At 45.4% G+C, this 144,179-nt stretch overlaps 2 pseudogenes; one reads left to right on the top strand and one right to left on the bottom strand.

The window, feature by feature from the left end:
- Window positions 1–44,638: 44,638 nt before the first annotated feature.
- On the top strand, window positions 44,639–111,486 carry LOC106594897 (proline-rich protein 5-like; annotated as a pseudogene).
- Window positions 111,487–117,946: 6,460 nt separating this feature from the next.
- Window positions 117,947–144,179, bottom strand: part of LOC106596506 (protein PHTF2-like) — a 34,171-nt pseudogene continuing 7,938 nt past the window's right edge.

The following is a 144,179-nucleotide window of genomic DNA, read 5'->3' as shown; positions in this document are numbered from 1 at the left end:
TTATACTACTTGATTGGAGTCCACCTGTGTTAAATTCAATTGATTGGACATGATTTGGAAAGGCACACACCTGTCTATATAAAGGTCCCAAAGTTGAAAGCGCATGTCATAGCAAAAACCAAGCCATGAGGCTGAAGGAGTTGTCCGTAGAGCTCCGAGACAGGATTGTGTCGAGGCACAGATCTGGGGAAGGGTACCAAAAAATTTCTGCAGCATTTAAGGTCCCCAAGAACACAGTGGCCTCCATCATTCTTAAATGGAAGAAGTTTGGAACCACCAAGACTGTTCCTAGAGCTGGCTGCCCAGCCAAACTGAGCAATCGGGGAGAAGGGCCTTGGTCAAGGAGGTGACCAAGAACCCAATGGTCAGTCTGACAGAGCTCTAGAGTGCCTGTGGAGATTGGAGAACCTTCCAGAAGGACAACCATCTCTGCAGCAATTCACCAATCAGGCCTTTATGGTAGAGTGGCCAGATGGAAGCCACTCCTCAGTAAAAGGCACGACAGCCCTCTTGGAGTTTGTCAAAAGGCACCTAAAGGTCTCAGACCATGAGAAACAAGATTCTCTGGTCTGATGAAACCAAGGTTGAACTCTTTGGCCTGAATGCTAAGCATCACGTCTGGAGCGACGCTCCCCATCCAACCTGAAAGAGCTTGAGAGGATCTGCAGAGAAGAATGGGAGAAACTCCCCAAATACTGGTGTGCCAAGCTTGAAGTGTCACCCAATATGACTCAAGGCTGTAAATCGCTGCCAAAGGTCCTTCAACAAAGTACTGAGTAAAGGGTCTGAATACTTACGTAAATGTGAGTTTTTTTATTTTGAATAAATTTGAAAAAAGAAACTGTTCTTTGTCGTTATGTGGTATTGTATGTAGATTGAGGGAAAACTATTTAATTAATTTTAGAATAAGGCTGTAACGTCACAAATTGTGGAAAAAGTCAAGGTCTGAATACTTTCCGAATGCACTGTAGTTCTCCCAGGCTTAAGAGAAAAACTCAGAGTAGACTTATGCATCTCATATTCTCTCTCTCTCTCTCTCTCTCTCTCTCTCTCTCTCTCTCTCTCTCTCTCTCTCTCTCTCTCTCTCTCTCTCTCTCTCTCATATATACACACTGCTCAAAAAAATAAAGGGAACACTTAAACAACACAATGTAACTCCAAGTCAATCACACTTCTGTGAAATCAAACTGTCCACTTAGGAAGCAACACTGATTGACAATAAATTTCACATGCTGTTGTGCAAATGGAATAGACAACAGGTGGAAATTATAGGCAATTAGCAAGACACCCCCAGTAAAGGAGTGCTTCTGCAGGTGGTGACCACAGACCACTTCTCAGTTCCTATGCTTCCTGGCTGATGTTTTGGTCACTTTTGAATGCTGGCGGTGCTTTCACTCTAGTGGTAGCATGAGACGGAGTCTACAACCCACACAAGTGGTTCAGGTAGTGCAGCTCATCCAGGATGGCACATCCATGCGAGCTGTGACAAGAAGGTTTGCTGTGTCTGTCAGCGTAGTGTCCAGAGCATGGAGGCGCTACCAGGAGACAGGCCAGTACATCAGGAGACGTGGAGGAGGCCGTAGGAGGGCAACCACCCAGCAGCAGGACCGCTACCTCCACCTTTGTGCAAGGAGGAGCAGGAGGAGCACTGCCAGAGCCCTGCAAAATGACCTCCAGCAGGCCACAAATGTGCATGTGTCTGCTCAAACAGTCAGAAACAGACTCCATGAGGGTGGTATGAGGGCCCGACGTCCACAGGTGGGGGTTGTGCTTACAGCCCAACACCGTGCAGGACGTTTGGCATTTGCCAGAGAACACCAAGATTGGCAAATTCGCCACTGGCGCCCTGTGCTCTTCACAGATGAAAGCAGGTTCACACTGAGCACATGTGACAGACGTGACAGAGTCTGGAGACGCCGTGGAGAACGTTCTGCTGCCTGCAACATCCTCCAGCATGACCGGTTTGGCGGTGGGTCAGTCATGGTGTGGGGTTGCATTTCTCTGGGGGCCGCACAGCCCTCCATGTGCTCGCCAGAGGTAGCCTGACTGCCATTAGGTACCGAGATGAGATCCTCAGACCCCTTGTGAGACCATATGCTGGTGCGGTTGGCCCTGGGTTCATTTACATTTTACATTTACATTTAAGTCATTTAGCAGACGCTCTTATCCAGAGCGACTTACAAATTGGTGCATTCACCTTATGATATCCAGTGGAACAACCACTTTACAATACTGCATCTAAATCTTTTTTGGGGGGGTTAGAAGGATTACTTTATCCTATCCTAGGTATTCCTAAAAGAGGTGGGCTTTCAGGTGTCTCCGGAAGGTGGTGATTGACTCCGCTGTCCTGGCGTCGTGAGGGAGCTTGTTCCACCATTGGGGTGCCAGAGCAGCGAACAGTTTTGACTGGGCTGAGCGGGAACTGTGCTTCCTCAGAGGTAGGGAGGCGAGCAGGCCAGAGGTGGATGAACGCAGTGCCCTTGTTTGGGTGTAGGGCCTGATCAGAGCCTGAAGGTACGGAGGTGCCGTTCCCCTCACAGCTCCGTAGGCAAGCACCATGGTCTTGTAGCGGATGCGAGCTTCAACTGGAAGCCAGTGGAGAGAGCGGAGGAGCGGGGTGACGTGAGAGAACTTGGGAAGGTTGAACACCAGACGGGCTGCGGCGTTCTGGATGAGTTGTAGGGGTTTAATGGCACAGGCAGGGAGCCCAGCCAACAGCGAGTTGCAGTAATCCAGACGGGAGATGACAAGTGCCTGGATTAGGACCTGCGCCGCTTCCTGTGTGAGGCAGGGTCGTACTCTGCGAATGTTGTAGAGCATGAACCTACAGGATCGGGTCACCGCCTTGATGTTAGTGGAGAACGACAGGGTGTTGTCCAGGGTCACACCAAGGTTCTTAGTACTCTGGGAGGAGGACACAAGGGAGTTGTCAACCGTGATGGCGAGATCATGGAACGGGCAGTCCTTCCCCGGGAGGAAGAGCAGCTCCGTCTTGCTGAGGTTCAGCTTGAGGTGGTGATCCGTCATCCACACTGATATGTCTGCCAGACATGCAGAGATGCGATTCGCCACCTGGTTATCAGAAGGGGGAAAGGAGAAGATTAATTGTGTGTCGTCTGCATAGCAATGATAGGAGAGACCATGTGAGGATATGACAGAGCCAAGTGACTTGGTGAGAATAGGAGAGGGCCTAGAACAGAGCCCTGGGGGACACCAGTGGTGAGAGCACGTGGTGCGGAGACAAATTCTCGCCACGCCACCTGGTAGGAGCGACCTGTCAGGTAGGACGCAATCCAAGCGTGGGCCGCGCCGGAGATGCTGGTTCACAGTATCAAAGGCAGCAGATAGGTCTAGAAGGATGAGAGCAGAGGAGAGAGAGTTAGCTTTAGCAGTGCGTAGAGCCTCCGTGACACAGAGAAGAGCAGTCTCAGTTGAATGACCAGTCTTGAAACCTGACTGATTTGGATCAAGAAGGTCATTCTGAGAGAGATGGCAGGAGAACTGGCCAAGGACGGCACGTTCAAGAGTTTTGGAGAGAAAAGAAAGAAGGGATACTGGTCTGTAGTTGTTGACATCGGAGGGATCGAGTGTAGGTTTTTTCAGAAGGGGTGCAACTCTCGCTCTCTTGAAGACGGAAGGGACGTAGCCAGCGGTCAAGGATGAGTTGATGAGCAAGGTGAGGTAAGGGAGAGGTCTCCGGAAATGGTCTGGAGAAGAGAGGAGGGGATAGGGTCAAGCGGGCAGGTTGTTGGGCGGCCGGCCGTCACAAGACGCGAGATTTCATCTGGAGAGAGAGGGGAGAAAGAGGTCAAAGCACAGGGTAGGGCAGTGTGAGCAGGACCAGCGGTGTCGTTTGACTTAGCAAACGAGGATCGGATGTCATCGACCTTCTTTTCAAAATGGTTGACGAAGTCATCCGCAGAGAGGGAGGGGGAGGATTCAGGAGGGAGGAGAAGGTGGCAAAGAGCTTCCTAGGGTTAGAGGCAGATGCTTGGAATTTAGAGTGGTAGAAAGTGGTTTTAGCAGCAGAGACAGAAGAGGAAAATGTAGAGAGGAGGGAGTGAAAGGATGCCAGGTCCGCAGGGGAGGCGAGTTTTCCTCCATTTCCGCTCGGCTGCCCGGAGCCCTGTTCTGTGAGCTCGCAGTGAGTCGTCGAGCCACGGAGCAGGAGGGGAGGACCGAGCCGGCCTGGAGGATAGGGGGACATAGAGAATCAAAGGATGCAGAAAGGGAGGAGAGGAGGGTTGAGGAGGCAGAATCAGGAGATAGGTTGGAGAAGGTTTAAGCAGAGGGAAGAGATGATAGGATGGAAGAGGGGAGAGTAGCAGGAGAGAGAGCGAAGGTTGGGACGGCGCAATACCATCCGAGTAGGGGCAGAGTGAGAAGTGTTGGATGAGAGCGAGAGGGAAAAGGATACAAGGTAGTGGTCGGAGACTTGGAGGGGAGTTGCAATGAGATTAGTGGAAGAACAGCATCTAGTAAAGATGAGGTCAAGCGTATTGCCTGCCTTGTGAGTAGGGGGGGGAAGGTGAGAGGGTGAGGTCAAAAGAGGAGAGGAGTGGAAAGAAGGAGGCAGAGAGGAATGAGTCAAAGGTAGACGTGGGGAGGTTAAAGTCACCCAGAACTGTGAGAGGTGAGCCATCCTCAGGAAAGGAACTTATCAAGGCGTCAAGCTTATTGATGAACTCTCCAAGGGAACCTGGAGGGCGATAAATGATAAGGATGTTAAGCTTGAAAGGGCTGGTAACTGTGACAGCATGGAATTCAAATGAGGAGATAGACAGATGGGTCAGGGGAGAAAGAGAGAATGTCCACTTGGGAGAGATGAGGATTCCAGTGCCACCACCCCGCTGGCCAGATGCTCTCGGGGTATGCGAGAACACGTGGGCAGACGAGGAGAGAGCAGTAGGAGTAGCAGTGTTATCTGTGGTAATCCATGTTTCCGTCAGCGCCAAGAAGTCGAGGGACTGGAGGGTAGCATAGGCTGAGATGAACTCTGCCTTGTTGGCCGCAGACCGGCAGTTCCAGAGGCTGCCGGAGACCTGGAACTCCACGTGGGTCGTGCGTGCTGGGACCACCAGGTTAGAGTGGCAGCGGCCACGCGGTGTGAAGCGTTTGTATGGCCTGTGCAGAGGGGAGAGAACAGGGATAGACAGACACATAGTTGACAGGCTACAGAAGAGGCTACGCTAATGCAAAGGAGATTGGAATGACAAGTGGACTACATGTCTCGAATGTTCAAAAAGTTAAGCTTACGTTGCAAAAATCTTATTGACTAAAATGACGAAAATGATACAGTACTGCTGGCTGGTGGAGTAGGCTAGCTAGCAGTGGCTGCGTTGTTGACTTTGTTTGAACGTGTAGCTGGTTAGGTAACCTCGATAGTTTCAGTACTACACCTTATCATGATACAAAAGCAACTATGTAGCTGGCTAACATAGCACTAATCAAGACGTTCCTTTGTAATGTATTTAGTTTCTACAATGCTGCTCGTCAGTAATAGTTGGCTAGGTTTGGAAAAATGGCGTCGCGGGGGACGAAAATAGCTGGCTAGCTAACCTCGATAATTACTCTAAACTACACAATTATCAAACTATGACAAAGACAACTATGTAGATAGCTAACACTGCAATAGTCAAATCGTTCCGTTGTAATGTATTAGTTTCTACAGTGCTGCTAGTCGGTAAAGGTTGGCTAGCTAGCAGTGGGTTTGATGATGACTAGGTGTGTTGACTAAGTCTGGAGTCTGGACAACGGCGTCGCGTCGCGGCTGGCTAGCTAACCTCGATAATTACTCTAAACTACACAATTATCTTAGATACAAAGACAGCAAAGACAACTATGTACTAGCTAACACTACACTAATCAAGTTGTTCCATTGTAATGTTGTAATGTAATAGTTTCTACAGTGCTGCTAGTCGGTAGAAGTTGGCTAATTGGCTAGCTAGCAGTGTTGACTACGTTAGGAGGACGAAAATAGCTGGCTAGCTAACCTCGATAATTACTCTAATTACTCTAAACTACACAATTATCTTTGATACAAAGACGGCTATGTAGCTTGCTAAGAAAAATTGCTCAGATCAAACAAATCAAACCGTTGTAATGTAATGAAATGTAATATTACCTGTGGAGCGGAGCGAAGTGCGACTACTCGCTCCAAACCCGGGTTCCTCCTAATGCAAGACAATGCTAGACCTCATGTGGCTGGAGTGTGTCAGCAGTTCCTGCAAGAGGAAGGCATTGATGCTATGGACTGGCCCGCCCGTTCCCCAGACCTGAATCCAATTGAGCACATCTGGGACATCATGTCTCGCTCCATCCACCAACGCCACGTTGCACCACAGACTGTCCAGGAGTTGGCGGATGCTTTAGTCCAGGTCTGGGAGGAGATCCCTCAGGAGACCATCCGCCACCTCATCAGGAGCATGCCCAGGCTTTATAGGGAGGCCACACACGCTACTGAGCTTCATTTTGACTTGTTTTAAGGACATTACATCAAAGTTGGATCAGCCTGTAGTGTGGTTTTCCACTTTAATTTTGAGTGTGACTCCAAATCCAGACCTCCATGGGTTGATAAATTGGATTTCCATTGATTATTTTTGTGTGATTTTGTTGTCAGCACATTCAACTATGTAAAGAAAAAGTATTTTAATTCATTCAGATCTAGGATGTGTTATTTTAGTGTTCCCTTAATTTTTTTGAGCGGTGTGTGTGTATGTATGTATATATATATATTCAGCAAAAAAGTAACATCCCTTTTTCAGGACCCTGTCTTTCAAAGATAATTTGTAAAAATCCAAATAACTTCACAGATCTTCATTGTAAAGGGTTTCAACACTGTTTCCCATGCTTGTTCGATGAACCATAAACAATTAATGAACATGCACTTGTGGAACGGTCATTAGGACACTAACAGCTTACAGACAGTAGGCAATTAAGGTCACCGTTCAGAAAACTTAGGACACTAAAGAGGCCTTTCTACTGACTCTGGAAAAACACCAAAAGAAAGATGCTCAGGGTCCCTGCTCATCGGCGTGAATGTGCCTTAGACATTCTGCAAGGAGGCATGAGGACTGCAGATGTGGCCAGGGGAAATAAATTGCAATGTCCGTCCTGTGAGACGCCTAAGATAGAGCTACAGGACAGACAGCTGATCGTCCTCTCAAAGGCAGACCACGTGTAACAACACCTGCACAGGATCAGTACAGCCGAACATCACACCTGCGGGACAGGTACAGGATGGCAACAACAACTGCCCGAGTTACACCAGGAACGCACAATCCCTCCATCAGTGCTCAGACTGTCCGCAATAGGCTGAGAGAGGCTGGACTGAGGGCTTTTAGGCCTGTTGTAAGGCAGGTCCTCACCAGACATCACCGGCAACAACGTCGCCTACGGGCACAAACCCACCGGCGCTGGACCAGACAGGACTGGCAAAAAGTGCTCTTCGCTGACGAGTCGCGGTTTTGTCTCACCAGGGGTGATGGTCGGATTCGCGTTTATCGACAAAGGAATGAGTGTTACACCGAGGCCTGTACTCTGGAGCGGGATCGATTTGGAGGTGGAGGGTCCGTCATGGTCTGGGGCGGTGTGTCACAGCATCATCGGACTGAGCTTGTTGTCATTGCAGGCAATCTCAACGCTGTGCGTTACAGGGAAGACCTCCTCCCTCATGTGGTACCCTTCCTGCAGGCTCATCCTGACATGACCCTCCAGCATGACAATGCCACCAGCCATACTGCTCGTTCTGTTTGTGATTTCCTGCAAGACAGGAATGTCAGTGTTCTGCCATGGCCAGCAAAGAGCCCGGATCTCAATCCCATTGAGCACGTCTGGGACCTGTTTGATCGGAGGGTAAGGGTTAGGGCCATTCCCCCCAGAAATGTCCGGGAACTTGCAGGTGCCTTGGTGGAAGAGTAGGGTAACATCTCACAGCAAGAACTGGCAAATCTGCTGCAGTCCATGAGGAGATGCACTGCAGTACTTAATGCAGCTGGTGGCCACAACAGATACTGACTGTTACTTTTCATTTTGACCCCCCACTTTGTTTAGGGACACATTATTCCATTTCTGTTAGTCACATGTCTGTGGAACTTATTCAGTTTATGTCTCAGTTGTTGAATCTTGTTACGTTCATACAAATATTTACACGTTAAGTTTGCTGAAAATAAACGCAGTTGACAGTGAGAGCATGTTCCTTTTTTGCTGAGTTTATATACAGTTGAAGTCGTAAGTTTACATACACTTAGGATGGAGTCATTTAAAACTTGTTTTTCAACCACTCCACAAATTTCTTGTTAACAAACTATAGTTTTGGCAAGTTGGTTAGGACATCTACTTTGTGCATGACAGAAGTAATTTTTCCAACTATTGTTTACAGACAGATTATTTCACTTATAATTCACTGTATCACAATTCCAGTGGGTCAGAAGTTTACATACACTAAGTTGACTGTGCCTTTAAACAGCTTGGAAAATTCCAGAAAATGATGTCATGGCTTTAGAAGCTTCTGATAGGCTTATTGACATCATTTGAGTCAATTGGAGGTGTACCTGTGGATGTATTTCTAGGCCTAACTTCAAACTCAATGCCTCTTTGCGAGACATCATGGGAAAATCAAAAAAGTCAGCCAATTGTGTAGAAAAAAAATTGTAGACCTCAACAAGTCTGGTTCATCCTTGTGAGCAAGTTCCAAACACCTGAAGGCACCACGTTCATCTGTACAAACAATAGTACGCAAGTATAAACACCAGACATCATACCGCTCAGGAAGGAGACGCGTTCTGTCTCCTAGAGATGAACGTACTTTGGTGACAAAAGTGCAAATAAATCCCAGAACAACAGCAAAGGACCTTGTGAAGATACTGGAGGAAACAGGCACAAAAGTATCTATATCCACAGTTAAACAAGTCCTTATATCGACATAACCTGAAAGGCCGCTCAGCAAGGAAGAAGTCACTGCTCCAAAACCGCCATAAAAAAAAGACAGACTACGGTTTGCAACTGCACATGGGGACAAAGATCGTACTTTTTGCAGAAATGTCCTCTGGTCTGATGAAACAAAAATATAACTGTTTGGCCATAATGACCATCGTTATGTTTGGAGGAAAAAGGGGGACGCTTGTAAGCCGAAGAACACCATCCCAACCGTGAAGCAAGGGAGTGGCAGCATCATGTTGTGGGGTGCTTTGCTGCAGGAGGGACTGGTGCACTTCACAAAATAGATGTCAGTATGTGGAAGGAAAATTATGTGGATATATTGAAGCAACATCTCAAGACATCAGTCAGGAAGTTAAATCTTGGTCGCAAATGGGTCTTCCAAATGGACAATGACCCCAAGCATACTTCCAAAGTTGTGGCAAAATGGCTTAAGGACAACAACGTCAAGGTATTGGAGTGGCCATCACAAAGCCCTGACCTCAATCCCATAGAACATTTGTGGGCAGAACTGAGAAAGTGTGTGTGAGCAAGTTGACCTACAAACCTGACTCAGTTACACCAGCTCTGTCAGGAGGAATGGGACAAAATTTACCCAACTTATTGTGGGAAGCTTGTGGAAGGCTACCCGAAACGTTTGACCCAAGTTAAACAATCTAAAGGCAATGCTACCAAATACTAATTGAGTGTATGTAAACGTCTGACCCACTGGGAATGTGATGAAAGAAATAAAAGCTGAAATGAATTATTCTCTCTACTATTATTCTGACATTTCACATTCTTAAAATAAAGTGGTGATCCAAACTGACCTAAGACAGGGAATTTTTACTAGGATTAAATGTCAGGAATTGTGATAAACTGAGTTGGCTAAGGTGTATGTAAACTTCCGACTTCAACTGTATAAAGGTATCTCATATATAACTGATTTGGGATCAGTTTAGCTGTTTAGATCACAATATATAACATTAAATGGACAGAAGGGACCTGATCCTAGATCAGCACATTTGCCCTGAGACGCTTTATACTGGACATAAGACCTCTGGTCTCTCTGTTTCTATAAACTGTTGGCTGGGCAGTACTGAAACATACTATCTGATAGTGTTACAGGTTGCACAATACATTATTATAGACAGACTGAATGACTTACGCTTGTGACTGAGAGCCAATTGGGAAGCAGGCTGATGGGATGCTGGGAAACTGGTGTTTGTCAGTAGTCATGGATTCTGTGGAAATAATGAAGTCAATGGGAAGCAGGGAAGGAAAAGGGAATTACGTTAGGAACAATATTCCACAACAGGGCTGCACTACCCTGATATAAATCACAGAGGAATAAGGCTCCCTCCCAAATGGCACACCATTCTTTATGTAGTGCACTACTTTTAATCAGGTCCATGTACAAAAGTAGTGCACTACGTAGGGAATAGGGTGCCATTTGGGACACAATCACGAGCTTCTCTCCATTCACTCACCACTAGTGGCTAATCAAGTAACCATTCACGTCTAAGACAAATAGAAAGCCGTCAAGTGAAGGAAATGCATTGTTTCTTCAGGTGATTGAGTGTTTTTATTCGTCATTAAAATAATTTGTGATTGTATGAAATCAGGGTGGCCATCTTAACAGTACCTCCTTATCTGATGAAAATGAAAAATGGATTTGCTTAATTTATTTTCTTATCCAGAAATGTCCTACAAGAACACACACTGCATAGGACTCCGTGTGTGTGTGTGTGTGTGTGTGTGTGTGTGTGTGTGTGTGTGCCGCCTCAGCTCAACTGATTGACACAGTCATGTCTGTCCCATGTTTGCTGAAGTAGGCAATGGGCATTCCTCTGATTCTCTTGTGTTTGTGCTGAGTAGACGCTCCCCAGCCCCCCTACCATAGGAAGGGGGAACTTGGCAGTCCTCCCCCTGTTTCATGACAGACAGCATTTGCCCCTCGCTGTGCTTTTGTTGCCAAATGATGAACCGTGTTGGGCTGGACTGAGATCCTGTAGAGGCTGGCACCCTCATCACACCAGATAGGTGCAGTGAAATGTGTTGTTTTACAGGGTCAGCCATAGTAGTATGGCTCCCCTGGAGCAAGTTAGGGTGAAGTGCTTTGCTCAAGGGCACATCGGCAGATTTGTTTTACCTTGTCGGCTTGGGGATTCAAACCTTCTCAGTTACTTGCTAAACTCGATCCTCTAGGCAACCTGCCCCCAAGGGTAGGAGTGCTGTTCTGGGATCAGGTTCACCCCGATTCATACAATCATATTCACGAGGATATAGAAGACATCCTAGATCATCACTCTGAGATGTTGAGTCCCTCATCAGTCCAGACCTGAGGAAAGAACCAACCTGTGGTGGAAAAAGCTCTCTGAGAATCACCAGGTAGACCGTCACTTCCTGCTAACTGACGGAAATGTAAAATGTTGACTTATGTTCTCTCCTTCAATCTGTAGAGGTTTGTTACACCTGGTGGGATGATACAAGGAGGTCTCCTGTCACCTCTAGGTTTCAATCTGCCGTTAGAACCTTAGGCGTCAGTCTTTATAAAGACCTTTTAACGACATCTTCCTGTTTCATGATATTTGCACGGGAACGTTATCCCAGTGAGTATTTTATATGGACAAACTCACTGCCCTCATTCTGGGTAAAGCAGAGGGCTTTCTTTCTTGTCGTGAGGCTTGGGAGATGGTACGGGGCAAGCCGAGCACCTCTGACCCCTATATGAAGAACCAGGGCACAAATATAGACTAGACTAGATTGTACTCAAACGTCCATTTGAGGAATTGAGAAAATGTTCTAGCCATCTCCTAAAAATAAATAGCTGTCGAAGTAAATTAAGCCTCATTATTCTAAAGACGAAAATGACCCTGCTTCAAAACAATAGCCGAACAGTAGGGTGTCAAATCAAAAACGCAGATTTTTACCAATACTGTAGGTCAAATATGTTAATTGCGTAGATACTTCGCTAAGAAAAGCAACGGTCCAAACCTCATGTCTCTATCATAATCTGTTCAGAAGTTATTGGAGTTGTTACCGTTGTAGGATGATGGCCAGAGTTAGGGGGACTAAATCAATGGAGGCCAGATGGAAAAGTTGCATCAGGGCTAGGCAGGATTCTGTGTGAGAATGAAGGCTACTGGCTTCCTGACAGGATCACTGTCCCGTTGATCTTGTCAGCTTTCTACTCGAATCCCCAGGACATAAAACAATATTACAGGTGAGATGGATATAGAGTTTTCCATATTTTTAATAAGCTTTTCATATTAATTTGACATTTCTGTTCTTCCCTTTTCACCAAAACAAGTGTATCTCTGTGAAATGTCAATGGAGCGCTGAGCAAGTAACTGTTACCCAGCTGTTTATTCTCAGAGCTTTTTACATTTCATTCAGCTGGTGTCAGGCTCATTTAGCTTCCTGCCACCCACTGAAACAACTTTGAAGACGATGACCACAACATGTAAAATCCTCAAAAGTTATTAGGAAAAACCTGCCCCACTCTGTCAACAGAGCTCTGTGTTTATTATGGGATGTAATGGGTTAGGAGAAACCTGGACCACTCTGTCAACAGAGCTCTGTGTTTATTATGGGATGTAATAGGTTAGGAGAAACCTGCCCCACTCTGTCAACAGAGCTCTGTGTTTATTATGGGATGTAATGGGTTAGGAGAAACCTGGACCACTCTGTCAACAGAGCTCTGTGTTTATTATGGGATGTAATGGGTTAGGAGAAACCTGCCCCACTCTGTCAACAGAGCTCTGTGTTTATTATGGGATGTAATGGGTTAGGAGAAACCTGGACCACTCTGTCAACAGAGCTCTGTGTTTATTATGGGATGTAATGGGTTAGGAGAAACCTGGACCACTCTGTCAACAGAGCTCTGTGTTTATTATGGGATGTAATGGGTTAGGAGAAACCTGGACCACTCTGTCAACAGAGCTCTGTGTTTATTATGGGATGTAATGGGTTAGGAGAAACCTGGACCACTCTGTCAACAGAGCTCTGTGTTTATTATGGGATGTAATGGGTTAGGAGAAACCTGCCCCACTCTGTCAACAGAGCTCTGTGTTTATTATGGGATGTAATAGGTTAGGAGAAACCTGGACCACTCTGTCAACAGAGCTCTGTGTTTATTATGGGATGTAATGGGTTAGGAGAAACCTGGACCACTCTGTCAACAGAGCTCTGTGTTTATTATGGGATGTAATAGGTTAGGAGAAACCTGGACCACTCTGTCAACAGAGCTCTGTGTTTATTATGGGATGTAATGGGTTAGGAGAAACCTGGACCACTCTGTCAACAGAGCTCTGTGTTTATTATGGGATGTAATGGGTTAGGAGAAACCTGGACCACTCTGTCAACAGAGCTCTGTGTTTATTATGGGATGTAATAGGTTAGGAGAAACCTGGACCACTCTGTCAACAGAGCTCTGTGTTTATTATGGGATGTAATGGGTTAGGAGAAACCTGGACCACTCTGTCAACAGAGCTCTGTGTTTATTATGGGATGTAATAGGTTAGGAGAAACCTGGACCACTCTGTCAACAGAGCTCTGTGTTTATTATGGGATGTAATGGGTTAGGAGAAACCTGGACCACTCTGTCAACAGAGCTCTGTGTTTATTATGGGATGTAATGGGTTAGGAGAAACCTGGACCACTCTGTCAACAGAGCTCTGTGTTTATTATGGGATGTAATAGGTTAGGAGAAACCTGGACCACTCTGTCAACAGAGCTCTGTGTTTATTATGGGATGTAATGGGTTAGGAGAAACCTGCCCCACTCTGTCAACAGAGCTCTGTGTTTATTATGGGATGTAATAGGTTAGGAGAAACCTGGACCACTCTGTCAACAGAGCTCTGTGTTTATTATGGGATGTAATGGGTTAGGAGAAACCTGGACCACTCTGTCAACAGAGCTCTGTGTTTATTATGGGATGTAATGGGTTAGGAGAAACCTGGACCACTCTGTCAACAGAGCTCTGTGTTTATTATGGGATGTAATAGGTTAGGAGAAACCTGCCCCACTCTGTCAACAGAGCTCTGTGTTTATTATGGGATGTAATGGGTTAGGAGAAACCTGGACCACTCTGTCAACAGAGCTCTGTGTTTATTATGGGATGTAATGGGTTAGGAGAAACCTGGACCACTCTGTCAACAGAGCTCTGTGTTTATTATGGGATGTAATGGGTTAGGAGAAACCTGCCCCACTCTGTCAACAGAGCTCTGTGTTTATTATGGGATGTAATGGGTTAGGAGAAACCTGGACCACTCTGTCAACAGAGCTCTGTGTTTATTATGGGATGTAATGGGTTAGGAGAAACCTGGACCACTCTGTCAACAGAGCTCTGTGTTTATTATGGGATGTAATGGGTTAGGAGAAACCTGGACCACTCTGTCAACAGAGCTCTGTGTTTATTATGGGATGTAATGGGTTAGGAGAAACCTGCCCCACTCTGTCAACAGAGCTCTGTGTTTATTATGGGATGTAATGGGTTAGGAGAAACCTGGACCACTCTGTCAACAGAGCTCTGTGTTTATTATGGGATGTAATGGGTTAGGAGAAACCTGGACCACTCTGTCAACAGAGCTCTGTGTTTATTATGGGATGTAATAGGTTAGGAGAAACCTGGACCACTCTGTCAACAGAGCTCTGTGTTTATTATGGGATGTAATGGGTTAGGAGAAACCTGCCCCACTCTGTCAACAGAGCTCTGTGTTTATTATGGGATGTAATAGGTTAGGAGAAACCTGCCCCACTCTGTCAACAGAGCTCTGTGTTTATTATGGGATGTAATGGGTTAGGAGAAACCTGGACCACTCTGTCAACAGAGCTCTGTGTTTATTATGGGATGTAATAGGTTAGGAGAAACCTGCCCCACTCTGTCAACAGAGCTCTGTGTTTATTATGGGATGTAATGGGTTAGGAGAAACCTGGACCACTCTGTCAACAGAGCTCTGTGTTTATTATGGGATGTAATAGGTTAGGAGAAACCTGGACCACTCTGTCAACAGAGCTCTGTGTTTATTATGGGATGTAATAGGTTAGGAGAAACCTGGACCACTCTGTCAACAGAGCTCTGTGTTTATTATGGGATGTAATGGGTTAGGAGAAACCTGGACCACTCTGTCAACAGAGCTCTGTGTTTATTATGGGATGTAATGGGTTAGGAGAAACCTGGACCACTCTGTCAACAGAGCTCTGTGTTTATTATGGGATGTAATAGGTTAGGAGAAACCTGGACCACTCTGTCAACAGAGCTCTGTGTTTATTATGGGATGTAATAGGTTAGGAGAAACCTGCCCCACTCTGTCAACAGAGCTCTGTGTTTATTATGGGATGTAATGGGTTAGGAGAAACCTGCCCCACTCTGTCAACAGAGCTCTGTGTTTATTATGGGATGTAATGGGTTAGGAGAAACCTGCCCCACTCTGTCAACAGAGCTCTGTGTTTATTATGGGATGTAATGGGTTAGGAGAAACCTGGACCACTCTGTCAACAGAGCTCTGTGTTTATTATGGGATGTAATGGGTTAGGAGAAACCTGCCCCACTCTGTCAACAGAGCTCTGTGTTTATTATGGGATGTAATGGGTTAGGAGAAACCTGCCCCACTCTGTCAACAGAGCTCTGTGTTTATTATGGGATGTATAAAGGGAAAGGTACTGTTAATGAGATGTTAGAGAAAGACCCCAATGAAGGATTCAGAACATGAATAATGATATTTATCTTGGTAAAATGTATCTTCTAATAACATAAGGAAGTGAAATGTAATCACCAAAGCACCATACAAACAGGGACTTTGTGTGGGCTCTCTGTCTCTGTCTCGCTCTGTCTCTGTTCGTGAACAATTAGCTGTGTTAAATGGAGGTGTCCTTTTCACTGACAGGCTGACTGGCTTGTCTTCTCTCTCTCTCCTCTTCTCTCTGCTGATGAGACAGAGAGCTGATCAGGTAAACAACAGCCCACTCAACCATGTCCTGTTGTCATGGGAACCTCCTACTAATCTGACCTTGTACAATACAATGCTGTGACAATAGTAGTGGCTAGTTCATCAGCATTGTATTCTGATGCTAAGCCCGTTGCTTACTTTTAACAGCTGTAAATAGTCTTCATAACACCCACATAAACATGAACTCTCACGACTGGAAATGTTAGGCGATGATTTGGGGGTTGTTTTTGAGAGTAAAACATGAGTCACTACAAGCGTTCCTACTTTACTTCAACCCCCCCTGTGGAGACCTACTGTTCCCCTCCCTGTGGAGACCTACTGTTCCCCTCCCTGTGGAGACCTACTGTTCCCCTCCCTGTTCCCCTCCCTGTGGAGACCTACTGTTCCCCTCCCTGTGGAGACCTACTGTTCCCCTCCCTGTTCCCCTCCCTGTGGAGACCTACTGTTCCCCTCCCTGTGGAGACCTACTGTTCTCCTCCCTGTGGAGACATACTGTTCCCCTCCCTGTGGAGACATACTGTTCCCCTCCCTGTTCCCCTCCCTGTGGAGACCTACTGTTTCCCTCCCTGTGGAGACATACTGTTCCCCTCCCTGTTCCCCTCCCTGTGGAGACCTACTGTTCCCCTCCCCTGTGGAGACCTACTGTTCCCCTCCCTGTGGAGACCTACTGTTCCCCTCCCTGTGGAGACCTCCTGTTCCCCTCCCTGTGGAGACCTACTGTTCCCCTCCCTGTGGAGACCTACTGTTCCCCTCCCTGTGGAGACCTACTGTCCCCCTCCCTGTGGAGACCTACTGTTCCCCTCCCTGTGGAGACCTACTGTTCCCCTCCCTGTCACCCCATCCCCTCCCTGTGGAGACCTCCTGTTCCCCTCTCTGTGGAGACCTACTGTTCCCCTCCCTGTGGAGACCTCCTGTTCCCCTCCCTGTGGAGACCTCCTGTTCCCCTCCCTGTGGAGACATACTGTTCCCCTCCCTGTGGAGACCTACTGTTCCCCTCCCCTGTGGAGACCTACTGTTCCCCTCCCTGTGGAGACCTACTGTTCCCCTCCCTGTGGAGACATACTGTTCCCCTCCCTGTGGAGACCTACTGTTCCCCTCCCTGTGGAGACATACTGTTCCCCTCCCTGTGGAGACCTACTGTTCCCCTCCCTGTGGAGACCTACTGTTCCCCTCCCTGTGGAGACCTACTGTTCCCCTCCCTGTCACCCCATCCCCCTCCCCTGTGGAGACCTCCTGTTCCCCTCCCTGTGGAGACCTACTGTTCCCCTCCCTGTGGAGACCTCCTGTTCCCCTCCCTGTGGAGACCTCCTGTTCCCCTCCCTGTGGAGACCTCCTGTTCCCCTCCCTGTGGAGACATACTGTTCCCCTTCCTGTGGAGACCTACTGTTCCCCTCCCTGTGGAGACCTACTGTTCCCCTCCCTGTGGAGACCTACTGTTCCCCTCCCTGTGGAGACATACTGTTCCCCTCCCTGTGGAGACCAACTGTTCCCCTCCCTGTGGAGACATACTGTTCCCCTCCCTGTGGAGACCTACTGTTCCCCTCCCTGTGGAGACATACTGTTCCCCTCCCTGTTCCCCTCTCTGTCACCCCATCCCCCTCCCTGTGGAGACATACTGTTCCCCTCCCTGTGGAGACCTACTGTTCCCCTCCCTGTGGAGACATACTGTTCCCCTCCCTGTTCCCCTCTCTGTCACCCCATCCCCCTCCCTGTGGAGACCTACTGTTCCCCTCCCTGTTCCCCTCCCTGTGGAGACCTACTGTTCCCCTCCCTGTGGAGACATACTGTTCCCCTCCCTGTGGAGACCTACTGTTCCCCTCCCTGTGGAGACCTACTGTTCCCCTCCCTGTGGAGACATACTGTTCCCCTCCCTGTGGAGACCTACTGTTCCCCTCCCTGTGGAGACCTACTGTTCCCCTCCCTGTTCCCCTCCCTGTGGAGACCTACTGTTCCCCTCCCTGTGGAGACATACTGTTCCCCTCCCTGTGGAGACCTACTGTTCCCCTCCCTGTGGAGACCTACTGTTCCCCTCCCTGTGGAGACATACTGTTCCCCTCCCTGTGGAGACCTACTGTTCCCCTCCCTGTGGAGACCTACTGTTCCCCTCCCCTGTGGAGACATACTGTTCCCCTCCCTGTTCCCCTCTCTGTCACCCCATCCCCCTCCCTGTGGAGACCTACTGTTCCCCTCCCTGTTCCCCTCCCTGTGGAGACCTACTGTTCCCCTCCCTGTGGAGACCTACTGTTCCCCTCCCTGTGGAGACCTACTGTTCCCCTCCCTGTGGAGACCTACTGTTCCCCTCCCTGTGGAGACCTACTGTTCCCCTCCCTGTGGAGACCTACTGTTCCCCTCCCTGTGGAGACCTACTGTTCCCCTCCCTGTTCCCCTCCCCTGTGGAGACCTACTGTTCCCCTCCCTGTGGAGACATACTGTTCCCCTCCCTGTGGAGACCTACTGTTCCCCTCCCTGTGGAGACCTACTGTTCCCCTCCCTGTGGAGACATACTGTTCCCCTCCCTGTGGAGACCTACTGTTCCCCTCCCTGTGGAGACCTACTGTTCCCCTCCCTGTGGAGACCTCCTGTTCTCCTCCCTGTCACTCCATTCCCCCTCTCTGTCACTCCATTCCCCCTCTCTGTCACTCCATTCCCCCTCTCTGTCACTCCATTCCCCCTCTCTGTCACTCCATCCCCTCCTCTTTCCCTAACAAGCTTCTATTGGATCCTCCCTACATGCTCCTGGGCCAAACTGACAGGGCTGCCCTCTCACCCTGCCTGCTGAAAAATGGACGTGCTGTGAGCTCACAGCTACCACTCACACTCCCTGCCAGCCTCCGACTAACCCTCTGAACTCTTTCTCACGCTTCTCCAATCCCACCATGAAGCTTGTCTTTTGAAAGAGGATCTCCTGGAATGGAATCAGCACACCATGTGTTGTTGCCTCTGAACAAAGAAACATGGTTTTGGAAGAAACAACGGGGCAAGTAGAAGTTGGAGCAGAGGGCTCCCTTCGTCAAAGCCCTCGGTTAGACATTGTGGTCTGTGAAAATATGCAACACTCTCTTTCTCACTGGTAGAGGAAGGTGACTGGATTTAGTTAAGCAGCCAGTTCAAAGCCAGTTTAAAACCAGTTGAAAGCCAGTGTGAGGCTGTGGGAAAGTGGTTTGTGGGAGAGAGAGTTTAGCTAAGGACAACATGAGACTGCGAGACAGCTGTCCACACGACTTCAGTCACTGTTAAGAACACACACATACAGTACACGCACACACAGTCTTTTCTCTCTCTCACACACACACACTCCGACACACTGAGGTAGAGTGTGTTTTATAGTGCATGAAGAACCACGTATGATTTTCCCCTCACTAGGGGACTAAGGAAACTTTTGTCAAGGTGACACCACCAGGGTCATCCTCCCTCCAGCCACTCTCCTTACCTGTTCATTCTGCCCCAGTAGCAGTGAAGGTTATCAGGCAGGAAGAGGCTGTTACTGACCCTGCTGTGGATGGGGGTTGTTTAGGTTTGTTTTGTATACAGAGAAAAGTCAGTCACCCTAACAGAGGACACTGTCCCGTACACCTACTGATGTACAAGAGATTAGACTGGGAATCTGCCTGTACCATCTGCCTAAGCTTTACCATCTCTCTAAGTCTTACCATCTCTCTAAGCCTTACCATCTCTCTAAGTTACACCGTCTCTCTAAGTTACACCATCTCTCTAAGCCTTACCATCTCTCTAAGTTACACCATCTCTCTAAGTTACACCATCTCTCTAAGTTACACCATCTCTCTAAGTTACACCATCTCTCTAAGTCTTACCATCTCTCTAAGCCTTACCATCTCTCTAAGCCTTACCATCTCTCTAAGTCTTACCATCTCTCTAAGTTACACCATCTCTCTAAGCCTTACCATCTCTCTAAGCCTTACCATCTCTCTAAGCCTTACCATCTCTCTAAGTTACACCATCTCTCTAAGCCTTACCATCTCTCTAAGCCTTACCATCTCTCTAAGCCTTACCATCTCTCTAAGCCTTACCATCTCTCTAAGCCTTACCATCTCTCTAAGCCTTACCATCTCTCTAAGTCTTACCATCTCTCTAAGCCTTACCATCTCTCTAAGTTACACCATCTCTCTAAGCCTTACCATCTCTCTAAGCCTTACCATCTCTCTAAGTTACACCATCTCTCTAAGCCTTACCATCTCTCTAAGCCTTACCATCTCTCTAAGTTACATCATCTCTCTAAGCCTTACCATCTCTCTAAGCCTTACCATCTCTCTAAGCCTTACCATCTCTCTAAGCCTTACCATCTCTCTAAGTCTTACCATCTCTCTAAGTTACACCATCTCTCTAAGTTACACCATCTCTCTAAGTTACACCATCTCTCTAAGCCTTACCGTCTCTCTAAGCCTTACCATCTCTCTAAGCCTTACCATCTCTCTAAGCCTTACCATCTCTCTGAGTTACACCATCTCTCTAAGCCTTACCGTCTCTCTAAGCCTTACCATCTCTCTAAGCCTTACCATCTCTCTAAGCCTTACCAACTCTCTAAGCCTTACCATCTCTCTAAGCCTTACCATCTCTCTAAGTCTTACCATCTCTCTAAGCCTTACCATCTCTCTAAGTTACACCATCTCTCTAAGCCTTACCGTCTCTCTAAGCCTTACCATCTCTCTAAGTTACATCATCTCTCTAAGTTACATCATCTCTCTAAGCCTTACCATCTCTCTAAGCCTTACCATCTCTCTAAGCCTTACCATCTCTCTGAGTTACACCATCTCTCTGAGTTACACCATCTCTCTGAGTTACACCATCTCTCTAAGCCTTACCATCTCTCTAAGCTTGCTGTACGTACATCTCTCTTTCTCTGTCTCTCACACACCCTGAAGGTGTCGGTTAAGTCAAAAACTTGACCAGGGTTTCCTACCCCTGATCTAATGATAGAGCATCCAGGACCAGGGTTTCCTATCTCTGATCTAATGATAGAGCATCCAGGACCAGGGTTTCCTACCCCTGATCTAATGATAGAGCATCCAGGACCAGGGTTTCCTATCCCTGATCTAATGATAGAGCATCCAGGACCAGGGTTTCCTACCCCTGATCTAATAATAGAGCATCCAGGACCAGGGTTTCCTATCTCTGATCTAATAATAGAGCATCCAGGACCAGGGTTTCCTATCCCTGATCTAATAATAGAGCATCCAGGACCAGGGTTTCCTATCCCTGATCTAATGATAGAGCATCCAGGACCAGGGTTTCCTATCGCTGATCTAATCATAGAGCATCCAGGACCAGGGTTTCCTACCGCTGATCTAATAATAGAGCATCCAGGACCAGGGTTTCCTATCCCTGATCTAATGATAGAGCATCCAGGACCAGGGTTTCCTATCCCTGATCTAATGATAGAGCATCCAGGACCAGGGTTTCCTACCCCTGATCTAATAATAGAGCATCCAGGACCAGGGTTTCCTACCCCTGATCTAATGATAGAGCATCCAGGACCAGGGTTTCCTACCCCTGATCTAATGATAGAGCATCCAGGACCAGGGTTTCCTACCCCTGATCTAACGATAGAGCATCCAGGACCAGGGTTTCCCTACCCCTGATCTAATGATAGAGCATCCAGGACCAGGGTTTCCTATCCCTGATCTAATGATAGAGCATCCAGGACCAGGGTTTCCTACCCTGATCTAATGATAGAGCATCCAGGACCAGGGTTTCCTACCCCTGATCTAACGATAGAGCATCCAGTACCAGGGTTTCCTACCCCTGATCTAATGATAGAGCATCCAGGACCAGGGTTTCCTATCTCTGATCTAATGATAGAGCATCCAGGACCAGGGTTTCCTACCCCTGATCTAATGATAGAGCATCCAGGACCAGGGTTTCCTATCCCTGATCTAATGATAGAGCATCCAGGACCAGGGTTTCCTACCCCTGATCTAATAATAGAGCATCCAGGACCAGGGTTTCCTATCTCTGATCTAATAATAGAGCATCCAGGACCAGGGTTTCCTATCCCTGATCTAATGATAGAGCATCCAGGACCAGGGTTTCCTATCGCTGATCTAATAATAGAGCATCCAGGACCAGGGTTTCCTACCGCTGATCTAATAATAGAGCATCCAGGACCAGGGTTTCCTATCCCTGATCTAATGATAGAGCATCCAGGACCAGGGTTTCCTATCCCTGATCTAATGATAGAGCATCCAGGACCAGGGTTTCCTACCCCTGATCTAATAATAGAGCATCCAGGACCAGGGTTTCCTACCCCTGATCTAATGATAGAGCATCCAGGACCAGGGTTTCCTACCCCTGATCTAATGATAGAGCATCCAGGACCAGGGTTTCCTACCCTGATCTAACGATAGAGCATCCAGGACCAGGGTTTCCTACCCCTGATCTAATGATAGAGCATCCAGGACCAGGGTTTCCTATCCCTGATCTAATGATAGAGCATCCAGGACCAGGGTTTCCTACCCCTGATCTAATGATAGAGCATCCAGGACCAGGGTTTCCTACCCCTGATCTAACAATAGAGCATCCAGTACCAGGGTTTCCTACCCCTGATCTAATGATAGAGCATCCAGGACCAGGGTTTCCTACCTCTGATCTAATGATAGAGCATCCAGGACCAGGGTTTCCTATCTCTGATCTAATGATAGAGCATCCAGGACCAGGGTTTCCTACCCCTGATCTAATGATAGAGCATCCAGGACCAGGGTTTCCTACCCCTGATCTAATGATAGAGCATCCAGGACCAGGGTTTCCTACCCCTGATCTAATGATAGAGCATCCAGGACCAGGGTTTCCTACCTCTGATCTAATGATAGAGCATCCAGGACCAGGGTTTCCTACCCCTGATCTAATGATAGAGCATCCAGGACCAGGGTTTCCTATCCCTGATCTAATGATAGAGCATCCAGGACCAGGGTTTCCTACCCCTGATCTAATAATAGAGCATCCAGGACCAGGGTTTCCTATCTCTGATCTAATAATAGAGCATCCAGGACCAGGGTTTCCTATCCCTGATCTAATAATAGAGCATCCAGGACCAGGGTTTCCTATCCCTGATCTAATGATAGAGCATCCAGGACCAGGGTTTCCTATCGCTGATCTAATAATAGAGCATCCAGGACCAGGGTTTCCTACCGCTGATCTAATAATAGAGCATCCAGGACCAGGGTTTCCTATCCCTGATCTAATGATAGAGCATCCAGGACCAGGGTTTCCTATCCCTGATCTAATGATAGAGCATCCAGGACCAGGGTTTCCTACCCCTGATCTAATAATAGAGCATCCAGGACCAGGGTTTCCTACCCCTGATCTAATGATAGAGCATCCAGGACCAGGGTTTCCTACCCCTGATCTAATGATAGAGCATCCAGGACCAGGGTTTCCTACCCCTGATCTAACGATAGAGCATCCAGGACCAGGGTTTCCTACCCCTGATCTAATGATAGAGCATCCAGGACCAGGGTTTCCTATCCCTGATCTAATAATAGAGCATCCAGGACCAGGGTTTCCTACCCCTGATCTAATGATAGAGCATCCAGGACCAGGGTTTCCTACCCCTGATCTAATGATAGAGCATCCAGGACCAGGGTTTCCTACCCTGATCTAACGATAGAGCATCCAGGACCAGGGTTTCCTACCCCTGATCTAACGATAGAGCATCCAGGACCAGGGTTTCCTATCCCTGATCTAATGATAGAGCATCCAGGACCAGGGTTTCCTACCCCTGATCTAATGATAGAGCATCCAGGACCAGGGTTTCCTACCCCTGATCTAACGATAGAGCATCCAGGACCAGGGTTTCCTACCCCTGATCTAATGATAGAGCATCCAGGACCAGGGTTTCCTACCTCTGATCTAATGATAGAGCATCCAGGACCAGGGTTTCCTATCTCTGATCTAATGATAGAGCATCCAGGACCAGGGTTTCCCTACCCCTGATCTAATGATAGAGCATCCAGGACCAGGGTTTCCTACCCCTGATCTAATGATAGAGCATCCAGGACCAGGGTTTCCTACCCCTGATCTAATGATAGAGCATCCAGGACCAGGGTTTCCTACCCCTGATCTAACGATAGAGCATCCAGGACCAGGGTTTCCTATCCCTGATCTAATGATAGAGCATCCAGGACCAGGGTTTCCTACCCCTGATCTAATAATAGAGCATCCAGGACCAGGGTTTCCTACCCCTGATCTAATGATAGAGCATCCAGGACCAGGGTTTCCTACCCCTGATCTAATGATAGAGCATCCAGGACCAGGGTTTCCTACCCCTGATCTAACGATAGAGCATCCAGGACCAGGGTTTCCTACCCCTGATCTAATGATAGAGCATCCAGGACCAGGGTTTCCTATCCCTGATCTAATGATAGAGCATCCAGGACCAGGGTTTCCTACCCCTGATCTAATGATAGAGCATCCAGGACCAGGGTTTCCTACCCTGATCTAACGATAGAGCATCCAGTACCAGGGTTTCCTACCCCTGATCTAATGATAGAGCATCCAGGACCAGGGTTTCCTACCTCTGATCTAATGATAGAGCATCCAGGACCAGGGTTTCCTATCTCTGATCTAATGATAGAGCATCCAGGACCAGGGTTTCCTACCCCTGATCTAATGATAGAGCATCCAGGACCAGGGTTTCCTATCCCAGATCTAATGATAGAGCATCCAGGACCAGGGTTTCCTACCCCTGATCTAATGATAGAGCATCCAGGACCAGGGTTTCCTACCCCTTATCTAATGATAGAGCATCCAGGACCAGGGTTTCCTACCCCTGATCTAATGATAGAGCATCCAGGACCAGGGTTTCCTACCCCTGATCTAATGATAGAGCATCCAGGACCAGGGTTTCCTACCCCTGATCTAATGATAGAGCATCCAGGACCAGGGTTTCCTACCCCTGATCTAACGATAGAGCATCCAGGACCAGGGTTTCCTACCCCTGATCTAATGATAGAGCATCCAGGACCAGGGTTTCCTATCCCTGATCTAATGATAGAGCATCCAGGACCAGGGTTTCCTACCCCTGATCTAATGATAGAGCATCCAGGACCAGGGTTTCCTATCCCAGATCTAATGATAGAGCATCCAGGACCAGGGTTTCCTATCCCTGATCTAATGATAGAGCATCCAGGACCAGGGTTTCCTATCCCTGATCTAATGATAGAGCATCCAGGACCAGGGTTTCCTATCTCTGATCTAATGATAGAGCATCCAGTACCAGGGTTTCCTACCCCTGATCTAATGATAGAGCATCCAGGACCAGGGTTTCCTACCCCTGATCTAATGATAGAGCATCCAGGACCAGGGTTTCCTACCCCTGATCTAATGATAGAGCATCCAGGACCAGGGTTTCCTATCGCTGATCTAATAATAGAGCATCCAGGACCAGGGTTTCCTATCCCTGATCTAATGATAGAGCATCCAGGACCAGGGTTTCCTACCCCTGATCTAACGATAGAGCATCCAGGACCAGGGTTTCCTACCCCTGATCTAATGATAGAGCATCCAGGACCAGGGTTTCCTACCCCTGATCTAATGATAGAGCATCCAGGACCAGGGTTTCCTATCCCAGATCTAATGATAGAGCACTATAGGAACCCTGTTAGGTGGAACGTTTCTCTGATACTTCATCAACTGATATAGGATCAGTTTTCCATTATGCTGTTCTGATCTAAACCATGTGGGCTACATAATGAGACTGGTCTTGGAATGCTTTGTAAACATATATACACACTGACTTCCTCTCAGGGACCTACCCCACTGTGTTTAGCTGACATATCAGTATTCTACCAACCCCACTGTGTTTAACTGGCTCTATAGCAGTATTCTACCAACCCCACTGTGTTTAACTGGCTCTATATCAGTATTCTACCAACCCCACTGTGTTTAGCTGGCTCTATATCAGTATTCTACCAACCCCACTGTGTTTAACTGGCTCTATAGCAGTATTCTACCAACCCCACTGTGTTTAGCTGGCTCTATATCAGTATTCTACCAACCCCACTGTGTTTAACTGGCTCTATAGCAGTATTCTACCAACCCCATTGTGTTTAGCTGGCTCTATAGCAGTATTCTACCAACCCCACTGTGTTTAACTGGCTCTATAGCAGTATTCTACCAACCCCACTGTGTTTAGCTGGCTCTATATCAGTATTCTACCAACCCCACTGTGTTTAGCTGGCTCTATATCAGTATTCTACCAACCCCACTGTGTTTAGCTGGCTCTATAGCAGTATTCTACCAACCCCACTGTGTTTAGCTGGCTCTATATCAGTATTCTACCAACCACACTGTGTTTAGCTGGCTCTATATCAGTATTCTACCAACCCCACTGTGTTTAGCTGGCTCCATATCAGTATTCTACCAACCCCACTGTGTTTAGCTGGCTCTATATCAGTATTCTACCAACCCCACTGTGTTTAACTGGCTCTATATCAGTATTCTACCAACCCCACTGTGTTTAACTGGCTCTATAGCAGTATTCTACCAACCCCACTGTGTTTAACTGGCTCTATATCAGTATTCTACCAACCCCACTGTGTTTAACTGGCTCTATATCAGTATTCTACCAACCCCACTGTGTTTAACTGGCTCTATAGCAGTATTCTACCAACCCCACTGTGTTTAACTGGCTCTATATCAGTATTCTACCAACCCCACTGTGTTTAACTGGCTCTATATCAGTATTCTACCAACCCCACTGTGTTTAACTGGCTCTATATCAGTATTCTACCAACCCCACTGTGTTTAGCTGGCTCTATATCAGTATTCTACCAACCCCACTGTGTTTAACTGGCTCTATAGCAGTATTCTACCAACCCCACTGTGTTTTACTGGCTCTATAGCAGTATTCTACCAACCCCACTGTGTTTAGCTGGCTCTATATCAGTATTCTACCAACCCCACTGTGTTTAACTGGCTCTATAGCAGTATTCTACCAACCCCACTGTGTTTAGCTGGCTCTATATCAGTATTCTACCAACCCCACTGTGTTTAACTGGCTCTATATCAGTATTCTACCAACCCCACTGTGTTTAACTGGCTCTATAGCAGTATTCTACCAACCCCACTGTGTTTAGCTGGCTCTATATCAGTATTCTACCAACCCCACTGTGTTTAACTGGCTCTATATCAGTATTCTACCAACCCCACTGTGTTTAACTGGCTCTATATCAGTATTCTACCAACCCCACTGTGTTTAGCTGGCTCTATAGCAGTATTCTACCAACCCCACTGTGTTTAACTGGCTCTATAGCAGTATTCTACCAACCCCACTGTGTTTAACTGGCTCTATAGCAGTATTCTACCAACCCCACTGTGTTTAGCTGACATATCAGTATTCTACCAACCCCACTGTGTTTAGCTGGCTCTATAGCAGTATTCTACCAACCCCACTGTGTTTAGCTGGCTCTATATCAGTATTCTACCAACCCCACTGTGTTTAGCTGGCTCTATATCAGTATTCTACCAACCCCACTGTGTTTAACTGGCTCTATAGCAGTATTCTACCAACCCCACTGTGTTTAGCTGACATATCAGTATTCTACCAACCCCACTGTGTTTAACTGGCTCTATAGCAGTATTCTACCAACCCCACTGTGGTTAACTGGCTCTATAGCAGTATTCTACCAACCCCACTGTGTTTAACTGGCTCTATAGCAGTATTCTACCAACCCCACTGTGTTTAACTGTCTCTATAGCAGTATTCTACCAACCCCACTGTGTTTAACTGGCTCTATATCAGTATTCTACCAACCCCACTGTGTTTAGCTGGCTCTATAGCAGTATTCTACCAACCCCACTGTGTTTAACTGGCTCTATAGCAGTATTCTACCAACCCCACTGTGTTTAGCTGGCTCTATATCAGTATTCTACCAACCCCACTGTGTTTAACTGGCTCTATATCAGTATTCTACCAACCCCACTGTGTTTAGCTGACATATCAGTATTCTACCAACCCCACTGTGTTTAACTGGCTCTATAGCAGTATTCTACCAACCCCACTGTGGTTAACTGGCTCTATAGCAGTATTCTACCAACCCCACAGTGTTTAACTGGCTCTATAGCAGTATTCTACCAACCCCACTGTGTTTAACTGGCTCTATAGCAGTATTCTACCAACCCCACTGTGTTTAACTGGCTCTATAGCAGTATTCTACCAACCCCACTGTGTTTAACTGGCTCTATATCAGTATTCTACCAACCCCACTGTGTTTAGCTGGCTCTATAGCAGTATTCTACCAACCCCACTGTGTTTAACTGGCTCTATAGCAGTATTCTACCAACCCCACTGTGTTTAGCTGGCTCTATATCAGTATTCTACCAACCCCACTGTGTTTAACTGGCTCTATATCAGTATTCTACCAACCCCACTGTGTTTAACTGGCTCTATATCAGTATTCTACCAACCCCACTGTGTTTAGCTGGCTCTATATCAGTATTCTACCAACCCCACTGTGTTTAGCTGGCTCTATATCAGTATTCTACCAACCCCACTGTGTTTAGCTGGCTCTATAGTAGTATTCTACCAACCCCACTGTGTTTAACTGGCTCTATATCAGTATTCTACCAACCCCACTGTGTTTAACTGGCTCTATATCAGTATTCTAACAACCCCACTGTGTTTAACTGGCTCTATAGCAGTATTCTACCAACCCCACTGTGTTTAACTGGCTCTATAGCAGTATTCTACCAACCCCACTGTGTTTAGCTGGCTCTATATCAGTATTCTACCAACCCCACTGTGTTTAGCTGGCTCTATAGCAGTATTCTACCAACCCCACTGTGTTTAGCTGGCTCTATAGCAGTATTCTACCAACCCCACTGTGTTTAACTGGCTCTATAGCAGTATTCTACCAACCCCACTGTGTTTAGCTGGCTCTATATCAGTATTCTACCAACCCCACTGTGTTTAACTGGCTCTATAGCAGTATTCTACCAACCCCACTGTGTTTAGCTGGCTCTATATCAGTATTCTACCAACCCCACTGTGTTTAACTGGCTCTATAGCAGTATTCTACCAACCCCACTGTGTTTAGCTGGCTCTATAGCAGTATTCTACCAACCCCACTGTGTTTAACTGGCTCTATAGCAGTATTCTACCAACCCCACTGTGTTTAACTGGCTCTATATCAGTATTCTACCAACCCCACTGTGTTTAGCTGGCTCTATATCAGTATTCTACCAACCCCACTGTGTTTAGCTGGCTCTATATCAGTATTCTACCAACCCCACTGTGTTTAGCTGGCTCTATATCAGTATTCTACCAACCCCACTGTGTTTAGCTGGCTCTATATCAGTATTCTACCAACCCCACTGTGTTTAGCTGGCTCTATAGCAGTATTCTACCAACCCCACTGTGTTTAACTGGCTCTATAGCAGTATTCTACCAACCCCACTGTGTTTAGCTGGCTCTATATCAGTATTCTACCAACCCCACTGTGTTTAGCTGGCTCTATATCAGTATTCTACCAACCCCACTGTGTTTAGCTGGCTCTATATCAGTATTCTACCAACCCCACTGTGTTTAGCTGGCTCTATATCAGTATTCTACCAACCCCACTGTGTTTAGCTGGCTCTATATCAGTATTCTACCAACCCCACTGTGTTTAACTGGCTCTATATCAGTATTCTACCAACCCCACTGTGTTTAGCTGGCTCTATATCAGTATTCTACCAACCCCACTGTGTTTAGCTGGCTCTATAGCAGTATTCTACCAACCCCACTGTGTTTAACTGGCTCTATATCAGTATTCTACCAACCCCACTGTGTTTAGCTGGCTCTATATCAGTATTCTACCAACCCCACTGTGTTTAGCTGGCTCTATATCAGCATCTGAATAAGAACTGTGAAAGGACTAATTGTCATTTAGTGAGGGAGAGAGGGCAGGGGGAGAGCTAACAGAGCCAGCTGAACCATGGCCAGAGGAGTGACACACACAGGTATGCAGGTCTAGACTCAAACAGACATTTTGGATCTATGGTTGCACTGTAGCAGGTGTGTTAGTGATTAACCTGCAAGTCACTGTGGCTCTGTGAGACAGGAAACGGAGGAATCCCAGAGAGAGTGAACTCCCTGACCTCTTTTCATCCAGTAGGTACATAGTTGAAAGTCTGAGGACAGGATGGGTGAGAAACTCACTGTTACCTCAGTGCATATAGTTAGAATTCCTTGAAGAACACATAGTTAGAATACCCTCAGAGAGAATGGAGTTGGGATTCCCCTCGGAGAGAATGGAGTTGGCATTCCCTCGGAGAGAATGGAGTTGGCATTCCCCTCGGAGAGAATGGAGTTGGCATTCCCCTCGGAGAGAATGGAGTTGGCATTCCCCTCGGAGAGAATGGAGTTGGCATTCCCCTCGGAGAGAATGGAGTTGGCATTCCCCTCGGAGAGAATGGAGTTGACATTCCCCTCAGAGAGAATGGAGTTGGCATTCCCCTCAGAGAATGGAGTTGGAATGGGAATGCCTCAGTGGAGTTTGTCATTCTGGATCCACTAGACTCTGCCTTAGAGCTGTATTTAACTCTCCCCAAATGGCCCTCTATTCCCTATGGACTCTGGTCGAAAGTAGTGCACTATAAAGGGAATAGGGTGCCATTTGGAATGCAACTTATAAGCTTTATGTAGTGTATCTCTATGGGCTACAAAGACCCTGTTCCCTACAGGAGCCAGCCAGGGAGGATCATATTATATCACACAGAAGGAGCTGTCAGCGTGGACTCTGTCCTACTTGTAGTAGAAGATTGGACACACACACACTGAACATGGGGTGTGCACAGCAGTAGGGGAGGAAAATGAAACCTATGGGGCCAGAATGGAATGAAAAACCTTCTCTACCCAAGTGCACACACACACACACACACACACATACACACATACACACACACACACTGCTTTGTTCACACATCAGGAACTGGAGGTGAGCCAGACTGCAGCATGTACAGTACAGGTACAGTGCATTCAGAAAGTATTCAGAACCCTTGACTTTTCCCACATTTTGTTACGTTACAACCTTATTCTAAAATTGATTAAATAGATGTTTTTCTTCATCACTCGACACACAGTACCCCATAGTGACATCACAGTACCCCATAGTGACATCACAGTACCCCATAGTGACATCACAGTACCCCATAGTAACAAATTGCTAATTTATTACAACAAAAAAACTGAAAAATCACATTTACGTAAGTATTCAGACCCTTTACTCAGTACTTTGTTGAAGCACCTTTGGCAGTGATTACAGCCTCAAGTTTTCTTGGGGTATGACACTACAGGCTTTGCACACCTGTATTTGGGGAGTTTCTCCCATTCTTCTCTGCAGATCCTCTCAAGCTCTGTCAGGTTGGATGGGGAGCGTCGCTGCACAGCTATTTTCAGATCTCTCCAGAGATGGTCGATCGGGTTCAAGTCCCAGCTCTGGCTGAGCCACTCAAAGACATTCAGAGACTTGTCCCGAAGCCACTCCTGCGTTGTCATGGCTGTGTGCTTAGGGTCGTTGTCCTGTTGGAAGGTGAACCTTCGCCCCAGTCTGAGGTCCTTTTTTGAAACCTTTATTTATACAGGTTTTTCTCATTGAGATAACATCTCTTTTCCAAGAGAGACCTCATCCAATAGCAGCAGAGGGAACAAAGTTTCAGACAAAACAACTTACTAACACAACATTAAACAAAACTATAAACACACATACAGTACAACAAAAACATTTTACATTAAAAACACAAAAGTCTTGATTAAAAACAGCTGGCCTAAAAACAATTACACTCTATGATATATACATCGATCAAGTGTTTAAACTCTACCAACGAAACTAGATCATCACATTTTAAAATGTTCAGGAGAGAATTCCAGGACCACGGAGCTGAGTAACTAAAACTATTTCTACCATGACATGTTGTAATTTTTGGTACTGTTAGAAGCAAATCAGAATGGGACCCAAATTGATATTTATTTACCGACCTGACTAAAAAAGAACAGCGATAAAATGTCATTTTACCCAATATGGCCTTATAAATCAGTGTATACCCGTGTTTAAGCCCTCGCAAGGTTAATGACGACCAGCCAACAGCGCTGTAGAGATCACAATGATGTGTTAGACGTTTCTGATCTGTAATGAACCTGAGGGCTGCATGATACACTGAATCAAGTACTCTCAGGGTAGTGGTTGAGGCCTGCATACATATAACATCACTAAAATCTAAAACCGACAGTAATGTACATCGTACCAGCTCCTTCCTGGCCTCAAAAGAAAAACAAGCCTTATGTCGGTAATGAAACCTATTTTCAGCTTGAGCTTCCTTATCAAGTTCTCTACATGCACAGTGAAGCTCAGCATATCATCAACCCACACACCCAAATATTTGTACACTTTGACTTGCTCTATAGTATGTCCAGCCAATGTAGGAATGACATGATTAGTAACATGCCATTTGAAAATACCATGCATTTTGTTTCACCCGAATTTAGAACCAGCTTTAAATCATACAGATTCTGTTGTATGATGTTAAATGCTCTTTGGGCATTTTCAAAAGCTAAAGATAAACTACTACCACCACTTGAATAAAGAACAGTATCATCTGCATAAAAATGAACATCCGCTGTCTCAATAAGATCCCCAATGTTGTTGATATACAAAATGAACAACAGTGGGCCTAAAATAGAACCTTGCGGAACACCTGAGTACACCTCTATGGACTCAGATTTACAACTATCCGCCATTACACGTTCTGTACGATTTGATAGGTAATTTATAAACCAATCTAGAGCGTGACCAGTAATTCCACAACATTTGAACCTTTGCACTAACACAGCATGGTCCACGGTGTCAAACGCCTTCGACAAATCAATAAAAACAGACACAATGTAACTTCCCATCAAGAGCAGTGGATGTCATTTAAAACCTTCAATGTTGCTGAAACAGTGCTGTGGCCAGATCTAAAACCTGATCGCATTCCATTTAAGATGTTGTTTTCTTGGAAGTAGGCCTTCAGCTGCCTACTAACTAAGGACTCCAGTACCTTTGACAGTACAGACAATTTTGATATGGGTCGATAGTTGTCAAGTAGCGAAGGATCTCCACCTTTCAGGAGAGGCAGTACAAAAGCAGATTTCCATAACTTGGGGATTTCCTTAACATCAAGCGTGAGGTTAAAAATACATGTTAAGGGGGAGCAATGATGTCAGCGGCTAGGTGTAGGAGGCGGGGGTCCAGTTCATCAGGGCCAGGGGATTTTTTCCCATCAATTTCTTTCAGGGCTTTACGCACTTCTGAAACAGAGAAGGGCGAAAAGGAGAACCTGGTGAAGGAGTGCACAGGGGTGTCAGGTACATTCATAAGAGGCTCAATTATACCTTTGACATGGAGGTTCTCTCAGTTACAATCTGTGTGTCAACCAACAATTGTTTAGGAAGCTGTGTATCCAAACCCTTCACAACTTGCCAAAATTTGGATGGATTTTTTAAATTATGTGAAGTAGTTTTCAGGTAGTGGTCTGCTTTCAATTTACGGATCATAGCCACACCCATATTTCGAAGATGTTTAAAAGCCATCCAATCATTTGCCAAATCAGTCCCTCTTGCTTTAGCCCACATAGCATTTCGTTCCCTTGTGATTTTTGTAAATTCCTTAGTAAACCAAGAGTTCTCGCTGCCCTAAATCCTGAATTTTTTAAAAGGGGCATGCTTATTGCATACATCCTGCAATGTGTTGTGGAAGTAAGAAAAGGCTAGTTTAACATCAGGGATTAATTCCATTATATTCCATTCAATGCTAGATACATCATGTAAAAAACCTTGAATATCAAACCGCTTCCAGTTTCTTTTCGAAATGACACGTGGAGATTTCTTATGAATTATACCATCTCTCACACAGGCAATAGCACAGTGATCACTTATGTCATTTGCAAAAATACCAGAAGCATTAAAATGATGATGAGTATTGGTTAAGATCAAATCAATCAAAGAAGATTTCAGAGGATATTTTGTATTCAACCTCATTACACTGTTGACAATCTGAGTGAGATTATAGGTATTGCATAGAATTTTTTGTTTTTGAGTCCTGAGCACGCTTGAGCAGGTTTTCATCAAGGATCTCTCTGTACTTTGCTCTGTTCATCTTTCCCTTGGTCCAGACTAGTCTCCCCGTCCCTGCCGCTGAAAAACATCCCCACAGCATGATGCTGCCACCACCATGCTTCACCGTAGGGATGGTGCCAGGTTTCCTGCAGACGTGACGCTTGGCATTCAGGCGAAAGAGTTCACTCTTGGTTTCATCAGACCAGAGAATCTTGTTTCTCATGGTCTGAGAGACCTTTAGGTTCCTTTTGGCAAACTCCAAGTGGGTTGTCATGTGCCTTTCACTGAGGAGTGGCTTCCATCTGGCCACTCGATCATAAAGAACTGATTGGTGGAGTGCTGCAGAGTTGGTTGTCCTTCTGGAAGGTTCTCCCATCTCCACAGAGAATCTCTGGAGCTCTGTCAGAGTGACCAAGGCCCTTCTCTGACATGCACTGTCAACTGTGGGACCTTATATAGACAGGTGTGTGCCTTTCCAAATCATGTCCAATCAATTGACTTTATCACAGGTGGACTCCACTCAAGTTGTAGAAACATGTCAAGGATGATCAATGGAAACAGGATGCAACTGAGCTCAATATCGAGTCTCATAGCAAAGGGTCTGAATACTTATGTATATTGATTTTTGTTTATTTGAAAAAATTATCTAAAAACCTGTTCACTTTGTCATTATGGGGTATTGTGATGTCATTATGGGGTATTGTGCGTAGATTGATGAGAATTTAATTTTGTTTTTAATCCATTTTAGATTGAGGCTGTAACGTAACAAAATGTGGAAAAAGTCAAGGGGTCTGAATACTTCCAGAATGCACTGTATGTATGACAGTCTAATGACAGGTGTGTATGACAGTCTAATGACAGTCTAATGACAGGTGTGTATGACAGTCTAATGACAGGTGTGTATGACAGTCTAATAACAGGTGTGTTTGACAGTCTAATGACAGGTGTGTATGACAGTCTAATGACAGGTGTGTATGACAGTCTAATGACAGGTGTGTGTGACAGTCTAATGACAGGTCTGTATGACAGTCTAATGACAGGTGTGTATGACAGTCTAATGACAGATCTGTATGACAGTCTAATGACAGGTGTGTATGACAGTCTAATGACAGGTGTGTATGACAGTCTAATGTATGACAGTCTAATGACAGGTGTGTATGACAGTCTAATGACAGGTCTGTATGACAGTCTAATGACAGGTGTGTATGACAGTCTAATGACAGGTGTGTATGACAGTCTAATGACAGGTGTGTATGACAGTCTAATGACAGGTGTGTATGACAGTCTAATGACAGGTGTGTATGACAGTCTAATGACAGGTGTGTGTGACAGTCTAATGACAGGTCTGTATGACAGTCTAATGACAGGTGTGTATGACAGTCTAATGACAGGTCTGTATGACAGTCTAATGACAGGTGTGTATGACAGTCTAATGACAGGTGTGTATGACAGTCTAATGACAGGTGTGTATGACAGTCTAATGTATAACAGTCTAATGACAGGTGTGTATGACAGTCTAATGACAGGTCTGTATGACAGTCTAATGACAGGTGTGTATGACAGTCTAATGACAGGTGTGTATGACAGTCTAATGACAGGTGTGTATGACAGTCTAATGTATGACAGTCTAATGACAGGTGTGTATGACAGTCTAATGACAGGTCTGTATGACAGTCTAATGACAGGTGTGTATGACAGTCTAATGACAGGTGTGTATGACAGTCTAATGACAGGTCTGTATGACAGTCTAATGACAGGTGTGTATGACAGTCTAATGACAGGTGTGTATGACAGTCTAATGACAGGTCTGTATGACAGTCTAATGACAGGTGTGTATGACAGTCTAATGACAGGTGTGTATGACAGTCTAATGACAGGTGGGTATGACAGTCTAATGTATGACAGTCTAATGACAGGTGTGTATGACAGTCTAATGACAGGTGTGTATGACAGTCTAATGGTTCAGTTGGCACATGTACTGTACATTCTATGGGGAATAGGGAGAACCTTAAACCTTGTTTTAATTATAGTTCACGTCACAACTATTTTCTATGTAGCATTGTTTCATAGCTTATAATGAGCACATATTTACTTGTCAGTTTAAGAGAATAGACTTTTTTAGAGTTCATTTATTTCCTCAAAGCTTGTGCCAAGACTAAACATAGACATGACTCACTGTGGTTGTCAATATACTGAGAAATATTTTACCACACACACACACACACACACGACTCATCTGATTTCGGAACAATAAAGCAGTCCTTGATTGTCTCCATGAGTCAATCTGTTTTATTGCGAAATCTTCCCCCAGCATGTGAGACGCTTTTAAAAATGGCTTTAAAACCCTGGACTGTTTTCTTTGGAAACACAGCAGACTTCCTCTCTCCTGCACACACACACACACACAGCAGACTTTCTCCTGTTTTTGTTAGCCAGTGATGGTTAACTTGGGAGGACATTTTTTCACAGTTGGTCCAACTGGGCTTGTGGTTGCCGTGGACACCTAAATAGAACACAGGAGGTGAATCGTAGACGTTTGCACGCACGCTGTGGTTTCCTACCCAGACTGGATTTACTTTACAGCCATTGGAAACCTGTCTGAGAGAGAGGAGGATCTCCCTCAGACCTGGACCAGACCAGACCTGGACCAGACCAGACCAGACCTGGGGTACTTTTAAACACCACTGAAATAGACTGTGGGACCAACACTAGATCTGGGGGCAACAGACACACACTGGGCTCGACCGAGGGGCAGCAGCTACCCATAACCCTTGTCCCTGACACTGGAGCTGCTTAATGTGACTAGGTCCCACCACAGTGTTTTTACTGTGGGATCTCATTATGAGTGTGCTGTGGTCGTCTGTGGAACTCTGGAACCCACATAGAGAACCCTCTCCTTTCCCTCTTCTCTGCACATCTTCCCAGGTCGTAGCTGGAAAATACAATGTACTTTCTATTTCGGTCTCTCTCTCTCTCTCTCTCTCTCTCTCTCTCTCTCTAACCTGCTAAAAAGATTGATAATAACAATAGTATCATTAGTTCATGCTGTTTCACACTGCTGGTGCTGTGAGCTTATGGATGTTTAGTTTACCCACCTGCCCTTCAAACTAGTACTCAAATATGTCATGACGTGGCCCTCTTTGGGTATAGCGAGTGCCTTCCCCCGCTCTCCCTCTTACACCCAGGTTCTGTTATCTCAGGTCGTACATTTCTGGAGGAGACTCTCTCCCTCATGCAGTATAGAGAGGGTTCACAGTAGAACAAAGGAACTTCTTCTACATCACAGAACTTGAGAACTGAACAATGTCAATGTTTTGGAGAATGTGTAAACAGTCGGTGGAGAATCCAGCTACGACCCGGTCCATTTTGTTTTATGATTGTGACCTCATGAAAGACAATACAGCCACATTACCATAACTCTGTTTACACAGGAGCCTCCGTTATGAGGTTTGCATCTAATTATTGTATAAAATGAATGAGTAAAGATGAAACTATTTGTGAAATTGTGTAATGTGAGAGAATTGTATTTCTGTTTAAAGTTTCACTAAGTCATTGGCCCGCCCCCATGAGCACAGACATCGATCTGGCATCATGGGACAGCCCTTTCTACTGTTAGGAATATAACCCCCACCTGGAGGAATTCCCTTTAGACCAGCGTACCTCTATTACCGAGAGGTCTAAGGTTTGAGTAGAGACCATGCGTACCTTCAGTATAAGGTTGTAATGGTTGTTAAACTCCTATCGATATCGACAGAATAAGAGCAAATCTTCGATACTAATTACTAGTCTGCAGCTAGAAATTATGTCGACTGAATGCGAAGACCGACAACCGCCGAAACATCTAATCTATAAGAACATTTCTGAATGGGACTCTGAAGTATCCATTCTAACAACGAAAGACTTCATAGGAGAGAGAAGTTCAGATGAACTTTCCAACAGACATCATGACGACACACTGAGCGTAAATATATATATTGATTGCAATTATTCCCGAATGAGTGAATGTTGATGTGCAAAGGATTAGCATTTCAATTGTTATAATTATCAACTTTGTAGTGTCTTATTTTTCGCGCCCTTCTCAGTCCCTTTGTCTACCAAGCCGTCATACCGCTTTAGCCCTCTAGGGCACATCCCCTATCATTTCCTTGTAACCACATATATTGTTGTTTGTTTATGCATTTCTGTGATTATTTAATTAGTTAGTAAATAAATGATTAAGACAATTGATGTATGGATGATTTGTAGTAAAGGCTGGGTTCGTGCAGATAGCCAACAACTTTCGACAGACTAACGTGAGGTAAAGAATGATTCATCAATTAGAAGACTAATTGGTCAGATATTAAAATATCTGAAAAGTTATATTAGGAAAATTATAACTTTGTAATCTGAAGATTTTCCTTGGTGCCCCGACTTCCTAGTTAATTACATTTACATGATTAGTTTAATCATGTAATAATAATTACAGAGAATTGATTTGATAAAATAACAGTCTTCACTTTAATGATGCCAAAGACACGACATATAGCATGGTGCAGTGTGGCTGAACCACAAATTAACCCTTCCCTGGTAACATACTTTTGGGTCAGAAAACGCACACATGCGAACACATGCGAACACAAACACACACACACATTCAACTTCTAGATCTAGAATGCTATAAATGAATGAACCACTCTTCACCTCCCTTCCCATGGCAACGGTAACTTGTCAGAGAAGCCTGCTCCTGAGCTCTGGGTTTTAAGCCTAAATGAAAATAAGAAATAACTAGTTGCTTAATTTATACAATGCAAACATAAACTCCTAGCTCTTCCAGATAAAGTGCCAACTATGTTTTCATTCAGTTGAAAAGCGTTTTTATCTGAGAGAATTTAGTTTGGAAGTTCTCAGAAGAACCTCTTTAGTATTAAAATAAATGGAATTTCATTCTGAACCGACCTACTTTGCCTGATAGTGATCAAAGACGTGACAAATGAGTTAAAGCATTTCATGTCTCATATCGTTATGTTGAAATACACTATATATACAAAAGTATGTAAACACCCCTTGAAATTAGTGGATTCTGCTATTTCAGCCACACCTGCTGCTGACAGGTGTATAAAATCGAGCACACAGTCATGCAATCTCCATAAACAAACATTGGCAGTAGAATGACCTTGCTGAAGAGCTCAGTGACTTTCAACATGGCACCGTCATAGGATGCCACCTTTCCAAAAAAGTCAGTTTGTCAAATTGCTGGCCTGCTAGAGCTGCCCCGGTCAACTGTAAGTGCTGTTGTGAAGTGGAAACGAGCTTCATGAAATGGGTTTCCATGGCTAAGCAGCCACACACAAGCCTAAAATCACCATGCGCAATTCCAAGCGTTGGCTGGAGTGGTGTAAAGCTCGCCACCATTGGACTCTGGAGCAGTGGAAATGTGTTCTCTGGAGATGAATCACGCTTCACCATCTGGTAGTCTGACGGACTAATCTGTGTTTGGCGGATGCCAGGAGAAGGCTACCTGCCCGAAAGCATAGTGCCAACTGTAAAGTTTGGTGGAGGAGGAATAATGGTCTGGGGTTGTTTTTCATGGGTCGGGCTAGGCCCCTTAGTTCCAGTGAAGGGAAACCTTAACACTACAGCATACAATGACATTCTAGATGATTCTGTGCTTCCAACTTTGTGGCAAGTTTGGAGAAGGCCCTTTCCTGTTTCAGCATGACAATGCCCCTGTGCACAAAGCGAGGTCCATACAGAAATGGTTTGTCGAGATCGATGTGGAAGAACTTGACTGGCCTTCCCAGAAGTGTAGAGGCTGTTATAGCAGCAAAGGGGGGACCAACTCCATATTAATGCCCATGATTTTGGAATGAGAACAGGTGTCCACATACTTTTGGTCATGTAGTGTACCATAAGCATAATGCCTCAACTCCCAAAACATAAAAAGATGTTCCCTATCCTGGCACACACCACATTTAACATTCAAATCTGACCAATCCTCTTTTAAGGAACAGGCTTCTGAAGGGACATTTGCTGACAGTTTTCATGTACGGATAGTCTGGAATTGCAAAAGATTGAGGCAAACTTTGTTCTTTACTTTGAAGTCCCCAGTCCAGTTAATGATTGTGCTTAATGGGAATATGGCCCAGTCACACATACCAAACAGGCAGGGTTAATGGGAATATGGCCCAGTCACACATACCAAACAGGCAGGGTTAATGGGAATATGGCCCAGTCACACATACCAAACAGGCAGGGGGAGGATGATTGTGCAAGGTTAATGGGAATATGGCCCAGTCACACATACCAAACAGGCAGGGGGAGGATGATTGTGCAAGGTTAATGGGAATATGGCCCAGTCACACATACCAAACAGGCAGGGGAGGATGATTGTGCAAGGTTAATGGGAATATGGCCCAGTCACACATACCAAACAGGCAGGGGGAGGATGATTGTGCAAGGTTAATGGGAATATGGCCCAGTCACACATACCAAACAGGCAGGGGGAGGATGATTGTGCAAGGTTAATGGGAATATGGCCCAGTCACACATACCAAACAGGCAGGGGGAGGATGATTGTGCAAGGTTAATGGGAATATGGCCCAGTCACACATACCAAACAGGCAGGGGGAGGATGATTGTGCAAGGTTAATGGGAATATGGCCCAGTCACACATACCAAACAGGCAGGGGGAGGATGATTGTGCAAGGTTAATGGGAATATGGCCCAGTCACACATACCAAACAGGCAGGGGGAGGATGATTGTGCAAGGTTAATGGGAATATGGCCCAGTCACACATACCAAACAGGCAGGGGGAGGATGATTGTGCAAGGTTAATGGGAATATGGCCCAGTCACACATACCAAACAGGCAGGGGGAGGATGATTGTGCAAGGTTAATGGGAATATGGCCCAGTCACACATACCAAACAGGCAGGGGGAGGATGATTGTGCAAGGTTAATGGGAATATGGCCCAGTCACACATACCAAACAGGCAGGGGGAGGATGATTGTGCAAGGTTAATGGGAATATGGCCCAGTCACACATACCAAACAGGCAGGGGGAGGATGATTGTGCAAGGTTAATGGGAATATGGCCCAGTCACACATACCAAACAGGCAGGGGGAGGATGATTGTGCAAGGTTAATGGGAATATGGCCCAGTCACACATACCAAACAGGCAGGGGAGGATGATTGTGCAAGGTTAATGGGAATATGGCCCAGTCACACATACCAAACAGGCAGGGGGAGGATGATTGTGCAAGGTTAATGGGAATATGGCCCAGTCACACATACCAAACAGGCAGGGGGAGGATGATTGTGCAAGGTTAATGGGAATATGGCCCAGTCACACATACCAAACAGGCAGGGGGAGGATGATAGTGCAAGGTTAATGGGAATATGGCCCAGTCACACATACCAAACAGGCAGGGGGAGGATGATTGTGCAAGGTTAATGGGAATATGGCCCAGTCACACATACCAAACAGGCAGGGGGAGGATGATTGTGCAAGGTTAATGGGAATATGGCCCAGTCACACATACCAAACAGGCAGGGGGAGGATGATTGTGCAAGGTTAATGGGAATATGGCCCAGTCACACATACCAAACAGGCAGGGGGAGGATGATTGTGCAAGGTTAATGGGAATATGGCCCAGTCACACATACCAAACAGGCAGGGGGAGGATGATTGTGCAAGGTTAATGGGAATATGGCCCAGTCACACATACCAAACAGGCAGGGGAGGATGATTGTGCAAGGTTAATGGGAATATGGCCCAGTCACACATACCAAACAGGCAGGGGGAGGATGATTGTGCAAGGTTAATGGGAATATGGCCCAGTCACACATACCAAACAGGCAGGGGGAGGATGATTGTGCAAGGTTAATGGGAATATGGCCCAGTCACACATACCAAACAGGCAGGGGGAGGATGATTGTGCAAGGTTAATGGGAATATGGCCCAGTCACACATACCAAACAGGCAGGGGGAGGATGATTGTGCAAGGTTAATGGGAATATGGCCCAGTCACACATACCAAACAGGCAGGGGGGAGGATGATTGTGCAAGGTTAATGGGAATATGGCCCAGTCACACATACCAAACAGGCAGGGGGAGGATGATTGTGCAAGGTTAATGGGAATATGGCCCAGTCACACATACCAAACAGGCAGGGGAGGATGATTGTGCAAGGTTAATGGGAATATGGCCCAGTCACACATACCAAACAGGCAGGGGGAGGATGATTGTGCAAGGTTAATGGGAATATGGCCCAGTCACACATACCAAACAGGCAGGGGGAGGATGATAGTGCAAGGTTAATGGGAATATGGCCCAGTCACACATACCAAACAGGCAGGGGAGGATGATTGTGCAAGGTTAATGGGAATATGGCCCAGTCACACATACCAAACAGGCAGGGGGAGGATGATTGTGCAAGGTTAATGGGAATATGGCCCAGTCACACATACCAAACAGGCAGGGGGAGGATGATTGTGCAAGGTTAATGGGAATATGGCCCAGTCACACATACCAAACAGGCAGGGGGAGGATGATTGTGCAAGGTTAATGGGAATATGGCCCAGTCACACATACCAAACAGGCAGGGGGAGGATGATTGTGCAAGGTTAATGGGAATATGGCCCAGTCACACATACCAAACAGGCAGGGGGAGGATGATTGTGCAAGGTTAATGGGAATATGGCCCAGTCACACATACCAAACAGGCAGGGGGAGGATGATTGTGCAAGGTTAATGGGAATATGGCCCAGTCACACATACCAAACAGGCAGGGGGAGGATGATTGTGCAAGGTTAATGGGAATATGGCCCAGTCACACATACCAAACAGGCAGGGGGAGGATGATTGTGCAAGGTTAATGGGAATATGGCCCAGTCACACATACCAAACAGGCAGGGGAGGATGATTGTGCAAGGTTAATGGGAATATGGCCCAGTCACACATACCAAACAGGCAGGGGGGAGGATGATAGTGCAAGGTTAATGGGAATATGGCCCAGTCACACATACCAAACAGGCAGGGGAGGATGATTGTGCAAGGTTAATGGGAATATGGCCCAGTCACACATACCAAACAGGCAGGGGGAGGATGATTGTGCAAGGTTAATGGGAATATGGCCCAGTCACACATACCAAACAGGCAGGGGGAGGATGATTGTGCAAGGTTAATGGGAATATGGCCCAGTCACACATACCAAACAGGCAGGGGGAGGATGATTGTGCAAGGTTAATGGGAATATGGCCCAGTCACACATACCAAACAGGCAGGGGGAGGATGATTGTGCAAGGTTAATGGGAATATGGCCCAGTCATACATACCAAACAGGCAGGGGGAGGATTTCACCAGGACTTTTATCATGTTAATGATATCTCAGTGAGAGGGACTAACAAAATCTAAATTGGGGCCGCTGGAGGTCAGGGCCCCTGGACACATGCCCTACGTGCCCAGTTGGTATTTGGCCATGATTACTACAAGTTTAGATAGCTGGCTAGACTAACTACCAATCTAAACATGGTTAACTAACGTGGATAAATGAGTGACTATCAGTGGCTGACATAACAAGAGAGAAACTGTTGATGCACAACCAAATGTAGAAATTGCACCCTGTGTATTCTGCTATTCTAACTGTCAACAGGAAGTTGAGAGCCGACTGAGTTTTAAAAACAATTCAATCCACTCTGGTCAGGTTATGTATGTGTCTTATGCCTGGAGCCGGCTCTGGCTGGATCATAAGGGTGAAACATAAAATAAAGTACTTGGCATGAAGAGGCAAAGTGTGGTTAAATATTCCTACCTTCCCCAACACACTGCATGCTGGTGTTCCATGCACAAGGCCAGGAGTTTAGCTCTAGTCAGGAAAAGCTCCTGTCCCTAATGATGAAATGCTATATAAACCAGTATAAACCAGTAAAATAGTAATTGTGTACTTATAGAATGAACCTTTCTGGACTGTATAGTATTGTTTTCTCCATGGTTGAATGATGGTGTGTTTAGACACATGCCATTCTCTAGGCCTTAATGTTAGTTCCATGACCCTAAACAAACATTCTCTCACCACAGCATCAGGCATTTATGACTCTGGCTACTCAACAAGCTACACATTAAACCAGAGAGAGAACTTTCTCATGCTCTAGTTCCCCAGGTACCTTACTGTTATTCTTTTATGGCCCCAGCATTGTAAAGGCAGATATTCCTGACCTTGTGAGTTGGACTTTGCCATGTGACATTCTCAAAACACTTGGTACTATAGAAGTGAAACAGAACAGCAGGTTGCTGATCATCATCGTAGTATCTCAAATATCTTCCAGAAGGATGATGGAACATCAAAGGTTGGTTGATTCTCTGATATGGTTTCTTCTTCTTAGATGTTTATTTTGGGAGATCTTCCAATAACTCTTCATGCAGCCTCTTCACAAACTTCAAGCAACAGTGGTACTGAAATGTATGTCCAATATGTAGGTTATGTGAAGATCCTCAGTGGTGAGCTTTGACAAATCCATTAATGTTGAATTAGGTGGGGATTGGATCGTGGATCTGAAAACTTGCTGATCACCAGCATTTTGCCAAGAGAGTGCACAGCTGAATCACAGCTTTCTCTTTTATGAGCACTTAGTATAACGTACAGGGTTGTGTTTATAGCTTTATGAGGATCATTAGGCTGAATGCTTTGGTTTTAAATGAATGAAACATTATACATTGTTGTTAGGAGGCCGGTAGTCTACTAACTCATCTTGGCACTGGCACTCCTCCAGGACTCACAGCGTGGGACAGTCACTCATTTAGCAGTTTCTCCACGCACTCTCAGCACAGACAGACCGGTGGATATACTACGGTGCGCGCACACAAACATTCTGGTCTACACACATTCCACACACACACTTGCAGACGCTCGTGTCACGCGGACTCGACTAGATACAGTAGCAGCTGGCGCTGCTAACTCAAGTCAACAAGAGGAAACATCCACGAGTCGTGACATCCCCGGAGTCGGCTCCGTTTACACATCCGTACTCCACTCGCATACTCAGACAGACACGGACACTGTCGGGACAGCTTCAGTTTTAGTGGCTACCTTTGCCATCTTTCTACAAACCAAGAAGAATTGAAACAAAGATTTTGCTAGTATTTTTCAGTGCGTGTTGGAGCGCCTATATATTATCTCTGTGGCGTGTTGGAGCGCCTATATATTATCTCTGTGGCGTGTTGGAGCGCACCACCAGAGGAAGACAGCGACCATACACGGTGGGTACCTTTATAAACGTCCGCTGTGTAGCTTATGAACTTGATTTGCCTGACGTTAGTGGTGGCTGTCAACTCCGTCGTAGCCATGATATAAAGTTGTCGGATGATACCGTGCTTTGTTATAAATATTTAGAATATATGCCGAAATGGAGATGTAACACCAGAGCAGTAGCATAGGCTGTCCAGACTGTCTCCGGGATTGTTTTTAGGAGTGCGTCCTCAGCTTTCCGGAGAGGTGAGACGTTGGCGGGTTCAGGGACGCGGGCAACCCCGTATGTCCATAGACCTTGTCCTTTGTATCTTTTAGAGGGGACATATTGATAGACTGTTTTGTTGTTGTTGTTGACAATCTAAACGTGTTGGATGACAGAAACTAATGGAGTAGGGAGACAGTTGAACTCTGGGACTGTATGGTGAAGGTCAGGTTTGGCAAGGTAACGGTTCAAGGGTGATGGAGTTCTCATTTTTTCTACTTCAACTAGATTTGATTAAAACAAACTTTAATGGATAAAAAATGTAAAGAAGTAAAAGTAAAAAAAATTCAAATAAAATAGAGGGATTGGGTAGAGGATATGAACCTGGTTTAAGGGGAAGGGTTGTGTAGAGGATATGAACCTGGTTTAAGGGGAAGGGTTGTGTAGAGGATATGAACCTGGTTTAAGGGGAAGGGTTGTGTAGAGGATATGAACCTGGTTTAAGGGGAAGGGTTGTGTAGAGGATATGAACCTGGTTTAAGGGGAATGGTTGTGTAGAGGATATGAACCTGGTTTAAGGGGAATGGTTGTGTAGAGGATATGAACCTGGTTTAAGGGGAAGGGTTGTGTAGAGGATATGAACCTGGTTTAAGGGGAATGGTTGTGTAGAGGATATGAACCTGGTTTAAGGGGAAGGGTTGTGTAGAGGATATGAACCTGGTTTAAGGGGAAGGGTTGTGTAGAGGATATGAACCTGGTTTAAGGAGAATGGTTGGGTAGAGGATATGAACCTGGTTTAGGTTTAAGGGGAAGGGTTGTGTAGAGGATATGAACCTGGTTTAGGTTTAAGGGGAAGGGTTGTGTAGAGGATATGAACCTGGTTTAGGTTTAAGGGGAAGGGTTGTGTAGAGGATATGAACCTGGTTTAGGTTTAAGGGAAGGGGTTGTGTAGAGGATATGAACCTGGTTTAGGTTTAAGGGGAAGGGTTGGGTAGAGGATATGAACCTTGTTTAGGTTTAAGGGGAAGGGTTGTGTAGAGGATACCAACTACCAACCCGGTTTATGGTAAGGGTCCTTGGGAAAGAGGTCAATAAATTGATTAAAAATAGAAAGTAGGGGATGGAAACTGATTCTTCAGGATACTGGAAGGGGAGTGGTGGTTTGTGATTTTTGAGTGGTGGGATGAATGTTTGTGGTTATTGTTGATTTTGTTTGGGAGACAGTCAAGAGGGACAGTACCTTTTATATAGGGAAACGGGTAGATCTCCGGTCCAGATTGATCAATACTCGACTGAATAACACTACTGTCCTGTACTGTACTGCATTGTACTGTACACTACTGTGTTCTACTGTGCCGTACTGTACTGTGATGTTCAAACTTGTGAAACAGCCTAGACGTCTATGATTCGTTCAGATTTTGATCTGATCCGCACAGAACAAATTTGTACTTGTTTGGGGCGGAGCTCATTAGAATAATATCCAGCATGCTTTGCAAGGGTTTTTGTTTTTACATTTTACATTTTGGTCATTCAGCAGACGCTCTTATCCAGAGGAACTTGCTGCATGTGATAAGTATTTTGTTGCGATCTACAATTGATTCCTCTTTCCTATTAAAACCTGTCTAAGGCAGGGGGGTGGGGGTTCTACTAAGCTATATGGTTTTGTTTTAAGAAGGTCATACCAAGGATCATTTAGCTGTTTGATTTTGAATTATAAAAAGTATAAAGTATATGAAGTATAAAAAAACACAAGAAAAAAAATGATTGGATAATTTTTGGGGGACCTTACTGCTATTAGCCTATTCAAATGCATTGAATAACAGATTCACTACATGGAACAACAGATAGTCCCAAAAAATTATCAAAAATAAGTTTGTTCTGAAGTGTCTGAGCGATATATGAAAGATCAGGATTTTTAATATATTTTTTACATGTATTTAACACCTTATTTTTTGCACTAAACAGTCTCCATACCTCCATTAATTTTTTCACCTGGTACCATGGGACTTTCAGACATGTCTTGTGATGCCTGTAATATAATGCTTACTTATTATAATAGAGAATGTATAGCAGTTGAAATTTGGCCATGGAATCAATGACCGAAAAATACGTATTTTTAAATGCACCTGATTTCATGTCCAGAAAATAGGTATTTTCAATATCCGGAAAATACATATTTTCATCTTTCATTCATCACCTAAAATGTACCTGGTGTCAACGTCTGGAAAATAGTTGTAAAATATGTATTTTCAACGGCCTTTTGCTTATTGGGATATGGTTGTCCTCTTTAATGTGAGTTTGGTAGGTTTATAGAAGTTAGCATCCTTCCTCCTGACCTGATTTATGTTGATTTATGCATTGCCTGTCCCCCTAGTGCTGCAGTGGCACACTGTAACCAGAAGGTGGAGACAAAGTTCAGGAACTCTGATGGAATTAGAATTGTCACTTTTTCTTCTACTATTTCAAACATACTGTTTTACCTGCAGGCTGCAAGCTTGGTTGGAAATAACACAGTTCAATACTTAGAAACACTGCACACTCCTTTTCAACTGGTACCTTCTGCCTGAAATTACCAATACCAGTATACAGCACTAACACTAAGAATTTGTTCTTAACTGACTTGCCCAGTTAAATAAAGGTAAAATAAATCCGTACCACTAGCTCATTATTATTCTATTGGGTGCTGTTGGTGGTAATGGTCAGGACTGAGTGTTGAGTGCTGCCCTAGGTGCCAGTCAGTGGGACTGGGATGAGTGAGTTAGTGTTGGGTTTCCTCCTGCATCATCTTGGATCAGGGTTCGTTTTCACTTGGGGAACTTCCTGGTATCTGTTTACACAGTGGTGATGGCAGGGAGCCCACTCATGTTACTGCTAGAGACCAGATGGAGGGGGGGGGTATAGAGCGAGATGAGAGAGGGAAAGAAGTCAAGAGGCAGAGAATCCTAGAGCAGGGCCAGAGATGAGAGGGAGCAGCCGCAGCCCAGACAACATCTCCATACCAAGGTTTGTTCCTAGTTCCTGGCACCAGAGAGGATGGATGGAGACCTGTGGAATTGCAGACTAGAGCAGCAGACTTTAAGCAGGGCTGTGAAGGCTGTAAAGCTGCTATGTGCCTGTCGGCTGTTCTGTCAGCTGTGACTATGTGATGTGGTGTCCAGGACTAGAGCCTGGGACCGCGGCCAAGCCTGACTTCTGACTGGCCATTGGCCCAGAGTGGCAGGTGGAGCAGGGGCTGTAGCCAGACAGGTGACAGGTGACAGGAGAGAGGCCAGGAACATCAGAACACTCCCTGGAGCAGGGTTGAGTCATAGCCGAGTCATCGTAGTGACTGGGGCAATGCAATCATATTTAATTAAGTTCTACATAAATTATTTACTATACATTGCCTGTATTTTTAGCCCAGAACATTGTGAACAAATGAACAGCATATGTAGTTGGGCCCCTCCCTAGAGTTACACTAGAGATACCGTCTTCTGTTTTAGACTCTGTTGAAACATTCTCTCACTTATTCTGATGGTTCAGTTCATTGGGTATGATTACTGTCTGAAATATGAATGGTTGAGAATATAGAAACATCAAGCACGTGTGATGTTTTGAGGTTTGAGTCGGGCACATCCTCGGCTACCTTCTGAAGCACACTCGTTCATTAGGACCCGTCGTTTGTTTTATGCGGAAGATCTCAGCACCTCTAGGGAGTTTCATGGAAGAGGATCAAGTGTCTCACTACAGTGTGTGTGGTGACTACACCCCTATTCATTTAATTATAATTTTTGATTGGGTAGGGAGTGCTGAGCTGACACCTCTCTGGCATCCGTCAGAAGGTACCCAGGATGCACCCTGTCCCCCTCTCTCTGTCTGCCTTGGAATATATTGATGTCTCTGGTTTGATGTCCAAACATTTTGGTTAGCCCCGCATTCCAGGTTCTCTACGACCTCCACGGTGATGAGAAACAGGCGGATGGTCAACTAGAAGACTGTATTTAAGTCTATTATGTAAAACGCCTGATGCCTCTGAAAGGAAGTGTAGCTAATATTGTAGTGTCAGACACTAGCTTTGAGTCTCTGAGAATGTAAAGTCCAAATCTCTAAGTAAACCGCTACTTAAACATGTTTCCGTGTGCCATCTGCCGTGGTAGAATGGCCCCTTTATTTCAATGAACTTGTTGACCTCAGTTCTTTGATCTAGTCGACGGAGTCACACGCTACTCTGGTCTCACAGTGGGGTATCAATCATTCTGCATCATAGCCTTTTGAACCCAGTTCAGTCTGTGTGGGGGGCTGTGTTGGGGGACTGGGCACAGCAACCCAAAACACACACAGTCACGGAACACAGATTACAACTGAGGAGAAACAAAGAGGAGAGGAGGAGAGCGTCGCACGCTAACCAACTGTTGGATCTCTGAGAGCGTCGCACGCTAACCAACTGTTGGATATCTGAGAGCGTCGCACGCTAACCAACTGTTGGATATCTGAGAGCGTCGCACACTAACCAACTGTTGGATCTCTGAGAGCGTCGCACGCTAACCAACTGTTGGATATCTGAGAGCGTCGCACGCTAACCAACTGTTGGATCTCTGAGAGAGTCGCACGCTAACCAACTGTTGAATCTCTGAGAGCGTCGCACGCTAACCAACTGTTGGATATCTGAGAGCGTCGCACGCTAACCAACTGTTGGATCTCTGAGAGCGTCGCACGCTAACCAACTGTTGGATCTCTGAGAGCGTCGCACGCTAACCAACTGTTGGATATCTGAGAGCGTCGCACGCTAACCAACTGTTGGATCTCTGAGAGCGTCGCACGCTAACCAACTGTTGGATCTCTGAGAGCGTCGCACGCTAACCAACTGTTGGATCTCTGAGAGCGTCGCACGCTAACCAACTGTTGGATCTCTGAGAGCGTCGCACGCTAACCAACTGTTGGATCTCTGAGAGCGTCGCACGCTAACCAACTGTTGGATCTCTGAGAGCGTCGCACGCTAACCAACTGTTGAATCTCTGAGAGCGTCGCACGCTAACCAACTGTTGGATATCTGAGAGCGTCGCACGCTAACCAACTGTTGGATCTCTGAGAGCGTCGCACGCTAACCAACTGTTGGATATCTGAGAGCGTCGCACGCTAACCAACTGTTGGATCTCTGAGAGCGTCGCACGCTAACCAACTGTTGGATATCTGAGAGCGTCGCACGCTAACCAACTGTTGGATCTCTGAGAGCGTCGCACGCTAACCAACTGTTGGATCTCTGAGAGCGTCGCACGCTAACCAACTGTTGGATCTCTGAGAGCGTCGCACGCTAACCAACTGTTGGATCTCTGAGAGCGTCGCACGCTAACCAACTGTTGGATCTCTGAGAGCGTCGCACGCTAACCAACTGTTGGATCTCTGAGAGCGTCGCACGCTAACCAACTGTTGGATCTCTGAGAGCGTCGCACACTAACCAACTGTTGGATCTCTGAGAGCGTCGCACGCTAACCAACTGTTGGATCTCTGAGAGCGTCGCACGCTAACCAACTGTTGGTTCTCTGAGAGTGTTGCACGCTAACCAACTGTTGGATATCTGAGATCGTCGCACGCTAACCAACTGTTGGATCCCTACTGAGACATGGTAGTTTGTTTTTCCTCTTGCAGTGCTAGGTGAATGGTAGTGCAACAGGGGAAGAGGCCTTGGTACATGTATGCCCCCCTGTGGGTTATTGTGTTATGAAGTCATAATGTATATACAAGTCTGAAGTGTATGAATTGGAGTTGAGATGAGGCGACTATGGAAAGGCAATAATAGTAAAGGTTTAATACAATGCGTGAAAAAGCAGAATAATTTTGGATTGCAATAAGAGTTGATGTAATGAAATGCATTGCAGACTGAGATGGAACCATAGAGATGGAAAGACGTCTCACCTTCGTGTCTGTGCCATTATGGCATCTGACAGCATGGGCCATCGCCATTTTAAAGTTGTACATTTTCTTCTTCTTTTGTGTTTGAAAAAAGTGAAAAGCTAATATTGGTGATTTACCGCCACCTGCAGTGCTGGATCCTGAACCAAATCCTGGGTGTCATTCATTTATTTTGGCCACTAGATGGTGGTGATACAGCTTCAGCCATTTGTAAACCATAACACCCAATTTGAAGAAGATGACAATGCTCTGATAATTGGCTGATCGCTCCCAACCCATAGGAATCCCTATGGATCCCTAAGCCCTCAGTGGCAATGTCCATGCTAAAACAGGTTATATCCAAGTTGAGTCCTTTAACTATCCCTATGGATAGAGCATGTTCTGAACTGTGATGTGTGTTTTCTTGTTGTTTGTGAAAGATGCTGCCTGGACACCGGTCCCTAGGTCAAGTTCAGTCTCTGACCCCCACCCCTCACCTTTGACCCCTCACCTCGGATGGAAGAACGCACCCATTCCTTTAGGAGGTGAGAGACCACAGGTCACTGCCCCTCTCTCCGTGCACACACAGACACACACACACACACACACACACAATTTAGATACACAATTGTTCCAGTAGGGGAGGGTGGGGTCAGTGTCCTAACTACGTATGAGGACACTGAGGTCCAGATCTCTGGAATTTCTTCTAATGAGATTTTTAGTTATTATAAAAAGATATATTTTGTTCATAATAAAGAAAATGAATTACAGGTCAACATGTAAATATTGCTCCCAGCTCAGAATGCTTATATTGTTGATCGGACTGAGTTGTAATCTCGCCTGCCTCTTTGAGAACGAGCGGAATCATAAACAGTGCTTTGTTCGTTATGTTCTCCTGCCTCCTCCTGATTGGTTCCCCAGAGTCAAACGGCTGACTCCGCCCTCCACAGGCCGACGATTGAGACGTGAAATGAACTACGGAAGCTTCCAGTCGGCTCTACTACGCAACTACAGAGGTTTCTGACAGTGTGTCTGCGAGATGCCAGACAAAAGGCCATTTTAAAACTGTGACTCCTTCCGTGTCTACAGACACCCACCCAAACAAAAACCCACTCATGAGTGCACAATTGGTACATAGTCACTAATAGATATGTCAGTCAGTCAGGTGGCTAGCTGCCGGCAGAGACTTCTAGTGTAGTAATGTTGAAGGGCTCTGGTTAGTATTACTGAGCCAGCAAGAAGGATGAAGAAGCTAACGTTAAACAGAGCAGAAAAAGACTTGCTTTACAGAGAGTAGGCTACTGAGACAGATAGTGATGTGGTGCTCAGTGGTGAGGCTGCACGGCATGCAGGAGGAAGCAGAGGAGACAGAGAGGAAGCAAACAGATAGATAGGGGGGTTAGGTCTGTGGTTACCAAACTTGGGGTCGGGGCCCCATGTAGGCTCCCCTGAGAAAATCTGTACGAATTTCGTCAAACAAGTTAGGAACTTAAAAAAAAAATACATGTTTCAATATGAATATCTCATGGCCTATCTCCCCAATAAGGCCTACATTAAAATGATATCAACATGGCCTATCTCCCCAATAAGGCCTACATTAAAATGATATCAACATGGCCTATCTCCCCAATAAGGCCTACATTAAAATGATATCAACATGGCCTATCTCCCCAATAAGGCCTACATTAAAATGATATCAACATGGCCTATCTCCCCAATAAGGCCTACATTAAAATGATATCAACATGGCCTATCTCCCCAATAAGGCCTACATTAAAATGATATCAACATGACCTATCTCCCCAATAAGGCCTACATTAAAATGATATCAACATGGCCTATCTCCCCAATAAGGCCTACATTAAAATGATATCAACATGGCCTATCTCCCCAATAAGGCCTACATTAAAATGATATCAACATGACCTATCTCCCCAATAAGGCCTACATTAAAATGATATCAACATGACCTATCTCCCCAATAAGGCCTACATTAAAATGATATCAACATGACCTATCTCCCCAATAAGGCCTACATTAAAATGATATCAACATGGCCTATCTCCCCAATAAGGCCTACATTAAAATGATATCAACATGACCTATCTCCCCAATAAGGCCTACATTAAAATGATATCAACATGACCTATCTCCCCAATAAGGCCTACATTAAAATGATATCAACATGGCCTATCTCCCCAATAAGGCCTACATTAAAATGATATCAACATGGCCTATCTCCCCAATAAGGCCTACATTAAAATGATATCAACATGGCCTATCTCCCAATAAGGCCTACATTAAAATGATATCAACATGGCCTATCTCCCCAATAAGGCCTACATTAAAATGATATCAACATGGCCTATCTCCCCAATAAGGCCTACATTAAAATGATATCAACAGGGCCTATCTCCCCAATAAGGCCTACATTAAAATGATATCAACATGGCCTATCTCCCCAATAAGGCCTACATTAAAATGATATCAACATGGCCTATCTCCCCAATAAGGCCTACATTAAAATGATATCAACATGGCCTATCTCCCCAATAAGGCCTACATTAAAATGATATCAACATGGCCTATCTCCCCAATAAGGCCTACATTAAAATGATATCAACATGGCCTATCTCCCCAATAAGGCCTACATTAAAATGATATCAACATGGCCTATCTCCCCAATAAGGCCTACATTAAAATGATATCAACATGGCCTATCTCCCCAATAAGGCCTACATTAAAATGATATCAACATGGCCTATCTCCCCAATAAGGCCTACATTAAAATGATATCAACATGACCTATCTCCCCAATAAGGCCTACATTAAAATGATATCAACATGGCCTATCTCCCCAATAAGGCCTACATTAAAATGATATCAACATGACCTATCTCCCCAATAAGGCCTACATTAAAATGATATCAACATGACCTATCTCCCCAATAAGGCCTACATTAAAATGATATCAACATGGCCTATCTCCCCAATAAGGCCTACATTAAAATGATATCAACATGACCTATCTCCCCAATAAGGCCTACATTAAAATGATATCAACATGGCCTATCTCCCCAATAAGGCCTACATTAAAATGATATCAACATGCAAACAGTACAGTTCTAAAAAATGTCCTAAGTTTCATTTTGTCTCTGATGTTACGTGTCAGTATTTCCCTCCTTTCAGGGGTGTAGTATTACAACTGTAAAGCAGCCCACCGCACCTCTCTGATTCAGAGGGGTTGGGTTAAATGCAGAAGACTTTATAAATAATCCTGGGGGACGACGACAATTCCACCGTTTGTTACCTCGTATCCCAGCGATAATGCCTTGCATTACGATTGGGAAGAAAACACTTCAATTTGCGTAACTTGCCATTGCCTTAACCATTTTCTCAACTTACCCCATGGCCATTGGCTCAATTTACCCCAAGGCAAACATATTGATAATATTAGCCCACACAGCTATAATGATGTACTTTCATGTTAGGTTTTGGTCCTCATATTAAAGCTTATAGAGACCCCAACTGATGTACAGAACAACCTTAAAATGATCTACTTTGGTTTAGATTATGAACCCTCGAACACAATGCGTTAATTGGACTTTATGAAAACAGTTTTTGGACCTAACTTGCTTACCACTTTTTCCATGTGGTTTCTTCCTTCAGACTCAATGAAATGATGACCTCCTTCCTAAATATTTGGTCAAATAATCCATTTTGTGTCTGGATTCCTAGAAACAAGGGTGGCTCAATGTACCCCTTTTTGCTCAACTTACACCATTCTCCCCTATGTGTTTCTATCATCAAGAGAGATCTGATACAGATTCGACTAACATCCACTTCAACTCTTAACTCAACACATGTGTCCTCCAGATCCTCTCACAGGGAGCAGGGAACACTTTGAAGTTTCTCCCCAGTGGCTGTTTCTATTCAGTTTATTAGGGATTCTGGACCCCCCATAGGTTCATAGAGTGGCCTCTGTCCTCCTCCGTCCTTCTCCCCCAGTGGCTGTTTCTATTCAGTTTATTAGGGATTCTGGACCCCCATAGGTTCATAGAGTGGCCTCTGTCCTCCTTTAGAATCTAACACACGTGGGCTATTTAAATGTGGTTGTTGTTAGATATATTAACAATGTCATTTATAAATGATTAAAAACAGTTAGAATTCATTGGTTTAATAGTATAGTACACCACCCCAGTTGTCCTTCTCCTACCGATCTCCTGTACAAACCTTCTCCTACCGATCTCCCATACAAACCTTCTCCTACCGAACTCCCGTACAAACCTTCTCCTACCGATCTCCCCGTACAAACCTTCTCCTACCTATCTCCCATACAAACTTTCTCCTACCTTTCTCCCGGATAAACCTTCTCCTACCTCCCTCCCGACAAACCTTCTCCTACCTATCTCCCATACAAACTTTCTCCTACCTTTCTCCCGGATAAACCTTCTCCTACCTCCCTCCCGTACAAACCTTCTCCTACCTACCTCCCGTACAAACCTTCTCCTACCTATCTCCCGTACAAACCTTCTCCTACCTATCTCCCGTACAAACTTTCTCCTAACTATCTCCCGTACAAACCTTCTCCTACCTATCTCCCATACAAACCTTCTCCTACCTAGGGCTGTGGCGGTCACAAAATTTCGCCAGCCGGTGATTGTCAAGCAAATAACAGTCTCACGGTAATTGATCGTTAATTAACATAAACACATTTAGCATCTGCTGGTTTCCACACACAGCCTACAAGCCACTGATGCAGACCTTTGGAACATTTACATTTAAAAAGTCTAATAAATCCATGTAATATAGCCTACACCTTCACAATAAATCATTATTTATTTTAGACAGGTCTAAAGAAGCATGATATGAAGAAAATGTATTTCAGAAGAACAGAATAGCATACTCTTGTTGTCCTTATGTTAGGTCCTGATCTGGCTAAGCCAAATGGCTTTGGGCTACACTAGTTCATTTAGCAGACAAGATTTGCTGCGCACGTCCTTATCCAATTCCGAGGTGCAAATTGATGATATTGGAAGAACTGTCCACATTTAGTTTTCGTCAGCCAACGAGATGAGTAGGCCTAACGAACAGCAAAAGCACTAGCCTGTGTCAATCTAATATCCCCCATAGTACTAAAGTCGACCTGTTCTATTCTGTGTGAGAAATCAATATTCCAAACATAGTCTGGGACAGTTGTGGGATGCAATAGATCCCACATTAATACAACCACTAGCATCACAACCACTAGCATCCCAAATTAATACAACCACTAGCATCCCAAATTAATACAACCACTAGCATCACAAATTAATATAACCACTAGCATCCCAACCACTAGCATCCCAAATTAATACAACCACTAGCATCCCAAATTAATACAACCACTAGCATCCTAAATTAATACAACCACTAGCATCACAACCACTAGCATCCCAAATTAATACAACCACTAGCATCACAACCACTAGCATCCCAAATTAATACAACCACTAGCATCCCAAATTAATACAACCACTAGCATCCCAAATTAATATAACCACTAGCATCCCAAATTAATATAACCACTAGCATCCCAAATTAATATAACCACTAGCATCCCAAATTAATATAACCACTAGCATCACAACCACTAGCATCCCAAATTAATACAACCACTAGCATCCCAAATTAATATAACCACTAGCATCCCAAATTAATACAACCACTAGCATCACAACCACTAGCATCCCAAATTAATACAACCACTAGCATCCCAAATTAATATAACCACTAGCATCACAACCACTAGCATCACAACCACTAGCATCACAAATTAATACAACCACTAGCATCACAACCACTAGCATCCCAAATTAATATAACCACTAGCATCCCAAATTAATATAACCACTAACATCACAACCACTAGCATCACAACCACTAGCATCACAAATTAATACAACCACTAGCATCCCAAATTAATATAACCACTAGCATCACAACCACTAGCATCCCAAATTAATATAACCACTAGCATCACAACCACTAGCATCCCAAATTAATACAACCACTAGCATCCCAAATTAATATAACCACTAGCATCCCAAATTAATATAACCACTAGCATCCCAAATTAATATAACCACTAGCATTACAACCACTAGCATCCCAAATTAATATAACCACTAGCATCACAACCACTAGCATCCCAAATTAATACAACCACTAGCATCCCAAATTAATACAACCACTAGCATCCCAAATTAATATAACCACTAGCATCACAACCACTAGCATCCCAAATTAATACAACCACTAGCATCCCAAATTAATACAACCACTAGCATCACAAATTAATATAACCACTAGCATCCCAAATTAATATAACCACTAGCATCCCAAATTAATACAACCACTAGCATCCCAAATTAGTATAACCACTAGCATCACAACCACTAGCATCCCAAATTAATATAACCACTAGCATCACAACTACTAGCATCCCAAATTAATATAACCACTAGCATCCCAAATTAATACAACCACTAGCATCCCAAATTAATACAACCACTAGCATCCCAAATTAATATAACCACTAGCATCCCAAATTAATATAACCACCAGCATCCCAAATTAATACAACCACTAGCATCACAACCACTAGCATCGCAAATTAATATAACCACTAGCATCACAACCACTAGCATCCCAAATTAATATAACCACTAGCATCACAACCACTAGCATCACAACCACTAGCATCCCAAATTAATATAACCACTAGCATCACAACCACTAGCATCACCCAAATTAATACAACCACTAGCATCACAACTACTAGCATCCCAAATTAATATAACCACTAGCATCACAACCACTAGCATCCCAAATTAATATAACTACTAGCATCACAACCACTAGCATCACAACCACTAGCATCCCAAATTAATATAACCACTAGCATCCCAAATTAATATAACCACTAGCATCCCAAATTAATATAACCACTAGAATCACAACCACTAGCATCCCAAATTAATATAACCACTAGCATCCCAACCACTAGCATCCCAAATTTATATAACCACTAGCATCCCAAATTAATACAACCACTAGCATCCCAAATTAATATAACCACTAGCATCACAACCACTAGCATCCCACATTAATACAACCACTAGCATCCCAAATTAATACAACCACTAGCATCCCAAATTAATATAACCACTAGCATCACAACCACTAGCATCACAACCACTAGCATCCCAAATTAATACAACCACTAGCATCACAACCACTAGCATCCCAAATTAATACAACCACTAGCATCACAACCACTAGCATCCCAAATTAATATAACCACTAGCATCCCAAATTAATATAACCACTAGCATCACAACCACTAGCATCACAACCACTAGCATCCCAAATTAATACAACTACTAGCATCCCAAATTAATACAAACACTAGCATCACAACCACTAGCATCCCAAATTAATATAACCACTAGCATCCCAAATTAATACAACTACTAGCATCCCAAATTAATACAACCACTAGCATCACAACCACTAGCATCCCAAATTAATACAACCACTAGCATCACAACCACTAGCATCCCAAATTAATATAACCACTAGCATCCCAAATTAATACAACTACTAGCATCCCAAATTAATACAACCACTAGCATCACAACCACTAGCATCCCAAATTAATACAACCACTAGCATCACAACCACTAGCATCCCAAATTAATACAACCACTAGCATCACAACCACTAGCATCCCAAATTAATACAACCACTAGCATCCCAAATTAATACAACCACTAGCATCCCAAATTAATATAACCACTAGCATCACAACCACTAGCATCCCAAATTAATACAACCACTAGCATCCCAAATTAATATAACCACTAGCATCCCAAATTAATACAACCACTAGCATCCCAACCACTAGCATCCCAAATTAATATAACCACTAGCATCCCAAATTAATACAACCACTAGCATCACAACCACTAGCATCCCAAATTAATATAACCACTAGCATCACAACCACTAGCATCCCAAATTAATATAACCACTGGCATCACAACCACTAGCATCCCAAATTAATACAACCACTAGCATCACAACCACTAGCATCCCAAATTAATACAACCACTAGCATCCCAAATTAATATAACCACTAGCATCCCAACCACTAGCATCCCAAATTAATATAACCACTAGCATCCCAAATTAATACAACCACTAGCATCACAACCACTAGCATCCCAAATTAATACAACCACTAGCATCCCAAATTAATATAACCACTAGCATCCCAAATTAATATAACCACTAGCATCCCAAATTAATACAACCACTAGCATCCCAAATTAATACAACCACTAGCATCCCAAATTAATATAACCACTAGCATCCCAACCACTAGCATCCCAAATTTATATAACCACTAGCATCCCAAATTAATACAACCACTAGCATCCCAAATTAATATAACCACTAGCATCCCAACCACTAGCATCCCAAATTAATATAACCACTAGCATCCCAAATTAATACAACCGCTAGCATCCCAAATTAATATAACCACTAGCATCCCAAATTAATATAACCACTAGCATCCCAACCACTAGCATCCCAAATTAATATAACCACTAGCATCCCAACCACTAGCATCCCAAATTAATATAACCACTAGCATCCCAAATGAATACAACCACTAGCATCACAAATTAATATAACCACTAGCATCCCAAATTAATACAACCACTAGCATCCCAAATTAATATAACCACTAGCATCACAACCACTAGCATCCCAAATTAATACAACCACTAGCATCACAACCACTAGCATCACAAAAATGTATTTTTTGCAATGTGGCTGACGGACCAGATCAGAATGTTTAGCTGAAGATATTGGGCTAACATCTGTTGGGCTAACATCTGTTGGGCTAACATCTGTTGGGCTAACTGGGCTAACATCTGTTGGACTAACATCTGTTGGGCTAACATCTGTTGGGCTAACATCTGTTGGGCTAACATCTGTTGGACTAACATCTGTTGGGCTAATCTGTTGGGCTAACATCTGTTGGGCTAACATCTGTTGGGCTAACGTTTAGGCTATTTCTTCACATTATAAGTGCAGCAACACACACACGGCAGTAGGCTGTAAGCGTGTATGTTCCATTACTGCAAATGCAATTATGAATGTAATGCTTTTATTATAAAGGTGCATTTTTATGGTGAAAATCTTCCCAAACATGAAACTCACGCTCTGCTTATGTATGTCAGTTAGGCTCTACACCCGCTTCATTTTAACAAGTTATTTGGCCACTTTAGTTGTGATATAAACCTTATTAAACATATAGGCCTATGGGCTAGGCTACATGAGGTGTGATACTAACCTTATTAAACATATAGGCCTATGGGCTAGGCTACATGAGGTGTGATACTAACCTTATTAAAACATATAGGCCTATGGGCTAGGCTACACGAGGTGTGAGACTGATTCAAAAAGTCGCAAAAAAAGGCATTGTTTATCAATTAATAATATATATATATCATTCACATGTGATATGCTAATATTGTCACCCATCAGACTATAATTGATTTCATCTTGTCTTTACGTATATTAAATAATATATGTGGGACATTTGTTTTGATTTAGAATGGACCATTATAATCACCTGTCTGGAAACAGGAGCAGCGGGAAAATACATCTAATTTATGCACTTAAATAGCGAATGGAGGATGCTTTTCCTATGGTTCATTTTCATTCCAGGTAGGCTATACTCCAGGTACTGTTCTATTCTGACCCAGGTACTGTTCTATTCTGACCCAGGTACGGATCTATTCTGGCCCAGGTACTGTTCTATTCTGGCCCAGGTACTGTTCTATTCTGGCCCAGGTACTGTTCTATTCTGCCCCATTCTGGCCCAGATACTGTTCTATTCTGGCCCAGGTACTGTTCTATTCTGGCCCAGGAACGGATCTATTCTGGCCCAGGTACTGTTCTATTCTGACCCAGGTACTGTCTATCCCAGAGTCTATTCTGACCCAGGTACTGTTCTATTCTGACCCAGGTACGGATCTATTCTGACCCAGGTATGGATCTATTCTGGCCCAGGTACTGTTCTATTCTGACCCAGGTACGGATCTATTCTGGCCCAGGTACTGTTCTATTCTGGCCCAGGTACGGATCTATTCTGGCCCAGGTACGGATCTATTCTGGCCCAGGTACTGTTCTATTCTGACCCAGGTACGGATCTATTCTGGCCCAGGTACTGTTCTATTCTGGCCCAGGTACGGTTCTATTCTGGCCCAGGTACGGATCTATTCTGGCCCAGGTACTGTTCTATTCTGACCCAGGTACTGTCTCTTATTTGCCAGGTACTGTTCTATTCTACGCCAGGTACGGATCTATTCTGGCCCAGATACTGTTCTATTCTGGCCCAGGTACTGTTCTATTCTGACCCAGGAGCGGATCTATTCTGGCCCAGGTACTGTTCCTATTCTGACCCAGGTACTGTTCTATTCTGACCCAGGTACTGTTCTATTCTGACCCAGGTACTGTTCTATTCTGGCCCAGGTACGGTTCTATTCTGGCCCAGGTACTGTTCTATTCTGACCCAGGTACTGATCTATTCTGGCCCAGGAACTGTTCTATTCTGACCCAGGTACTGATCTATTCTGACCCAGGTACTGATCTATTCTGACCCAGGTACTGTTCTATTCTGGCCCAGGTACTGTTCTATTCTGACCCAGGTACTGTTCTATTCTGGCCCAGATACTGTTCTATTCTGGCCCAGGTACTGTTCTATTCTGGCCCAGGAACGGATCTATTCTGGCCCAGGTACTGTTCTATTCTGACCCAGGTACGGATCTATTCTGACCCAGGTACTGTTCTATTCTGGCCCAGGTACTGTTCTATTCTGACCCAGGTACTGTTCTATTCTGACCCAGGTACAGATCTATTCTGGCCCAGGTACTGTTCTATTCTGGCCCAGGTACTGTTCTATTCTGACCCAGGTACTGTATTCTGACCCAGGTACTGTTCTATTCTTATTCTGACCCAGGTACTGTTCTATTCTGACCCAGGTACTGATCTTTCTGCCCAGGTACTGTTCTATTCTGGCCCAGGTACTGTTCTATTCTGTACACTACCTCAAGACTCTCTGTTATCCCGCAGCTCTCAATCTCTCTCTCTGTCTCTCTCTCTCTCTCTCTCTCAGAATAATTCTCTCTCTCTCTCTCTCTCTCTCAGAATAATTTTTCTCTGTTTCTCTGTGTCTCTCAAGTCAATTCAAGAGGCTTTATTGGCATGGGAAACGTGTTTACATTGCCAAAGGAAGTGAAATGGATAAAAATGAACAGTAAACATTACACTCACAAGTTTCAAAGGAATAAATACATTTCAATGTGCAAAAGGGAAAATAAATCAACATAAATATGGGTTGTATTTACAATGGTGTTTGTTCTTCACTGGTTGACCTTTTCTTGTGGAAACAGGTCACAAATCTTGCTGCTGTGATGTCACACTGTGGTATTTCACCCAATAGTTATGGGAGTTTATCAAAATTGGATTTGTTTTGTAATTCTTTGTGGATCTGTGTAATCTGAGGGAAATATGTGTCTCTAATATGGTCATACATTTGGCAGGAGGTTAGGAAGTGCAGCTCAGTTTCCACCTCATTTTGTGGGCAGTGTGCACATAGCCTGTCTTCTCTTGAGAGCCAGGTCTGCCTACGGCGGCCTTTCTCATTAGCAAAGCTATGCTCACTGAGTCTGTACATAGTCAAAGCTTTTCTTAATTTTGGGTCAGTCACAGTGGTCAGGTATTCTGCCAAGTAGCATTCCAGCTTGCTCTGTTTTTTGGTAAATTCTTTCCAATGTGCCAAGTAATTATATTTTTGTTTTCTCAGGATTTAGTTGGGTCTTCTTCTCTCTTTATCTCTCTATCTCTCTCTGTATCTCTCTCGCTCCCTATCTCTTTCTCCCTCCCTCTCTCTGGGGGAAGTTTCCGGGACAAATAAGAGCTTCATAAATGTCAGATGGTAATGTTTGAAGGCTGAAGGGCCTGTAACTATGTCAGGTGTGTCCCTGTATAGCTGGTGTGTAGACAGCAGTGAGTTTTTACCCAGCCCCACTAAATCACATTACAGAGAATGTGTTGAGTCAGGGATATGTTGTCTGCTGCTCAGCTGCCTTTATATTAAACATAACAACTGAGGTGGTTGTGTTTACTCTCGCTCTCTCTCTGTGTGTGTGTGTGTGTGTGTGTGTGTGTGTGTGTGTGTGTGTGTGTGTGTGTGTGTGTGTGTGTGTGTGTGTGTGTGTGTGTGTGTGTGTGTGTGTGTGTGTGTGTGTGTGGTGTGTAAAGAGTTGAAGGAGATGTGCCATAGAGAAACAGACATTCTTAACAAGGTTAATGTGTGATGTTGGTCTACAGTACGGACAGCGCTCCTATTCAACACAAATACATGGATTAGTAAGATAAATGATGTGTAATCGCCGTCAGAGTCCAAGACGTAAACACAAGTCTCCCTGATTACATTTCAAATGGGACCACATTCCAGGGGCTCGTCCAGGACAGCGGGAGGGACGGAAGCGTCATGGAGGCTGTGTGTGTGTGTGTGTGTGTGTGTGTGTGTGTGTGTGTGTGTGTGTGTGTGTGTGTGTGTGTGTGTGTGTGTGTGTGTGTGTGTGTGTGTGTGTGTGTGTGTGTGTGTGTGTGTGTGGTGGAGGCTGAGGTTGGTAATGGTAATGATCTCCTCAGAGCAGACATACAGACGGTGGGAAACTCAGGAATGTTGGACCATTTCCGACTGAAACTCGGCAAGACTTTCCTAATCCGAGGAGAACAGAGCTACAGCCCTGGCGACACCGGCCCAGCTGGGTTGCATCTCTTGTGTACAAAACAGGAGATAATATTTAGACTTTTTTCGACATTTTTTACATTTACATTTTAGTCATTTAGCAGACGCTCTTATCCAGAGCGACTTACAAATTGGTGCATTCACCTATAATATCCAGTGGAACAACCACTTTACAATAGTGCATCTAAATCTTTTAAGGGGGGGGTTAGAAGGATTACCTTATCCTATCCCAGGTATTCCTTGAAGAGGTGGGGTTTCAGGTGTCTCCGGAAGGTGGTGATTGACTCCGCTGTCCTGGCGTCGTGAGGGAGCTTGTTCCACCATTGGGGTGCCAGAGCAGCGAACAGTTTTGACTGGGCTGAGCGGGAACTGTGCTTCCTCAGAGATAGGGAGGCGAGCAGGCCAGAGGTGGATGAACGGAGTGCCCTTGTTTGGGTGTAGGGCCTGATCAGAGCCTGAAGGTACGGAGGTGCCGTTCCCCTCACAGCTCCGTAGGCAAGCACCATGGTCTTGTAGCGGATGCGAGCTTCGACTGGAAGCCAGTGGAGAGAGCGGAGGAGCGGGGTGACGTGAGAGAACTTGGGAAGGTTGAACACCAGACGGGCTGCGGCGTTCTGGATGAGTTGTAGGGGTTTAATGGCACAGGCAGGGAGCCCAGCCAACAGCGAGTTGCAGTAATCCAGACGGGAGATGACAAGTGCCTGGATTAGGACCTGCGCCGCTTCCTGTGTGAGGCAGGGTCGTACTCTGCGAATGTTGTAGAGCATGAACCTACAGGATCGGGTCACCGCCTTGATGTTGGTGGAGAACGACAGGGTGTTGTCCAGGGTCACGCCAAGGCTCTTAGCACTCTGGGAGGAGGACACAAGGGAGTTGTCAACCGTGATGGCGAGATCATGGAACGGGCAGTCCTTCCCCGGGAGGAAGAGCAGCTCCGTCTTGCCGAGGTTCAGCTTGAGGTGGTGATCCGTCATCCACACTGATATGTCTGCCAGACATGCAGAGATGCGATTCGCCACCTGGTTGTCAGAAGGGGGAAAGGAGAAGATTAATTGTGTGTCATCTGCATAGCAATGATATGAGAGACCATGTGAGGATATGACAGAGCCAAGTGACTTGGTGTATAGCGAGAATAGGAGTGGGCCAAGAACAGAGCCCTGGGGGACACCAGTGGTGAGAGCACGTGGTGCGGAGACAGATTCTCGCCACGCCACCTGGTAGGAGCGACCTGTCAGGTAGGACGCAATCCAAGCGTGGGCGGTGCCAGAGATGCCCAGCTGAAGGCATCTCTTCGACAGGAGCTAGCAGGCCACTTGAGGTTTTGTTAATAGTGTACCCACATGCTACAGGTTTCACAGATGCGGGGTCAGTTATATAGAAGAGAAATAGCCTTGTAGTGTTGTCATAAACAGTGCAGGGTGAGAAGCAGCTGTAGCAACATTTTAACCTCTATCTGTACTTCCATGTAAGAACACTCATTTTCATTTCCTGTTTGAGAACATCTCCTGTTGGTGAGCGGGACCCTGGTGAGGAGGAGATGAGGGCCAATGGAAAACGCCCTGAGCACCCTCAAAGAGCTCCCAGCATGCTTAGCATCTAGCCTGAATGCAGGCAAACACACAGACACACAGACACACACACACTGCTACTAGTGTTTCCCTGTGGGACAGACCTGGCATCACTGTCAACTTCTATCGTACATTTAGTTCTATATTGCATAGGCCAACTGCTTTTGAATACATTTAACTGTTGTTTTTGGATGGGGTGAGATGGGATTTTGATATTGCCCTAGTTTTTTTACCTTGCATAGTGGCACAGAACATTGAGTAGAGTACAATTTACAATATTGACCTCTCTGAATATCTTCGTCTTTGTACAATCCCCTGAAACAGTATGTTGTCTATAGACCCTGAAACGTTCTACAGTATGTTGTCTATAGACCCTGAAACGTTCTACAGTATGTTGTCTATAGACCCTGAAACGTTCTACAGTATGTTGTCTATAGACCCTGAAACGTTCTACAGTATGTTGTCTATAGACCCTGAAACGTTCTACAGTATGTTGTCTATAGACCCTGAAACGTTCTACAGTATGTTGTCTATAGACCCTGAAACGTTCTACAGTATGTTGTCTATAGACCCTGAAACGTTCTACAGTATGTTGTCTATAGACCCTGAAACGTTCTACAGTATGTTGTCTATAGACCCCTGAAACGTTCTACAGTATGTTGTCTATAGACCCTGAAACGTTCTACAGTATGTTGTCTATAGACCCTGAAACATTCTACAGTATGTCTATCTATCTCTCTCCCTCTCTATCTATATCATTCTCTCTTTAAGCTGCAGTGTGGGTTTTAATAGAGGAGAGTAGTGAAATATGCTGCTGTGTAGTTAAGGTAATGTATTGAGCTTGTGGCACAAACAAAACAAGACACACACACACACACATACACACACATACACACACACTCTTCTCCTGAACACAGAGGGAGAGTAAATATGTTTGTCACCTTTAAAACGTTCCCCCTTCGTCAGGCTGGGCTGAATAGATCCTTTGTATATCATTAGCTGGTACTCACTGGCCCTCACAGGGCTTAGTTTGGCTGGTGCAGTCTGGAGGAGAGAGGAGAGGAGGAGGGGAGAGGAGGAAGGGAGAGGGGAGGAGGAAGTAGAGGAGGAGGAGGGGAGGAGGGGAGAGAGGAGAGGAGGAGGGGAGAGGGGAGGAGGAAGTAGAGGAGGAGGAGGGGAGGAGGAGAGAGGAGGAGGAAGTAGAGGAAGAGGGGAGAGGGGAGGAGGAGGGGAGGGGAGGAGGAAGTAGAGGAGGAGGGGAGAGAGGAGGAGAGGGGAGGAGGAGGGAGGGGAGGGAGGAGAGGAGGAGGGGAGAGGGGAGGAGGAGGAGGAGGAAGTAGAGGAGGAGGGGGAGGGAGGAGTGTGAAACTTAACCCCGTCCTGTCTGGATGGCTGTAGTTTGTCTTCACCTCTGTCCTACATCAATGCTGCATCATGGAGTGGGGATACTATGTACCAATCTATTTAGTGGAGTAAGTACTGTTTATAGTGATTATGTGTTCTAGTTGTTCCTGTTACATTTACACAGTCATGTGGTCTGTTGATTGATGAGTTTATGACTGTAGGCTTTTGAGTGACTTTAAATCTCCGTGACACCAGTTCATTCTCAGTATGAGTATCAACCTGTTAGTCAGCCACTCAGTAGTTGGTCAGTAGTGTACAGTCATCCCACTCTGGGCTGAGAAGTCTTGCTTCTCCATTTGTGGTTGTAGTCATTGTTCCTGCCTGTCGGGGTGTGAAAGCACTCGGTCCCTCTTCCCTGACCAGACCAACTCCAGTGTGGGGGCTATGATTTGGTTCTGTCCGCTCTTATGAGACTGACATAGATACACACACAGTCTTACGTAGTTAACCTTGTGGTGACATATAGTTCAGTACCATTCAAAATCCTATTTTCCTTACCCTAACCTAAAACCTAACCTTAACCCTAAACCTAACCCTAGCTCCTAACCCTAGCTGCTAACCTAACCCTAAAACTAAACCTAGCTCCTAACCCTAGACCTAATTCTAACCTTAACCCTAAACCCTCTAGAAATAGCATTTGATCTTGTGGGGACCAACAAAATGTCTCCAGTTGGTCCAATTTTTGTTTGTTTAGTATTCTTATGAGGACTTCTGGTCCCCCCAAGTATAGTTAAACACGTCCACACACACACACACACACACACACACACACACACACACACACACACACACACACACACACACACACACACGGTTTCGTGACTATCTGTTCCCAGAGTAGCAGAGACACCAGAGAGTAGCAGAGAGTAGCAGAGAGTACCAGAGAGTAGCAGAGAGTAGCAGAGAGTACCAGAGAGTACCAGAGAGTACCAGAGAGTAGCAGAGAGTAGCAGAGAGTACCAGAGTAGCAGAGACACCAGCAGTGGAGGAGATGCTGGTAAAATAAGTTAGTCCTTGACATTCACCTGAACTGACGGGGATAACGGGGCTATGAGCTCTCTAACACAGAGGAACAGGGCAGTGAGAGGAGGAGACCTCTCTAACACAGAGGAACAGGGCAGTGAGAGGAGGACCTCTCTAACACAGAGGAACAGGGCAGTGAGAGGAGGAGACCTCTCTAACACAGAGGAACAGGGCAGTGAGAGGAGGAGACCTCTCTAACACAGAGGAACAGGGCAGTGAGAGGAGGAGACCTCTCTAACACAGAGGAACAGGGCAGTGAGAGGAGGAGACCTCTCTAACACAGAGGAACAGGGCAGTGAGAGGAGGACCTCTCTAACACAGAGGAACAGGGCAGTGAGAGGAGGAGGACCTCTCTAACACAGAGGAACAGGGCAGTGAGATGAGGAGACCTCTCTAACACAGAGGAACAGGGCAGTGAGAGGAGGAGACCGCTCTAACACAGATGAACGGGGCAGTGAGAGGAGGAGACCTCTCTAACACAGAGGAACAGGGCAGTGAGAGGAGGAGACTTCTCTAACACAGAGGAACAGGGCAGTGAGATGAGGACCTCTCTAACACAGAGGAACAGGGCAGTGAGAGGAGGAGACCTCTCTAACACAGAGGAACAGGGCAGTGAGAGGAGGAGACCTCTCTAACACAGAGGAACAGGGCAGTGAGAGGAGGAGACCTCTCTAACACAGAGGAACAGGGCAGTGAGAGGAGGAGACCTCTCTAACACAGAGGAACAGGGCAGTGAGAGGAGGAGAGCCTCTCTAACACAGAGGAACAGGGCAGTGAGAGGAGGAGACCTCTCTAACACAGAGGAACAGGGCAGTGAGAGGAGGAGACCTCTCTAACACAGAGGAACAGGGCAGTGAGAGGAGGAGACCTCTCTAACACAGAGGAACAGGGCAGTGAGAGGAGGAGACCTCTCTAACACAGAGGAACAGGGCAGTGAGAGGAGGAGACCCCTCTAACACAGAGGAACAGGGCAGTGAGAGGAGGAGACCTCTCTAACACAGAGGAACAGGGCAGTGAGAGGAGGAGACCTCTCTAACACAGAGGAACAGGGCAGTGAGAGGAGGAGACCCTCTAACACAGAGGAACAGGGCAGTGAGAGGAGGAGACCTCTCTAACACAGAGGAACAGGGCAGTGAGAGGAGGAGACCTCTCTAACACAGAGGTGCTTTGAGAGTGTTTGTGTTTGTGTGTTTGTGTGTGTGTGTATGTGTGTGTGATTACAACATGTCTATATGTACTTACTTTATATGTATGGAGATTGAGAAAGAGAGAGTAACAGAAACAGAAGGGATATTCACTGCACAGCAGCAGGAGAGAGAAACAGAAGGGATATTCACTGCACAGCAGCAGGAGAGAGAAACAGAAGGGATATTCACTGCACAGCAGCAGGAGGGAGAAACAGAAGGGATATTCACTGCACAGCAGCAGGAGAGAGAAACAGAAGGGATATTCACTGCACAGCAGCAGGAGAGAGAAACAGAAGGGATATTCACTGCACAGCAGCAGGAGAGAGAAACAGAAGGGATTTTCACTGCACAGCAGCAGGAGAGAGAAACAGAAGGGATATTCACTGCACAGCAGCAGGAGAGAGAAACAGAAGGGATATTCACTGCACAGCAGCAGGAGAGAGAAACAGAAGGGATATTCACTGCACAGCAGCAGGAGAGAGAAACAGAAGGGGATTTTCACTGCACAGCAGCAGGAGGGAGAAACAGAAGGGATATTCACTGCACAGCAGCAGGAGGGAGAAACAGAAGGGATATTCACTGCACAGCAGCAGGAGGGAGAAACAGAAGGGATATTCACTGCACAGCAGCAGGAGAGAGAAACAGAAGGGATATTCACTGCACAGCAGCAGGAGAGAGAAACAGAAGGGATTTTCACTGCACAGCAGCAGGAGGGAGAAACAGAAGGGATATTCACTGCACAGCAGCAGGAGGGAGAAACAGAAGGGATATTCACTGCACAGCAGCAGGAGAGAGAAACAGAAGGGATATTCACTGCACAGCAGCAGGAGAGAGAAACAGAAGGGATTTTCACTGCACAGCAGCAGGAGAGAGAAACAGAAGGGATATTCACTGCACAGCAGCAGGAGAGAGAAACAGAAGGGATATTCACTGCACAGCAGCAGGAGAGAGAAACAGAAGGGATATTCACTGCACAGCAGCAGGAGAGAGAAACAGAAGGGATATTCACTGCACAGCAGCAGGAGAGAGAAACAGAAGGGATATTCACTGCACAGCAGCAGGAGAGAGAAACAGAAGGGATATTCACTGCACAGCAGCAGGAGAGAGGAGTTGGTTTGTCTACAAAACACTATAATAACCAGCAGGGTCACACGGCAACTCCCTGCCAATCAGAGACAGACTGCCTCCCTGCCAATCAGAGACAGATTGCCTCCCTGCCTGAAGAGCAGTGCAGAGAGTGTGAGAGAGAGAGAGAGAGAGAAAGGAGGAGAGAGAGATGTAAGGAGTGTGGGGGTATACTGCATCTTGCGGGAGGGACGCCTTTCTCTCTTTTCTCTCTCTCTATTGCGTGAAACTTCTCTCTCTCTCTTCCCCCCTGCCTTATCGCTCTTCCTCTCCCTCTCTCTTCCTCTCTCTCTATCTCTGTGAGCATAGTTCTTCCTGTAGTCTGAGCCTGAGAGCACTGAGCTCTCTCTCTCTCTCTGTGTGTCTTGAGTTGTGTTCTGACCATGAGGACTCTCCATAGGTTGAAGTTGATGAGTTCCCCAGCCTCAGTGACCTGGGGAAGAGTGACAAGGCAGCCTTGGAGGAGAGAGGGACACAGCAGAGAAAAGCTGGGGCTAACGCCACCTGGAACAGGTACTGTAGTCTACACTCTGTGTGTGTGTGTGTGTGTGTGTGTGTGTGTGTGTGTGTGTGTGTGTGTGTGTGTGTGTGTGTGTGTGTGTGTGTGTGTGTGTGTGTGTGTGTGTGTGTGTGTGTGTGTGTGTGTGTGTGTGTGTGTGTGTGTGTGTGTGTGTGTGTGTGTGTGTGTGTGTGTGTGTGTCTCACCCTGCTTTGTGTCAGTCAGTGAACAGGAGGTACTGTACTTGCTCCTTCCTTGTTGTGAAACTCCACTGACCGTTAGAAAGGCCAGAGATGTGGTTGTTTGTCAGTCAGTCGGCTCTGTCTATGTCCCTGTCCTGTACTCTGAGATCTACACAGCTCAGTCTATGTCCCTGTCTGTACTCTGAGATCTACACAGCTCTATGTCCCTGTCCTGTACTCTGCGATCTACACAGCTCAGTCTATGTCCCTGTCCTGTACTCTGAGATCTACACAGCTCAGTCTATGTCCCTGTCTGTACTCTGAGATCTACACAGCTCTATGTCCCTGTCCTGTACTCTGCGATCTACACAGCTCAGTCTATGTCCCTGTCCTGTACTCTGAGATCTACAGCCAGCTCAGTCTATGTCCCTGTCTGTACTCTGAGATCTACACAGCTCTGTCTATGTCCCTGTCCTTTACTCTGAGATCTACACAGCTCTATGTCCCTGTCTGTACTCTGAGATCTACACAGCTCTGTCTATGTCCCTGTCCTGTACTCTGAGATCTACACAGCTCAGTCTATGTCCCTGTCCTGTACTCTGAGATCTACACAGCTCTATGTCCCTGTCTGTACTCTGAGATCTACACAGCTCAGTCTATGTCCCTGTCCTGTACTCTGAGATCTACACAGCTCAGTCTATGTCCCTGTCTGTACTCTGAGATCTACACAGCTCTATGTCCCTGTCCTGTACTCTGAGATCTACACAGCTCTATGTCCCTGTCCTGTACTCTGAGATCTACACAGCTCTATGTCCCTGTCCTGTACTCTGAGATCTACACAGCTCAGTCTATGTCCCTGTCCTGTACTCTGAGATCTACACAGCTCTATGTCCCTGTCTGTAATCTGAGATCTACACAGCTCTATGTCCCTGTCCTGTACTCTGAGATCTACACAGCTCTATGTCCCTGTCCTGTACTCTGAGATCTACACAGCTCTATGTCCCTGTCCTGTACTCTGAGATCTACACAGCTCTGTCTATGTCCCTGTCCTGTACTCTGAGATCTACACAGCTCTATGTCCCTGTCCTGTACTCTGAGATCTACACAGCTCTGTCTATGTCCCTGTCTGTACTCTGAGATCTACACAGCTCTATGTCCCTGTCCTGTACTCTGAGATCTACACAGCTCTATGTCCCTGTCCTGTACTCTGAGATCTACACAGCTCAGTCTATGTCCCTGTCCTGTACTCTGAGATCTACACAGCTCAGTCTATGTCCCTGTCCTGTACTCTGAGATCTACACAGCTCTGTCTATGTCCCTGTCTGTACTCTGAGATCTACACAGCTCTGTCTATGTCCCTGTCCTGTACTCTGAGATCTACACAGCTCTGTCTATGTCCCTGTCCTGTACTCTGAGATCTACACGTCTCTCTCTGGGATTTCCTTGAGAATGTCACACTGAATAAGCATTACTATAAGCATTACTGCCATCACTATTCCTAGTCTCATAAAGCAACTTCCCAAATCAGAAAGGTCATTCATTCCTCAGTGACTTACAGACTGTGTTGCAGACCTGGGATCAGTGTGCTACGTGATGACCTAAATATAACTGAGCAGAGAACTCTGAATAACTAACAAGACTTCCACTAGTCACATCATATATACTAGCACGTTTACAGTACGTTTACAGCACGTTTACAGCACGTTTACAGCACGTTTACAGCACGTTTACAGAACATTTAAAGCACATTTACATCACGTTAACAGTACATTTACAGAACATTTACATCATGTTTACAGAACATTTAAAGCACATTTACATCACGTTAACAGTACATTTACAGAACATTTACATCATGTTTACAGAACATTTAAAGCACATTTACATCACGTTTACAGTACATTTACAGAACATTTAAAGCACATTTACAGAACATTTAAAGCACATTTACATCACGTTAACAGTACATTTACAGTTCATTTACATCATGTTTACAGAACATTTAAAGCACATTTACAGAACATTTAAAGCACATTTACAGAACATTTAAAGCACATTTACAGTACGTTTACAGTACATTTACGACATTTACAGCACGTTTACAGTACATTTACAGTACATTTACGACACATTTACAGCATGTTTACAGTACATTTACAGTACATTTACGACACATTTACAGCACGTTTACAGTACATTTACAGAACATTTAAAGCACATTTACAGAACATTTAAAGCACATTTACATCACGTTAACAGTACATTTACAGTACATTTACATCATGTTTACAGAACATTTAAAGCACATTTACAGAACATTTAAAGCACATTTACAGTACGTTTACAGTACATTTACGACATTTACAGCACGTTTACAGTACATTTACAGTACATTTACGACACATTTACAGCATGTTTACAGTACATTTACAGTACATTTACGACACATTTACAGCACGTTTACAGTACATTTACAGCACATTTACAGCACGTTTACAGAACATTTAAAGCACATTTACATCACGTTTACAGTACATTTACAGCACGTGTACAGTACACTACAGTGTAGGAATAAGAAGTGTAGTTTACTTCAGAAGTGGCTTGTGCAATATTTATGACAGCCCTTTGCTTGTATTTTTCACCTTTTATAAAAACAGCGGTCAACGAAAGGATAAGTGTTTATTTTTACTCAAAACACATCAACAATGGTGCTGTAGTACGGAAAATACGTGAAGATGATGGACTCTGAGTTAGCTGGACGTTCCAGCATCAGATCTATACAATAGTTGACATTATGAGTGATTCAGTCTGATTCATTATTATAGCTAGCTCCCATGTAGTTAAAGGGTGAATCATTACTGAACTTGATATGACTAGCCCAGGGGCGTCCCCTAGCCTGAGATGAACTAACACCCTAGCAGGTCAACTCATGGGCTAATTGAGGTTATGGAAATGTTAGTTAATTTAATGTCATTATGTGTCAACCCCCAGCACCATCACTAGACGGTATTGAGTTAATGGTTATGATGCTGTGGTTAATGAATACATGAGCATTGACTAAGGGTAGCGAACGCTAGATTGAAGGATGGATGGATGGATGGATGGATGGATGGATAGATGGCTGGCTGTGTGGATGATAGATGGCTGGATGGATTGACAGATGGCTGGATGGATGGATAGATGACTGGCAGTGTGGATGGATAGATGGCTGGATGGATGGATAGATGGATGTGGGGATGGATGGATGGCTGTGGGGATGGATGGATGGCTGGCTAGATGGATGGATGGCTGGGGGATGGATGGATGGCTGGCTGGATGGATGGCTGTGGGGATGGATGGATGGCTGGCTAGATGGATGGATGGCTGTGGGGATGGATGGCTGGGGGGATGGATGGATGGCTGTGGGATGGATGGCTGGCTGTGGGGATGGATGGCTGGCTAGATGGATGGATGGATGGATGGCTGTGGGGATGGATGGATGGCTGGCTAGATGGATGGATGGCTGGCTGGATGGATGGCTGGCTAGATGGATGGATGGATGGCTGTGGGGATGGATGGCTGTGGGGATGGATGGATGGCTAGATGGATGGATGGCTGTGGGGATGGATGGATGGCTGGCTAGATGGATGGATGGCTGTGGGGATGGATGGATGGCTGTGGGGATGGATGGATGGCTGGCTAGATGGATGAATGGCTGTGGGGATGGATGGATGGCTGTGGGGATGGATGGATGGCTGTGGGGATGGATGGATGATGGCTGTGGGGATGGATGGATGGCTGTGGGGATGGATGGATGGCTGGCTAGATGGATGGATGGCTGTGGGGATGGATGGATGGCTGGCTAGATGGATGGATGGATGGCTGTGGGGATGGATGGATGGCTGGCTAGATGGATGGATGGCTGTGGGGATGGATGGATGGCTGTGGGGATGGATGGATGGCTGGCTAGATGGATGGATGGCTGTGGGGATGGATGGATGGCTGGCTAGATGGATGGATGGCTGTGGGGATGTGAATGTATTGTGTGATTGATAACTAGACTGTATGTTCTGATCATCTCTTTCTATTGTATTGTTTGTTTGTTTGTTTGCTGCAGCTCCTTTCTCCCCTGCTGTACTCTAACACTGTGTGTGTGTGTGTGTGTGTGTGTGTGTGTGTGTGTGTGTGTGTGTGTGTGTGTGTGTGTGTGTGTGTGTGTGTGTGTGTGTGTGTGTGTGTGTGTGTGTGTGTGTGTGTGTTCCTGCAGCATCCACAATGCGGTGATAGCTGTGTTCCAGAGGAAAGACCTGGGAGAGAATGACCTCTACATCCTCAATGAGGGAGTCAGGTGACATACAGTATAACCTCTACCTATACACTTCTATTGCTCTCTCTCTCTCTCTCTCTCTTCCTCTCTCTCTCTCTCTCTCTCTCTCTCTCTCTCCCTCTCTCTCTCTCTCTCTTTCTTTCTCTCTCTCTGTTTCTCTCTCTGTTTCTCTCTCTCTGTTTCTCTCTCTGCCTCTGCCAGTCACCCTCTTTCTCATCTCTCCTCACAACTCTAATAACCACAGCTCTAAGAATGATCCTGCTGTTAGTAAAACAACACAGTAGACAGAGTTTCACCTGTTTCACCTTCCTGGTAAACACAGAAGAAATTACCAGAAAGTGAGATCTGTGAAAAGCAAATTGAATAGCATATTTCAAATGGTTTGACTTGGTGGTGGTGATGGTGCTAACTAGTGTTATCTTTACATATGCATGAGCAGCTCTTTGTACATCAGGCTCAAAGGATTCAATTTAACTGGCGTGATCAAAGCATTCTGCCTTGTTTTAACTGTAAATTGATATTGACTTGCCTTCCGTTTTGAGGTTGCGGTGTAAATGTGAGAATGTGTTGCCAGGGTGGAATGGAAAAACAATATGCCTGTTATACAGTCATACACCCACTCCCCACATATGCACACAATAACAAGGCAAACCCACAAACACATATGTTCATAGAACCTGCCTAGTGTTTCAGCGCTCATTAGAATTGCCACTCAGTGACATGTAGTGTGCCGTTTTTAACCACTTCTTAGAACATCAAATCAAATCAAATGTATTTATATAGCCCTTCTTACATCAGCTGATATCTCAAAGTGCTGTACAGAAACCCAGCCTAAAACCCCAAACAGCAAGCAATGCAGGTGTAGAAGCACGGTGGCTAGGAAAAACTCCCTAGAAAGGCCAAAACCTAGGAAGAAACATAGAGAGGAACCAGGCTATGAGGGATGGCCAGTCCTCTTCTGGCTGTGCCGGTTATAGATTATAACAGAACAATGCAGGTGTAGAAGAACATGTTCCTAATGGTTGAATCGTTGAGTAAAATGTCGGCACATTCACACACAACTCTGTGCTTGAAGAAGTGAAGTTGGTAAGACTACAGGATTGATGCGAATTGAGGTTTTTGTCTCTCTTTCTCTCTCTCTCTCTTTCTCTCCCTGCCTCCCTCATACAGTGCATTCGGGAAAATATTCAGAAGCCTTGAATTTTTCCAGACTTTGTTACATTACAGGCTTATTCTAAAATTGATTAAATAAACATTTTTCCTCATCAATCTACACACATTACCCCATAATGACAAAGCGAATACAGGTTTGTAGAAATGTTAGCGAATTTATTAAAAAGAAAAAACAGAAACCTTATTTACATAAGTATTCAGACCATTTGCTCTTAGATTCAAAATGTAGCTCAGGTGCATCCTGTTTCAATTGATCATCCTTGAGATGTTTCTACAACTTGATTGAGTCCACCAGTGGGAGAAACTTCCAGAAGGACAACCATCTCTGCAGGAATCCAACCATCTCTGCAGGACACCAGTCATGCCTTTATGGTTGAGTGGCCAGACGGAAGCCACTCCTCAGTAGAAGTCACAGGCAGGCCCACTTGGAGTTTGCCAAAAGGCACCTAAAGACTCTCAGACCATGAGAAACAAGATTCTCTGGTCTGATGAAACCAAGAGTGAACTCTTTGGCCTGAATGCCAAGCGTCACGTCTGGAGGAAACCTGGCACCATCCCTACGGTGAAGCATGGTGGTGGCAGCATCATGCTGTGGGGATGTTTTTCAGCGGCAGGGACGGGGAGACTAGACAGGATTGACGGAAAGATGAACAGAGCAAAGTACAGAGAGATCCTTGATGAAAACCTGCTCCAGATCGCTCAGGACCTCAGACTGGGGCCAAGGTTCACCTTCCAACAGGACAACGACCCTAAGCGCACAGCCAAGACAACACAGGAGTTGCTTTGGGACAAGTCTCTGAATGTCCATGAGTGGCCCAGCGAGAACCCGGACTTGAACCCGATCTAACATCACAGAGCTTGAGAGAATCTGCAGAGAAGAATGCAAGATTCTCCCCAAATACTGGTGTGCCAAGCTTGTAGTGTCATATCCAAGAAGTTTTGAGGCTGTAATCGCTGCCACAGGTGCTTCAACAAAGTACTGAGTCCAGGGCTGACATCCTAGTCTTTCTGTAGGTCTGGACGAGGTCCAGGGCTGACATCCTAGTCTTTCTGTAGGTCTGGACGAGTCCAGGGCTGACATCCTAGTCTTTCTGTAGGTCTGGACGAGTCCAGGCTGACATCCTAGTCTTTCTGTAGGTCTGGACGAGTCCAGGGCTGACATCCTAGTCTTTCTGTAGGTCTGGACGAGTCCAGGGCTGACATCCTAGTCTTTCTGTAGGTCTGGACGAGTCCAGGCTGACATCCTAGTCTTTCTGTAGGTCTGGACGAGTCCAGGGCTGACATCCTAGTCTTTCTGTAGGTCTGGACGAGTCCAGGGCTGACATCCTAGTCTTTCTGTAGGTCTGGACGAGTCCAGGGCTGACATCCTAGTCTTTCTGTAGGTCTGGACGAGTCCAGGGCTGACATCCTAGTCTTTCTGTAGGTCTGGACGAGTCCAGGGCTGACATCCTAGTCTTTCTGTAGGTCTGGACGAGTCCAGGGCTGACATCCTAGTCTTTCTGTAGGTCTGGACGAGTCCAGGGCTGACATCCTAGTCTTTCTGTGGGTCTGGACGAGTCCAGGGCTGCCATCCTAGTCTTTCTGTAGGTCTGGACGAGTCCAGGGCTGACATCCTAGTCTTTCTGTAGGTCTGGACGAGTCCAGGGCTGACATCCTAGTCTTTCTGTAGGTCTGGACGAGTCCAGGGCTGACATCCTAGTCTTTCTGTAGGTCTGGACGAGTCCAGGGCTGACATCCTAGTCTTTCTGTAGGTCTGGACGAGTCCAGGGCTGACATCCTAGTCTTTCTGTAGGTCTGGACGAGTCCAGGGCTGACATCCTAGTCTTTCTGTGGGTCTGGACGAGTCCAGGGCTGACATCCTAGTCTTTCTGTAGGTCTGGACGAGTCCAGGGCTGACATCCTAGTCTTTCTGTAGGTCTGGACGAGTCCAGGGCTGACATCCTAGTCTTTCTGTAGGTCTGGACGAGTCCAGGGCTGACATCCTAGTCTTTCTGTAGGTCTGGACGAGTCCAGGGCTGACATCCTAGTCTTTCTGTAGGTCTGGACGGAGTCCAGGGCTGACATCCTAGTCTTTCTGTAGGTCTGGACGAGTCCAGGGCTGACATCCTAGTCTTTCTGTAGGTCTGGACGAGTCCAGGGCTGACATCCTAGTCTTTCTGTAGGTCTGGACGAGTCCAGGGCTGACATCCTAGTCTTTCTGTGGGTTTGGATGAGTCCAGGGCTGACATCCTAGTCTTTCTGTAGGTCTGGACGAGTCCAGGGCTGACATCCTAGTCTTTCTGTAGGTCTGGACGAGTCCAGGGCTGACATCCTAGTCTTTCTGTAGGTCTGGACGAGTCCAGGGCTGACATCCTAGTCTTTCTGTAGTTCTGGACGAGTCCAGGGCTGACATCCTAGTCTTTCTGTAGGTCTGGACGAGTCCAGGGCTGACATCCTAGTCTTTCTGTGGGTCTGGACGAGTCCAGGGCTGCCATCCTAGTCTTTCTGTAGGTCTGCGAGTCCGGCTGACATCCTAGTCTTTCTGTAGGTCTGCGTCCGTCTGCTCCTAGTCTTTCTGTGTTCTGGACAGTCTAGTCTGTCCTAGTCTTTCTGTATGTCTGGACGAGTCCAGGCTGACATCCTAGTCTTTCTGTGGGTTTGGATGAGTCCGGCTGACATCCTAGTCTTTCTGTGGGTTTGTATGTGTCCAGGTCTGACATCCTAGTCTGGTGAGCCATAGCAGGGCTACTCTGTCTCGTCTGTCTGTCTGTCTGTCTGTCTGTCTGTCTGTCTGTCTGTCTGTCTGTCTGTCTGCTCTGTCTGTCTGTCTGTCTGTCTGTCTGTCTGTCTGTCTGCCAAAGAAAGAGTCTCAAACCATGTTGCCATGTTAGTATGTTGCCATGTTGCCATGTTGCCAGCTTAGTATGTTGCCATGTTAGTATGTTGCCATGTTGCCATGTTGCCAGGTTAGTATGTTGCCATGTTCAAGTATGTTGCCATGTTCTAGTATGTTGCCATGTTAGTATGTTGCCATGTTGCCAGGTTAGTATGTTAGTATGTTGCCATGTTAGTATGTTGCCATGTTAGTATGTTAGTATGTTGCCATGTTAGTATGTTGCCATGTTAGTATGTTGCCATGTTACTATGTTAGTATGTTGCCATGTTAGTATGTTGCCATGTTAGTATGTTGCCATGTTGCCAGGTTAGTATGTTGCCATGTTAGTATGTTGCCATGTTAGTATGTTGCCATGTTGCCAGGTTAGTATGTTGCCATGTTAGTATGTTGCCATGTTGCTAGGTTAGTATGTTGTCATGTTGTGTTGCCTGTTAGTATGTTGGCATGTTGCCAGGTTAGTATGTTGCCATGTTAGTATGTTGCCATGTTAGTATGTTGCCATGTTGCCAGGTTAGTATGTTGCCATGTTAGTATGTTGCCATGTTGCTAGGTTAGTATGTTGTCATGTTAGTATGTTGCCATGTTAGTATGTTAGCATGTTGCCATGTTAGTATGTTGCCATGTTAGTATGTTGCCATGTTGCCATGTTAGTATGTTAGTATGTTGCCATGTTAGTATGTTTTGCCATGTTGCCATGTTAGTATGTTAGTATGTTGCCATGTTAGTATGTTGCCATGTTAGTATGTTGCCATGTTGCCATGTTAGTATGTTGCCATGTTAGTATGTTGCCATGTTAGTATGTTAGTATGTTGCCATGTTAGTATGTTGCCATGTTGCCAGGTTAGTATGTTGCCATGTTAGTATGTTGCCATGTTAGTATGTTGCCATGTTACTATGTTAGTATGTTGCCATGTTAGTATGTTGCGCTGCAGTATGTTGCCATGTTAGTATGTTAGTATGTTGCCATGTTAGTATGTTAGTATGTTGCCTGTTAGTATGTTAGTATGTTAGTATGTTAGTATGTTGCCATGTTAGTATGTTAGTATGTTGCCATGTTAGTATGTTAGTATGTTGCCATGTTAGTATGTTGCCATGTTAGTATGTTGCCATGTTGCCAGGTTAGTATGTTGCCATGTTAGTATGTTGCCATGTTAGTATGTTAGTATGTTGCCAGGTTAGTATGTTGCCATGTTAGTATGTTAGTATGTTGCCATGTTAGTATGTTAGTATGTTGCCATGTTAGTATGTTGCCATGTTAGTATGTTAGTATGTTGCCATGTTAGTATGTTGCCATGTTAGTATGTTAGTATGTTGGCATGTTAATATGTTAGTATGTTAGTATGTTAGTATGTTGCCATGTTAGTATGTTGCCATGTTAGTATGTTGCCATGTTAGTATGTTAGTATGTTGCCATGTTAATATGTTAGTATGTTAGTATGTTGCCATGTTAGTATGTTGCCATGTTAGTATGTTGCCATGTTAGTATGTTAGTATGTTGCCATGTTAGTATGTTGCCATGTTAGCATGTTAGTATGTTGCCATGTTAATATGTTAGTATGTTAGTATGTTAGTATTTTGCCATGTTAGTATGTTGCCATGTTAGTATGTTGCCATGTTAGTATGTTAGTATGTTGCCATGTTAATATGTTAGTATGTTAGTATGTTGCCATGTTAGTATGTTGCCATGTTAGTATGTTTCTTGACATTTGGGATGTTACACGGCACATTGTACTTCCACCCATAGACATGTTCAAACATACAGACAAGCATCAAACAGGCACACTAAGCAAGCAGGCAAGTAAGCATACACACACACACACACACACACACACACACACACACACACACACACACACACACACACACACACACACACACACACACACACACACACACACACACACACACACACACACACACACACACACACACACACACACAGACAAACAAACACCCTTCACATTCACCCTGATGCGCGTATAAGAGGTTGTTCCTTGCATTAGACATAGCCTAGGGTTATGGTTGGACTTCAGACTATAATGCCATGATGTTGTAAATTCACAGAAGTCTTATTACATATGACTCTCTGCTTCAACATAATGAGGCTGTTTCCATTGCATGGCTTATTTCTTATCAAGCCCAATCCTGTAGAGCGCTGTGTGTGTGTGTGTGTGTGTGTGTGTGTGTGTGTGTGTGTGTGTGTGTGTGTGTGTGTGTGTGTGTGTGTGTGTGTGTGTGTGTGTGTGTGTGTGTGTGTGTGTGTGTGTGTGTGTTACATTTATGAATGTAGTGTTTGTATTGGACATAACAGTCTACAGACTTAATAAAGCGTGATGGCTTGGGGACATGTCAGCCCTGCAGATTACTGGAGTATAAATGATTAAACTCAACAACACAGACATTCTACTGTTTCCATGATACGTACCACAGTGCTACAGTACTTAGACAGGCTAGTATGGTGTGGACACAGCTCTCTCATTTCCTGAATCTGGAGCTACCTGACCTAACACAGTAACATACACAACCTGCTGTTTGACAGCTAGAATAAAGGGCAGCTTGGTGCTTTGACAAATATCTTTGTCGTCATGGCCATTATCCCAATGATTTATAGTTTATAAACTGATTCAATGTGTTGCATTTCAACTGCTGTTAAATTGTGTCGGGGAAATAAAGTACTAAGTCTCCTCGGAACGAGTCAGCTGAGTAACTAGGCTGTTGAACATGACTCTAAACCCTGTCTTCCAGTCAGCTGAGTAACTAGGCTGTTGAACATGACTCTATATCCTGTCTTCCAGTCAGCTGAGTAACTAGGCTGTTGAACATGACTCTATATCCTGTCTTCCAGTCAGCTAAGTAACTAGGCTGTTGAACATGACTCTATATCCTGTCTTCCAGTCAGCTAAGTAACTAGGCTGTTGGACATGACTCTAAACCCTGTCTTCCAGTCAGCTAAGTAACTAGGCTGTTAAACATGACTCTATATCCTGTCTTCCAGTCAGCTAAGTAACTAGGCTGTTGGACATGACTCTAAACCCTGTCTTCCAGTCAGCTGAGTAACTAGGCTGTTGAACATGACTCTATATCCTGTCTTCCAGTCAGCTGAGTAACTAGGCTGTTGAACATGACTCTATATCCTGTCTTCCAGTCAGCTAAGAAACTAGGCTGTTGGACATGACTCTATATCCTGTCTTCCAGTCAGCTAAGTAACTAGGCTGTTGAACATGACTCTATATCCTGTCTTCCAGTCAGCTAAGTATAACTAGGCTGTTGGACATGACTCTAAACCCTGTCTTCCAGTCAGCTGAGTAACTAGGCTGTTGGACATGACTCTATATCCTGTCTTCCAGTCAGCTGAGTAACTAGGCTGTTGGACATGACTCTAAACCCTGTCTTCCAGTCAGATTAGAAACTCTGTCAGTCCGTTGCTGCTGTACCAGACATGATGGGTCATTTCCTGTGTGGTTATGAGGAGCCCTGTGACCTTATCGTTATGGGATGTGAAAAAGGAAGCACCTGTCTTACTCTCCAGTCCACCACAGGACAGTGGTGTAAAGCACTTAAGTAAAAATACTTTAAAGTACTACTTACGTCGTTTTTGAGGTATCTGTGCTTTACTATTTATATTTATGACAACTTTTACTTCACTACATTCCTAAAGCAAATAATGTACATTTTACTCCATACATTTTCCCTGACACCCAAAGTACTCGTTACATTGTGAATGCTTAGCAGGACAGAAAAGAAGGCTTAAAAATCCTTCTTTAACCTGTCTCTCTCCTTCATCTACACTGATTGAAGTGGATTTAACAGGTGACATCAATAAGGGATCATAGCTTTCACCATGTCATGCAAAAGACCAGATGTTCTTAATGTTTTGTAAACTCAGTGTATAGATATGCCTTGGCTTTGACCAATCCCTCCTCCATTTCCCTAACCTTTAATGAGTAGGGTACGACACAGTGTTCATAGAGCAAGTAAGGTGTTGGTGTTGTCACTGGGCTGAGCAAGTGGGCTTAGGGGTGGGAAAGGGTACAGAGGAGTGACATGTGGTGGCATGAGAGTGAGAAGGGTGAGGAAAGAGAGAGAGGCAGTGAGAAGGGTGAGGAAAGAGAGGTAGTGATAAGGGTGAGGAAAGAGAGGCAGTGAGAAGGGTGAGGAAAGAGAGGCAGTGAGAAGTGTGTGGGAAGAGAGGCAGTGAGAAGGGTGAGGAAAGAGAGAGAGCAGTGAGAAGGGTGAGGAAAGAGAGGGAGGCAGTGAGAAGAGTGAGGAAAGAGAGCGAGGCAGTGAGAAGGGTGAGGAAAGAGAGAGGCAGTGAGAAGGGTGAGGAAAGAGAGAGAGGCAGTGAGAAGGGTGAGGAAAGAGAGTGAGGCAGGAGAAGGGTGAGGAAAGAGTGAGGCAGTGAGAAGGGTGAGGAAAGAGAGTGAGGCAGTGAGAAGGGTGAGGAAAGAGAGAGAGGCAGTGAGAAGGGTGAGGAAAGAGAAAGAGGCAGTGAGAAGGGTGAGGAAAGAGAAAGAGGCAGTGAGAAGGGTGAGGAAAGAGAGAGAGGCAGTGAGGAAAGTGTTGAAGGAGACAGGAACAATGTGGCATAGTGTGTCTAGCCTCTGCTTCTGTGTGTCCACCCATTTCAGTATGGAGGTCAGGAGGGACTGAGACCACCCAGTTCAGTATGGAGGTCAGGAGGGACTGAGACCACCCAGTTCAGTATGGAGGTCAGGAGGGACTGAGACCACCCAGTTCAGTATGGAGGTCAGGAGGGACTGAGACCACCCAGTTCAGTATGGAGGTCAGGAGGGACTGAGACCACCCAGTTCAGTATGGAGATCAGGAGGGACTGAGACCACCCAGTTCAGTATGGAGATCAGGAGGGACTGAGACCACCCAGTTCAGTATGGAGGTCAGGAGGGACTGAGACCACCCAGTTCAGTATGGAGGTCAGGAGGACTGAGACCACCCAGTTCAGTATGGAGATCAGGAGGGACTGAGACCACCAGTTCAGTATGGAGGTCAGGAGGGACTGAGACCACCCAGTTCAGTATGGAGGTCAGGAGGGACTGAGACCACCCAGTTCAGTATGGAGGTCAGGAGGGACTGAGACCACCTAGTTCAGTATGGAGGTCAGGAGGGACTGAGACCACCCAGTTCAGTATGGAGGATACCAGTATCAATGCATTTGTTCCATGGCAAAAATGAAAACACGACGCAGACTAAACTCTTTGGTTCTTTAAAAACCTGCTGTATGTAACATATTGTGTTCTATAACTTGTGAAATAAATACATGTGACTCTGGATGACAACATAATGTGTTTGTTTCCAACATTAGATCTGTTTTCCTAAAAGAAATTTAACTGTGGGGAGAGTTTCTTACTATATGACTGTTACAGAGTTTGTTGAAAATGTGTTGTTCCCTAACCCTAGATTCATGTCCACACCCTAGCCCAACCTTAACCCTAGCCATAACCCCAACCGTTACCCTAACCCTAATCCAACCTTAACCCTAGCCATAACCCCAACCGTTACCTAACCCTAGCCCAACCCGTTACCCTAATCCTTACCCTAGCCATAACCCCAACCGTTACCCTAACCCTAGCCCAACCTTAACCCTAGCCATAACCCCAACCGTTACCCTAACCCTAACCCAACCCTTACCCTAACCCTACCCTAGCCATAACCCCAACCCTGTTACCCTAGCCCAAACCGTTAGCCTAATCCTTACCCTAGCGTAACCCAAACCATTACCCTAACCCTTACCCCTAGCCATAACCCCAACCGTTACCCTTACCCTAGCCATAACCCCAACCGTTACCCTAACCCTAACCCAACCTAACCCTAGCCATAACCCCAACCGTTACCCTAACCCTAACCCAACCTTAACCCTAGCCATAACCCCAACCGTTACCCTAACCCAACCTTAACCCTAGCCATAACCCCAACCGTTACTACCCTAACCCTAGCCCAACCTTAACCCTAGCCATAACCCCAACCGTTACCCTAACCCTAACCCAACCTTAACCCTAGCCATAACCCCAACCGTTACCCTAACCCTTACCCTAGTCATAACCCAAACCCATTACCCTCACCCTAACCCTAGTGTAACCCAAACCCTTACCCTAGTCATAACCCAAACCCATTACCCTAACCCAACCTTAACCCTAGCCATAACCCCAACCGTTACCCTAACCCTAACCCTAGCGTAACCCAAACCATTACCCTAACCCTTACCCTAGTCATAACCCAAACCCATTACCCTCACCCTAACCCTAGTGTAACCCAAACAATTACCCTAACCCTTACCCTAATCATAACCCCAACCCATTACCCTAACCTTGGCCATAACCCAAACCCATTACCCTAACGCTAACCATAACACAAACCCGTTACCCTAACGCTAACCATAACCCAAACCCATTACCCTAACGCTAACCATAACCCAAACCCGTTACCCTAACGCTAACCATAACCCAAACCCGTTACCCTAACGCTAACCATAACACAAACCCGTTAACCTAACGCTAACCATAACCCAAACTCGTTACCCTAACGCTAACCCAAACCCGTTACCCTAACACTAACGCTAACCATAACCCAAACCCGTTACCCTAATGCTAACGCTAACCATAACCCAAACCCGTTACCCTAACGCTAACGCTAACCATAACCCAAACCCGTTACCCTAACGCTAACCATAACCCAAACCCGTTACCGTAACGCTTACATAATGTTACCTTCACAACGCTAACTGGTCACTGATCTTAAACTGCTGTTTTCTTCTAGGCAACTACTGAAGACGGAGCTGGGCTCTTTCTTCACTGAATACCTGCAGGTAAGAGACTGTCTCTCTGCACCTCAGCACTGATAGGAACATGACTCTGAAATCGCTAACACTACTCTGATATTACTAACATTACTCTGATATTACTAACATTACTCTGATATTACTAACATTACTCTGATATTACTAACGGTACTCTGATATTACTAACATTACTCTGATATTACTAACATTACTCTGATATTACTAACATTACTCCGATATTAACATTACATGGATATTACTAACATTACTCTGATATTACTAACATTACTCCGATATTAACATTACATGGATATTACTAACATTACTCTGATATTACTAACATTACTCTGCTATTACTGAAATTACTCTGATATTACTAACACTGCTCTGATATTACTAACATTACTCAGATATTACTAACATTACTCTGATATTACTGAAATTACTCTGATATTACTGAAATTACTCTGATATTACTAATATTACATGGATATTATTAACATTTCTCTGATATTACTGACATTACTCTGATATTACTAATATTACTCTGATATTACTCTGATATTACTAATATTACATGGATATTATTAACATTTCTCTGATATTACTAACATTACTCTGATATTACTGAAATTACTCTCGGTATTACTAATATTACATGGATATTACCAACATTACTCTGATATTACTAATATTACTCTGATATTACAAACGGTACTCTGATATTACTAACATTACTCTGATATTACTAACATTACTCTGATATTACTAGCATTACTCCGACATTACTACCATTACTCTGCTATTACTACCATTACTCTGATATTACTAACATTACTCTGATATTACTAACATTACTCTGATATTACGAACGGTACTCTGATATGAACGGTACTCTGATATTACCAACGATTACTCTGATATTACTAACGGTACTCTGATATTACTAACATTACTCTGATATTACGAACGGTACTCTGATATGAACGGTACTCTGATATTACTAACATTACTCTGATATTACTAACACTACTCTGATATTACTAACATTACTCTGATATTACTGAAATTACTCTGATATTACTGAAATTACTCTGATATTACTAATATTACATGGATATTACTAACATTACTCTGATGTTACTAACATTACTCTGATATTACTGAAATTACTCTGATATTACTAATATTACATGGATATTACAAACATTACTCTGATATTACTAACATTACTCTGATATTACTAACGGTACTCTGATATTACTAACATTACTCTGATATTACTAACATTACTCTGATATTACTAACATTACTCTGATATTACTAATATTACTCTGATATTACTAACATTAATCCGATATTAACATTACATGGATATTACTAACATTACTCTGATATTACTAACATTACTTTGATATTACTAACATTACTCCGATATTAACATTACATGGATATTACTAACATTACTCTGATATTACTAACATTACTCTGATATTACTGAAATTACTCTGATATTACTAATATTACATGGATATTACTAACATTACTCTGATATTACTAATATTGCTCTGATATTAATATTACGCTGATATTACTAACATTACTCTGATATTAACATTACTCTGATATTACTAATATTACATGGATATTACTAACGTTACTCTGATATTAATATTACTCTGATATTACTAACATTACTCTGATATTAACATTACTCTGATATTACTAACATTACTCTGATATTACTACCGTTACTCCGATATTACTAACGTTACTCTGATATTACTGACGTTACTCTGATATTACTAACATTACTCTGCTAGTAACATTACATGGATATTACTAACGTTACTCTGATATTACTAACATTACTCTGATATTACTAACATTGCTCTGCTATTACTAACATTACTCTGATATTAACATTACATGGATATTACTAACATTACTCTGATATTACTAACATTACTCTGATATTACTAACATTACTCTGATATTACTAACATTACTCTTAATATTGTAAAAAAGTCCTGGTCATAGAATGTGAAGCCATGTTTTCTTTCCTCCTCTGCAGAATCAGCTGCTGACAAAGGGAATGGTGATACTGAGGGACAAAATGCGTTTCTATGAAGGTATGTATCATGTTACATTACTAATACAATAAAGATGTAGCACTGTTTGAAGTACTGTCGTAATACTGTTTGAAGTACTGTCGTAGTACTGTTTGAAGTACTATTTGAAGTACTGTTTGAAGTACTGTCATAGTACTGTTTGAAGTACTGGTTGCTCATGATGTAGCCTATTGTGTCCCATTATTGTCTCTGTTGAGGTATTGTCAAGTGGTGAATGCACTATTGTAAAGTGGTTGTTCCACTGGATATTATAAGGTGAATGCACCAATTTGTAAGTCGCTCTGGATAAGAGCGTCTGCTAAATGTCTTAAATGTAAAATGTAAATGTAAATGGTGAAGACGCTCAAACCACCTGACCCTGACATCAAGTACACAGCTTATTTCTGCTAAAGTGCTATTGTCATGGCGACCAGACAGGAAGTGTTACTAACGTCACAGCCCTCAGACCACAACCAGATGTGAGATTTGACATTGTTGAAGAAGTTGAACCAGGCCTCGTCCCTCACCCTCCTATCCTTCCTCCCTCCCTTTACTGCCTCTCTTCGGTTCCTCGTCTGGTGCCAGTCAGTCAGCTTCTCACAATAGAACCCTTTCAAAATGACTTGGCCTCTTCAGATGGTTGAACCCAGTAGCCCTCTGCTCCAGCTGTGATCCAGCCGTCCCCACCACCGTGACCCAGCCGTCCCCACCCCGTGACCCAGCCGTCCCCACCCCCGTGACCCAGCCGTCCCCACCCTCGTGATCCAGCCGTCCCCACCCCCGTAACACAGCCGTCCCCACCACCGTGACCCAGCCGTCCCCACCCCCGTGACCCAGCCGCCCCCACCCCGTAACACAGCCGCCCCCCACCACCGTGACCCAGCCGTCCCCACCCCCGTGACCCAGCCGTCCCCACCCCGTGACCCAGCCGCCCCCACCCCGTAACACAGCCGCCCCCCACCACCAGCCGTCCCCACCACCGTGACCCAGCCGTCCCCACCCCGTGACCCAGCCGTCCCCACCCCGTAACACAGCCGTCCCCACCACCATGACCCAGCCGCCCCCACCCCGTGACCCAGCCGCCCCACCCCCGTAACACAGCCGTCCCCACCACCGTGACCCAGCCGCCCCCACCCCCGTGACCCAGCCGCCCCCACCCCGTGACCCAGCCGCCCACACCACTGTGCCATTTGGCAGCACTGCTCAGAAACAGCTAACTGATAACTAAATCTCTCTCCGGATTCCCTCTGCCACAAGCAGGTCTCAGATCTCAGTGTGTGGATGCAGCTCTCTGCTGGTGTTTGTGGTTTTGAGGATCTGTGACAGTATCTGTGACAAACCATGAGAAATTACAACATATCAAACATAGAACATTAACACTTTTGAGTCTATGCTAATTAGCACCAAGTGCTAATTTCTGATTGGTTATTTTAACTTCCTGTTTGTCTTCAGGTCAGAAGCTATTGGACTCCCTTGGCAGAGACGTGGGACTTCTTCTTCTGTGATGTTCTGTCCATGCTTCAGGCTATCTTCTACCCAGTACAGGTACAGTTACTCATTTTGGGTGTCAGTACTGTTTATATTTAGTTGCAGGAGCTCCACAATACTTGTGAGCTAATATTCTATAAGAGGAACAGCAGCTCAAGCAGTAGAACATTTGAGGTGCTGGTACTCAGCTCTGGTGAGCTCCTGCCCAAGTCAACCACTGGTTACTTCTCCCTGTAGTGTTTCCGTTGTATTCAGACAACTAAAAAGCAACATACAGTAGCCACTTGAACAGTAAGTTAATTTGTCAACAGTCCAGTGCACATTCTTCCACAACAGAGTTTTCCAAAACAAATGAGGAGAATTTGATAGATTTTCCAAAAGCATTTCAACATACAATAGAATGTTGAGTGGCCCTAAGCATGGTGTGTGTGTCTCTCTCTCTCTCGCTCTCTCTCTCTCTCTCTCTGCTCTCTCTCTCTCTGTCTCTCTCTCTCTCCCTGTGTGTGTCTCTGTGTGTAGGTGTGTATCTGTCTCTCTCTCTCTGTGTCTCTATGTGTGTGCATGTCTCTGTGTGTAATCTCTGTGTGTAATCTCTGTGTATAATCTCTGTGTATAATCTCTGTGTGTAATCTCTGTGTGTGTAATCTCTGTGTGTGTAATCTCTGTGTGTAATCTCTGTGTGTAATCTCCACCAGGGTAAGGAGCCGTCGGTGCGGCAGCTGGCCCTGCTTCACTTCAGGAGCATTATCACTCTGAACATCAAGCTGGAGGACGCCCTGTCCCGCCCCGCGCCCGTGTCCCCCCTCTATCATACAGATGTTGCTTATACTGCAGGTAGGGAGTAGAGACACACACACACACACACACACACACACACACACACACACACACACACACACACACACACACACACACACACACACACACACACACACACACACACAAGGATGCATTGAGGCACGGGCGTACACTGCAAGCACACACACACACACAGTCAAACATGTACAGAGGCATACACTCAGACACACACACACACACACACACACACACACACACACACACACACACACACACACACACACACACACACACACACACACACACACACACAGTCAAACATGTACAGAGGCATACACTCAGACACACACACACACACACACACACACACACACACACACACACACACACACAAGTCAAACATGTACAGAGGCATACACACACACACACACACACACACACACACACACACACACACACACACACACACACACACACACACACACACACACACACACAGTCAAACACGTACAGAGGCGTGCACTCAGACACACACACACACATAAGGACTCAAATCAAATGTTATTTGTCACATCGTAAACAACAGGTGTAGACTAACAATGAAATGCTTACTGATGGGCCCTTCCCAACAATGCAGAGAGAAAAATATAGAAAAGTTAATAACACAAGGAATAACGATAATGAGTAACGATAACTTGGTTGTATACACGGGTACCAGTACTGAGTTGATGTGCTGGGGTACGAGGTAATAACTTGGCTATATACACGGGGTACCAGTACTGAGTTGATGTGCTGGGGTACGAGGTAATAACTTGGCTATATACACGGGTACCAGTACTGAGTTGATGTGCTGGGGTACGAGGTAATAACTTGGCTATATACACGGGTACCAGTACTGAGTTGATGTGCCGGGGTACGAGGTAATAACTTGGCTATATACACGGGTACCAGTACTGAGTTGATGTGCTGGGGTACGAGGTAATAACTTGGCTATATACACGGGTACCAGTACTGAGTTGATGTGCTGGGGTACGCAGGTAATAACTTGGTTATATATACGGGGTACCAGTACTGAGTTGATGTGCCGGGTACGAGGTAATAACTTGGTTATATACACGGGGTACCAGTACTGAGTTGATGTGCCGGGTACGAGGTAATAACTTGGCTATATACACGGGGTACCAGTACTGAGTTGATGTGCAGGGGTACGAGGTAATAACTTGGCTATATACACGGGGTACCAGTACTGAGTTGATGTGCCGGGGTACGAGGTAATAACTTGGCTATATACACGGGGTACCAGTACTGAGTTGATGTGCCGGGTACGAGGTAATAACTTGGCTATATACACGGGGTACCAGTACTGAGTTGATGTGCCGGGTACGAGGTAATAACTTGGCTATATACACGGGGTACCAGTACTGAGTTGATGTGCCGGGTACGAGGTAATAACTTGGCTATATACACGGGTACCAGTACTGAGTTGATGTGCTGGGGTACGAGGTAATAACTTGGCTGTATACAGGGAGTACCAGTACTGAGTTGATGTGCTGGGGTACGAGGTAATAACTTGGCTATATACACGGGGTACCAGTACTGAGTTGATGTGCCGGGTACGAGGTAATAACTTGGCTATATACACGGGGTACCAGTACTGAGTTGATGTGCTGGGGTACGAGGTAATAACTTGGCTATATACACGGGGTACCAGTACTGAGTTGATGTGCTGGGGTACGAGGTAATAACTTGACTGTATACACGGGGTACCAGTACTGAGTTGATGTGCAGGGGTACAAGGTAATTGAGGTAGATATGTACATATAGGTAGGGATAAAGTGACTAGGCAACAGAATAGATCAGAAACAGTCGCAGCAGCTCCTGTGATGAGTCCAAAGAGTTAAATTCTCTGCAGTATCATAAATAGCAGACTACACCATTTCCTTGATGAACACAATGTCCTGAGCAGAAGCCAGATTGGATTTCTAAAAATGATCATACAACAGACCACATTTCCACCCTCCACATTCTAATTGACCAACAAGTAAACCAAAACCAAGGCACAATCTACTCGTGTTTTGTAGACTTCAAGAAAGCATTTGATTCAATTTGGCACATAGGTCTTTTTTTAACGAATAGAAAGTGGAATTGGAGGGAAAACATATGATGTTATTAAATCAGTGTACACTAAAAACAAATGTGCGGTTAAAATTGGCAACAAGCAAACAGACTTCTTCTCTCAGGGACGTGGAGTGAAACAGGGCTGCTCAATAAGTCCAACACCATTTAAAATCTACATTAATGAATTGGCAAAAACATTAGAAGAATCTGCAGCACCTGGTCTCACCCTGCACAACACTGAAGTGTCTGCTGTACGCAGATGACCTGGTGCTGCCGTCTCCCACTAAGGAGGAGTTACAGCAGCACCTAGATCATCTGCACCGGTTGTCCTGGGCTCTGAACGTTAATCACAGGTTCTGTCTGGGCTCTGACCGTTAATCACAGGTTCTGTCTGGGCTCTGACCGTTAATCACAGGTTCTGTCTGACCTGGGCTCTGACCGTTAACCACAGGTTCTGTTAGACCTGGGCTCTGACCGTTAACCACAGGTTCTGTCAGACCTGGGCTCTGACTGTTAATCACAGGTTCTGTCTGGGCTCTGACCGTTAATCACAGGTTCTGTCTGGGCTCTGACCGTTAATCACAGGTTCTGTCTGACCTGGGCTCTGACCGTTAACCACAGGTTCTGTTAGACCTGGGCTCTGACCGTTAACCACAGGTTCTGTCAGACCTGGGCTCTGACTGTTAATCACAGGTTCTGTCTGGGCTCTGACCGTTAATCACAGGTTCTGTCAGACCTGGGCTCTGATCGTTAACCACAGGTTCTGTTAGACCTGGGCTCTGACCGTTAACCACAGGTTCTGTCAGACCTGGGCTCTGACCGTTAACCACAGGTTCTGTCAGACCTGGGCTCTGACCGTTAACCACAGGTTCTGTTAGACCTGGGCTCTGACCGTTAACCACAGGTTCTGTCAGACCTGGGCTCTGACCGTTAACCACAGGTTCTGTCAGACCTGGGCTCTGACCGTTAACCACAGGTTCTGTCAGACCTGGGCTCTGACCGTTAACCACAGGTTCTGTCAGACCTGGGCTCTGACCGTTAATCACAGGTTCTGTCAGACCTGGACTCTGACTGTTAATCTAAAAAAAAACGGAATATAATGATATTCCAAAAAGGTCCAGAAATCAGGATGAAAAATATACATTCTATTTGGACACAGTTCTATTAGAACACACCACAAACTACACATATCTAGGACTAAATATCAGCTGCACAGGTAGCTTTCACATGGCTGTGAAGGAGCTGAGAGACAAAGCAAGAAGAGCATTCTATGCCATTTAAAGGAACATTAAAATCGAAATTCCAATTAGAATCTGGCAGCAACAAAAATCTAATCAGTTATTGAACCAATTGCTCTAAATGGCAGTGAAGTATAGGGTCCACTATCTAATAATGAATTTACCAAATGGGACAAACATCCAATTGAAATACTGCATGCAGAGTTTTGCCAGACTGTGTTGCAAGTGCAAAGAAAACCTCCAAATAACACATGTAGAGCAGAAATGGGCCAAAGCCCCCACCTCATTCAAATCCAAAGAAGAGACATCACATTTTACAACCATCTAAAACCAAGTGACCCCAAAACATTCCATCACAGCTCTACAATGTCAAGAGATGAAACAAGAGAAGAGTCCCCTCAGCCAGCTGGTTCTGAGGCTCAGTTCACTAACCCAAACCAACCCCATAGAGCCTCAGGACATCACTCAGAAAATCTGGCCCAACCAAATCATCACAACGCAAAATGAAAAATACATCACCTATTGGAAAGACACCACAAAAACATCCAAGTAAACTTCAATGCTACAGACAGTACTTGGTGGCAGACTATCTGACCACTGTGACATATAGAAAACTGAGGAAAACACTGACTAGGTACAGACTCAGTGAGCACAGTCTGGCTATAGAGACAGGTCATCACAGGCAAACCTGGCTGTCCAGAGAGGACAGGCTGTGCTCACTCTGTTCCAGGGGAGAGGTAGAGACAGAACTGCATTTCCTATTACACCGTGGCAAATACGCAGACCTAAGAGAATAGTGCTTTCCCAAAATTATCATTCAGTACAAAGAATTTGAAACTATAAAATATATTTAACTATAAAATATTTATTGGGTGAAAACCCAATATGTGCAGTTTTGTCAGCCAAATATGTGTCCTCCTGCCACAACCTGAGGGACAGCCAAATATGTGTCCTCCTGCCACAACCTGAGGGACAGCCAAATATGTGTCCTCCTGTCACAACCTGAGGGACAGCCAAATATGTGTCCTCCTGCCACAACCTGAGGGACAGCCAAATATCTGTCCTCCTGCCACAACCTGAGGGACAGCCAAATATGTGTCCTCCTGCCACAACCTGAGGGCAGCCAGTGAAAAGTGCAATGTAATGTCAATAATATTCAGTTTTGTTTTGGCTTTCGTACACCATGTCATGTGTCTTCTCAGTCAGGTTGAGACTGGTCTACTACTATTGATTTAATGTATTGTTATTCTCATTAATATTGTTGCTGTTAATGGTAATCCCATGTCCACTACTATTATTATTGCTGTTGGTCCCACCATTTCTGTTATATGTATACTTTGACAATGTAAGTAATTTAACTTTTCATGTCAATAAAGTCTATTGAATTGAATTGAATAGTGCAAAAAGGGTCAATGCAGATATTCTGGTTAGCTATTTGGTTAATTATTTATCAGTCTTATGGCTTGGGGGTAGAAGCTGTTCAGGGTCCTGTTGGTTCTAGACTTGGTTCTAGACTTGGTTCCAGACTTGGTTCATTGGTACCACTTTCAGTGCGGTAGCAGAGCGAAAAGTTTATGACTTGGGTGGCTGGAGTCTTTGACAATTTTTTGGATCTTCCTCTGACACGGCCTGGTATCGAGGTCCTGGATGACAGGGAGCTCAGCCTCAGTGATGTACTGAGCTGTATGCATTACCCTCTGTAGAGCCTTACCCTCTGTAGAGCCTTACCCTCTGTAGAGCCTTAGCCCTCTGTAGAGCCTTACCCCTCTGTAGAGCACTACCCTCTGTAGAGCACTACCCTCTGTAGAGCACTACCCTCTGTAGAGCACTACCCTCTGTAGAGCCTTTCCTCTGTAGAGCACTACCCTCTGTAGAGCCTTTCCCTCTGTAGAGCACTACCCTCTGTAGAGCCTTTCCCTCTGTAGAGCACTACCCTCTGTAGAGCCTTACCCTCTGTAGAGCACTACCCTCTGTAGAGCACTACCCTCTGTAGAGCCTTACCCTCTGTAGAGCACTACCCTCTGTAGAGCACTACCCTCTGTAGAGCAGTACCCTCTGTAGAGCCTTGCCCTTTGTAGAGCACTACCCCTCTGTAGAGCACTACCCTCTGTAGAGCACTACCCTCTGTAGAGCCTTGCCCTCTGTAGAGCACTACCCTCTGTAGAGCACTACCCTCTGTAGAGCACTACCCTCTGTAGAGCCTTGCCCTTTGTAGAGCACTACCCCTCTGTAGAGCACTACCCTCTGTAGAGCACTACCCTCTGTAGAGCCTTGCCCTCTGTAGAGCCTTGCCCTCTGTAGAGCACTACCCTCTGTAGAGCCTTGCCCTCTGTAGAGCCTTGCCCTCTGTAGAGCACTACCCTCTGTAGAGTCTTACCCTCTGTAGAGCCTTGCCCTCTGTAGAGCACTACCCTCTGTAGAGCACTACCCTCTGTAGAGCACTACCCTCTGTAGAGCCTTACCCTCTGTAGAGCCTTGCCCTCTGTAGAGCACTACCCCTCTGTAGAGCCTTGCCCTCTGTAGAGCCTTGCCCTCTGTAGAGCACTACCCTCTGTAGAGCACTACCCTCTGTAGAGCCTTGCGGTCGGATGTCAAGCAGTTGCCATACCAAGCAGTGATGCAGCCAGTCAAGATGCTTTCTGTGGTGCAGCTGTAGACGTTTTTAAGGATTGGTTGAATTGACTTCCTGGTTGTCCCCAGGTCAGAAGCTATTGGTTGTTTTGACTTCCTGGTTGTCCCCAGGTCAGAAGCTACTGGTTGTTTTGACTTCCTGGTTGCCCCCCAGGTCAGAAGCTATTGGTTGTTTTGACTTCTTGGTTGCCCCTAGGTCAGAAGCTACTGGTTGTTCTGACTTCCTGGTTGCCCCCAGGTCAGAAGCTACTGGTTGTTTTGACTTCCTGGTTGCCTCCTGGTCAGAAGCTATTGGTTGTTTTGACTTCCTGGTTGTCACCGGGTCAGAAGCTACTGGTTGTTTTGACTTCCTGGTTGCCTCCTGGTCAGAAGCTATTGGTTGTTTTGACTTCCTGGTTGCCCCCAGGTCAGAAGCTACTGGTTGTTTTGACTTCCTGGTTGCCTCCTGGTCAGAAGCTATTGGTTGTTTTGACTTCCTGGTTGCCCCCAGGTCAGAAGCTACTGGTTGTTTTGACTTCCTGGTTGCCTCCTGGTCAGAAGCTATTGGTTGTTTTGACTTCCTGGTTGCCACCGGGTCAGAAGCTACTGGTTGTTTTGACTTCCTGGTTGCCTCCTGGTCAGAAGCTATTGGTTGTTTTGACTTCCTGGTTGCCACCGGGTCAGAAGCTACTGGTTGTTCTGACTTCCTGGTTGTCCCCAGGTCAGAAGCTACTGGTTGTTCTGACTTCCTGGTTGCCCCCAGGTCAGAAGCTACTGGTTGTTTTGACTTCCTGGTTGCCCCCAGGTCAGAAGCTACTGGTTGTTTTGACTTCCTGGTTGCCCCCAGGTCAGAAGCTACTGGTTGTTTTGACTTCATGGTTGCCCCTAGGTCAGAAGCTACTGTTAGTTTTTACTTCTGGTTGCCCCCAGGTCAGAAGCTACTGGTTGTTTTGACTTCCTGGTTGCCTCCTGGTCAGAAGCTATTGGTTGTTTTGACTTCCTGGTTGTCACCGGGTCAGAAGCTACTGGTTGTTTTGACTTCCTGGTTGCCTCCTGGTCAGAAGCTATTGGTTGTTTTGACTTCCTGGTTGCCCCCAGGTCAGAAGCTACTGGTTGTTTTCACTTCCTGGTTGCCCCTAGGTCAGAAGCTACTGGTTGTTTTGACTTCCTGGTTGCCTCCTGGTCAGAAGCTATTGGTTGTTTTGACTTCCTGGTTGCCACCGGGTCAGAAGCTACTGGTTGTTTTGACTTCCTGGTTGCCTCCTGGTCAGAAGCTATTGGTTGTTTTGACTTCCTGGTTGCCACCGGGTCAGAAGCTACTGGTTGTTTTGACTTCCTGGTTGCCACCGGGTCAGAAGCTACTGGTTGTTTTGACTTCCTGGTTGACCCCAGGTCAGAAGCTACTGGTTGTTTTGACTTCCTGGTTGACCCCAGGTCAGAAGCTACTGGATTCCCTGGCAGAGACGTGGGACTTCTTCTTCTTTCCATGCTTCAGGTTATCTTCTATGATTCCACATCAACATCACTATAAAATAGTAACTGCATACAAAGTAAGACATCTGTCATATTGGGCTGAGTTATGTGCAGTTATCTGGATCATCTCTGTTCTCAGTGGTTAGCATGATGCCAGACAAGATCATATTTTTCTCAGTGATTAGCAGGATGCCAGACCAGAGAGACTGTGATATAGTGAGCAGGAGAGCGATCTGACAGGAAACTGTCTCAGAGTGAAATCAGAATGGAGCCTTCTTCCCATGACCGCTGTCGACCCCCACCTCAGTGTGTGTGTGTATGTGTGTATGCATGCGTCTGTGTCTGTGACTTCTCTGCACAGTTCTCCACTGACATCATTAGAGTGACTGGGTGACCCAGATCTGCTGTCTCCTCTGCCAGGAGCCAGGGACAAACTGGAGCACACAGGAGAGATAGTAGAGTAGAGAGAGAAACCAGAGAGATTGATAAAGAGACTGAGGGATGGACAGAGAGAGAGAGACAGGGAGTGAGATAGATAAAGAGACTGAGGGATGGACAGAGAGAGAGACAGGGAGTAAGATGGATAAAGAAACTGAGAGATGGACAGAGAGAGAGACAGGGAGTGAGATAGATAAAGAGACTGAGGGATGGACAGAGAGAGAGACAGGGAGTGAGATAGATAAAGAGACAGGGATGGACGGAGAGAGAGACAGGGAGTGAGATAGATAAAGAGACTGAGGGATGGACAGAGAGAGAGACAGGAAGTGAGATAGATAAAGAGACTGAGGGATGGACAGAGAGAGAGACAGGGAGTGAGATAGATAAAGAGACTGAGGGATGGACGGAGAGAGACAGGGAGTAAGATGGATAAAGAAACTGAGAGATTGACAGAGAGAGAGACAGGAAGTGAGATAGAGACTGAGGGATGGACAAAGAGAGAGACAGGAAGTGAGGGTGATGGATACAAATAACCTATGCTAGGAGACAGAGGTTTGATGGAGAACACGGGGATGGATAGAAAGACTCCCTCATTTGCGGCAGAAATAGAAAGAGAGGCGAGAACAGAGAACAGGACCAAGAGAGAGGAGAGAACAGGACCAAGAGAACAGAGAACAGGACCAGGAGAGGAGAGAACAGGACTAAGAGAGAGGAGAGAACAGGACTAAGAGAGAGGAGAGAACAGGACTAAGAGAGAGGAGAGAACAGGACTAAGAGAGAGGAGAGAACAGGACTAAGAGAGAGAGAGAGAGAACAGGACCAAGAGAACAGAGAACAGGACCAGGAGAGGAGAGAACAGGACCAGGAGAGAACAGGGAACAGGACCAGGAGAGAGGAGAGAACAGGACCAAGAGAGGAGAGAACAGGACCAGGAGAGGAGAGAACAGGACCCAGAGAACAGGACCAGGAGAGAACAGAGAACAGGACCAGGAGAGGAGAGAACAGGACCAGGAGAGGAGAGAACAGGACCCAGAGAACAGGACCAGGAGAGAACAGAGAACAGGACCAGGAGAGGAGAGAACAGGACCAGGAGAGGAGAGAACAGGACCCAGAGAACAGGACCAGGAGAGAACAGAGAACAGGACCAGGAGAGGAGAGAACAGGACCAGGAGAGGAGAGAACAGGACCCAGAGAACAGGACCAGGAGAGAACAGAGAACAGGACCAGGAGAGGAGAGAACAGGACCAGGAGAGGAGAGAACAGGACCAGGAGAGAACAGGGAACAGGACCAGGAGAGAGGAGAGAACAGGACCAGGAGAGAACAGGGAACAGGACCAGGAGAGAACAGAGAACAGGACCAGGAGAGGAGAGAACAGGACCAGGAGAGAACAGGGAACAGGACCAGGAGAGAACAGAGAACAGGACCAGGAGAGGAGAGAACAGGACCAGGAGAGGAGAGAACAGGACCAGGAGAGAACAGGGAACAGGACCAGGAGAGAGGAGAGAACAGGACCAGGAGAGAACAGAGAACAGGACCAGGAGAGGAGAGAACAGGACCAGGAGAGAACAGGGAACAGGACCAGGAGAGAGGAGAGAACAGGACCAAGAGAACAGAGAACAGGACCAGGAGAGGAGAGAACAGGACTAAGAGAGAGAGAGAGAAAAGAAAGAGGAGTGGCTCTAGGCAGAACCAGAACCAGTACACGAACCAGTACCAGTATCAGAACCAGTATCAGAACTAGTATCAATATCAGAACCAGTACCAGTATCAGAACCAGTATTAGTACCAGTATCAGAACAGTACCAGTATCAATATCAGAACCAGTACCAGTATCAGAACCAGTATTAGTACCAGTATCAGAACAGTACCAGTATCAATATCAGAACCAGTACCAGTATCAGAACCAGTATTAGTACCAGTATCAGAACAGTACCAGTATCAATATCAGAACCAGTACCAGTATCAGAACCAGCATTAGTACCAGTATCAGAACAGTACCAGTATCAATATCAGAACCAGTACCAGTATCAGAACCAGTATTAGTACCAGTATCAGAACTGGTATCAGTATCAATATCAGAACCAGTACCAGTATCAGAACCAGTATCAGAACCAGTACCAGTATCAGAACCAGTATCAGTATCAATATCAGAACCAGTACCAGTATCAGAACCAGCATTAGTACCAGTATCAGAACAGTACCAGTATCAATATCAGAACCAGTACCAGTATCAGAACCAGTATTAGTACCAGCATCAGAACTGGTATCAGTATCAATATCAGAACCAGTACCCGTATCAGAACCAGTATCAGTACCAGTATCAGAACTAGTGTCAGTATCAATATCAGAACCAGTATCAGGACTAGTATCAGTTTCAATATCAGAACCAGTACCAGTATAAGAACCAGTATTAGTACCAGTATCAGAACTGGTATCAGTATCAATATCAGAACCAGTACCAGTATCAGAACCAGTATCAGTACCAGTATCAGAACTAGTATCAGTATCAATATCAGAACCAGTATCAGGACTAGTATTAGTACCAGTATCAGAACTAGTATCAATATCAGAACCAGTACCAGTATAAGAACCAGTATTAGTACCAGTATCAGAACTGGTATCAGTATCAATATCAGAACCAGTATCAGTACCAGTATCAGAACTAGTATCAGTATCAATATCAGAACCAGTATCAGGGCTAGTATTAGTACCAGTATCAGAACTAGTATTAGTATCAATATCAGAACCAGTACCAGTATCAGAACCAGTATTAATATCAGTATCAGAACTAGTATCAATATCAGAACCAGTACCAGTATCAGAACCAGTATCAGAGCCGTACCAGTATCAGAACAGTACCAGTATCAGTATCAGAGCAGTACCAGTATCAGAACCAGTATCAGTACCAATATCAGTATCCGTATCAATACCTAGAAGTATGTAGCATCACACTAAAGGCAGAACAAAGACCAGTAAAGGTGACAGACTTCTCCTCCTCTTTCTCCCCTCTCTGCTTTATTAACTGCTCTGTACAACACTCTGCCTCTCCTTCAGCCAGGGCCTGTCTGTTAGCATAGCTAGCCCCATTAGCATTCCTATTGGAACACACTGTTCCAGCAAGCTAATGGAAGGAATCACACATTCTTTATTAACTGCTCTGTACAACACTCTGCCTCTCCTTCAGCCAGGGCCTGTCTGTTAGCATAGCTAGCCCCATTAGCATTCCTATTGGAACACACGGTTCCAGCAAGCTAATGGAAGGAAACACATTCTTTATTAACTGCTCTGTAGAACACTCTGCCTCTCCTTCAGCCAGGGCCTGTCTGTTAGCATAGCTAGCCTCATTAGCATTCCTATTGGAACACACTGTTCCAGCAAGCTAATGGAAGGAAACACACATTCTTGTTTGAAGTCCCGGGGTGAGGAGGGGTGAGGGAAATTATACCCTTGCTTACATCACTCTCCCCTTCCCTAAAGAGACAGTCAGCCATGCATGGATAGACCTTGTTAATGCTGGGTTAGACCTTGGTAATGCTGGGTTAGACCTCGGTAATGCTGGGTTAGACCTTGTTAATGCTGGGTTAGACCTTGGTAATGCTGGGTTAGACCTTGGTAATGCTGGGTTAGACCTTGGTAATGCTGGGTTAGACCTTGTTAATGCTGGGTTAGACCTTGGTAATGCTGGGTTAGACCTTGTTAATGCTGGGTTAGACCTTGGTAATGCTGGGTTAGACCTTGGTAATGCTGGGTTAGACCTTGGTAATGCTGGGTTAGACCTCTGTAATGCTGGGTTAGACCTCTGTAATGCTGGGTTAGACCTCTGTAATGCTGGGTTAGACCTCTGTAATGCTGGGTTAGACCTTGTTAATGCTGGGTTAGACCTTGGTAATGCTGGGTTAGACCTTGGTAATGCTGGGTTAGACCTTGGTAATGCTGGGTTAGACCTCGGTAATGCTGGGTTAGACCTTGGTAATGCTGGGTTAGACCTTGGTAATGCTGGGTTAGACCTTGGTAATGCTGGGTTAGACCTTGGTAATGCTGGGTTAGACCTTGGTAATGCTGGGTTAGACCTTGGTAATGCTGAGTTAGACCTTGGTAATGCTGGGTTAGACCTCTGTAATGCTGGGTTAGACCTTGTTAATGCTGGGTTAGACCTTGGCGATGGTGGGCTGGGCAAGGCCATATTGAACTAGAAAATGACATTTCCCTAAAGGTGATGTGTGTCTCTTCTGTAGTCTTAAGCACATGTGTTTCAGGGTGGGAGAAGTACCAGCAGAACAGACTGGAAAGACCTAGTGCTTTTTCCCACAGTATGTATCCGGAATTTAACACTAACACACACACTAACACACACACTAACACACACACACACACACACTCTAGAATTCAGACGAAATATATTGATACTGATATCGTCACAGCTCTAGAATTCAGACTAAATATATTGATACTGATATCGTCACAGCTCTAGAATTCAGACTAAATATATTGATACTGATATCGTCACAGCTCTAGAATTCAGACGAAATATATTGATACTGATATCGTCACAGCTCTAGAATTCAGACTAAATATATTGATACTGATATCGTCACAGCTCTAGAATTCAGACTAAATGTATTGATACTGATATCGTCACAGCTCTAGAATTCAGACTAAATATATTGAAACTGATATCGTCACAGCTCTAGAATTCAGACTAAATATATTGATACTGATATCGTCACAGCTCTAGAATTCAGACTAAATATATTGATACTGATATCGTCACAGCTCTAGAATTCAGACTAAATATATTGATACTGATATCGTCACAGCTCTAGAATTCAGACTAAATATATTGATACTGATATCGTCACAGCTCTAGAATTCAGACTAAATATATTGAAACTGATATCATCACAGCTCTACAATTCAGACTAAATATATTGATACTGATATCGTCACAGCTCTAGAATTCAGACTAAATATATTGAAACTGATATCGTCACAGCTCTAGAATTCAGACAAAATATATTGATACTGATATCGTCACAGCTCTAGAATTCAGACTAAATATATTGATACTGATATCGTCACAGCTCTAGAATTCAGACTAAATATATTGAAACTGATATCGTCACAGCTCTAGAATTCAGACTAAATATATTGATACTGATATCGTCACAGCTCTAGAATTCAGACTAAGGGACAAGATGGGAGTCTTACTCAGTATCACCCTCAATTACATGAATTTCTCTTTCTACTGTCTCTTCTCAAAGGGAGTAAAAATCAGGATCATCCTCTTTCCTTTTATCTCTCTCTCTTTCTCCCTGTCTCTCTCTCTCTTTCTCTCTCTTTCTCCCTGTCTCTCTCTCTCTCTCTCTCTCTCTCTCTCTCTCTCTCTCTCTCTCTCTCTCTCTCTCTCTCTTTCTCCCTGTCTCTCTCTCTCTCTGTCTCTCTCTTTCTCCCTGTCTCTCTCTCTCTCTCTCTCTCTTTCTCTTTCTCCCTGTCTCTCTCTCTCTCTCTCTCTCTCTCTCTCTCTCTTTGTCTCTCTCTCTCTTTCTCTCTCTTTCTCCCTGTCTCTTTGTCTCTCTCTTTCTCGCTCTGTCTCTCTCTCTGTCCGTCTCTGTCTCTCTCTTTCTCTCTTTCTCTCTCTGTGTGTCTCTCTCTGTCTGTCTCTCTCTCCTCTCTCTCTCTTTCTCATTACTCTGTGGTACAGCTTGGGTGACACTACAGAGTAGACCTTAAACTGGAGAGACCGTTCCATCTAAGTGGCCTGTATTGCTGACTAGGCCACATCTGCTACTGATTAAAGCGTCCAGAAGGGGCACAGACAAAGGATCAGTTTGTTTTGACAAGGGAAGAATGTACGTTTTGTTGAAGTTTTGTTCCCATACCCCATCGGCAATGGATCTCTCTCTCTCTCTCTCTCTCTCTCTCTCTCTCTCTCTCTCTCTCTCTCTCTCTCTCTCTCTCTCTCTCTCTCTCTCTCTCTCTCTCTCTCTCTCTCTCTCATTGGTCATTGTTGTGTTGTAAGAGATTTCATCTGTGAACAATTTCTCTCCAATTTAGTTGTTTTGCATTGATGTCATTACTCCAGTCAATGCATTGATGTGGTGGTTGTCAAACTCTGGTTAGCTAGATGTTTTGTGTTGTGGTTGACTGAGTCAATGTATTATCGGAAGACAGTCTCCCTTCACCAATGTTTTGTTCCTTTTCAGGTTTCATAACAAAATAGTTCTGGTAAAGAAGTTGTTCTGGAAAGGATTTGGTTAAATGAAGTCCCAAACAAGCAAACTAGTTCCAGATCTCCCCATAATAGGTATTTAGTGTCATTAGCAAACACTCAGTCTGGGATTTTCCATGGTGTGGACGTATTATTTTACTGTCAATGGTTGGTACAGGGTGGGACAGTTACTGTCTCTCCTCTGATATACAGTTAGTTACTGTCTCTCCTCTGATATACAGTTAGTTACTGTCTCTCCTCTGATATACAGTTAGTTACTGTCTCTCCTCTGATATACAGTTAGTTACTGTCTCTCCTCTGATATACAGTTAGTTACTGTCTCTCCTCTGACATACAGTTAGTTACTGTCTCTCCTCTGATATACAGTTAGTTACTGTCTCTCCTCTGATATACAGTTAGTTACTGTCTCTCCTCTGATATACAGTTAGTTACTGTCTCTCCTCTGATATACAGTTAGTTACTGTCTCTCCTCTGATATACAGTTAGTTACTGTCTCTCCTCTGATATACAGTTAGTTACTGTCTCTCCTCTGATATACAGTTAGTTACTGTCTCTCCTCTGATATACAGTTAGTTACTGTCTCTCCTCTGATATACAGTTACTGTCTCTCCTCTGATATACAGTTAGTTACTGTCTCTCCTCTGATATACAGTTAGTTACTGTCTCTCCTCTGATATACAGTTACTGTCTCTCCTCTGATATACAGTTAGTTACTGTCTCTCCTCTGATATACAGTTAGTTACTGTCTCTCCTCCGATATACAGTTAGTTACTGTCTCTCCTCCGATATACAGTTAGTTACTGTCTCTCCTCCGATATACAGTTAGTTACTGTCTCTCCTCTGATATACAGTTAGTTACTGTCTCTCCTCTGATATACAGTTAGTTACTGTCTCTCCTCTGATATACAGTTAGTGACTGTCTCTCCTCTGATATACAGTTAGTGACTGTCTCTCCTCTGATATACAGTTAGTTACTGTCTCTCCTCTGATATACAGTTAGTTACTGTCTCTCCTCTGATATACAGTTAGTTACTGTCTCTCCTCTGATATACAGTTAGTTACTGTCTCTCCTCTGATATACAGTTAGTTACTGTCTCTCCTCTGATATACAGTTAGTTACTGTCTCTCCTCTGATATACAGTTAGTTACTGTCTCTCCTCTGACATACAGTTAGTTACTGTCTCTCCTCTGATATACAGTTACTGTCTCTCCTCTGATATACAGTTAGTTACTGTCTCTCCTCTGATATACAGTTAGTTACTGTCTCTCCTCTGATATACAGTTAGTTACTGTCTCTCCTCTGATATACAGTTAGTTACTGTCTCTCCTCTGATATACAGTTAGTTACTGTCTCTCCTCTGATATACAGTTACTGTCTCTCCTCTGATATACAGTTAGTTACGGTCTCTCCTCTGATATACAGTTAGTGACTGTCTCTTCTCTGATATACAGTTAGTGACTGTCTCTCCTCTGATATACAGTTAGTTACTGTCTCTCCTCTGATATACAGTTAGTTACTGTCTCTCCTCCGATATACAGTTAGTTACTGTCTCTCCTCTGATATACAGTTAGTTACTGTCTCTCCTCTGATATACAGTTAGTTACTGTCTCTCCTCTGATATACAGTTAGTTACTGTCTCTCCTCTGATATACAGTTAGTTACTGTCTCTCCTCTGATATACAGTTAGTTACTGTCTCTCCTCTGATATACAGTTAGTTACTGTCTCTCCTCTGATATACAGTTAGTTACTGTCTCTCCTCTGATATACAGTTAGTGACTGTCTCTCCTCTGATATACAGTTAGTTACTGTCTCTCCTCTGATATACAGTTAGTTACTGTCTCTCCTCCGATATACAGTTAGTGACTGTCTCTCCTCTGATATACAGTTAGTTACTGTCTCTCCTCTGATATACAGTTAGTTACTGTCTCTCCTCTGATATATAGTTAGTTACTGTCTCTCCTCTGATATACAGTTACTGTCTCTCCTCCGATATACAGTTAGTTACTGTCTCTCCTCTGATATACAGTTAGTTACTGTCTCTCCTCTGATATACAGTTAGTTACTGTCTCTCCTCTGATATACAGTTAGTTACTGTCTCTCCTCTGATATACAGTTAGTTACTGTCTCTCCTCTGATATATAGTTAGTTACTGTCTCTCCTCTGATATACAGTTACTGTCTCTCCTCCGATATACAGTTAGTTACTGTCTCTCCTCTGATATACAGTTAGTTACTGTCTCTCCTCTGATATACAGTTAGTTACTGTCTCTCCTCTGATATACAGTTAGTTACTGTCTCTCCTCTGATATACAGTTAGTTACTGTCTCTCCTCTGATATACAGTTAGTTACTGTCTCTCCTCTGATATACAGTTAGTGACTGTCTCTCCTCTGATATACAGTTAGTTACTGTCTCTCCTCTGATATACAGTTAGTGACTGTCTCTCCTCTGATATACAGTTAGTTACTGTCTCTCCTCTGATATACAGTTAGTTACTGTCTCTCCTCTGATATACAGTTAGTTACTCTCTCCTCTGATATACAGTTAGTTACTGTCTCTCCTCTGACATACAGTTAGTTACTGTCTCTCCTCCGATATACAGTTAGTTACTGTCTCTCCTCTGATATACAGTTAGTTACTGTCTCTCCTCTGACATACAGTTAGTGACTGTCTCTCCTCTGATATACAGTTAGTTACTGTCTCTCCTCTGACATACAGTTAGTGACTGTCTCTCCTCTGATATACAGTTAGTTACTGTCTCTCCTCTGATATACAGTTAGTGACTGTCTCTCCTCTGATATACAGTTAGTGACTGTCTCTCCTCTGATATACAGTTAGTGACTGTCTCTCCTCCGATATACAGTTAGTTACTGTCTCTCCTCTGATATACAGTTAGTTACTGTCTCTCCTCTGACATACAGTTAGTTACTGTCTCTCCTCTGATATACAGTTAGTTACTGTCTCTCCTCTGACATACAGTTAGTTACTGTCTCTCCTCTGATATACAGTTAGTTACTGTCTCTCCTCTGACATACAGTTAGTTACTGTCTCTCCTCTGACATACAGTTAGTTACTGTCTCTCCTCTGATATACAGTTAGTGACTGTCTCTCCTCTGATATACAGTTAGTTACTGTCTCTCCTCTGACATACAGTTAGTTACTGTCTCTCCTCTGATATACAGTTAGTGACTGTCTCTCCTCCGATATACAGTTAGTTACTGTCTCTCCTCTGATATACAGTTAGTGACTGTCTCTCCTCTGATATACAGTTAGTTACTGTCTCTCCTCTGATATACAGTTAGTTACTGTCTCTCCTCTGATATACAGTTAGTTACTCTCTCCTCTGATATACAGTTAGTTACTGTCTCTCCTCTGACATACAGTTAGTTACTGTCTCTCCTCCGATATACAGTTAGTTACTGTCTCTCCTCTGATATACAGTTAGTTACTGTCTCTCCTCTGACATACAGTTAGTGACTGTCTCTCCTCTGATATACAGTTAGTTACTGTCTCTCCTCTGACATACAGTTAGTGACTGTCTCTCCTCTGATATACAGTTAGTTACTGTCTCTCCTCTGATATACAGTTAGTGACTGTCTCTCCTCTGATATACAGTTAGTGACTGTCTCTCCTCTGATATACAGTTAGTGACTGTCTCTCCTCCGATATACAGTTAGTTACTGTCTCTCCTCTGATATACAGTTAGTTACTGTCTCTCCTCTGACATACAGTTAGTGACTGTCTCTCCTCTGACATAGTTACTCAGTTACTTTCCTCCAGCTCAGTATTTACTCCGTGTTTTCCGCATACTCTTACCCTGCCCCCTTTCTCTCTGTTCTATTCTACACAACAAACACAGAGCCCTCTAATGGACAATGTATTTCCTCTGAAACTGACATTTCAATAGACTCAAATATGGTTATGGTTTGAGGACAGATTTATTTTAAGTGGTTGACAAATGGTAAGCACTGATTTTTTAGTGTACAGCAGGTGTGGTTTCCTGTGGGAGTCTCATTGTGTGTGTCTGTGTGTTCCAGGGTGTCCATGAGTCTAAAGGAGTGACTGAGGACTAACTGTGATGTGTGTGTTCCAGGGTGTCCATGAGTCTAAAGGAGTGACTGAGGACTAACTGTGATGTGTGTGTTCCAGGGTGTCCATGAGTCTAAAGGAGTGACTGAGGACTAACTGTGATGTGTGTGTTCCAGGGTGTCCATGAGTCTAAAGGAGTGACTGAGGACTAACTGTGATGTGTGTGTTCCAGGGTGTCCATGAGTCTAAAGGAGTGACTGAGGACTAACTGTGATGTGTGTGTTCCAGGGTGTCCATGAGTCTAAAGGAGTGACTGAGGACTAACTGTGATGTGTGTGTTCCAGGGTGTCCATGAGTCTAAAGGAGTGACTGAGGACTAACTGTGATGTGTGTGTTCCAGGCTGTCCATGAGTCTAAAGGAGTGACTGAGGACTAACTGTGATGTGTGTGTTCCAGGGTGTCCATGAGTCTAAAGGAGTGACTGAGGACTAACTGTGATGTGTGTGTTCCAGGGTGTCCATGAGTCTAAAGGAGTGACTGAGGACTAACTGTGATGTGTGTGTTCCAGGGTGTCCATGAGTCTAAAGGAGTGACTGAGGACTAACTGTGATGTGTGTGTTCCAGGCTGTCCATGAGTCTAAAGGAGTGACTGAGGACTAACTGTGATGTGTGTGTTCCAGGGTGTCCATGAGTCTAAAGGAGTGACTGAGGACTAACTGTGATGTGTGTGTTCCAGGGTGTCCATGAGTCTAAAGGAGTGACTGAGGACTAACTGTGATGTGTGTGTTCCAGGGTGTCCATGAGTCTAAAGGAGTGACTGAGGACTAACTGTGATGTGTGTGTTCCAGGGTGTCCATGAGTCTAAAGGAGTGACTGAGGACTAACTGTGATGTGTGTGTTCCAGGCTGTCCATGAGTCTAAAGGAGTGACTGAGGACTAACTGTGATGTGTGTGTTCCAGGGTGTCCATGAGTCTAAAGGAGTGACTGAGGACTAACTGTGATGTGTGTGTTCCAGGGTGTCCATGAGTCTAAAGGAGTGACTGAGGACTAACTGTGATGTGTGTGTTCCAGGGTGTCCATGAGTCTAAAGGAGTGACTGAGGACTAACTGTGATGTGTGTGTTCCAGGGTGTCCATGAGTCTAAAGGAGTGACTGAGGACTAACTGTGATGTGTGTGTTCCAGGGTGTCCATGAGTCTAAAGGAGTGACTGAGGACTACCTGCGTCTGGAAGCTTTGGTTCAGAAGGTGGTGTCTCCCTACCTGGGAACCCACGGTCTCTACTCCAACGACGGATCCTCAATGCAATACTCCTCCTGCGTACTGGGTAGTTAGACTAATACTCATACAGCTAAATGATTTACATTTCATCAATACTCCTCCTGCGTACTGGGTAGTTAGACTAATACTCATACAGCTAAATGATTTACATTTCATCAATACTCCTCCTGCGTACTGGGTAGTTGGACTAATACTCATACAGCTAAATGATTTACATTTCATCAATACTCCTCCTGCGTACTGGGTAGTTAGACTAATACGCATACAGCTAAATGATTTACATTTCATCATGCATGATTTGTACTCTCCATTCACAGCTGTTCAGCTGATGTGCTGTTAGTTTCCTGTGTTATACTAGTCTAGATGGCCTCAACGTCTGTCTTGTTTTCACTTCTTCACATCCCATCTTTCTCCCTCCCTCTCTCCCTCCCTCCTTCCATCCCACCACTTCTTTCTCTCCTTCACTCATCCCTCTTCACCCCTCCTCCTATCCTCTCTCCAGAAAAGCGTCTGCAGCGGCGGTGGCCCAAGTCAGGCGACGCCCCGCCAAGAACCTGGTGATGCGCTCCAAGTCCTACAACGTGCCCATGTTGACGCCTGTGGTGGAGTATGATACCGAGACAGGCTCCGTGAGCAGCATGGGCATCCGCCGCCATTCCGTCTGCGAGATGACTTCCTGTCTGGAAGAAGGCGCCATCAACGACATCAGCACCACTTCCTCCCTGGCCTCCGCGGCCCAGCCGGGCCTCTCCTCCCTGGAGCAGGAGCTCAGCCTGACAGGGGTTGTTGGTGGTGGAGGAAGTCTGGATCTCTGTGGGTCTGTGGGGTCTGAGTCTTTGGGGTCCCACCTCCAGCCCTCCATCTTTCAGGACTCCCACTCCCCAGGACCCTTCCTCCACGGCGGGGGGAGTCGACAGTGTCCCCCTCTGTTCTGTGTCAGGCCCACTCTGGTTCGGAGACGGGGTCGATCCCCAGCTGTTCCTCCAGCCCGGAGACAGTGGTAGATCAGATACTGGACTCTATGGACTCTGACCCTGATGGCATCTTCATAGACTTCTCCCACCACAGCTGCTCAGACTCTTCATCCTCTGGTTACAGCAGGGAGAGTGGTAGACAGAGTGTGGTATAATTTGGGGTTTCTGGTAACTTTTCCCTAATCCCAGTTGGATGATCTTGGATTGCCTGCTTATTCACTACTGATTTCTGTAAAATCTGTGACTAGTGAGAAAGTGTCTGGAGATTTGCAGCCGTAGGTCTGATGGATCTCAAGGGAATATCACACATCCTGGCACCATCGGTACTCCACACACACTGTCGTCTCTAAACACACCGTTCCTTCTAGGGTCTATTTCTCATGGAATATTTCTACAGTAAACTCCCTTTTATTAAATACATTTTCTTTGCTTGATTTTCACTTCTAGTGCTTCATTTGGAGGATAAACTCTACGTATTTTGTATTTCTTTGTGTTTGTATTACTGACGCTCAGTTACTGACCACTTTAAATCAGTCTGAGGTGTCTCCTCAAGTCTTGTGAAAGGCTCAGTGGAAAGGAAACAGTCTGAGGTGTCTCTTCAGTCTTGTGAAAGTTCCAGTGGAAAGGGAAACAGTCTGAGGTGTCTCTTCAGTCTTGTGAAAGTTCCAGTGGAAAGGAAACAGTCTGAGGTGTCTCTTCAGTCTTGTGAAAGTTCCAGTGGAAAGGAAACAGTCTGAGGTGTCTCTTCAGTCTTGTGAAAGTTCCAGTGGAAAGGAAACAGTCTGAGGTGTCTCTTCAGTCTTGTGAAAGTTCCAGTGGAAAGGAAACAGTCTGAGGTGTCTCTTCAGTCTTGTGAAAGTTCCAGTGGAAAGGAAACAGTCTGAGGTGTCTCTTCAGTCTTGTGAAAGTTCCAGTGGAAAGGAAACAGTCTGAGGTGTCTCTTCAGTCTTGTGAAAGGCTCAGTGGAAAGGAAACAGTCTGAGGTGTCTCTTCAGTCTTGTGAAAGTTCCAGTGGAAAGGAAACAGTCTGAGGTGTCTCTTCAGTCTTGTGAAAGTTCCAGTGGAAAGGAAACAGTCTGAGGTGTCTCTTCAGTCTTGTGAATGTTCCAGTGGAAAGGAAACAGTCTGAGGTGTCTCTTCAGTCTTGTGAAAGGCTCCAGTGGAAAGGAAACAGTCTGAGGTGTCTCTTCAGTCTTGTGAAAGTTCCAGTGGAAAGGAAACAGTCTGAGGTGTCTCTTCAGTCTTGTGAAAGTTCCAGTGGAAAGGAAACAGTCTGAGGTGTCTCTTCAGTCTTGTGAATGTTCCAGTGGAAAGGAAACAGTCTGAGGTGTCTCTTCAGTCTTGTGAAAGTTCCAGTGGAAAGGAAACAGTCTGAGGTGTCTCTTCAGTCTTGTGAAAGTTCCAGTGGAAAGGAAACAGTCTGAGGTGTCTCTTCAGTCTTGTGAAAGTTCCAGTGGAAAGGAAACAGTCTGAGGTGTCTCTTCAGTCTTGTGAAAGTTCCAGTGGAAAGGAAACAGTCTGAGGTGTCTCTTCAGTCTTGTGAAAGTTCCAGTGGAAAGGAAACAGTCTGAGGTGTCTCTTCAGTCTTGTGAAAGTTCCAGTGGAAAGGAAACAGTCTGAGGTGTCTCTTCAGTCTTGTGAAAGTTCCAGTGGAAAGGAAACAGTCTGAGGTGTCTCTTCAGTCTTGTGAAAGTTCCAGTGGAAAGGAAACAGTCTGAGGTGTCTCTTCAGTCTTGTGAAAGGCTTCCAGTGGAAAGGAAACAGTCTGAGGTGTCTCTTCAGTCTTGTGAAAGTTCCAGTGGAAAGGGAAACAGTCTGAGGTGTCTCTTCAGTCTTGTGAATGTTCCAGTGGAAAGGAAACAGTCTGAGGTGTCTCTTCAGTCTTGTGAAAGTTCCAGTGGAAAGGAAACAGTCTGAGGTGTCTCTTCAGTCTTGTGAAAGTTCCAGTGGAAAGGAAACAGTCTGAGGTGTCTCTTCAGTCTTGTGAAAGTTCCAGTGGAAAGGAAACAGTCTGAGGTGTCTCTTCAGTCTTGTGAAAGTTCCAGTGGAAAGGAAACAGTCTGAGGTGTCTCTTCAGTCTTGTGAATGTTCCAGTGGAAAGGAAACAGTCTGAGGTGTCTCTTCAGTCTTGTGAAAGGCTTCCAGTGGAAAGGAAACAGTCTGAGGTGTCTCTTCAGTCTTGTGAAAGTTCCAGTGGAAAGGAAACAGTCTGAGGTGTCTCTTCAGTCTTGTGAAAGTTCCAGTGGAAAGGAAACAGTCTGAGGTGTCTCTTCAGTCTTGTGAAAGTTCCAGTGGAAAGGAAACAGTCTGAGGTGTCTCTTCAGTCTTGTGAAAGCTCCAGTGGAAAGGAAACAGTCTGAGGTGTCTCTTCAGTCTTGTGAAAGTTCCAGTGGAAAGGAAACAGTCTGAGGTGTCTCTTCAGTCTTGTGAAAGTTCCAGTGGAAAGGAAACAGTCTGAGGTGTCTCTTCAGTCTTGTGAAAGTTCCAGTGGAAAGGAAACAGTCTGAGGTGTCTCTTCAGTCTTGTGAAAGTTCCAGTGGAAAGGAAACAGTCTGAGGTGTCTCTTCAGTCTTGTGAAAGCTTCAGTGGAAAGGAAACAGTCTGAGGTGTCTCTTCAGTCTTGTGAAAGGCTTCCAGTGGAAAGGAAACAGTCTGAGGTGTCTCTTCAGTCTTGTGAAAGTTCCAGTGGAAAGGAGCAGAGATGAATCAGACCTAGCTGAGCTCTCTGGGATGACCCACACCTGGTTCACCAGAGGTCATGAGTTCATTGCTTTCTGTCTCTTGTTCAAGAGGCAGTGCTGGGGTGAGGAGATAAGATTCCAGTGTTCACATGTCTTCATTTTAAGCAGTAGGTATCATGTAGGCCTGGGTGATATTTCTGACACAGTGATCTGTGGCAGGGCCTTTGTTTCTGCTTCAACATTGCCCCCATGTGGACGGGATGTGCAAGTGTCTGCTGCGCCAGAGTCAAATCTTAATGTCAAATACACAAAGAGATGTGTTTTGCAACGTGAAGGAGCTGGTGGCTCAGTGGTAAGGATCTCACCCCATAAGCATGGGGTTGTAGGTATGATTCCTAACAAAGCTTGGAGGACTGTGACAACTGCTGGGGGTTTCCCTCCTGTGAACAGCATCAGTTATGGAGGAAAACCTCTGGAAAAAGTAGACCCATAGGTTTTTAAAAAGGTCCATTTGAAAATGAAGGGTCTACTTTTTCAGAGGTTTATGACCACAACACATCCTGATCCAGAGCTGTGACTGGGGTTTAAACCTACAACCCTGAACATACAGGGTGAGATCTTTACACCAGAGCCACAGACCCCTTCACACTCAGACTGGGGTTTGAACCTACAACCCTGAACATACAGGGTGAGATCTTTACACCGGAGCCACAGACTCCTTCTCACTCTGCCCTCTTCAAACTCAGAAGCCTTCTCACTCTGCCCTCTTCACACCTCTAACTATTTTCTTTGTCATTTTCACATTGAGAATTGCTTAAATTACCACTAACTCAAACCCAAGCTCAGAACCCATAACCTCTGTGTTTGAAGGCAGGAATTGAACCTCAAAGCCACAGACTCTCACACTTCTAGCTCTTCTTACTAGGAACCAAATAGTTAAACACATGCCTTCTCTCAACTAATGATTTAGTATGATCGTTTGTATTCTAAATGAATTTGTGACACAGCCATGACCAACTTATGGAGTTGGTTTTATGATTTTCTAAACAATGACACGTTCAAATGTATTGCCATTAATTATTGTAGCACTTGATGGACAAGTCATTCTGATTTGATCTCATGATTATGTTAAACTGAACCTCAACTCAAACTTGACATTTAATGCAGAATTTTTGTTGGTCTGTTTAAGATTATGGGCTTGATTCAATCCGTAGCGCTGAAGATCTGCTGTATAGCGTGATTTAAATTGTCACCTGACCCTTCGGAAAGTATTCAGACCCCTTGACTTTTTCCAAATGTTCTTACGTTACAACTTTATTCTAAAAATGTATTTAAAAAAAATAAGCCCTCATCAATTTACACACAATGCCCCATAATGACAAAGCAAAAACCGTTAAAAGTTTTGCAAGTTAATTACAAATAAAAAATGTAATATTACATTTACATAAGTATTCAGACCCTTTACTCAGTACTTTGTTGAAGCACCTTTGGCAGCGATTACAGCATCGAGTCTTCTTGGGTATGACGATACAAGCTTGGTACCCCTGTATTTGGGGAGTTTCTCCCATTCTTCTCTGCTTGAGAGGACCTGCAATGCCAGGTTGGGGAGCGTTGCTGCAAAACTATTTTCAGGTCTCTCCTGAGATTTTTTATTTTATTTAACCTTTATTTAACCAGGAAAAGCCCATTGAGACCCAGAGTCTCTCTTTCAAGGGAAAGCTGGCCCAGTCTGAGGTCCTGAGCTCTCTGAAGCAGGTTTTCATCAAGGAACTCTCTGTACTTTGCTCCGTTCATCTTTCCCTCAATCCTGACTAGTCTCCCAGTCCCTGCCGCTGAAAGATATCCCCACAGCATGATGCTGCCACCACCATGCTTCACCGTAGGGATGGTGCCAGGTTTCCTCCAGACGTGATGCTTGGCATTCAGGCCAAAGAGTTCAATCTTGGTTTCATCAGACCAGATAATCTTGTTTCTCATGGTTTTTAGGTGCCTTTTTGAAATATTTAGGACTAACTTCTTGTTTCTCATGGTCTGAGTCCTTTTGGCAAACTCCAAGCGGGCTATCATGTGTCTTTATAGTGAGGAGTGGCTTCCATCTGGCCACTCTACCATAAAGGCCTGATTGGTGGAGTGCTGCAGAGATGGTTGTCCTTCTGGAAAGTTCTCCCATCTCCACAGAGGAACTCTAGAGCTCTGTCGGGTTCTTGGTCACCTCCCTGACCAAGGTCCTTCTCCCTGATTGGTCAGTTTGGCCTGGCGACCAGCTCTAGGAATTCTTGGTGGTTCCATACTTCTTCAGTTTAAGAATGATGGAGGCCTCTGTGTTCTTGGGACCTTCAATGCTGCATACATTTTTTGGTACTGTTCCCCAGATCTCCCTTCCCCAGATTTAGACACAATCCTATCTCTGAGCTCTATGGACAATTCCTTCAACCTCATGGCTTGGTTTTTGCTCTGACATACACTGTCAACTGTGGGACCTTATATAGACAGGTGTGTGCCTTTCCAAATCATGTCCAATAAATCAAATTTACCGCAGGTGGACTCCAATCAAGTTGTAGAAACATCTCAAGGATGATCAATGGAACAGGATGCACCTGAGCTCAATTTTGAGTCTCATAGCAAAGGGTCTGAATACTTTATGTAAATAATTTGGATTTGACTTTTATAAATTATCAACAAAAAATAAATGTTTTGCTTTGTCGTTATGGGGTATTGTGATGTCATTATGGGGTATTGTGATGTCATTATGGGGTATTGTGATGTCGTTATGGGTATTGTGATGTCATTATGGGGTATTGTGATGTCACCATGGGGTATTGTGATGTCATTATGGGGTATTGTGATGTCGTTATGGGGTATTGTGTGTAGATTGCTGAGGAATTGTTTTTATTTAATCCATTTTAGAATAAGGCTGTAACGTAACAAAATGTGGAAAAAGTCAAGGGGTCTGAAAACTTTCCGAAGGCACTGTATGCAGACTGCAAACATTCTTTAAATTTCAATCGAGCTATACAGGGGATCTTCAGTACTATGAACAGAACATAGCCCTAACATTGCCTAAATAGCAAGTATCACACTTGATTTTTCTGAAGATAAAATTTGTATACAGATTTTTATTAAGATGAATAACTTTCTACAGCTCTTTTCTTTTTGTTCCCATTGGTTCTGCTCAGGCTGATGTGTATCCAGATAGACATTGGTTCTGCTCAGGCTGATGTGTATGCAGATAGACATTGGTTCTGTTCAGGCTGATGTGTATCCAGATAGACATTGGTTCTGCTCAGGCTGATGTGTATCCAGATAGACATTGGTTCTGTTCAGGCTGATGTGTATCCAGATAGACATTGGTTCTGTTCAGGCTGATGTGTATGCAGATAGACATTGGTTCTGTTCAGGCTGATGTGTATCCAGATAGACATTGGTTCTGCTCAGGCTGATGTGTATCCAGATAGACATTGGTTCTGTTCAGGCTGATGTGTATGCAGATAGACATTGGTTCTGTTCAGGCTGATGTGTATGCAGATAGACATTGGTTCTGTTCAGGCTGATGTGTATGCAGATAGACATTGGTTCTGCTCAGGCTGATGTGTATCCAGATAGACATTGGTTCTGCTCAGGCTGATGTGTATCCAGATAGACATTGGTCCTGTTCAGGCTGATTGCTGATGTGTATCCAGATAGACATTGGTCCTGTTCAGGCTGATTGTTGATGTGTATCCAGATAGACATTGGTCCTGTTCAGGCTGATTGCTGATGTGTATCCAGATAGACATTGGTCCTGTTCAGGCTGATTGCTGATGTGTGTCCAGATAGACATTGGTCCTGTTCAGGCTGATTGCTGATGTGTATCCAGACAGATATTATGGTTGACATTATTTACATGTCAGTTTATATCAATGATGATTCCCATCAAGAGGTACGATCACTTGATTTGATCAAGTGTCTCTACAAGGGCTGGTTTGTATGAAGAAATGTAATGTATATGAAATATGTTTTAAGTGAAGAAAGTGATTTGCAAGGAATGAATTATGATCTACATCCTAAATGGCACCATATTCCCTACGTAGTGCACTACTTTTGAAGAGGACCCATAGGGGTCTGGTCAAAAGTAGTGCACTATATAGGGAATAGGTATTAGTACACAGCCATGATGAAATCTAAACTGTTGTTTAACTCATATGATGTACGGAGGAAGAAACTGAAAGTTGAGTCTGAGTGACACAACAATGTCCATTTTTATTTTTCTTATAAACACCTAGAACTGATGAAACAGACCAGCTCACAAGACGTTGTGTTTTTTCTTCAACATAAATATGCAGACTTCCTTTGAAAATGGAATCACAACGCAAACAAATGTGCGTGTGAAATGTCACCCTATTCCCTACATAGTGCACTACTTTTGACCAGGGCTCTGGTGCACTAGGGATCAGGATGGCATTTCAGACGGGTTCAGAGTCATTTTCTAAATCCATTTTTCAGACTCTAGTGACTTGACTGCAAACTGTCTTTTCTCTCGCAACTACAAAACATGAGTGACCATCTTCACAACAACGATAAAGAAAACGACGAGGCAACACCATGTTTCTTAAAGCATTTCCAATAATGGGAGACCGAAACAGTTATTATGGGTTTTTAAAGAGTTAATAATAATAATACCGTTTTTTTCCAGCAAATAAAAAGCACTTTGGTCATCTTCACACAGACTGTGCCACGCCAAAAAGTACCAAAAAAAAAAGAACTACAATAGTTTGTGTGACATTGAAACATGTAACATTGTTTCTATACACGACTTTAAAGTGCACATTTTCAGGCATTCCAACTGTAGCGGATAACATCGACTGTGTGTACAGCAACTAAGACCCGGGACCTCTTTGTTCTAAATATAATACAAACACTTTCAGTCTATCTGTATTGAGCTACGAGTTATTGCTTGAAATACAGTCTAACCATTGAAATAACTCAAATGTGCTGTGAAAAAAACATGCAACGCAAAATATTAAAAAGGGAAGGAGGGTGAGAAAAAGCAACATTTTGACTGGGTTGTGACGATGGCTCACATGCCTGAATAGCAATATTCAACCAGACTGCACACATCACTGTGTCTGGTTTAGAAAATAGGGTTGTGAGTACAGAAGCCAATACTGAATGGTATCACCATAAAAGGTCGCGACCCCACTCCCTCAGGGTCTCAGTATGTAAGAAACACATTTCCATTACAGACTTGTACAGGTGTGTACCAGGACCAACATAAGCCCCCCCCTCCCCCCAAATGGTCATTATAAGAGTAACATAGTTAATGTTCATGTAGCTGTCAGTCACACACCGTTGAGTTTTGGCTAGCGGGCCTGGATGTCTCAATTTCACATACAGAATACTAACCCAGATATGTTGGCTGGGTTTACATATTCCCATCCACCCAGTACAATACTGTACCTCCCACCAAGCCAGTACTGTACCTCCATTCTAGCCAGTACTGTACCTCCCTTCTAACCAGTACTGTACCTCCCACCAATACAGTACCTCCCTTCTAACCAGTACTGAACTGTACCTCCCTTCTAGCCAGTACTGTACCTCATCTAGCCAGTACTGTACCTCCCATCCAGCCAGTACTGTACCTCCCACCAAGCCAGTACTGTACCTCCCATCTAGCCAGTACTGTACCTCATCTAGCCAGTACTGTACCTCCCATCCAGCCAGTACAGTACCTCCCATCTAGCCAATACAGTACAGTACCTCCCATCTAGCCAGTACAGTACCTCTTCTAGCCAATACAGTACAGTACCTCCCATCCAGCCAGTACTGTACCTCCCACCAAGCCAGTACTGTACCTCCCTTCTAACCAGTACAGTACCTCATCTAGCCAATACAGTACCTCATCTAGCCAATACAGTACCTCCCATCCAACCAGTACTGTACCTCCCATCCAGCCAGTACTGTACCTCCCATCTAGCCAGTACTGTACCTCCCATCCAGCCAGTACTGTACCTCCCATCTAGCCAGTACTGTACCTCCCATCTAGCCAGTACTGTACCTCCCATCCAGCCAGTACAGTACCTCCCGTCCAGCCAGTACAGTACAGTACTTCCCATCTAGCCAGTATAGTACCTCCCATCTAGCCAATACAGTACAGTACCTCTCATCTAGCCAGTACAGTACAGTACCTCTCATCTAGCCAATACAGTACAGTACCCCCATCCAGCCAGTACAGTACCTCCCATCTAGCCAGTACAGTAGCTCCCATCTAGCCAATACAGTACAGTACCTCCCATCCAGCCAGTACAGTACATCCCATCTAGCCAATACAGTACAGTACATCCCATCTAGCCAGTACAGTACAGTATCTCCCATCTAGCCAATACAGTACAGTACCTCCCATCTAGCCAATACAGTACAGTACCTCCCATCTAGCCAATACAGTACAGTACCTCCCATCTAGCCAGTACAGTACAGTACCTCCCATCTAGCCAATACAGTACAGTACCTCCCATCTAGCCAGTACAGTACAGTACCTCCCATCCAGCCAGTACAGTACCTCCCATCTAGCCAATACAGTACAGTACATCCCATCTAGACAATACAGTACAGTACCTCCCATCTAGCCAATACAGTACCTCCCATCTAGCCAATACAGTACAGTACATCCCATCTAGACAATACAGTACAGTACCTCCCATCCAGCCAGTACAGTACCTCCCATCTAGCCAATACAGTACAGTACATCCCATCTAGCCAATACAGTACAGTACCTGCCATCTAGCCAGTACAGTACAGTACCTCCCATCTAGCCAATACAGTACAGTACCTCCCATCTAGCCAGTACAGTACCTCCCATCTAGCCAATACAGTACAGTACCTCCCATCTAGCCAGTACAGTACAGTACCTCCCATCTAGCCAGTACAGTACAGTACCTCCCATCTAGCCAATACAGTACAGTACCTCCCATCTAGCCAGTACACTACCTCCCATCTAGCCAGTACAGTACAGTACCTCCCATCTAGCCAATACAGTACAGTACCTCCCATCTAGCCAGTACAGTACCTCCCATCTAGCCAATACAGTACCTCCCATCTAGCCAATACAGTACCTCCCATCTAGCCAGTACAGTACAGTACCTCCCATCTAGCCAGTACAGTACAGTACCTCCCATCTAGCCAGTACAGTACAGTACCTCCCATCTAGCCAATACAGTACCTCCCATCTAGCCAACAGTACAGTACCTCCCATCTAGCCAATACAGTACAGTACCTCCCATCTAGCCAGTACAGTACAGTACCTCCCATCTAGCCAATACAGTACAGTACCTCCCATCTAGCCAATACAGTACAGTACCTCCCATCTAGCCAGTACAGTATCTCACCTATTTTCTCACCAAACATTTGAGTGATGTGTTGTGTTTTATCCCGCCTCTGTCTCTCCAATACAGCTGTCACTTAGCTTATCATTAGAAACGCCAAACACACAGAAACATTGTTCATCTATTCTGAACTTTGGTGTACTGTTGTTGTTGTCAAAAGCAACAAGAAAAAAGCCTACATTGAATTTAGCAGAAAGTACAACCTGTTTGTGTGTATGTAGGCTTTAAAACACATTATTATTATTACAGTCCGTCAGTTCTCACAGTGAAATGACTGCGTTTGTGTGTCACAGTCGTCAAACTAAACAGCTGCATTATAATGCACATTGTCCTCACTAGTCTGAAGTGCTGACTACTCTTATCTTTTCAACTGAATTGTCATCTTGCTGTGTTTTGATCCCATCCCTCTGAGAACACAAAACCTGTATAGCTTAAAATAACTTTTTAAACAATTCAAACATTTTGTACCTTTTTCAACAACAACAACAACAACAAAAATACTGAAAGGGTAAAATAAATATATCTTGAATTGCACAAGTGTAATAATGTAAGCACTCCGTTATGAACTCTGAGAATGGGGCTGTTTGTCCGTCAGACCATAGATACAGGGAAGCCCAGTCAGTCCGTGAGCGAAAGGACAACAGCGCCCTTGTGTGGTGAGAGAATGTATGACATCTTCCAGAGCCAGCTGTGACCTGATCAGCTTACTGTCATGATTTGATCTTCCAGAGCTGAGGACAGAAAGGTGTGGTAAGTTCTTCCTTCATACTGACATCTACACACTCAACAAATCAACTCCATTTCAAATAAACTGGTACATAAGTATAAGTACTAGTACTACACCCCCCCGTGTGTTACCTTCAGGTTGAAGCCCAGCAGATCACTGATGACCCCGGACACAGCAGACAGGATGACCACCTGGGTGATGTTGTAGAGCAGAGGGTTCATGGTCAGACCATACAGCCTGAATGGAGCATCCAACTCCTGGGGAGTGAGAGGAGGTAGGAGGGGGAGAGGTTAATGATGGAGATGAGAGAACAAATAGAGAGATGGAGCTAGCCGTACCTTCAATAGCTTGGTGGCCAGCTTCAGTACGTTGTTGACTAATGTCAGATCGTCCTTCTTGTTTGGTTTCTTCTCCATCTTCAGGTACAGATTAATCTGGTGAAAACAGCTGGTCAATACAAGCTGAGCCTTAGAGGAAATATCCATCCCAAACCACTCATTCCTTTCATTTACAGTGTTGAATAACACTCATATGTGAGAAGGGGGTACAAAATCACAGGGGCACTGCCCCCCTCAGAACCGCTAGTGTGGAGAATAGGTACGTTTCTCGACAAATACACAGACTTTGAGAAGGGATTGCGTGATTAGCTTAGCAACCGCGTTACGCAGCATGACAACGTGAACGCGATTGGTCGACAGTCTACTGGCTGGGGCCATGTTGCACCCTGGACTAAAGAGGCAGACAAATGGGCTAGACCCTCCATTAAATTACACATTTCTCAAGGTAGGAATATAGCAGAAATGTGATCAATGGCTCATTCCAGAGAAGACATCCTCCCAAGTTAAAACACAGGCCAGTATTGAAATCTGACATGTATGATAGATGTTTTCGCGATCTAAAAGTCCTATTCCTATTAACCTCCAGTGTAGTGAGAGCGACTTTATCATGACGCTACTTTTACCGGCCTGCTTGAACACCAATAACTCAGATACACATGAAAACATGAAATGACCCAGGGAGACGATGGAACATCACTCAGAGGTGCACAAAAACAATATAACATTCAACATGGATGAACCTTTTGTTTAACATGTTCTGTCACTTAAAATGTGTGTTCCTATGTAACTACAAGTCAGCAAGTGTGGTAGATCTGCTAGTTCTTCCTCAGTATTAACTGGTGAACTCAGTCAAATTCCAAAGTCTTGCTATAACTATACCAGTTGTGTGTGTGTGCCTCCTCTCTGAGCCTGTCTACCTGTTCTGTCAGTAAGATGGAGGTGTTGCTGGTCTCTGAGCCTGTCTACCTGTTCTGTCAGTAAGATGGAGGTGTTGCTGGTCTCTGAGCCTGTCTACCTGTTCTGTCAGTAAGATGGAGGTGTTGCTGGTCTCTGAGCCTGTCTACCTGTTCTGTCAGTAAGATGGAGGTGTTGCTGGTCTCTGAGCCTGTCTACCTGTTCTGTCAGTAAGATGGAGGTGTTGCTGTACTTCTTGCTGGTCTCTGAGCCTGTCTACCTGTTCTGTCAGCAAGATGGAGGTGTTGCTGGTCTCTGAGCCTGTCTACCTGTTCTGTCAGTAAGATGGAGGTGTTGCTGTACTTCTTGCTGGTCTCTGAGCCTCCCAGGGTAACAAAGCGCAGCAGGAAGAGAGACAGAGAAGAACACCAGATCACCAGCTCCCAGTTATAGTGACACTCCAGGAAGGTGTGGTGGATATGGAGCAACTACAGGGAGGAGGAGAGAAGAGTTTGTTTTAACGCTCATCCCACTCAAACACATCGATAGAATAACAGGTGAAAAAGCATTCCAACCGTTACTGACTGTATTAGAGCATAAAGACAAGGTAGGACTGTAGCAGGCTGATAATGGTGACTCACGCTGACCTGAGCACAGCAGATGAAGACTACAGAGAGGGTGAGGAGGAAGGCAGAGGACACGATCACATCCACCGACCGCTGAGGACCCCTTCTCTGTAACACACATTTCAAATACTTTAGTTGGACAAACACACTTATCCACTCACAACACACACGTCTATCGCACACAACACACCTCCTCATGGACACAGAGGGGAGGTTCAGGTAGACATGATGGAACAACACCTCCTCATGGACACAGAGGGGAGGTTCAGGTAGGCATGATGGAACAACACATCTCTTCATAGACACAGAGGGGAGGTTCAGGTAGACATGATGGAACAACAACACTCTCCTCATGAACACAGAGGGGAGGTTCAGGTAGGCATGATGGAACAACACCACCTCCTCATGGACACAGAGGGGAGGTTCAGGTAGGCATGATGGAACAACACCTCCTCATAGACACAGAGGGGAGGTTCAGGTAGACATGATGGAACAACATCTCCTCATAGACACAGAGGGGAGGTTCAGGTAGACATGATGGAACAACACCTCCTCATAGACACAGAGGGGAGGTTCAGGTAGACATGATGGAACAACACCTCCTCATAGACACAGAGGGGAGGTTCAGGTAGACATGATGGAACAACACCTCTTCATAGACACAGAGGGGAGGTTCAGGTAGACATGATGGAACAACAACACCTCCTCATAGACACAGAGGGGAGGTTCAGGTAGACATGATGGAACAACACCTCCTCATAGACACAGAGGGGAGGTTCAGGTAGACATGATGGAACAACACCTCCTCATGGACACAGAGGGGAGGTTCAGGTAGACATGATGGAACAACACCTCCTCATAGACACAGAGGGGAGGTTCAGGTAGACATGATGGAACAACACCTCCTCATAGACACAGAGGGGAGGTTCAGGTAGAGATGATTGGAACAACACCTCCTCATGGACACAGAGGGGAGGTTCAGGTAGGCATGATGGAACAACATCTCCTCATAGACACAGAGGGGAGGTTCAGGTAGGCATGATGGAACAACAACACACCTCCTCATAGACACAGAGGGGAGGTTCAGGTAGGCATGATGGAACAACACACACCTCCTCATGGACACAGAGGGGAGGTTCAGGTAGACATGATGGAACAACAACACACCTCCTCATGGACACAGAGGGGAGGTTCAGGTAGACATGATGGAACAACAACACACCTCCTCATAGACACAGAGGGGAGGTTCAGGTAGACATGATGGAACAACACCTCCTCATAGACACAGAGGGGAGGTTCAGGTAGGCATGATGGAACAACACCTCCTCATGGACACAGAGGGGAGGTTCAGGTAGACATGATGGAACAACACCTCCTCATAGACACAGAGGGGAGGTTCAGGTAGACATGATGGAACAACAACACCTCCTCATGGACACAGAGGGGAGGTTCAGGTAGACATGATGGAACAACACCTCCTCATAGACACAGAGGGGAGGTTCAGGTAGACATGATGGAACAACATCTCCTCATAGACACAGAGGGGAGGTTCAGGTAGACATGATGGAACAACACCTCCTCATAGACACAGAGGGGAGGTTCAGGTAGACATGATGGAACAACAACACATCTCCTCATAGACACAGAGGGGAGGTTCAGGTAGACATGATGGAACAACACCTCCTCATAGACACAGAGGGGAGGTTCAGGTAGACATGATGGAACAACACCTCCTCATAGACACAGAGGGGAGGTTCAGGTAGACATGATGGAACAACACCTCCTCATGGACACAGAGGGGAGGTTCAGGTAGGCATGATGGAACAACACCTCCTCATAGACACAGAGGGGAGGTTCAGGTAGACATGATGGAACAACACACCTCCTCATAGACACAGAGGGGAGGTTCAGGTAGGCATGATGGAACAACACCTCCTCATAGACACAGAGGGGAGGTTCAGGTAGGCATGATGGAACAACAACACACCTCCTCATAGACACAGAGGGGAGGTTCAGGTAGACATGATGGAACAACACCTCCTCATAGACACAGAGGGGAGGTTCAGGTAGGCATGATGGAACAACACCCTCCTCATAGACACAGAGGGGAGGTTCAGGTAGACATGATGGAACAACACCTCCTCATAGACACAGAGGGGAGGTTCAGGTAGGCATGATGGAACAACAACACACCTCCTCATAGACACAGAGGGGAGGTTCAGGTAGGCATGATGGAACAACAACCACCTCCTCATGGACACAGAGGGGAGGTTCAGGTAGGCATGATGGAACAAAACCTCCTCATAGACACAGAGGGGAGGTTCAGGTAGGCATGATGGAACAACATCTCCTCATGAACACAGAGGGGAGGTTCAGGTAGACATGATGGAACAACACCTCCTCATAGACACAGAGGGGAGGTTCAGGTAGGCATGATGGAACAACACCTCCTCATAGACACAGAGGGGAGGTTCAGGTAGGCATGATGGAACAACACCTCCTCATAGACACAGAGGGGAGGTTCAGGTAGACATGATGGAACAACACCTCCTCATAGACACAGAGGGGAGGTTCAGGTAGGCATGATGGAACAACACCTCCTCATAGACACAGAGGGGAGGTTCAGGTAGGCATGATGGAACAACACCTCCTCATAGACACAGAGGGGAGGTTCAGGTAGGCATGATGGAACAACACCTCCTCATAGACACAGAGGGGAGGTTCAGGTAGACATGATGGAACAACACCTCCTCATAGACACAGAGGGGAGGTTCAGGTAGACATGATGGAACAACATCTCCTCATGGACACAGAGGGGAGGTTCAGGTAGACATGATGGAACAACACCTCCTCATAGACACAGAGGGGAGGTTCAGGTAGGCATGATGGAACAACACCTCCTCATAGACACAGAGGGGAGGTTCAGGTAGGGATGATAGGAGAACATAGAACACACCTTGAGATATGAGCGCAGAGAGAGCCACATCTTAATGTTCTGGACTTTCTTCAGACGGAAGTGAGGCACCTCCGACTTCCTGGCTCGCCCGTGCCGACGTCAGGTGACCAAACAGCTTGGCGAATAGCAGCCTCTGTCAGGTCCAACACACACACACACACAGTATACACGTGTAAGTGATAAGACCTTTAGAAATAAAACGTCTTCAGAATGTCTTCATGTAACAATCAATGATCAATATTGCATCTGTAATTAGGATGAAAGAACCTGGAAAACACACACACCTGTTTGTATGTCCTCTCGGCCACGCTGAGCAGGAAGAAGAAGAGCCAGATGAGACAGACGCGCACCATGAAGCTGAGCGTTACCATGGTGATCACCATGACGTCGGAGGAGGAGCCGAACGCCACAGAGATGAGCTCATTGGCTGAGAGCTGTGTCAGCTGTTCCAGGTCCTTGTATTGAGACAGCCTATAGGCGAAGGGGCGTCAGGCCCAGAGTCACTGACACCAGGTTACCAAAGACCTGGTAGCCAATACCTGGGGTGTACAGGTTGACCTGGAGGGAGGTAGAGATGGAGAGATAGATGGAGAGACGGGAGGGAGAGATAGAGACGGGAGAGATGGGGGGGGGTGGAGGGAGGGAGGGAGGGGTTGGAGAGATAGTGGGAGGGAGAGACAGGAGAGGGAGGGAGGGAAAGAGAGATGGAGAGGCAGGAGAGATAGAGGGAGGGAGAGTGGAGGAGAGACAGGAGAGATAGATGGAGGGAAAGAGAAAGAGACAGGAGAGAGACAGCCATTATTTATATCTTTCATGTCATTGGTTTAAGTTAGTAGAGAATGTAAAGTGATCTGAGAGAAACGTGGTATATATAATATATATATACATATATAAGTGCCTTCCAATATCATGAAGTCCAATCTGCATTCATTAACATTCTAGTTGAGTGCTGTAGGTGATGGAGGCGTGTTCCTGGTCTTACATTGTAAAGCGTTACAGTACACACCAGATGTAATCCCTGACAACAGTATCAGGGCCCTGGCTGTAACTCACCCTGTTCATGATCATACCGCTGATCTCCAGGACAGACATGTCAGCCTTCTTACAGTCGTTCCCCTCCCAGACGATGGCACTGACCCGCTCCAGACCGGGGTTGGTGCTGTGTAGCCATGTATGACCCTGTAGAGGACACAACTAGATCAACACAATAACTACAGTTACACGCTGAGGGTTCCAGGGTGATTCTCCTCATTGACAAGGTTAATATGACCATGGTTACCATGGTTACGGCAGAACACACAGTAACAAAAAACAGATAAATAGGAACATTCACGCTACCACCAAAACCTCTTCATTAATGTTGCTCAGTCCCACACTTACCCCCTCCTTCTCTAACCTTTGACCTTTGATCTCTAACCCCTGATAAACAGGGTGAAAGGGTCATCTCTATTCTCCTTGGTAGCAGGGCAGACTGCAGCTCCCTCTCCCGCTGTCAAACCCGAACACCAGACGTCTAACTCTAACTCCTAACCTTTGACCTCTAACCCACCTGGTGAAAGGGGTCATCTCTGTACTCCTTCTTGGTAGCAGGGCAGACTGCAGCTCCCTCTCCGTCTGTCTCGCTGGTGCAGGAGGAGCGACACTCAGCACAGTGCAGGAAGTCCTCCCACAGCAGGTCCTCTGTCTCTGACTCATGTCTGGTGCTCTCTGAGTCCTGGGTCCGCAGGCTGGAGCACCGAGAACTACAGCTGGTACCGGACTTAGGAGTCTCCTAGAGAGGGGGGGTGATGGTGAGAGTGTGTGTGTGTGTGTGTGTGTGTGTGTGTGTGTGTGTGTGTGTGTGTGTGGATGTAGCTAAGTGTACCCATACGTTGAGAGCGTTTCTATGAACTGTCTATGTGTGCGTGCGTGTATGTATGTACGTGTGTGTATGTACTGTATGTACCGTTACAGTGTGTGTGTGTGTGTATGTACAGTTGAAGTCGGAAGTTTTCATACACCTTAGCCAAATACATTTAAACTCAGTTTTTCACAATTCCTGACATTTAATCCTAGTAAAAAGTCCCTGTGTTAGGTCATTTAGGATCACCACTTTATTTTATGTGAAATGTCAGAATAATAGTAGAGAGAATGATTTATTTCAGCTTTTATTTCTTTCAACACATTCCCAGTGGGTCAGACGTTTACATACACTCAATTAGTATTTGGCAGCATTGCCTTTAAATTGTTTAACTTGGGTCAAACGTTTCGGGTAGCCTTCCATAAGCTTCCCACAATAAGTTGGGTGAATTTTGGCCCATTCTTCCTGACAGAGCTGGTGTAACTGAGTCAGGTTTGTAGGCCTCCTTGCTCGCACACGCTTTTTCAGTTCTGCCCACAAATTTTCTATAGGATTGAGGTCCTATTGAGGTCAGGGGCTTTGTGATGGCCACTCCAATACCTTAACTTTGTTGTCCTTAAGCCATTTTGCCACAACTTTGGAAGTATGCTTGGGGTCATTGTCCATTTGGAAGACCCATTTGCGACCAAGCTTTAACTTCCACATAATTTTCCTCCCACATGATGCCATCTATTTTGTGAAGTGCACCAGTCCCTCCTGCAGCAAAGCACCCCCACACCATGATGCTGCCACCATAACGATGGTCATTATGGCCAAACAGTTCTATTTTTGTTTCATCAGACCTGAGGACATTTCTACAAAAAGTACGATCTTTGTCCCCATGTGCAGTTGCAAACCGTAGTCTGGCTTTTTAATGGCGGTTTTGGAGCAGTGGCTTCTTCCTTGCTGAGTGGCCTTTCAGGTTATGTCGATATAGGACTCGTTTTACTGTGGATATAGATACTTTTGTACCTGTTTCCTTCAGCATCTTCACAAGGTCCTTTGCTGTTGTTCTGGGATTGATTTGCACTTTTCGTACCAAAGTACGTTAATCTCTAGGAGACAGAACGCGTCTCCTTCCTGAGCGGTATGACGGCTACGTGGTCCCATTGTGTTTATACTTGTGTACTATTGTTTGTACAGATGAATGTGGTACCTTCAGGCGTTTGGAAAGGATGAACCAGACTTGTGGAGGTCTACAATTTTTTTCTGAGGTCTTGGATGATTTCCTTTGATTTTCCCATGATGTCTAGCAAAGAGGCAGTGAGTTTGAAGGTAGGCCTTGAAATACATCCACAGGTACACCTCCAATTGACTCAAATTATGTCAATTAGCCAATCAGAAGCTTCTAAAGCCATGACATCATTTTCTGGAATTTTCCAAGCTGTTTAAAGGCACAGTCAACTTAGTGTATGTAAACTTCTGACCCACTGGAATTGTGATACAGTGAATTATAAGTGAAATAATCTGTCTGTAAACAATAGTTGGAAAAATGACTTGTGTCATGCACAAAGTAGATGTCCTCACCGACTTGCCAAAAGAATAGTTTGTTAACAGGACATTTGTGGAGTGGTTGAAAAACAAGTTTTAATGACTCCAACCTAAGTGTATGTAAACTTCCGACTTCAACTGTATGTAAGTGTATGTATGCATGTATGTATGTATGTATGTATGTATGTATGTATGTATGTATGTATGTATGTATGTATGTATGTAGTGTGTGTGTGTGTATGCAAGTGTGTGTGTATGTATGTACTGTATATAAGTGTGTGTGTGTGATGTACAGTATGTACTGTATGTAAGTGTGTGTGTGTATATATGTATGTATGTACTGTATGTATGTGTGTGTGTGTCGCTGTGCGTGTCTCTGTGTGAGTGTGACCAACCTGGGTGGTGTGGAGGTCACCCACCTCAGTGTTGATGGTGTAGTGTTTCTTGTAGTGATGTGGCTTCCTGTTGCGCAGCGTGCAGTCGCTGCTGATGCGCTCTACGCCCCTACGGATGGCGGTGTAGGACGCTTCAGGATCCTCCTCACTAGATGCCTCATCAGACATGTTCTCCACACCCACACCACGGCTCTGGGTCTCCTGGGAGGAAGACAGATTGGACAGATTCCTACTTTGAGACTACAGACTAGAGAGTGTATAGTCTGTTTATACATGGTTAAACTCACCATGTTTCAGGACAGGTGTGTGTGTGTGCATTAGCTACCTTGTTTACCTGCTGATGGAGAGCAGTAGCAGTGTGGTGGTGGTGTGTGTGTTACCTTGTTGTTTACCTCAGCAAGATGGCGCCGATAGAGATGGCAGCTTCGCTTTTAGTCCTTAGGAAACTGTGCAGCATTTTTTTTTTTTATGTATTATTTCTTACAGTGTTAGCCCAGAAAACCTTAAGTGTTATTACATACAGCCGGGAAGAACTATTGGATATCAGAGAGACGGCAACTTACCAGCACAACCAGCACTACGACCAGGAATACCACAATCCCAAAGGGGATCCTTTGTCTGCACCTCCCAGGACATTTGAACTGATTCCAGAGGCCGACCCAAAACAACGCGCGTCGGAGGAGAGGGTGCCGGAGCGGTCTTCTAGTGAGGCTTCGGATGCGCGCACACCACCCACCGCTTCCGAGTACATTACTCGCTAATGTCCAGTCCCTAGTTAACGAAGAAGACGAAATCAGGGCAAGAGTTGCTTTCCAAAGAGATATCCGGGATTGTAACATACTCTGTTTCAAGGAAACATGGCTAGCTGTCCGTACAGCAAACGGGATTTTCAGTGCATCGCACCGACAGGAATCAACATCTCTCCGGTAAGAAGAAGGGCGAGGGTGTATGTTTCATGATTAACGACTCATGGTGTAATTGTAATAACATACAAGAACTCAAGTCCTTTTGTTCACCTGACTTAGAATTCCTCACAATCAAATGCCGACCGTCTTATCTCCCAAGAGAACTCTCCTTGGTTATCGTCACAGCTGTGTATATCCCCCCACAAGCGGATACCGAGACGGCCATCAAGGAACTTCACTGGACTTTATGTAAACTGGAAACCATATATCCTGAGGCTGCATTTATTGTAGCTGTGGATTTTAACAAAGCTAATTTGAGCCAAGGCTACCAAAACTCTATCAGCATATCGATTGCAGTATCGATGAGCGAGTAACACGCTCTACCATTGCTACTCTAACTTCCGCAATGTGTACAAGGCCCTGCCCTCCTTTTGGCAAATCTGACCATGACTCCATCTTGTTGCTCCCCTTCTATAGGCAGAAACTAAAACAGGAAGTGCCCGTGCTTAGGTCTATCCAACGCTAGTCTGACCAATCGGAATCCACGCTTCAAGATTGCTTCGATCACGTGGACTGGGATATGTTCCGGTGAGCGAGTTTATAAGGAAGTGTATAGGAGATGTTGTACCCACTGTGACTGAAACTTTCCCTAACCAGAAACAGTGGATTGATGGCAGCATTCGCTGCTGAAAGCACATACACCCGCATTTAATCATGGCAAGGCGACTGGAAACACGGCCAATACAAACAGTGTAGTTATTCCCTCCGTAAGGCAATCAAACAAGCAAAGTGTCAGTATAGAGACAAAGTGGAATCGCAATTCAACGGCTCAGACACGAGACGTATGTGGCAGGGTCTACAGACAATCACGGATTACAAAAAGAAAACCAGCCCCGTCGCGGATATCGACATCTTGCTTCCAGACAAATTAAACAACTTCTTTGCGCGCTTTGAGGACAATACAGTGCCACTGACGCGGCCCGCTAACAAAGACTGTGGGCTCTCCTTCACTGCAGCCAACGTGAGTAAAACATTTAAACGTGTTAACCCTCGCAAGGCTGCAGGCCCAGACGGCATCCCCGGCCGCGTCCTCAGAGCATGCGCAGACCAGCTGGCTGGTGTGTTTACGGACATATTCAATCAATCCCTATCCCAGTCTGCTGTTCCCAAATGCTTCAAGATGGCCACCATTGTTCCTGTTCCCAAGAAAGCGAAGGTAACTGAACTAAATGACTACCGCCCTGTAGCACTCACTTCCGTCATCATGAAGTGCTTTGAGAAACTAGTCAAGGATCATTTCACCTCCACCCTACCTGTCACACTAGACCCACTCTATTTTGCTTACCGCCCCAATAGGTCCACAGACGATGCAATCACCATCACACTGCACACTGCACTGCCCTATCCTGTCTAGACAAGAGGAATACTTATGTAAGAATGCTGTTTATTAACTACAGCTCAGCATTCAACACCATAATACCCTCCAAACTCATCATTAAGCTTGAGACCCTAGGTCTCGACCCCGCCCCTGTGCAACCGGGTCCTGGACTTCCTGATGGGCCGACCCCAGGTGGTGAAGGTAGGAAACAACATCTCCACTCCTCTGATCCTCAACACTGGGGCCCCACAAGGGTGCATGCTCAGCCCTCTCCTGTACTCCCTGTTCACCCACGACTGCGTGGCCATGCACGCCTCCAACTCAATCATCAAGTTTGCAGACGACACTACAGTGGTAGGCTTGATTACCAACAACGACGACGGCCTATAGGGAGGAGGTGAGGGCCGTCGGAGTGTGATGTCAGGAAAATAACCTCACACTCAATGTCAGCAAAACAAAAGAGATGATCGTGGACTTCAGCAAACAGCAACCACCCGAGCCACTGCCTGTTCACCCCGCTAACATCCAGAAAGTGAGGTCAGTACAGGTGCATCAAAGCTGGGACCGAGAGATGGAAAAACAGCTTCTATCTCAAGGCCATCAGATCGTTAAACAGCCATCACTAACACAGAGAGGTGGCTGCCTACCTACAGACTTGATATCATTGGCCACTTTAATAAACGGAACACTTGTCACATTAATAATGCCACTTTAAGAATGTTTACATATCTCGCATTACTCATCTCATATGTATATAATGTATACTGTATCCTACACTATCTATTCTATACTCTCTATTGCATCTTAGCCGCTCTGTCACTGCTCATCCATATATTTTATACTTATATATTCTTATTCCTTTACTAGACTGTGTGTATTATGTTTAGTTGTGGACTTGTTAGATATTACCTGTTAGATACTGCTGCACTGCCAGATCTAGAAGCATAAGCATTTCACTACACTCGCAATAACATCTGCTAACCATGTGTATGTGATACCTTGTGTATACCTGTGTTGTGTGATGGTGTGTGTGTGTGTTACCTTGTTGTTTACCTTGCTGACTGTGGGGAAGTAGCAGTGTGTTGTGTGATGGTGTGTGTGTGTATAAATGTGTGTGTTACCTTGTTGTTTACCTTGATGACTGTGGGGAAGTAGCAGTGTGTTGTGTGATGGTGTGTGTGTGTGTTACCTTGTTGTTTACCTTGATGACTGTGGGGAAGTAGCAGTGTGTTGTGTGATGGTGTGTGTGTGTATTTACCTTGTTGTTTACCTTGCTGACTGTGGGGAAGTAGCAGTGTGTTGTGTGATGGTGTGTGTGTGTATAAATGTGTGTGTTACCTTGTTGTTTACCTTGCTGACTGTGGGGAAGTAGCAGTGTGTTGTGTGATGGTGTGTGTGTGTGTATAAATGTGTGTGTTACCTTGTTGTTTACCTTGCTGACTGTGGGGAAGTAGCAGTGTGTTGTGTGATGGTGTGTGTGTGTGTTACCTTGTTGTTTACCTTGCTGACTGTGGGGAAGTAGCAGTGTGTTGTGTGATGGTGTGTGTGTGTGTTACCTTGTTGTTTACCTTGCTGACTGTGGGGAAGTAGCAGTGTGTTGTGTGATGGTGTGTGTGTGTATAAATGTGTGTGTTACCTTGTTGTTTACCTTGCTGACTGTGGGGAAGTAGCAGTGTGTTGTGTGATGGTGTGTGTGTGTATAAATGTGTGTGTTACCTTGTTGTTTACCTTGGTGACGGGGGGCAGCAGCAGAGTGTTGGGAGGCGGGGGTGCGGTCCAACACGTCTCGTCTGACCTCAGCAGCAGGTCACAGTGGTGAGATCCTCCATCATGGAGCTGGAGCCTCTCCTCACTACTCTTACAGGTTATCCTCCCATCCAGAGACACATAGCCATTATCTGTCTCTGTGGACTTGTCTATGGACAGCTTGGACTTCTTAGACCTGAGGGGAGAGATGGAGAGGGAGGTTAAAGGGGGGAGGCGGTAGAGGTGGTAAGACAGGACAGGTAGACAGTCTCAAGTCCATCCAGCATGCAGAAATCAGAACAAGACAGAATCACTTGGATCAAGTTGGTACTAATTGAAGCCATGGCATGGGAGCAGAGAAACTAAGTTCTAAATGGGATGGGTTACTGGTGCTACTAAACTGGATTCAAATAAGAGTTGATTTGAATAGGATTTGGGATTGGGATGACTGACAGTGACCATTAGATTTCTGGTGTAAAAAGGTTGGATTTTTAATACTGTTTCTAGATTGAAAGACTCAAAAACTTCCCCAGTGATCCCTTTTAACAACTATAAAGCCTTTACTGATGTTTATGCTTCGTCATCATTTGCTCCATGCTTCTCTTGGCCATAGCTTGAATAGTTGAATGTGCCGTAACATTGGCAACAACAAAAAACAAAGCTGCAAAATCCCTTTTTCCACACCCAGAAAAATGATACCAGAGATGGAAGACAGACGTCTCCTTTCACATACTTTGGCCCGCTGAGAAACCCCAATGTCCAGACAAGTTAATAATCAAACTCCCGTTGAGAAGGATTTGAATATGAATCCCCTCTGTGTGTCCAGATAAAATAACACCGTTTAATAACTTCTTATCTCAGCCAAATAATTATCTTACCAGATAATGTTTATCATATAGTGGGAAGAATGAGTTTCATAAACATATATTTACTATGTACACTACCGTTCAAAAGTTTGGGCTCACTTAGAAATGTCCTTGTTTTTGAAAGAAAAGCATATTTTTTGTCCATTAAAATAACATAAAATTGATCAGAAATACAGTGTAGACATTGTTCATGTTGTAAATGACTATTGTAGCTGGAAACGGCAGATTTCTTAACGGAATATCTACATAGTCGTACAGAGGCCCATAATCAGCAACCATCACTCCTGTGGTCCTGTAGGGTTAAAGTTGATTTTGGGGTCTTCTAAAGACCCCCACCATTGATTATGTTGTTATTAGTTTGCTTGTGTGCCATTGTACTTATGCTCACTGTATAGCTGAATATTGAGGCCTCTGTCTGTGTCTAGCTCTCTGCTAAAACCCGCAGCCCCGCGTCTGTGAGAAAAGGTGAGAAAAGGGACTGAGGGTGATAGCGAGACACAGAGAGACAGTGTCTGTTTTTCTCTGAAACAAGGGCAGATTTGCATGCCACTGAGACAGGTTCTCAGAAACGTTGAGTTAAGAATAACTTGTTATTTTAGCCGCATGTGTAGGTTTTGACATAGGAGGTCACACCATAAGGTGTGATTTATAAGTGCACATCTTGAGTGTTCCTTATTTGTTAAGTAAATAACGGAGCCCAGAAAAGTGGAACCAACATTCCAATGGAACGTTGTGTTAGCTAGGCCAGCATCCCGGAGTCGCCTCTTCACTGTTGACGTTGAGACTGGTGTTTTGCGGGTACTATTTAATGAAGCTGCCAGTTGAGGACTTGTGAGGCATCTGTTTCTCAAACTAGACACTCTAATGTAATTGTCCTCTTGCTCAGTTGTGCACCAGGGCCTCCCACTCCTCTTTCTATTCTGGTTAGAGCCAGTTTGCGCTGTTCTGTGAAGGGAGTAGTACACAGTGTTTTATGAGATCTTCAGTTTCTTGGCAGTTTCTCGCACGGAATAGCCTTCATTTCTCAGAACAAGAATAGACTGACGAGTTTCAGAAGAAAGTTATTTGTTTTATGGCCATTTAGAGCCTGTAATCGAACCCACAAATGCTAATGCTCCAGATACTCAACTAGTCTAAAGGCCAGTTTTATTGCTTCTTTAATCAGACACAACAGTTTTCAGCTGTGCTAACATTAACGCAAAATGGTTTTCTAATGATCATTAGCCTTTTAAAATGATAAACTTGGATTAGCTAACACAACGTGCCATTGGAACACAGGAGTGATGGTGGCTGATAATGGGTCTCTGTACGCCTATGTAGATATTCCATACAAAATCTGCCGTTTCCAGCTACAATAGTCATTTACAACATGAACAATGTCTACACTGTATTTCGGATCAATTTGATGTTATTTTAAATGGACACATTTTTTTTGCTTTTTTTTCAAAAACACGGACATTTCTAAGTGACCCCAAACTTTTGAACGGAAGTGTATATGCCTCCGTTTTCTCATAGACTAGAAAGGCATATTAATTATTGATCAGTATCATAATCCGGGTGGAATCCAAGGGATGTTGCAGCTATACCAGAGAGAGATAGGGTTCTTTAGTAACCTCACGGGAGGGAAAAATACACACCGCGCTTTACAGATATCATGCCAGAAATCTCTGAAGAGAGCGATGCACAGGCTGTAAGGTGAGCCGGTGGCGGCACCGTGGCAGTGTGGGCCCCCCTCCCGGGTGTTATCAGTGGTGCTAGAGCCATCTCCTTCCCTATGTACATCCAAGTGAGCTGCCTTCCTTAAACGCCTTTGGTCCAGATCAATAAGAAAGAGTACTTAAGAGAGAGAGAGGTCCAGACAGAAATCACTGTTGTTGTGATTGAAGAAAATAAATCATTAAAATAATACCTTTTTCATTTTTTTTTTATCACAAGAAGGATGATGAATGAAAAGGGTTGATTTACTGGCAGCGGTGTGTACTACATCAGGTATGGTCAGGAATGATCGAAGCAAAACATTGACTAATATCCAGCTGTCAGAGCGACTAATATTGATACTAATGCAGTAGTTTGGACTGTGTTCTCACAATATACAATAACTGGAGATATGATTAGTATTGTATTCACTGGGATTAGATTTGGAGAGCCATCAACAACAACAAAGTGAAGATGGAGAGACCTACTGGAATGGTTGATCTACTCCTACAAGAAGAGGACGGTCTCAACAGTCTGACTGACAGCTCAGCAAACAGCCTGTTTAGATCAGGCTGTTTGGACACCATTTCCCAAGGTGAGAGTCTCCAGTCACCACGTTTTACACAATGTATATATATATATATATACTGCTCAAAAAAATAAAGGGAACACTAAAATAACACATCCTAGATCTGAATGAATGAAATATCTTATTAAACACTTTTTTCTTTACATAGTTGAATGTGCTGACAACAAAATCACACAAAAATAATCAATGGAAATCCAATTTATCAACCCATGGAGGTCTGGATTTGGAGTCACACTCAAAATTAAAGTGGAAAACCACACTACAGGCTGATCCAACTTTGATGTAATGTCCTTAAAACAAGTCAAAATGAGGCTCAGTAGTGTGTGTGGCCTCCACGTGCCTGTATGACCTCCCTACAACGCCTGGGCATGCTCCTGATGAGGTGGCGGATGGTCTCCTGAGGGATCTCCTCCCAGACCTGGACTAAAGCATCCGCCAACTCCTGGACAGTCTGTGGTGCAACGTGGCGTTGGTGGATGGAGCGAGACATGATGTCCCAGATGTACTCAATTGGATTCAGGTCTGGGGAACGGGCGGGCCAGTCCATTGCATCAATGCCTTCCTCTTGCAGGAACTGCTGACACACTCCAGCCACATGAGGTCTAGCATTGTCTTGCATTAGGAGGAACCCAGGGCCAACCGCACCAGCATATGGTCTCACAAGGGGTCTGAGGATCTCATCTCGGTACCTAATGGCAGTCAGGCTACCTCTGGCGAGCACATGGAGGGCTGTGCGGCCCCCCAAAGAAATGCCACCCCACACCATGACTGACCCACCGCCAAACCGGTCATGCTGGAGGATGTTGCAGGCAGCAGAACGTTCTCCACGGCGTCTCCAGATTCTGTCACATGTGCTCAGTGTGAACCTGCTTTCATCTTTGAAGAGCACAGGGCACCAGTGGCGAATTTGCCAATCTTGGTGTTCTCTGGCAAATGCCAAACGTCCTGCACGGTGTTGAGCTGTAAGCACAACCCCCACCTGTGGACGTCGGGCCCTCATACCACCCTCATGGAGTCTGTTTCTGACCGTTTGAGCAGACACATGCACATTTGTGGCCTGCTGGAGGTCATTTTGCAGGGCTCTGGCAGTGCTTCTCCTGCTCCTCCTTGCACAAAGGCGGAGGTAGCGGTCCTGCTGCTGGGTTGTTGCCCTCCTACGGCCTCCTCCACGTCTCCTGATGTACTGGCCTGTCTCCTGGTAGCGCCTCCATGCTCTGGACACTACGCTGACAGACACAGCAAACCTTCTTGCCACAGCTCGCATTGATGTGCCATCCTGGATGAGCTGCACTACCTGAGCCACTTGTGTGGGTTGTAGACTCCGTCTCATGCTACCACTAGAGTGAAAGCACCGCCAGCATTCAAAAGTGACCAAAACATCAGCCAGGAAGCATAGGAACTGAGAAGTGGTCTGTGGTCACCACCTGCAGAACCACTCCTTTATTGGGGGTGTCTTGCTAATTGCCTATAATTTCCACCTGTTGTCTATTCCATTTGCACAACAGCATGTGAAATGTATTGTCAATCAGTGTTGCTTCCTAAGTGGACAGTTTGATTTCACAGAAGTGTGATTGACTTGGAGTTACATTGTGTTGTTTTAGTGTTCCCTTTATTTTTTGGAGCAGTGTATATATATATATATATATAATATAATAGCAGCTAGCAGATCCACTCAGACACTGACTGGTCAACCATGTGGTGTGCAGGAGGAGGAGTTACTTCAGGTCAGTCAGGGTAATGTGGGGGTGACTTTTGGTTTAGAGAGAGAAAACAACACAGAGGTCAAGTGGAAGAGGGGAAAGGAAGGAGAAAGTAGTCTGGTGGTTGATTCCTGACCACATCTGGAGTCTGAGTGAGTGAACACCGCTGTACTGTGAGATGAGGACCAACAGTAACATCTGGAGTCTGAGTGAGTGAACACCGCTGTACTGTGAGATGAGGACCAACAGTAACATCTGGAGTCTGAGTGAGTGAACACCGCTGTACTGTGAGATGAGGACCAACAGTAACATCTGGAGTCTGAGTGAGTGAACACCGCTGTACTGTGAGATGAGGACCAACAGTAACATCTGGAGTCTGAGTGAGTGAACACCGCTGTACTGTGAGATGAGGACCAACAGTAACATCTGGAGCCACAGTGTTTTCTTCACAATGTCTATATTGTCTTTACAATCTCTCAGCTATGTAGATTTCCAAACACCTGTTTTCTTTGTATTTGTTAGCCACTTCATTCCCAGACTGTGTGAGTACGGATCCATTTTCCTCCAGAAGGCTGAAAATGGTCAGGACTGTGCAAGCCAAAGGTAGTGGGTTTTGGGAATAGCTAGCTATTGTGGCAATACAGCCTGCTCCCAGATCTGTTTGTGGCATCTTGCCAAGAGCACCAACAGATCTAGAAAAAGGCTAATGGCGTTATGCAACCTAGCACAAATGTACAAGCTGCTACCCTCTGGCAGGAAATCACAGCCTTTAAAAAATGTACAATGGGACAGGAAGTGTGTGTGGGGGCAGTTCCCTGATCACATGATCAGAAGAGAGTGTGGGGACCATGATTCAACACACACAGTCTGATGTGTGTCTGGGGAACTGACCTGTACAGTGTCAGACTGAGGTCTTTTATAACAGTAACTAAGTCATACAGGTCTGTCTCAGAGCAGGAAGCACATCAAACACTAAAACAACACAGAGGTATGGATACATTATCTATGCTTTAACCCCCTTTACCCAATCTCTCTCTCTCTCCCTCTCGCTCATTCATTCATTCATCCACTCCATCTCTCTCCCCTCCCTCCCTCTCCATCCCTCCCTCTCCATCCCCACCCCCTCCCTCCCTCTCCCCCTTCTCCCTCCTTCCCTCTCCCCTCCCTCCCTCTCCATCCCTCCCTCTCCATCCCTCTCTATCCCCACCCCCTCTCCCTGCCCCATCCCTCCCTCTCCCCTTCTCCCTCCCTCTCTCCTTCCCTCACTCACTCCTTCCCTCCCTCCCTCCCTCTCCATCCCTCCATCCCCAGCCTTTCTCCCCACCTTCTTCTCTTGCCAGAGCTGCTGCTGCTGGTGGGTTTGGGGGTGCGTGTGGAGACGATCTGGCAGTGCACTGTCCCCAGTAACAGCATCAGCCATATCGCCCCAAACACCTCTGTGGTCGGGATACTGTGGGGCTGGGGGATGGTGAAGAATAACGCTGCAGCAGCCACTGGAGAGAGAGAGAGAGGGAGAGAGAGGGTGAGAGAGAGCGAGAGGGTGAGAGAGAGAGAGGGTGAGAGAGAGCGAGAGGGTGAGAGAGAGAGAGAGAGAGAGGGTGAGAGAGAGAGGGTGAGAAATAGTGAGGGTGAGAGAAATAGCGAGGGTGAGAGAGAGAGAGAGAAATAGCAAGGGTGAGAGAGAGCGAGGGTGGGTGAGAGAGCGAGGGAGGGTGAGAGAGCGAGGGTGAGAGAGCGAGGGAGGGTGAGAGAGCGAGAGAGAGAGCAAGGGAGGGAGGGTGCGAGAGCGAGGGAGGGTGAGAGAGCGAGCGAGGGAGGGTGAGAGAGCGAGGGAGAATGAGAGAGAGCGAGGGAGGATGAGAGAGAGCGAGGGAGGGTGAGAGCGAGGGAAGGTAGGAGAGCGAGGGAAGGTGAGAGAGCGAGGGAGGGTGAGAGAGCGAGGGAGGGTGAGAGAGCGAGAGAGAGAGCGAGGGAGGGTGAGAGAGCGAGGAGGGTCAGAGAGCGTGAGAGAGAGCGAGGAGGGTGAGAGAGCGAGGAGGTGAGAGAGAAAGAGAGCGAGAGAGCGAGGAGGGTGAGAGAGCGAGGGGAGCGAGGGGTGAGAGAGCGAGGAGAGAGCGAGGAGGGTGAGAGAGCGAGGGGAGCGAGAGAGAGAGCGAGGGAGGGTGAGAGAGCGAGAGAGAGCGAGGAGGGTGAGAGAGCGAGGGAGGGTGAGAGAGCGTGAGAGAGAGCGAGGAGGGTGAGAGAGCGAGGGAGGGTGAGAGAGCGAGACATGGAAAGTGTTATGTGCTCCATGTATGTGGGATATTCTCCATTGTCTACTAGACTTCCTGTCAATAGTTTATATTGAACCTTTAGCCAGGGTGAAAAGGAGATGGAAAGAAGGAGAGGTGAAAAGGAGGGATGAGAGGGATGGATGAGGGTGTGGTAATACAACTGGTCACCTTGGCTGCTCACTAACAAACTCATACTACCACACATAGAGAGACAGAGAGGTATTGAGAGAGGGGCCATTTGTTTTGATGTACTCAAGGTCAATATGTAAAAAGGAGGGGTAGGGGAGTGGTCCATCCTGTCAATGCCTCTGCTATCAGTGTTCTTGGGTATATGAGAACACTCAACCGTGTGTGTGTGTGTGTGTGTGTGTGTGTGTGTGTGTGTGTGTGTGTGTGTGTGTGTGTGTGAACTTCCTATCTAACACACAGTGACAGGTTCAGGGCTGGAATTTCCCCATGACCAACCACAGCCAGAGAAAGGTAAGGTATTCATGTCTACACAAGCAGAGACCAACAACACACTGAACTAATAATGGTGGAGAACGAATGTGGGTGAGACTTAAGCCTTCCACATGCTTTGGTTCAGCTGGAGCCTAGCTGAACTGGACTGGAGCCTAGCTGAACTGGACTGGAGCCTAGCTGAACTGGGCTGGAGCCTAGCTGAACTGGACTGGAGCCTAGCTGAACTGGACTGGAGCCTAGCTGAACTGGGCTGGAGCCTAGCTGAACTGGGCTGGAGCCTAGCTGAACTGGACTGGAGCCTAGCTGAACTGGACTGGAGCCTAGCTGAACTGGACTGGAGCCTAGCTGAACTGGGCTGGAGCCTAGCTGAACTGGGCTGGAGCCTAGCTGAACTGGGCTGGACTGGAGCCTAGCTGAACTGGGCTGGAGCCTAGCTGAACTGGACTGGAGCCTAGCTGAACTGGACTGGAGCCTAGCTGAACTGGGCTGGAGCCTAGCTGAACTGGGCTGGAGCCTAGCTGAACTGGACTGGAGCCTAGCTGGGCTGGAGCCTAGCTGGGCTGGACTGGAGCCTAGCTGGGCTGGAGCCTAGCTGAACTGGACTGGAGCCTAGCTGAACTGGGCTGGAGCCTAGCTGAACTGGGCTGGAGCCTAGCTGGGCTGGACTGGAGCCTAGCTGGGCTGGAGCCTAGCTGAACTGGGCTGGAGCCTAGCTGAACTGGGCTGGAGACTAGCTGAACTGGGCTGGAGCCTAGCTGGGCTGGACTGGAGCCTAGCTGAACTGGACTGGAGCCTAGCTGGGCTGGACTGGAGCCTAGCTGAACTGGGCTGGAGCCTAGCTGGGCTGGGCTGGAGCCTAGCTGGGATGGAGCCTAGCTGAACTGGGCTGGAGCCTAGCTGAACTGGGCTGGAGCCTAGCTGAACTGGGCTGGAGCCTAGCTGGGCTGGGCTGGAGCCTAGCTGAACTGGGCTGGAGCCTAGCTGAACTGGGCTGGAGCCTAGCTGGGCTGGACTGGAGCCTAGCTGGGCTGGAGCCTGGATGCACTGGGCTGGAGCCTAGCTGGGCTGGACTGGAGCCTAGCTGGGCTGGAGCCTAGCTGAACTGGGCTGGAGCCTGGATGCACTGGGCTGGAGCCTGGATGAACTGGGCTGGAGCCTAGCTGGGCTGGACTGGAGCCTAGCTGAACTGGACTGGAGCAGACGAAGGGACTACCAATCACAGATGAAGGGTCTACCGACTTCGGGCTACCGACTTCGGGCTACCGACTTCGGGCTACCGACTTCGGGCTTGCCTGGAGAAGAAATGTGTGCGCAAACAACCGGAAAAAAAACTTGCCAAAGACCAAAATGAACAAAAACAAAAAGTCTTCAAAATATATGTCTTCATAATAAAAGTCTTCATAATATGTCTTCATAATAAAAGTCTTCATAATATGTCTTCATAATAAAAGTCTTCATAATATGTCTTCATAATAAAAGTCTTCATAATACAAGTCTTCATAATACAAGTTTTCATAACAAAAGTCTTCATAATATATGCACATAGGAGGAGGAAGATGACTGGAGGTTAGGGTTAGGTAGGTACCTTGTAGCAGGTAGAGGAGGAGGAGGAGGAGGAAGTTTCCTGTTTCCGGTCACAACTTGCAGACTTGTTTACGCTGCTGTGCGTTTTTGTTGCCGATCTTACTTTGATACCTGACGGTTTTTTACTTTTTCATTACCGTATATTTTTACTTTTTCCCTCACTCAACTTTTTTCATTCAACTTTTTCACCCCGGAGGTTTTATCTGGACATGGTTCGTCAGGACTTCAAACAGCCGAAGCTAAGTAACATTAACATGATGCCTTCTAATTGCAGTCGTTGTACTTATAATATACAGGAGAACGATCGCCTTACGGCAAGGATAGCTGTGCTGCAAGCCCAGCTTCAGACGCGATCGTTAGGCAAGGGTAATTTCAGTGTAGGAAAGGATGAAACAGCGTCTGTGCCACCAGTAAGTACAGATAGTAACGTTAGTATAAACCCCCTCGCACGGTCCCCGCAGCCGGACATCTTTCTCATGGCTTCTGGAGGGAAACGCTGTAGGAATGCTCAACCGGTGTCGCTTATTCAGCCGACAGAAACTTTCAACCGGTTCTCCCCATTAAGCGAGTCGGAGTCGGAGGCC

Source organism: Salmo salar, unplaced genomic scaffold (assembly GCF_905237065.1).
Source record: "Salmo salar unplaced genomic scaffold, Ssal_v3.1, whole genome shotgun sequence".
Lineage (NCBI taxonomy): Eukaryota > Metazoa > Chordata > Actinopteri > Salmoniformes > Salmonidae > Salmo > Salmo salar.
This window is presented reverse-complemented; position numbering and strand designations above follow the sequence as displayed.